Source organism: Indicator indicator, chromosome 28, assembly GCF_027791375.1.
Source record: "Indicator indicator isolate 239-I01 chromosome 28, UM_Iind_1.1, whole genome shotgun sequence".
Lineage (NCBI taxonomy): Eukaryota > Metazoa > Chordata > Aves > Piciformes > Indicatoridae > Indicator > Indicator indicator.
In genome coordinates, this window is record NC_072037.1 from 2263250 (window position 1) to 2374269 (window position 111020).

The 111020-nt window shown below is 52.6% G+C and overlaps 3 protein-coding genes across 7 annotated transcripts; 2 read left to right on the forward strand and 1 right to left on the reverse strand.

Annotated features, from left to right (window-relative positions):
- The first annotated feature begins 32999 nt into the window (after positions 1-32999).
- LOC128976204 (discoidin domain-containing receptor 2-like) lies at positions 33000-73286 on the forward strand. The gene is made up of 16 exons (XM_054393352.1): positions 33000-33063; positions 38940-39042; positions 42240-42468; positions 47154-47301; positions 47532-47637; positions 51224-51410; positions 56423-56669; positions 58433-58525; positions 58971-59128; positions 59357-59552; positions 61154-61398; positions 64299-64420; positions 64730-64927; positions 69037-69271; positions 71805-71954; positions 73146-73286. The coding sequence occupies exons 1-16, from the start codon at positions 33000-33002 to the stop codon at positions 73284-73286; spliced, it is 2622 nt and encodes an 873-aa protein (XP_054249327.1).
- A 4010-nt stretch (positions 73287-77296) lies between these two features.
- On the forward strand, positions 77297-95807 carry FAM166A (family with sequence similarity 166 member A). Its single transcript, XM_054393219.1, has 7 exons — positions 77297-77352; positions 81795-81988; positions 86601-86902; positions 88340-88451; positions 89908-90002; positions 92372-92489; positions 95743-95807. The coding sequence occupies exons 1-7, from the start codon at positions 77297-77299 to the stop codon at positions 95805-95807; spliced, it is 942 nt and encodes a 313-aa protein (XP_054249194.1).
- Positions 95808-95843: 36 nt separating this feature from the next.
- TUBB4B (tubulin beta 4B class IVb) lies at positions 95844-98018 on the reverse strand. Of its 5 annotated transcripts, XM_054393357.1 has the most exons (5): positions 97925-98013; positions 97713-97821; positions 97520-97630; positions 96939-97030; positions 95844-96332 (listed from the first exon to the last, which is right to left on the reverse strand). In XM_054393357.1, the coding sequence occupies exons 1-5, from the start codon at positions 97979-97981 to the stop codon at positions 95970-95972; spliced, it is 732 nt and encodes a 243-aa protein (XP_054249332.1). In that variant the 5' UTR covers positions 97982-98013; the 3' UTR covers positions 95844-95969. The 5 variants fall into 5 exon arrangements, with proteins under 5 accessions (XP_054249332.1, XP_054249331.1, XP_054249328.1 ...); XM_054393356.1 differs by having other exon boundaries at positions 95844-97030; positions 97925-98018; XM_054393353.1 differs by having other exon boundaries at positions 95844-97030; positions 97520-97635; positions 97709-97821.
- Positions 98019-111020: the final 13002 nt, after the last annotated feature.

The window sequence follows — 111020 nt, forward strand, 5'->3', positions numbered from 1 at the left end:
TGGCAGCTAAGTTAACAACTTTCTGCTTAACTAACTCTGCTTCTCTGTCCAGGGGGGTCTGGGGGGGAAGCTCCTGGGAGAGAGAGGCCCCTTTGGGAGGGTCCCCTTGGGGGGAAGCAAAGGGAGATCGGTTGTGCTTTTTCTGTTGATTGTATATATTTGTGAATGTTGTGAATTTTGTGTATTTGTACATATTCATTGCATTTCATTGTAGATTTTAGACTTTGCTTGTAAATACAGCTTTTCATTTGCTTCCAGACTGAGCTAGCCTGGTTATTGTCGGTGGGGGGGAATTTCAGCTCACACCGACACACCTCATGGTGCAGAACTTCCTCCTGATGTCCAACCTAACTCTGCCCTGCTCCAGTTTTAAACCATTGCCCTTTGTCCTATCCCCACAGCCCTTCTGAACAGTCCCTCCCCAGCCTTCTTGCAGATCCCTTTCAGATACTGAAATGCAGCTCTAAAGTCTCCCTGGAGCCTTCTCTTCTCCTGGCTGTGAACAGCCCCAACTCTCTCAGCCTGTTCTCATGGGTGAGGTGCTCCAGCTAAGCCAAACTGTGAGGGTAAGCTGGAAATAAAATCCTGTGCTTCAGTGCCTGTGCAGCTTCCTCAGGGTTGTCACTGGGAAGGAAAAGATGTTGCCTTGTGGGGCTGTAGCATGGGTAGGAGCAAAGGGCTTCAGGATACTCCTGCAGCATCACCAGGAACTTAGGTAGAATTCTGTTCTGTCACTTTAAACAATCTCAGGGTAAAGCTGGCTGTCCAAGGAGCTGCTTGTTTGTTCGCTTACTCCTTTCCAGAGCTGCTGCTGTACTGGTTATTTCTCTCTGTGGGTGTTTATTTAGGGTCCTAGTGATAATGGTGGGGAAATGCAGAAATGCATATCCAGAAATGAAGATGATATCTTGTGCATGCAGCTCACCAGCACTGCATGTGTCAGGGTTTGTCTCTCTGGATGCTGCTCAACTTGCAGCTCTGAGTTTGTTCTTCCACTCTTCCAGCGCCTGCTTGGAGTGAGTTTGTGTGAAATGTGAGTGCTTTCAGGCTGTTCAGAATGCAATTGTGATGCTCCAGTTTGGTGCTGGCAAACTGTCCTGCTGTCTGGAGTTGTGTGGGTGGAGAAATGGTTTCTTGGTTGTGTGACCCCAATGGGGAGAAGAGCAGCTGGGGTTTAACAAACTGGTTAAAATTATATAGGCCCCCAAATTCTCCTGAGACATCTCTCCTTTCCTAGAAGCTTCCTTTAACAAGCTGATTTCTCAGGCTGATTGCTTGCAGATGAGATCATGCAGTGTGTTTTGCAGGAAAAGAATCTGAGCTTAGACTTGGGAGCCAGAAAGTTTTAACACAGGAGTCACATGCCCAGCGTCCTCATGGCACATACAAAACACCAGCCCCTGCGAAAGCATCCGGCCTGAGGGTGGCTTTGTGCTCCTGCAAGAGCCTTCTGACTGGAAAGAATGCCAAGGGATGCTCTCAAGTGCTGGGTCCTGTTGCTTGGACAGCAACAGGAGACAGCAAGGAAGTGTTTCACCTCTCCTTAGCTCTGTTTCTCTCTTTAGTATGTGTGGTGTTGGGATAAGCCCAAGCGAGTGAAGGCTCTCATCTGCCATAATTCCAAAGACATTTTTCTGCTGGCTTCAGCAAAGGAATTTATGTAGAACTGATGATATTCCTTTTTTTGTGTGTGTGTGTGTTAAGGCATGGGAACATTCTGAGCAGGGAACACTTGATGCTGATGTGCCTGCTGCCAATCTCTGGTCCCTCTCAAAAGGGACACTGCTTTCCATTTCTCTTGTTGGCAGCTGGGTTAAGGTGTCCTTCACAGAAAGGCATTCTTTTCCAAAGTAATCACAGCCTTCATTTAAGAATGTGAAAAATTAAGCCAAGCTGCTTTAAGGTGATGTTATGTGCCCAGCACAGGAGAGCAAGCTGAAAAATTTTGTTGCCAATAGCTTTACAGGACAACCTGTTCCCACAGGCAAGGTGGAAAGGTACCTTCTTGATGCCAGGGCCTCTCTGTGCCTAAATGACTTCTAATTCAAGAAGACATCAGAGAGGCAAAACCAGAGGGGGGAGTGTGTGTGATTTTTACTAATATTGATTATGGAAGTAGGAGCCAAGAAGCCTCTTGTTCCTGATTGCTCTTATAAATCAAAATTGCAGTCAGACTGGGCCCCTAGGCTGAAAATCTACCAACATTCTGTGCAACTTGAAGGCAGGAATATATAAAGCAAGATGTGTTAGAACCTCCTACCACTGCACGTCACAGAATGACAGAAGGCCATAGGTTGGAAGGGATCTTAGAGACAATCTGTTTCAACCACCCTGCCATGGGCAGGGATGCCTCTCAACTAGACTTGGGTTGCTCAAGGCCTTGTACTGAAGAACCTCTTCCTTAGATCCAGTCTAATCCTATTCTCCTCAGCTTCAAACCATTCCCCCTTGTCCTGTCTCCAGACACCCTCATGAAAAGTCCCTCTGCAGCCTTCCTGTAGGATCCCTTCAGGTACTGGAAGGCAGCTCTAAGGTCTCCACAGAGTCTTCTCCAGGCTGCACACCCCCAGCTCCCTCAGCCTGTGCTCACAGCAGAGCTGCTCCAGCCCTTGGATCATCTTTGTGGCCTCCTCTGGCCTCACTCCACAGCTCTGTGTCCTTCTCAGGATGCCAGAACTGGAGGCAGGATTGGAGGTGGGCTGTGAGCAGAGCAGAGCCAAGGGGCAGAATCCCCTCTCCTGCCCTGCTGCCCACACTCCTCTGGCTGCAGCCCAGCACACAGCTGCCTGCTGTGCTGCAGGAGGGCACTGCTGGCTCCTGGGGAGCTGCTCAGCACCCAACACCCCTGAGGCTTTTTCTTCAGGGCTGCTCTCAACCCACTCTGCAGCCAGCCTGGGTTTGTGCCTGGGCCTGGCCCACCCCAGATGCAGGACCTTGCACGATGCAATCAAGGTTCTTCTGCCTGTAGGGGAGTCTCAGTCTGTGGGTCACTCCTCTCAGCTTGCTTTCTCAGACAGTTGAAGGTGAATCTTAGTGGGGAGCACAGTCTTGTTGATATATTTTTTTCCTGTCATTATGCTCCCTGTCAGTTAAGAATATTCTGTGGCAGTTTATCAGAAGCTCTTTCCAGTGCAGAACTTCACACAGGTATTTTACAGAGGTGGAAAGTCAAGAGTGTGGAAGTGCATAACAGCTCCTGCAGCCTTCTCAAACTTTGGCATCCTCCTGATTGTGTGATACAACACAAGTTAAAATGCCTACTTGCTGAGCTATTCCTGAAGGTAGTTGTGAACTTAAGCTGCTTGGGTTCCATGGCCTTACTCACTGGTTAATAATCCCAGGATCCTTCTGGTAGTGGAAGTTGCTGCTAAAATCACTTCTTACCGTGATGGGTTGCACTGAGGTCCCTCTGCCCTGGTGAGACCACACCTGGAATACTGTGTCCAATTTTGGGTTCCCCAGTTCAGGAGAGGCAGAGACCTGCTGGAGAGAGTCCAACAGAGAGCCCTGAGGCTGATTAGGGGACTTGAGCATCTCCCTGTGAAGAGAGACTGAGAGCCCTGGGGCTGTTTAGTCTGGAGAAGACTGAGAGGGGATCTGATCAATGGCTATCAATAGCTGAGGGGTGGGTGTCAAGTGGAGGTGGCTGATCTCTTTTCAGTGGATACAAACTTGAACACAGAAGGTTTCACCTCAACCTGAGGAGAAACTTCTTTACAGTGAGGGTGCTGGAGGCTTGGAGGAGGCTACCCAGAGAAGTTGTGGAGTCTTCTTCTCTGGAGACTTTCAAAACCTGCCTGGATGCATTCCTGTGTGGACTACCCTGGGTGACCCTGCTCTGGCAGGGGGGTTGGCCTGGATGATCTCTGGAGGTCCCTTCCAACATCTAATGTTCTATGATTCTATGTTTTTCATAGCAGCTCAACCATTTCATCCTTCATGCTGCTCCCTGCTCCTGGCTGGAATCCTGCTGTGTCTGTCTATGGGCCATCTGTCCACTGGAGACTGGCTGACGATGGTCATGATGCAGGAGGTGATGATCTGTACCCTGAGGAGTGTTGCCTAAACCTTGTTTTGTCCATGAAGCTTCAAGCGTGGAGCTGTTAGGACACCAGCCCACTCGGAACTAATGCTTGCAGAATGCATGAGCAAGGGATTAAACTGGGTGGAGTTGTTCCAAAATTTGGATTTGGGGCCTGTCTGCTCCTAATGGAGCAGCTCTCTGGGTGTTTGCTTGGAAGGGCTCCCAGCATGGATGATGCTCTCCTGACCTGATTTGACTTTCCTTTCTCGCTGCTTGGGTACTATGCCCAAATCTGTCTGCAGAGCTCTGCAGTGCAGAGCTTCCAGGCCTGATAAACCTGAAACAAGTCAGCTCCTGTCAAGAGATGATCAACTCATCCGTGCTGGGGTGGGGGGAATTGTGGAATAGAGGGTGAGAGGACAAGGGGGAGGTACAGACAAACCAAGTAAACAGTTGTGTTTCTTCCTGGGGACTGTCCTGTGTCCTGAATCTGCCAGCTGCAGTTTGGAGGCCAAGAAGAATTGGGTGGGGTATTTTCTTCCAACCAGATGAATTTATACAGTGAAAATGAGAAGTTTAGCTCAGTTTCTCTGGGAATAGCATTTAAGGTGTGAAAGTGTTCCACCCATCAGTAATGAAGAGCTGCTGAAGAACAAGCAAATAGAGGACTGAGTCTACACACCACACTGCATTTGCAGCTCTTTTCCTTTGCACCATGAAAATCTGGGCATGTTTTTTTTTTATTTTTGCTGCACGTTGTAGTGGTGTCAGGGATTTTTGTGTTGCCTTCTTAGGGAGAGCTGAAGTAGCCAGGTGTCAGGTTTTGTTGTCCATCTGTGTTGTTTCACTTGGGCTCCTTTGTTTCTGCCTGTCAAAAAAAAAAAAAAAAAGGAAAGGAAAATAAATAAAAATATCCTGTAGCAGAAATAGCTGATACACCAGCACTGTCCAACGTGAAAATGTCAGCCTGCAGTGAGTGCTCTTCATTGAGCTGGGGCTGGTTCTGCTGTTCCTGACACAAGCTGTCACATCTCCAGGCTGGGTAATGTGATCTTCCAGGAATGTTTCTCTCTCCTTTCTGTGTCCCTGCTGGAGCCGAGCTGAGGAGGTCTGATGAGAGCAGGGACAGTGTGAGCCTCCAGTGCCATGGTATTGTTTGGGCTGAGCTGCTGGCCATGTGTGCTGCGATTCAGCTGCTGAGGAGAGCACAGCAGCAGAGCTTGTCCTGCAGTGAGCTCCCTGGCTGTTTCCCTGGCCACCAGGGTCCCAAGGCTGTAAGCTCATCTCATGGACTTTGTTTTGAAGTCCACGTGTTTTGCATTTGGGTTGTGAGGGCTGTTGCTCAAATAACCGAGCTTCATAAAAATGACCTTCCTCTTTCCATCACTTTGACACCATCTTGGTAAGGAGCAGTCTGGTTTGTTTCCTTTCAGGACTTGGGACAACCTGGATGGGGCTTTGCTGCCCAGTGCAGTGTGGGGATCTCCTGGGTCAATCCAGGCAGCACCACAGGAGGAATGGTGCTGATGGCAGTTTCTCTGGTGTCCAAGGACCCTGTTTCATTAAAGCTGGAAGTGGGGAGATTCAGGCTGGAAGTGAGGCAGAAGTTCTTCCCCATGAGAGTGGTGAGAGCCTGGAATGGGTCACAGGGAGGTGGTTGAGGCTCCATCCCTGGAGGTGTTTGCATCCAGGCTGGATGAGGCTCTGGCCAGCCTGCTGTAGTGTGAGGTGTCCCTGCCCATGGCAGGGGGGTTGGGACTGGCTGATCCTTGTGGTCCCTTCCAACCCTGACTGATTCTATGATTCTGATTCCAGTGCCTGCTGCTGCTTCCTCACTGCTCTCCAGACAGCACCTCATGCTGCCTCCTTCCCAAGGGCTCAACCCACCAGTGGCTCAGTCTCTGCTAAGGCATTCTTTTGGCCTCCTCCTAGCTTTGGAAGGACACCAAATAGCAGCAGTGCTTCTGAGACCTCCCTAGAGTAAAGACTTAAGAGTGGGAAATGATTTTTCTAGTTGCTTCTAACATCTTGAGAGCTGTTGGCTGTCTTGCTTTGAATGAGTGTTCTTGGAATCATGGCAAGCTTTTGTATTTGAACACAGAGCTGAAGGTTAATGCCAAGAAGAGGTCTCTTATGGAGGGTGTTCATTTGTGCAAGGACAGACTGATGCCAGTGTACTGACCCTGCTTGAGACTTGTGCAATACATCAAGGCCTGGATGTTGGTATTGCAGTATCCCTGCCAGTTACAGAATTAGCCCTGACTGTGTTGGTGCTGACATCTTTGGTGACCAAGCTTCTAAAAATCTAGAAAGATCTCTGCAGAGAAACTCAGTTCACATCTTTCATAAAGCTGTTGGCAATAACAGAGGGCTGGAGAACCTCCTGTATGGGGACAGGCTGGGTGAGTTGGAGCTGTTCAGCCTGGAGAAGAGAAGGCTCCAGGAGATCTTAGAGCAGCCTTCCAGGACCTGCAGGAGGCTACAGGAGAACTGGGGAGGGACTTTGGACAAGGGCTTGGAGTGCCAGGATGAGGGACAATGGCTTTGAGCTGGGAGAGGGGAAATTGAGACTGGAGATGAGGAAGAAAGTCTTTGCAGTGAAGGTGGTGAGACACTGGCACAGGTTGCCCAGGGGGGTTGTGGCTGCCCCCTCCCTGGAGGTGTTCAAGCCAGGCTGGATGAGGCCTTGAGCAACCTGGGCTGGTGGAATGCTCATGGCAGGGGATTGGAACTGGATGATCTTTGAGGTCCCTTCCAACCTGAACCATCCTATGAATCTATTCTATAATTATTCTGCCTCTTCTCCTTTGCTGTCTCAGAATGATGGAAATACTGACTGGAAAGGACATCTGGAGGTCTTCAGCCTGACCTCCTGCTTGAAGCAGGGCTGTCTCCAGCATGGCCTCAGCCATGGCTTTGTCTGGCCAAGTCTTGAGTGTGTCTGGGGATGGAGCAGTGTACCATGCTTGGTTTTGCTTTTGCTTGAGAGCTGTACCTGGTGAATCACCTCACAGCGTGGGTTTTGCATTCAGGTTTGAATTACCTCATCCTGCAGGTTTAAAAACATTGAAGTGAATGGTTAGGAAGGGTCCCAGCAGGGCTGATGTAACCTGTAATGGATCTGAATCCTGCTGCCTTTTCCATGCTAGTATGGGAAATAGGAGCAGCCCTGGCGCTGTTCCTACAGGAAAAGGCAGGGATCCTGTTGGGTTTTCTCCTGTCTGCTGGGGTGCTACAGGTGAAGCAGTGCTTGTGGGATGTGTCCCATTGCTGGAATGAGTGCCTGGGTGTTTCTCCCTTGGTATTAGCCATGGTGTTTGCCCTGATACTGTCAGGAGGCGCAGGATGGGCACTGTGAGCATCCTTCACCCTGATGAGGTGTGGCCAGCTGTGTGCCCAGCTGTGCACCCACACAGACACAAGGCTTGGGGCTGCCTTTTCTCTGCCCTCAGCCCTTCACAGAGGGAGGAGAGACTTCCCCAGGGTCTGCTGCATTTATTTCAGGAGAAAGAGCAGGTCATGAGATGAGTGTGTCTGTTGGAGTGCACAGCTAAGGTGTCCTTCATGGTTGAGTTGTCATCCCTGGAGGTGTTTAGAAGCTGTGTGGATGTGGTGCTGAGGGGCACAGTTGAGCAGCAGACTTGGTAGTGTTGGGTTAATGGCTGGACTCTGATCTTAAAAGACTTTTCCACCCTAACCCCATGATGCCATTCTATGGCTCTGAGTGTGGATGGAAGCAGAAGAGCTCTCTGCATCTGAGCAGTAACCTTGCCTTCAGAAATGGCACAAGCTTCTGCAGGCACTGGGTGTCTGTGAGTGGCACATAGGCAGGCCAGAGCAGAGGCCTGCTGCTGCAGCTGGGCTGGGCTGGATTTCTTCAGGCAAAACTGCAGATTGCAACACCCTTGTGCTTACTTAGGCCAGGAGGCCTTGCTTTGAAGGGAAACTGCCAAGATGTTGAAGAGGTGGAAGCTTCCCTAGCCAAGGCCTCATTGCTAGACTGCAATCTGGCTGCATCCCCTGGTTAATAGGGAGATTCAGAAGTGGTGAGCATGCTTCACTGGTCCTGAAAACGAGAGCTCCAGTGGGCTGGTCAGAGAATCATAGAATTGTTAGGGGCAGGGACACCTCACACTAGATCAGGTTGCTCAGAGCCACATCCAGCCTGGCTGCAAAAACCTCCAGGGATGAGGCTTCCACCACCTCCCTGGGCAACCTGGTCCAGAGTCTCACCACCCTCTAGTTTTGTTCCATCCCCCCAGTCCTAAAAAGTCCCTGACACCCCAAAAAGTCCCTCCCCAGCTTTCTTGTAGCCCCCTTCAGACACTGGAAGGCCACAATGAGGTCTCCTCAGAACCTTTTCTTCTCCAGACTGAACAGCCCCAACTCTCTCAATCTGTCTTCATAGGAGAGGTGCTGCAGCCCTCTGCTCTTGCTGAGCCCTGCTCTAGACATTTGTGCCATATTCCTGTTAGAGAGCAAACCAGCTCTTGGGTTGGGTGGGCCTGGTGGTGTGGAGCCAGCAGCAGTGTCCTTGGGTGGGTTATGAATTCTCACTCATGCTGTGCAGAGCAGTCCTTTGGTATCTGCTCATCTGAGCTGCACACCCAGGGCATGCTCCTGCCTCTCCTGCCTTTTGTTTCCATAGCAGAGCCAGTGCAAAGGACAGGGGGCGTGGGCTTCTGCAGGCTCTGCTTGTTTGGAGATGATTGTCCTTGGTGAGGAATCACAGAAATGTGGGACCACTGCTGTCAGCTGCTCTCTGCTGGTAGTGCTGGACCAAAGTGCAGAGGTCAGGGTTGGGGTTGGATGGCTGGAGGGGCCTGGAGTAACAGCTGTACTGTCCCAGACTTCAGCTAGAGGCTGACTCTGGCTGACAGCTCTTGTTTTATCACCCATTCTTCCCTGCACCTCTTGTTTTTGCAGGGGTCTGTCTGTGTGTGGCAGGCAGAGGAGCTGTGGTGGCAGCACTGCCACAAGCTGAGCTCTGCCTCTTTGGTTTGTGTCCCTTGCTGGAAAAAGCAAACGGCTGGTGCTGAATCTCATCTTCCCTGTGTGCTCTTTGTCCCCACAGCCAGTGCTTGTGGTTTGCTTTGGCTTTCTGCTCGCTCTCTCTCTCTCTCTGGAATAAAGCCTTCACTGAAGGAAGCTTTTTCCCAGAGCTGGACTTAGAATTGATGCTCAAACAGTGGTCTCCTCTGGTCATTGTTTGTGAAGTGAGATATGCCAACGCAGATCCACCTGGGAAGCCTTGGGGGGTGAGGAACAGACCTGGGGAACTATGACTGCAGGTGAGGTGGCAGAGTTTCATCCTGGCCTGGGCAGCTGCTTGTCAGAATTCTTCTTCCATGCTCACCACAGGGATGGAAGGAACAGAGAGCTGCTCTGCAGCTGCAGCAGTGTGCGGAATGAACAGGTGAAGGACCATGCTCAGGACATTAGGTACTATGTAGTGCTTCAAGAAGAAAGGTCAGCTTTGAGAGAGGCCTTCTGCTTGCTGAATGCATCAGCTGCTTCCAGGGGTTAGATGGCAGAAGCCCAGAGCAGAGGCTCACTGGCTCGTGGGAGCTGAGCCCTTCTTAGAGTGGCAGCAATCCTCAGCTGCAGCACTTGCTGTTGGAGGACACAAAATGGTACTTGGCTCATTGTGCAGATAAGAACAAGGCAGAGAGGCTGGAGATGTTCTGCTAGGGCTGGTCCTGGTGTCCAGGGATAGGGAGGGATGTCTGTTTGCAGATAATGGTTTTCTCTGCCCCTTTCTCACAGCTGGGTCAGCAGAGATGGCCAGGGAGGGTGTTTACAAGTGTGTCCTTCTCTGTGCCAGAAGCTTACTTCTTGTCTGGCTGTTGTGTTCACTGGGGCTTCATCACTGCAACAGCTAAAGCTAAACTGATCTCATTCCACTTGTTGTGACCTGGGCTGTGAGTACTTCTTTCCTTCTCTACTCTCATCTCCCTTTTTGAGGCAGACCAAGATGTAGCAGCTGAGGACCATGTAGTGATAGGGTAAGGGGCAATGGTGTGAAACTGCTGCAGGGCAGACTTAGGTTGGACATCAGGAGGAAGCTCTGCACGATGAGGGTGGTGAAATCCTGGAACAGGTTGCCCAGGGATGTAGTTGAGGCCTTCTCCCTCAAGACATACAAGATCAGACTTGATGTGGCCCTGGGCAGCCTGATCTAGTCGGAGGTGTCCCTGTTGAATGCAGAGGGGTTGGAAAAGATGACTTTTGAGGGTCACTTCCATCCTGTGACCATCTTGCTTATAACCAGGGCAAATCGGGGAGGATCTTTCCTGGTAGTATTAAAACTCTAAGTGAGATTTTGAGGCTGGTGAAGAGTCAGCATTCCTCCACTGCCAACCCCTCAGCCATTCCATCTCTGGGTGAGGGAGCTGTGGTGACAGGGTGGTGCTGAGGCCTCCTCTGCTTCTGGGTGCCAGTAGGACAGCGCTTCCCTGAGCAGCTGCCTGTGCACCCAGAAAGAAGCTACTTGGCTCAGCTATCTGTTGGGGGCATGAGGATGTATCTGTCCCCTGGCTGGACCAGAAGTCATGCTTGTTCTGGTGGTTCAGGTAGTGACTGAGGGGCAAAGGAGCTAACATATCACTGTGGTATTTGCCCTCTTGAGGACTCTCATCTCTCCCCAGAGCAGGAAAGGTGTCCTCAGCATGGGGTGAGAGGTGTGTGTGGTGGAAGGTGAGTGCTCCCTTTGTGCCCTCTTCTCTCTTAGGCTGCATGGGGAGAGTCTGTCCCTGTTATGGCATCACATGTGCTATCTGGTCATCCCTGAGCCCTTGTTACCCTGCAGGACAGCTCTGGTGAGCAGCCTGTAAGGGTGTTTTGTCAGTAGTTCTTGGAGGGTGTCACACGTGTATCCCAAACCTGCCCTGCCAAACTCTGCCCTGCTTCCCTCTTTGCCCAGGTCTGGGGCTGGCAGTGGATTTCTGCAGTGGAAGGATGATGGTAGCAGAGCCAGGCTGAGCAGATGTTGCAGCTGGGAGGGAGTGAACGTGCTCTGGCACTATGGGGAGGACAGGAGAGGGCTGTAGGGTGTAAACAAAGCACTTCTACAGCAGGCTTCTGTTTTGCATCAAAAGTTCCTGCGGCAGGAGCTGGCTTTCACCACCTGTCACTGAAAGGATAAAAATCTTGACTGTTGTACAGGTCCAGCCTCCTTGGTGGCACTCTGTGGTGCTCTTTTGTCCCTGCTTAGCCAAAGGCTGCTCAGGTGATGTCTTGGTCCTGTCTGACACGAGGCACAGGGATCACTGCACCACACCTTGGCCTTGTTGGATGAAGACAGGTAGAGGTCTTGAGGTGTAGCCATAGTTGGACTGGGCCAGTGACTGGAAGGGAAGGAGTACAAGGAGCATGGAGCAGAACTGCTGGAGAAGAAAGGGTGGTCTGGGGGTGTTGCTCTTGTGCTGGCTGGTGCTGGAGGAGAGGCCTGGCAGAAAAGCTTTGAGGTGCTGTTCCAATTGGTGTTTTCCTTGTTCTCACTCAGACATGTTCCCATGTGACTGTTGGGAGCTGGGGCACTTCTCTGGCATCTCACCACACCTCTGGTGCCTGTCTTTGTTTGCATTCATTTCTACAGTGGGATTATGTAGCTTTTCCTCTGCAAGAACCTTGTGCTTGGTACAGAGTGAGTGTTCAAGGCCATCACTCTGGCTGCCATCACCATGCTCATCAGTGTTCATTTATTTAATTCTTCCAGAGCCACCTGATCAGGGAGCATCTCTGGGGACCACAGGTTTCCATGTTTCAGTGGGAACAAGTCACAGATTCACAGAAGAGGTAGGGGTTGGAAGGGTCCAATCCCCCTGCCAGAGCAGGATCCCCTAGGGCAGGTGACACAGGAAAACATCCAGGCCTGAAAGTCTCCAGAGACAGACACTTCACCACCTCTCTGGGCAGCCTGCTCCAGCACTCTGCCACCCTTAAAGTTCCTCCTCATGTTTAGATGGAACTTCCTATGATCAAGTTCATGCCTGTTACCTCTTGTCCTGTCTCTGGGGACCACTGAGAAGAGTCTGGTCCCATCTTCCTGCCACCTACCCCTTAGATGAATTTCAAGTGTCTGCCTTGCTGCTCAGTACAGGAGGTTATTTTTGAGCACTGGAAGGAAAAAAAAATAGCTTTTAAGCTTGTTGAAAAAGTTTCAAGCCATTATTTTGTGTTGTGAGACCACCTCATATCTCTTCTTAGAAGCTTTTGAAATACTTCTGGGACTCGTGATACCATATAGATGCCTGAAAAGCAGCCAAATTGTCCTGCATTGGGATAAACAAGTTTCTGTGGCTAAATTTGTATGTGGAATTTAGTATCTGCTTGTGAGTCTTCATCTCTTAATTGAACTGCATGAGGTTCAACAAGTCACAGTGCAAGGTCCTGCATCTGGGTTGGGCCAGGCCCAGGCACAACTCCAGGCTGGCTGCAGAGTGGGTTGAGAGCAGCCCTGAAGAAAAAGCCTCAGAGGTGTTGGGTGCTGAGCAGCTCCCCAGGAGCCAGCAGTGCCCTCCTGCAGCACAGCAGGCAGCTGTGTGCTGGGCTGCAGCCAGAGGAGTGTGGGCAGCAGGGCAGGAGAGGGGATTCTGCCCCTTGGCTCTGCTCACACCTCACCTCCAATCCTGCCTCCAGTTCTGGCATCCTGAGAAGGACACAGAGCTGTGGAGAGAGTCCAGAGGAGGCCACAAAGATGATCCAAGGGCTGGAGCAGCTCTGCTGTGAGCACAGGCTGAGGGAGCTGGGGGTGTGCAGCCTGGAGAAGACTCTGTGGAGACCTTAGAGCTGCCTTCTAGTACCTGAAGGGATCCTATAGGAAGGCTGCAGAGGGACTTTTCATGAGGGTGTCTGGAGACAGGACAAGGGGGAATGGTTTGAAGCTGAGGGAGAGCAGGGAAAAAGCTCTTCAGTGTGAGGGTGGTGAGACTTTGGAACAGGTTGCCTGGAGAGGTTGTGGATGCCCCTGCTCTGGAGATATCCAAGGCCAGGTTGGATGAGGCCTTGAGCAGCCTGGGCTGGTGGGAGGTGTCCCTGCCCATGGCAGGGTGGTTGGAGTAGATGATCTCTAAGGTCTTTTCCAACCGAAGCCATTCTGTGACTGATCTTGTCTGAAGCCTAACACCATCTGTTGGAGGGGCTGTCAAAATGCCAGCCCCGGCCTGAGCTGCTCCTCCGCTCTTTGCAAACCTGCTCCTGCTGCAGAAAGCTGTTCTGTGCAAAACCAAAACAGGGGCTGTTGATGTTATTCCTAGTCCTTTGAGAAGATGACTTAGTGGTCACATGTGCTGCTGTGAGGTCATTAGGAAGTCTCTCAAAAGCACGATTTGAGAACTGATGATGCGACGGCAGAAGTATGCTCCCTCTGCAGTGCGAGATGCAAGGCGCTCTGAAGTGCCTTACATCCCAATAGCTCGGAGTGGGATCTGTTGTTGTGCATATTGGGGCTCGTTCCAGTGAAAAGAAAAAAAAAAAAAGGCCTGGTTTGTGCTGGGCTTTATCCCTAGATTGATTAGTGAGTGTATACCATGGGATCAAGTTACATTTCAGAGGGCATCCTGCAGGGAGCCCTTTGCTGTGCTGAAGGGAAGAGTGAGGCCAACTGCAAGATCAGCAGTTTGCTAGCAGTGCTTTGTGCCTCCACAGCAGAGTCCTTCCCCAGGGCAAAGGAGCTCCTCAGAGCTGTTTGTGAGTTGGGCTGTTGCTGCTCTTGGTGCTGCTCAGGAAATGGGGACCTTTCTCTGGACAATCTGCATCTGCTTGGCTTTTATCGGTGTCCCTCCTGGGTGCCCTGGGGTACCTTCTGCCACAAACTCCCCTGTGTCCTTCAAAGTGAGGGACAATTGTTTTGGTCCCAGATTACCCAAAGAAAGGCATGGACCTGTTGGACTACGTCCAGAGGAGGGCACAAAAATGATCTGAGAGCTGGAAGCTCTTTGCTGTGGGGCCAGGCTGAGAGAGTTGGGGTTGTTCAGCCTGGAGAAGAGAAGGCTTCAGGGAGATCACCTGGTGGCTTTTCTGAACTTAAAGGGCTCATCAGAAAGCTGGAGACAGACTTTTGAGCAGGGCCTTTTGTGACAGGGCAGGGGGTGTTGGTTTGAAACTAAAAGAGGGAGACACAGACTGGAGAGAAGAAAGAGACGTTTGACACTGAGGGTGGTGAGAGCCCAGCCCAAGTTTCCCAGAGAAGTGAGAGATGCCCCATCCTTAGACCCATTACAGGCCAGGTTGGTTGAGGCTCTGAGCAACCTGCTCTAGTTGCAGATATCTCTGCTGACTGCAATAGGATTGGACTCAATGCCCTTTAAAGGTCCTTTCCCACCCAAAGCATTCTGTGGTTGTCCTGCTTGGTCCCTGTGCAGCACTGTGACAGGTAGAGTGTGCAGACTGTGACAAGTACCTTGCAAGTGTTACCTGAGGCACCAACACCCTCTGGAGTGTGGCTTCCCAAGCAGGAAGGGCTCTTATGTCTTTCCACCTCCACATTACTGATGGCTTTGTGTTTCTGTCTCAAGCCATAGGGGATTGTCCCTTCCCTCTGAGCTGATTAACACCCTGGGAAAATTACCTGAGGGAGGACAAAAGGATTGTGTGGCTGAGAATGGGGTGTGGGGGCAGGCAGGGAGGTGGGAGCAAGGTGGCTTCTGACAGCACATCTGTGACTGCTGTGTTTTCCGGCTGGGACCTGGTGTGGGCACAGTGCTCCATGTCTGCTTCCTTTGGCTTTTGAATACTCAAATACCTGCTGCTGCTCTTGTGCCTTGCTGTGATTCCTGCTCGAAGCCTGATGCAGCACATGGGAAGCTTTGAATTGGCTGAACCTCTGCTGCCCCTGCATCAGCCTCTGCTCTGGAGTCCTCCTCAGTGTCACTCCTGTACAGCACAGGTCCCCTCTTCCCATTCAGCACTGCTGTCACAGCCCTGCACTGCTGGCCCCAGGAGGACACTGGGGTACCCAGATGGGATGTGGTGGTGCTTCCCTTGCTGGGCAGCTTCCTCACAGGAAGCAGGCTGGCACTTGGACAAGTCAACAAAGAACCACAGCTCTTTGCCTCCTAAGTGGGGCTTGATTACACTGGTGCCCTCACTGGGGGGCTTGATTACACTGGTGCCCTCACTGGGGGGCTTGATTACACTGGTGCCCTCACTGGGGGGCTTGATTACACTGGTGCCCCCAGGTGGCATTCCAATGGCCTTGTTACCCAGATGAGCGTGGCCCCAGCCTGCTGCCACACTCCAGGGCTCTCCAGTGGGCACAGCAATGTTTTTGCAGCAGAATCTGGCTGTGGGCAGGGGTGGCAGCTAGTGCTGGAGGTGGAAGGGCTTTGCAAGGGCTCTGTGGCTGAAGAGTGGTTTTGTTGTGCCCACAGCCTGCTGGTCCCTGTGGCCATGTCATTGGTTCCTGTGGCTCCATCTGCTGAGGTCCTGCTTGTCCTGCCACCGTGGAGCCTTGGCAATGCCAGCTGCCCATGAGGTTCATGCTGTCACCCTTGGTCATTACCTCCCCCTGTGTGCCACAAGCTTACATTGAGTTTCATATTTTCCCTCTATTTCCATATTTTTCAGTGAAAAGGAAATGAAGGTGATGTCACACAGCTGTCAGCTGCAGTAGGGAGCTTCACTCCTGTGGGACCCAAAGCCAAGGAGGGCAAACAGGGGTGAGCTGCTGGGGTGAACACACCTTGAGCCCTGGTGTCACTGCTGGCCTCTCCCTCATCCAGCAGAGGCTTTGGAAGTCCAAACCACTGAAGTGCCGTGCTCTGCACAGGGGCTACAATAATCCTGTTGGCTAAAATTGCTTGATAAATGACTAGCTCTGTCTTTGCTTTCTGCCATGGGTGCCAGAGGCTGGTGAGGGGGGAAGGTGAGGAGCATGGTGTGGTGCTGCCCTTGCTGGGGTTTTGCTGTGTGGTAAAACAGAAGGTGCAGGCTGGCTCTGCAGTGCCGTGCTGGGGCCTGGCTTGCCCCTGGGACTACACAGGCCTTGCTTCCTGAGCAGGAGAGCTGCTTTATGTTGTGGTTTTACTAAATGAATTCAAAGCTTGGCCTTCCTCCAGGCAAAGTCTGGGCCAAGTGCCAGCGGAGCAGCCCCTAGGGAGAGCACTGGAGCAAGGAGGGGCCAACAGCAGGGAAGAGCAGAGGAATCCAAGAAGGCAGATCTGCCTAGAAAACAGCTCTGTTTCCATCTGCTGGGTCAGGAGTTGCTATAGGAACTGGGATGATAGAGGCAGGGCCATCTCCTGGGCCTGTCTGTGTGTGCAGAGGGAGGGAGGAGGGAGGAGGCACTCAAGTTTGAACATATCGTGCGTGCTGGTGGAAAGTTGCAAGGAATGTCGAAACTACAGCCTGGCTCAACCTGTGGAGCTCAAGAGAGACATGGCAGCTGTTCCCAGTGCTCAGCAGGCCCTGGGCAAGGCAGGTAGGATCCTTCCAGCTTCACTCTGCTCTCAGCTTGCAATCAGCTCTTCCTCCCCCCATGTGTTTGTCACAAATGCCTTTGGAGACTTGCTGGCAGTGGAGGAGGTGGGAGCGGGGGGGCTGTGGGTGTAGAGGTGGCAGTACCAGGAGGCAAAGGCTTCTCTCCCAGGATGGTGGGGAGGTGGTGGCTCTTTGTGCCTTGTTTTAACTCCTATGGCTGTGGGAGGGCTCACAAATGCTGAGTATTTCTGTGGTGTTGCATGCCCAGGGCCCTCTGGGACCCACAGGATCTGTTCTTGGGTAGAAATGTGGAGCTGGCTGGTGGTGTCCTCCAGGAGAGGAGCAGTGCGTGGGGCTGTTGCTCTCTGGCAAAAGCCCATGGTGGTTGGGCTCTCAGACATGCTTGCCTGGAGTGTTTTCAGGGCTAAGGTGAAGTCAGATACACAAAAAATGGGGCTGGCAGTGAGTTGCTTGTGAGTGGTGGGAAAGTGTGAGGTGGGACCCACAGTCCTGCCCTCCAAGCCGTGGCAGTCCTGCCTTGCTCGAGTTTTGTGGCTGCGTGTCACCTGCAGTCGCCCACCTCTTCTCCCAGGGAGCTGCAGACTTCCTTCTCCCTTCCTGCTGCCACTGTCAAAACTGTCTACTCTCATTTCTTATACAACACAGAAGTGTGAATATGCAGGAAGCTGCTCTGAGAATCCTTGTTGTTGGGGTTAACCACAGGACTCTCCAGCAGCAGCCCCTCCAGAAAAAAAGAAAAATCTGATTATTGCCCCAGTAAATTTCTTTCTTTTGAGGTGCTGAGAACTTTCCAAAATAGCCATGTGTCCAGTGGAGCATTTCAGGGGGGCTCACTGCTCCCCAGGTATTTCTTTAATATGTTTGGCTGAAATTTCATCTGCCCCTTTTCATGTCACACAGAGAATAATCTCTGCTTACAAAAAAAAAAAAAAAAAAGACAAAAGGTGGGTAATGTTGTTTCTCTTCATGAGAAGCTGCACAAGAAGCTGCCAAAAACTGCAATGTGATCTCCACAGACAGCCTTGGAGCTTGCCAAAGTGGATTAGATCACAGCCCACCTACTCGGGCACTGGCTCCGAGGAGACCTTCTTGTGGCCTTCCAGGATCTGAAGGGGGCTACAAGAAAACTGAGGAGGGACTTTTGAGGGTGTCCAAGAGTGATAGGACTGGGGGGAATGGAGCAAAACTAGAAATGGGGAGATTCAGATTGGGTGTTAGGAAGAAATTCTTCCTGATGAGGGTGGTGAGACACTGGCACAGGTTGCTCAGGGAGGTGGTGGAAGCCTCATCCCTGGAGGTTTTTGCAGCCAGGCTGGATGTGGCTGTGAGCAACCTGCTGTGGTGTGAGGTGTCCCTGCCCATGGCAGGGGGGTTGGAACTGGCTGAGCCTTGAGGTCCCTTCCAACCCTAACAATTCTATGATTTTTTATCTCTGCTTGGCACAGTGCCCATGAAAACCCCAGAGCCTGGACACAGACAAGTGGGGGCTAACCTGCCTGTGCAGGAGACAGTTTTCTGCTCACATTAATAACTGATTTACTTCTGCCTGGCTAGGAGAAAATTTATCTCCACTGTGCTCTTTCTGTTACCCTGCTAATGGAATCGCAGATGTTCCTCTTCTGCAGCTCCACTTCCAATGTTTTATTGAATTACTCCCACGTTGCTCTGTGGCAATATGTCCCAGAGGCTTAATGCTCATGGCATGCCATGGAATTTCATTTCCTCAGTTTTTAATTTGTTGTTTTTTAATTTCAGTTCAGTTTAAAGGTGGAAAAGAGGTAAATGGGATCCTTTCTTGGGTCTAGGCATCATTATTTTACATGGTTTGGGTTTTTTTCCTATATTCATAGATTCATAAAATGGGCTGGGTTGGAAGGGGCCTTAAAGATCATCAAGTTCCAACCCTCCCTGCTTTGGGCAGGGACACCTTCCACCAGCCCAGGTTGCCCAATGGCTCATCCAGCCTGGCCTTGGACATCCACAACCTCCCTGGGAAACCTGTTCCAGTGTTTCTCCACCCTCACTGGAAAGAATTTCTCCCTAATCTCCAGTCTAAATATGCCTTCCTCAAGCTCAAAGCCATTGTCCCTCATCCTATCACTACAAACCCTTGTCAAAAGTCCTTTCCTGGCTTTCTTGTAGGGCCCTTCAGGTACTGGAAGGCTGCTCTAAGGTCTCCCCTTTCCCTCCCACTGTTATCTCCTGTTTGCAGAATCACAGAACGTTAGGGGTTGGAGGGGACCTCTGGAGATCATTGGGTCCAATGCCCGTGCCAAAGCAGAAGAGTTTATCTCATCTTTGCCTCAAACAATCTCAGGGTTTCCCTGCAGCCTTCTGCCTTTTGTGTAATTGCTAGATCTTACTGATTGTCTCTGGTCTACCTTGAGGAAAATGGGATCAGGAGTCAGCCATTCTGGCTTTCCACAGCTGTGCAATGCTGTTGGAGCTTTCTCAGTTTTGCCTTTTCCTTTGTTTGCAGGCAAAACATTTGGGTTGATGGCTTGAAATACGTTGTGGTGAGCAGAGGTCCTCTCAGTGCTGGGTGCTTTGCTGGGATGTTGGAGTTAATTGAAGTTTCTTCTCTCTGCATGAGAAGTTCAAACTGGTCTTACAAAGTCGTACTACTGAGTAGTAATCCCAGCAGAACATGGTTAGACCTGCCTGGAAATCTTCACTGGAGGCTTGATGCAGCAGTTTCAGCTGACCTGGAAGTGTTGCCACATCTCTGCCAGGCACTTCATAAATTAAACTTGAAAACCACTTTGTGTAGTAAACAACATTTGCTCAAGCAGAACCTGAGAGGTTTGTGCACCTAGACATGGCTCTCTTGGTTAGGGGCACTGGTAGGGAATCACTGAATTAGTAAAGTTGGAAAAGACCTCCAAGATCAAGTCCAGCCATTAACCCAGCACTGCCAAGTCCACTCACGTCCCTCAGCACCACATCTACATGGGTTTGCCATCCCTTCAGGGTTGGGGACGCCACCACTGCCCTGGGCAGCCTGTTCCAGGGCTTGACAACCCTTGCAGGGAAGAAATTGTGCCTAAAGTCCAACCTAAACCTCCCTGGCACACCTTGAGGCCATTTCCTCTCTCCTGTCACTGCTTCCATGGAGGAAGAAATTGAGCCCCACCTGGCTCCAGCCTCCTCTCAGGGAGCTGTAGAGAGCAATGAGGTCTCCCCTCAGCCTCCTCTTCTCCACACTGAACACCCCCAGTTCTCTCAGCTGTTCCCCATCAGCCCTGTTCTCCAGACCCTTCCCCAGTTTCATTGCCCTTCTCTGGACTTGTCCCAGCACCTCAATGTCCTTGGAGTGAGGACCCCAAAACTGGACCCAGCACTCAAGGTGTGGCCTCACCAGTGTCGAGTACTGAGGGACAATCCCTGCCCTGGTCCTGCTGCCCATTCAGCTGCCATTCCTGCTGCCTTCTATGGATTCTGCTCAGCCTCTGAAGAAATGGTGCCCACTGAAGGGACCTTGGCCCCAGTGCTCTGTGCTGTGGGAGGACAGGGACACTCCACCTGCTGCAGTTGGGAGTTCTTTCAGTCTGCACAGAGCAGTGTGTGATGATAATGTTTACTTCTTTCTGGTACTGGAAAAGCTTCTCCAGATTTTGTGTCTTTCTGCAGATGTCTGGTGTGGCTTTTCACACAATCACAGAATGGTTTGGGTTGGAAGGGACCTCCAAAGGTCATCCAGTCCAACCCCCCCTGCAGGGAGCAGGGGCATCCTCAACTAGAGGATTCCTATTACAGGAAGGATCTGGATGTGCTGGAGTGTGTCCAGAGAAGGGCCATGAGGATGAGCAGAGGGCTGGAGCTCCTCTCCTATGAGGACAGACTGAGAGAGCTGGGGTTCAGTCTAGAGAAGAGAAGTCTCCAAGGAGACCTTCTTGTGGCCTTCCAGGATCTGAAGGGGGCTACAAGAAAGCAGGGGAGGGACTTTTTAGGGTGTCAGGGATTGATAGGACTCAGGGGAATAGAAAAAACCTAGAAATGGGTAGATGCAGATTGGATATTAGGAAGAAGTTCTTTCCCATGAGGGTGGCAAGACACTGGCACAGGTTGCCCAGGGAGGTGGTGGAAGCCTCACCCCTGGAGGTTTTTGCAGCCAGGCTGGAGGTAGCTGTGAGCAACCTGCTGTAGTGTGAGGTGTTGGAACTGGATGATCCTTGAGGTCCCTTCCAACCCTCATCCAGCCTGGCCTTGAACACCTCCAGGGATGGGGAATCCACATTCTCCCTGAGCAACCTGTGCCAGTGTCTCCCCATCCTCACTAAAGAATTTCTTCCTCATCTCCAGTCTCAATCTCCCCTCTCCCAGCTCAAAGCCATTGCCCCTTGTTCTGTCACTACAATTCCTTGTAAAAAGTCCCTTCCCAGCTGTCTGGTAGCCTCTTCAGGTACTGGAAGGCTGCTCTAAGGTCTCCCTGGAGACCTTAATAAATTCTATCCATGGTGTTTCTATTGTTAGGAAAGGTCAAAACTTGAGCTGATTGCTAATAATGCCAAGAACTGAAATGTTTCCTGTGCCTGGGGAGAAGCTGGCTGCTGGACTCCTCTTGCTGAGTAACTGGTAATGGGGGGAGGGTGTGAAACAAAAGATAAGATTTGAAAGTCTTTGAAACTCAGTGAGGTTGGAACTTGTTTGTTTAAAAAAGTTGGCAAAGCAGCTCTCTGAATGCTGCCTGCCAGTGTCTCATAAATCTGGGAAGAGCAAAGGAGCTCAGAAGTTGGGGAAAACAGAAATGTTGTGGCAGTGTTTTGCAGGAGAGTGGGAGCAGGTAAGCAGCAGGCAGCTGGGACTAACCCCATCCAGAGTGGGATCTGGGAAGCTGGAGCAATTATTGAAGCAGTGTCAAGTGAAAGAACATGCCCAGGGATCCCTCTGCTCTGATGGAAAGCAGAGCATGGCCCAGAGGTCTTCAAATTGTAGTTTCTAATGAGATCCTTGTACTGGTTGCCAAAAGCAATTGCTCTGACATCATCTACCTGGATCCTGACTAAGCTCTGTTGTTGACCAAATGCTGCTGCTCCTGGGGGGCAGGAGAAGCTCTGCTTTGGGACCAGGAGGGCATTGGACCCCAGGACTGCTCCTGGGCAGAGTGGTGAAGGCAGCATCTCCTTGCCCTGGGCAGGGTCTGACCTCTGGCATCTCCTTCTCTAGAGTGCCTCAGCACTGCTGGTAGCAGGTAGGCTCTGGGCTGGGAAGTACCCTCCTGAGCAGCATTTCACAGAATGCCAGCTTGGAAGGGACCCCAGGGATCTTTCTAGGTCACAGCAGAGCTGCCATGAGCTGGCTCAGCACCCTGGCAAGATGAGGCTTAAACTGCTCAGTGGAGGGGACTCCACTGCTTCCCTTGGGAGATGATTCCCATCTCCAGCTGTGCTCATGGGGAAACATTTTCTTCTGGAGCCCAATGGGAATCTCCCCAGCAGTAACTTGCCCCCATCACTCCTTGTCTTCTCCCTGGTACCTGCTGTTGATTTGCTGTTGGGGTAGCTATCCCCTGCCCTCTCACTGTGCTGAGGTGACAGGCTCACAGTTTCCACTTTGCCCATCTGTGCTCTGTGCTGAATTCAAGTGGGTTTAGAAAGTGCCACCTGATACCTCTCAAAAATAGTTACCAGTGGGAATGTGACCCATGGAGTAGTGCTACAGCCGTGCTCTGGTGCCAGCATGGGACAAACTCAGTCATTCCCTAGTTTGCCCATGAAGGAGCTGGAGGGAGTCATGGCAAAATCCAGCTGGAGCTACCCGGACAGAGCCTTGGTCTCATGAGTGGTGACTTGGGAGAAAAGATGAAGTAGCTTAATACTGAAATGTGGTTTCACTGAGGTTGACAGAGCCAGGATGGTGTAACTGGGACAAGAGAATGCTTTGGGATACCTCAGAGCAGGCTAGCCAGAAGACAGAACCAGGCTCTTTATGGAGGTGTGTAGCAGGAGGTTGTACAGTGGGCAGCATCTGCTGTTATCTCACTTGATGACTTGGCTGCAGGAGGGGAGAAGCTTTCCATCTGCAGACAGTCAAGCACTGGAAAAGGTTGTCCAGAGAAGTGTGGAGGGACTTCCATTCTTGATGCTTTTTAAGACCCAGCTGGACACAAGCCCCAGGGTGCTCTGACATGGGTGCTAACCCTGCTCTGGGAGCAGGAGGTGAGGTGGGTTGGGTGCTGTGGGTACAGGAGGTGAGGTGGGTTGGGTGCTGTGGGTGCAGGAGGTGAGGTGGGTTGGGTGCTGTGGGTGCAGGAGGTGAGGTGGGTTGGGTGCTGTGGGTGCAGGAGGTGAGGTTGGTTGGGTGCTGTGAGTGCAGGAGGTGAGGTTGGTTGGGTGCTGTGGGTGCAGGAGGTGAGGTGGGTTGGGTGCTGTGGGTGCAGGAGGTGAGGTTGGTTGGGTGCTGTGAGTGCAGGAGGTGAGGTGGGTTGGGTGCTGTGGGTACAGGAGGTGAGGTGGGTTGGGTGCAGTGGGTGCAGGAGGTGAGGTTGGTTGGGTGCTGTGAGTGCAGGAGGTGAGGTTGGTTGGGTGCTGTGGGTGCAGGAGGTGAGGTGGGTTGGGTGCTGTGGGTACAGGAGGTGAGGTGGGTTGGGTGCTGTGGGTGCAGGAGGTGAGGTGGGTTGGGTGCTGTGGGTGCAGGAGGTGAGGTGGGTTGGGTGCTGTGGGTGCAGGAGGTGAGGTGGGTTGGGTGCTGTGGGTACAGGAGGTGAGGTGGGTTGGGTGCTGTGGGTACAGGAGGTGAGGTGGGTTGGGTGCTGTGAGTGCAGGAGGTGAGGTGGGTTGGGTGCTGTGAGTGCAGGAGGTGAGGTGGGTTGGGTGCTGTGGGTACAGGAGGTGAGGTGGGTTGGGTGCTGTGGGTACAGGAGGTGGGGTTGGTTGGGTGCTGTGGGTGCAGGAGGTGAGGTGGGTTGGGTGCTGTGGGTGCAGGAGGTGGGGTGGGTTGGGTGCCGTGGGTGCAGGAGGTGGGGTGGGTTGGGTGCTGTGGGTACAGGAGGTGAGGTGGGTTGGGTGCAGTGGGTACAGGAGGTGGGGTGGGTTGGGTGCCGTGGGTGCAGGAGGTGGGGTGGGTTGGGTGCCGTGGGAGCAGGAGGTGAGGTGGGTTGGGTGCCGTGGGAGCAGGAGGTGGGGTGGGTTGGAGCAGGTGGGAGCAGAAGGTGGGGTGGGTTGGAGCAGGTGGGAGCAGAAGGTGGGGTGGGTTGGAGCAGGTGGGAGCAGGAGGTGGGGTTGGTTGGGTGCCGTGGGAGCAGGAGGTGGGGTGGGTTGGGTGCCGTGGGTGCAGGAGGTGGGGTGGGTTGGGTGCCGTGGGTGCAGGAGGTGGGGTGGGTTGGAGCAGGTGGGAGCAGGAGGTGGGGTGGGTTGGAGCAGGTGGGAGCAGGAGGTGGGGTGGGTTGGAGCAGGTGGGAGCAGGAGGTGGGGTGGGTTGGGTGCCGTGGGTGCAGGAGGTGGGGTGGGTTGGGTGCCGTGGGTGCAGGAGGTGGGGTGGGTTGGGTGCCGTGGGTGCAGGAGGTGGGGTGGGTTGGAGCAGGTGGGAGCAGGAGGTGGGGTTGGTTGGAGCAGGTGTGAGCAGGAGGTGGGGTGGGTTGGGTGCCGTGGGAGCAGGAGGTGAGGTGGGTTGGGTGCCGTGGGTACAGGAGGTGAGGTGGGTTGGGTGCCGTGAGTGCAGGAGGTGGGGTGGGTTGGGTGCTGTGGGTACAGGAGGTGGGGTTGGTTGGGTGCCGTGGGTACAGGAGGTGAGGTGGGTTGGGTGCCGTGGGAGCAGGAGGTGGGGTGGGTTGGGTGCCGTGGGAGCAGGAGGTGGGGTGGGTTGGGTGCCGTGGGAGCAGGAGGTGGGGTGGGTTGGAGCAGGTGGGAGCAGGAGGTGGGGTGGGTTGGAGCAGGTGGGAGCAGGAGGTGGGGTGGGTTGGAGCAGGTGGGAGCAGAAGGTGAGGTGGGTTGGAGCAGGTGGGAGCAGGAGGTGGGGTGGGTTGGAGCGGGTTGGAGCAGGTGGGAGCAGGAGGTGGGGTGGGTTGGAGCAGGTGGGAGCAGGAGGTGGGGTGGGTTGGGTGCTGTGGGAGCAGGAGGTGGGGTGGGTTGGGTGCTGTGGGAGCAGGAGGTGGGGTTGGTTGGGTGCTGTGGGAGCAGGAGGTGGGGTTGGTTGGGTGCTGTGGGAGCAGGAGGTGGGGTGGGTTGGGTGCTGTGGGAGCAGGAGGTGGGGTTGGTTGGGTGCTGTGGGAGCAGGAGGTGGGGTTGGTTGGGTGCTGTGGGAGCAGGAGGTGGGGTTGGTTGGGTGCTGTGGGAGCAGGAGGTGGGGTGGGTTGGGTGCGGTGGGAGCAGGAGGTGGGGTGGGTTGGGTGCTGTGGGAGCAGGAGGTGGGGTTGGTTGGGTGCTGTGGGAGCAGGAGGTGGGGTTGGTTGGGTGCTGTGGGAGCAGGAGGTGGGGTTGGTTGGGTGCTGTGGGAGCAGGAGGTGGGGTTGGTTGGGTGCTGTGGGAGCAGGAGGTGGGGTTGGTTGGGTGCTGTGGGAGCAGGAGGTGGGGTTGGGTGTTGTCAGGAGGACCTCCTCCTGCCCAAGCAGTGCTGTGACTCAGTAACCTGATCTCCTTTCAACTGGTTTGTGTACTGTGAAGTAAAAGGTTAACCTTTATGGTGAAGCCCCTTGAGAATGGGGAGGGAGGAAGGTGGTTGAGGTTGAGTGCTCTTAGTACTCCATCTGTCATCTGTGTGGTTAACATGGCATAGCTATGGCTGCTATGTGAGACTCACAGTGGAAGATTGGAGGTCTTGAAAGGACTATGCTGACTTGTAGCTGATATGTTTTAAGGGCTTTAGGGGGGCAATGTAAAGAACCTCCTCAAAAAAAGCTGGTGAGAGATGCCAGTGTAAGGACAGAGTGGGGATGTCCATGTGCTGGCTGCTCCCTCAGGCCTGTTCTGCATGGGAAGGGAGATCTGGTAAAGGATGATGATCACTGCTACTTGGGCAAGGAGAAAGGAGGGAATCAGAGCTTTTAATGTGTGTCCATCTTCTGTTCTCCTGCTGCTTCTATCATACAGAAGCAGTGCAACTGTAGCCCTGAGGAAGGAACTTTGAGGGAACCTGTACCTGAGATGTTGGAGAGGGTCCAGAGGAGGCCACAAAGATCAGAGGGCTGGAGAACCTCCCCTGTGGGGTCAGGCTGAGAGAGTTGGGGCTGTTCAGCCTGGAGAAGAGAAGGCTTCAGAGAGACCTCAGAGCAGCCTTGCAGTACCTGAAGGGGCTCCAGGAGAGCTGGGGAGGGACTTGTGACAAGGGCTGGGAGTGCCAGGATGAGGGACAATGGCTGGGACAGCAAGCTGGGCTGGTGGAAGGTGTCCCTGCCCATGGTATGGAACTGGATGATCTTTAGGGTTCCTTCCAACCCAACCCATTCTATGAATCTGTTTCAGAGCCCTGGGAGAGGTCCCAGGGCTGAACACAAGGAGAAAGCAGGAATTCTTCCAGTGCTCTACAGCAGCTGGAGTTCTCTTGAGCAAGGTCACCAAGAGAGGTTTTCACCCCCTCTCATAATTTAGAGGAGCCTCAGCTCCACTCAGGAGCCACCAGCCCAGGTTCCACAATGTCTCATCCAACCTGGCCTTGAACATCTCCAGGGAGGAGGCATCCACAGCCTCCCTGGACAACCTGTTCCAGTGTCTGAGCTGTGCTTGTATGCTCCAGAGGAAGGCTGCTGCATTTGAGCTACCTCAGATTAGTGTTGAGACAAAGAAATGTTCCATCAGCATCACCCTGGAGGCACAAAAATGGAACTCACACTTTCCAGGTTCTAGTTTTTCAGGCTTCAGATATTGTTTGACTTAGTAGCTTTGCTGTTGCTTTCTTGAATTCCTGTAGGAATGCTAGAACCATAGAATGGTCTGGGTTGGAAGGGACCTCCAAAGAGTAGGGACATCCTCCACTAGATCAGGTTGCTCAGAGCCCTGTTCAGCCTGACCTTGAATATCTCCAGGGATGAGGCCTCAACTGCCTCCCTGGGCAAGCCTTGTCAGTGTTTCACCACCCCCATGGTGCAGAACTTAATCCTAATATCCAGCTTAAATCTGCTCTTCTCTGATATCAAACCATTGCCCCTTGTCCTGTCACTTCAGGCCTTTGGAGACAGTCCCCCTGCCGCCTTCTTGTATCTTCCTTCAGGTACTGGGAGGCTCTTCTGAGGTCTCCCTGGAGCCTTCTCTTCTCCAGGCTGAACAGCCCCAACTCCTTCAGCCTGTTCTGTAGGGGAGGTGCTCCAGCTCCCTGGTCATCTTTGTGGCCTCCTCTGGACCTGCTCCATCATGTTCCTGCGTTGAGGGCTCCAGAGTTGGCTGCAGTACTCCAGGTGAGGCCTCACAAGAGCAGAGCAGAGTGGCAGAATCACCTCTCTGGACCTTCCTGGCCATGCTGCTTTTGGTGCTGCCCAGGATGCCACTGGCATGGAGTGCCTCATGCACACAGCTAGGGGTGTCAGTGATGACCATGGAGTTTCTTGGCGAGGTGCTGGGCATCTGCAATGAGATTCCTGCAGCAAACCTGAAGGTCCCACTCCGAGGTAATGATCTGTGAAGGAACCAGTTAAAACAAATGCCTGTTTCAGTTGGGATCTAGAGAGGCTTGCAAACATGCCAGACATCCATAATGGATCTCTGGAGGGAGAACAGTACCTGGAGGAGCTCCAAGCTCCACCTTCTTCATGCACATCACTAAAGAAGAGCTCCCTCCTGTGCCTGCTGTGCCTCTGCTTGCCATTGCTGGGTCACAGGGAGCTGCTTCCTGCTGGGAGGTGGATTGGCTTTTTGGCCATGGGCTCTGCTGGGCATACTGGGAAAAACTCCTCTCTTTTGCATTTCCTACTGAGTTGTTCAGCAAGGAGTTTTTTTTTTTTTTTCCACTCTCACAATGATGGTAACAGGATTTGATTCTCCTGCAGGCAGCTGTTAGCAATTAGCAACTTGATCCATTCAGGCCCAGAACAGAGTTTAACACTTTCTTGCCTCGGTGAGGATGTTGCTAATCCTGGTTTTGCTGGTCTGGGGCTTGTGCTGTAGTTCTGGCACTTTGTGTGTATGTGTGGGCAGGTCAGGAAGAAAGGCCTGAGTACAGCAAGGACTCTACTGCAGCTGAGGGAGCTGTGAAGGAAAGTATCAAGCTGTTTAGCCAGGAAAAAAAAAATCCTTAGGAAGACAATTCCCAAGCAGTTTGTACAGAGGCTTGCATTCAGCAGTGTGCAGTTTGGGAATCCAATCTATTACTAGCTGAGATTTAGACTCAGCAGAACAGTTCTCCAAACTGTGATCTCCTGCAGGACAAGGTCCTGAGTGGAGCTGAGGCTCCTCTAAGTCGTGAGATGAGGTGAAAACCTCCCTTGGTGACCTTGCTCAAGAGAAGATGAGGAGTGACACCGTGTCCTTGTGTTCAGCACCTCTCCCAGGGCTCTGAAGCATAGAATCATAGAATGGTTTGGGTTAGAAGGGACCTTAAAGATCATCCAGTCCCAACCCCCTGCCATGGGCAGGGACACCTCCCACCAGCCCAGGTTGCTCAAGGCCTCATCCAGCCTGGCCTTGAACACCTCCAGGGAGGGGACAGCCACACCCTCCCTGGGCAACCTGTGCCAGTGTCTCCTCACCCTCACTCTCAACAATTTCTTCCTCATCTCCAGTCTCAATCTCCCTCTCCCAGCTCAAAGCCGTTGCCTCTTGTTCTGTCACTCCCAGCCCTTGTCCAAAGTCCCTCCCCAGCTCTCCTGTAGTCCCTTCAGGTACTGGAAGGCTGCTCTGAGGTCTCCCTGGAACCTTCTCTTCTCCAGGCTGAACAGCCCCAACTGTCTGTCTGTCCCCATAGGGGAGGTTCTCCAGCCCTGTGATCTTTGTGGCCTCCTCTGGAGCTGCTCCAACATGTGCTTTGGTGGTTCCAGACCGGGAATCAAGTGTGATGGGAGGAACAGCCTGAACCCAGCTGCTGGGGTCCCTGTGTGGGGCTGAGCTGTTCATGTTTATTCTCTGCCACACACAAAGGTCAGGATTTCTCTCACCAATCTGTGGCCACCAGGAAATGAAGAAGCTGTTCAGGCCACCCATCTGGGTTCCTTCTGTCATCACTGGAGGTGCACATCTCAAAAGACTACTCCTGCTCATCTGGGATTCTGTTTAGGCAAGGGCCAATTCAAAGCCACTTCTGTCAGCAGAGAGCTGCAGAAAGCTGAGCTCTGAAGGTTTTCTTGTCTTTTCTGGAGGCCTGGCTGATATCCATGGCCACATTGTCCAGTTTTGGCTTGCAGTTCTCCTTAGCCACACCATGTTTGCTTGACCTGCTGAGCTCCATGTGCCCATCAAGTCCTGACAAGCCTTGGTTGCCAGGGTGCTGGCTGCCAGCAGGGCAGCACAGCCCCAGTCTGTATCACTCCAGCACTGGTTGCTGGCTCAATGGCAGGAGCTGATGTGATGCTTGGGCAGCTCTGTGAGACTTCCTTCATTCCCCAACCAGTGCCCCCTCAGCTGCTCTTGTCTCTTCCATTCTGGTTGCTGTGTTGAAGCAGGTAGAGGATGTGACTGGCTGGGTGGCCAGGTGATAGAACATGCTCTGGGCTTTGCATGGAGAAAAGGGGTCTCAAAATGGAGGTGTTTGGGCTGTACCTGGGTGAGGGAGATGAGGCTGCTCTCTGTGTTGCACAGCACATTTCTGGGACCTTGGTGGCTCTTGTCTCATGTCACTTTCAGAGGGTGACAGACTTGGCACTGCCACTCTTGTCAAAAGATAAAATCCTCAGTGCTAACACAAAGATGATCAGAGGGCTGGAGCCACCTCTGTTATGAAGACAGGCTGGGAACCTTGGGGCTGTTCAGCCTGGAAAAGAGAAGGCTCCAGGGACACCTTAGAGCTGCCTTTCACAACCTGAAGGGAACCCACAGGCAGGCTGGGGAGGGACTATTCAGAAGGGCCAGTGGGGATAGGATGAGAGGCAATGGCTTGAAACTGGAGCAGGGAGGATTTAGGGTGGGCATGAGGAGGAAGTTCTGCACAGTGAGGGTGGTGAAATACTGGAACAGGTTGCCAAGGGAGGTGGTTGAGGCCTCAGCCCTGGAGATGTTCAAGGTCAGACTCAATGCAGCCCTGGGCAGCCTGTTCTAGTTGGAGGTGTCCCTGCTTCCTGCAGGGGGTTGGACAAGATGCCCTTGGAGGGTCCCTTCCAACCTGATGCAGTCTGTGAATCTGAACACTCAGCTCAGAACCTTCCACTCAGTCCAAGCTGGGCTGTGGGCTCTGTGCTGATGGCAGAGCATGGGTGCTCCTCATCCCTCTGCTCTGCTGCAGGCATCTGTCTCTGTGCTGCTGAGCCTGCTTTGATGGGCTCCTGCATCCAATGGGAAGCTGGTGGGAGGCTTGGCGATGTCTGGAGTTACTCATTTGGGGTTTTTTTCTTCAGCAGTGGGCTCTGGTCCACACCTAGCCAGAGCAAGATGACCTAAAGCTGATCACACAGGAACACATCCAGGTGGGCCTTGAATGTCTCCAGAGAAGGAGACTCCACCAGCTCTCTGGACAGCCTGCTCCAGTGCTCTGCCACCCTGACAGTAAAGAAGTTCCTCCTCATGTTTAGGTGGAACTTCCTATGTTCAAGTTCATGCCCATTGCCTCTGGTCCTGTCACTGGGGACCCCTGAGAACAGTCTGGCCCCATCCTCCTGACAGCCACCCCTCAGACCATAGAATCAGTCAGGGTTGAAAGGGACCACAAGGATCAGCCAGTTCAAACCCCCCTGCCATGGGCAGGGACACCTCACACTACAGCAGGCTGGCCAGAGCCTCATCCAGCCTGGCCTGAAACACCTCCAGGGATGGGGCCTCAACCATCTCCCTGGACAACCCATTCCAGGCTCTCACCACTCTCATGGGGAAGAACTTCTTCCTCATGTCCAGTCTGAATCTCCCCACTTCCAGCTTTATTCCATTCCCCCCAGTCCTGTCACTCCCTGATAGCCTAAAAAGTCCCTCCCCAGCTTTCTTGTAGCCCCCTTCAGATCCTGGAAGGCCATAAGAAGGTCACCTCAGAGCCTTCTCCTCTCCAGACTGAACAACCCCAACTCTCTCAGTCTGTCCTCACAGGAAAGGAGCTCCAGCCCTCTGCTCATCCTTGTGGCCCTTCTCTGGACACCTTCCAGCACCTCCAGATCCCTCTTGTAACAGAGGCTCCAGAACTGGATGCAGTCCTCCAGGTGTGGTCTCAGCAGAGTGGAGCAGAGGGGCAGAATCCCCTCCCTGCCCTGCTGGCCACACTTCTCCTGCTGTAGCCCAGGCTCTGCTTGGCTCTCTGGGCTGCAAGTGCTCACTGCTGGCTCCTGCTGAGCTTCTCCTCCCCCAGCACCCCCAAGTCCCTCTCCTCAGGGCTGCTCTCCAGCCAGTCCCTGCCCAGCCTGGAGCTGTGCTTGGGATTGCCTGGACCCAGCTGCAGGACCTTGCCCTTGGTCTTGTTGAACCTCCTGAGGTTGGCTCATGCCAGATCTTGGTAAACAGCCTTGCCCTGGGTGCTCATGTGGAGCGCAAGAGGTGCCTGAAGCAGGAGGGGTCCTGGCATTTGGAAGATCTTTTTTTTGGTTGTCTTGAGTTGTTTCATGGCTGGGCACAGCAGCTCCAGGCAGCATTCCCCCAGCCCTGGGTTCCCCTCCTGCATGAGAGTTTGGCTCTTCTCCCAAGCAAGGCCCTCAGTTGTTTTTCAGGCCTGGAGCCATCTTCTCTGACAGAATGCAGCAGGGACAATGGCCAGTAGCAAATCCTTAGGGAAGGGAATAAACCCAAGGCAAGCCTCAGTGAATCTAACCCTGATCTAGCTTCTGGATGTCTGCAAGCTGTGGCTTGGGGATTTCCTGAGCCAAAGGTTTTACCTTGGGACTGAAAAGCCCTGGGGAGGCTTTGTCTTGTGAATGCAGCCAACTGTGCTGCTCTCCATGGCAACTCGGGCTGGGACTTGCAGAGTTTAATTATCTTGGGTGGAAAAAGTGCAGCCTTTTGTTCCAGATCCCTGAGCTAATGGCATCCAGTGCTCTGGCACACCTGTGTGTACTGCCATAGTGGTGGTCACTTTCATATCCTCTCTTCATAGAATCCCAGGGTGGCTCAGGTTGGAAGGGATCTCAGAGATATCTCCTCCAGCCTCCCTGCCATGGGCAGGGATACCTCTCAACATCTCTTGGTTGCCCGAGGCCACATCCAGCCTGGCTTTGAACACCTCCTGGGAAGGAGCATCCACAGCCTCTCTGTACTACCTGTTCCTTACTCTCACCACCCTCATCCTGAAGAACCTCTTCCTCTGATCCAGTCTAACCCTCCTCTCCCTCTGCTTAAAACCATTCCCCCTTGTCCTGTTAGTACACATCCATATCAGAAGTCTCTTTCTGTAGCTCCTTCAGGTACTGATGAACAAATCCTAACACTCAATTTCTGCCTTTTTACCACCCCTCTGAGCATTCTTCAGCCAATCCCCTCTGCTCCTGTGTGTTTTCATTTAGTGGTCTGTTCTGTTTTCTTTTTGCCTGCCCTTTCACTATGAGACACAGCCTCTAACCTGCCTCCTGTAAAGCTAAAGGATGGGAACCTCCTGAAGCTCTTTGTAGGACACAAAAGGATTCACATAGCTGCTGGTATGACCTTGTGTTCCTTTAGGTGCTTTCCACTGCCATTTGGCAGCCTGTAAGCCCTTTGCTGTTTTCCTTGTTTCCAAACAGGAAATGAAGTGTGCTCACATGTGTGTGCTCCACATGCTTTTGGCAGCAGTGTGGACCTCTAGGGAGAGATTATTTTCACCCTGGTTTTGGATATTTAGTTTAAAACTTGTGTGACAAGTTCCAGAGTGCCCAGTTGGTCCTTTGGAGCAGGTGGCTGGTGTGCCTTGGGTGGATAAGCCCCACCTGGGGAGCCTGGTTGGGCTGGCCAGGTTACTCATTAGTGGAAGTGAAGAATGGATGGGGGAGAGATTGCTTTGCTTTGGGTGTGTTTAAGGGCAGCAGAGAAGTGTGTCCAGACAGCAGCTGTGGCAGCTGAGAGCAGAATTCCATTGCTAGCTTGGAGATGGTGTGGGTTGGGCAGTCAGGCAATCATCAGAGCCTTCAGAATGGTTTGAGTTGGAAGGGACCTTAAAAGATCATCCAGTTCCAACCTCCCTGCCATGGCCACAGACACCTCCCACCAGCCCAGGTTGTTCAAAGCTTCATCCAGCCTAGCCTGGATCACCTCCAGGGAGGGGGAATCCACAGCCTCCCTGGGCAGCCTGCTCCAGTGTCTCCCCAGCCTCACTGGAAAGAAGTCCACAACTTCACTCAGCCTGTGCTCAGGTCAGAGTAGGGCTGAGGTCAAGATGCTGTTGAAGGCATGGAAGATTGCCCATCCCATCATGAGGGAGTGACAACAGAGCAAGTCTGCAGCACAGGGCAGTCCTGTCTTTGGAGGACTCTCACCTTCTCCCTTTGCTTTGTCTTTCAGAAATGTAGCTGGCAGCTGCTGCCTGTGAAGGACTCGCAGCCATCTGACCCTGCCCAGCGCCTCCGACTGCTACCATGATCATCTGCATGCTGCTGTTGGCCTCCCTGCCTGAGCCATCTGGAGCTGAAGTCAACCCTGGTAGGGAGCTGCTGGGCTGGGAGAGGACTTTGATCTCCTACCTTACATGTACTTGTTCTCAGCTTCTCTTTGCCTCATGGTGAATGCTTGTGAACGTAACAAACTCACGAGTAAATCACTGATGTGGTTCCTGAAGGGCCTCCTCTGGACTGAGATGGGCAATCTTCCTTGACAGCTCTGCTGGAGTGGGTCCCCTCTCCTGACAGTCCTGGGAAGGCTCAGGCATGTGGACATACTCTTTTCTCTACCCACCCAGAGGGTCTGTGCTCTCAGCAGACCTGTGTTGAGCTCAGGTTATTGCTTCGTCACTTTGCCTGTGTGGCCTGCAGAGCAACCCTGGTTCTAGACTGGCTCAGAGATTCTCTCCTCACCATGGAAAGCAAATTACCAGTTAGCAAAACATAAGCCATACCAGTAAGCAAAACTCCTCAGCCAGCAAGAGGAGCTCTGGAGGAAGAAATACAGAAGGAAAGGTAGAAGACCATAACTGGCACAAAACTAGGGTGGAGACAGGATAATAGGAACACGTTCTTGACTATGAGGGTGGTGGAACACTGGAACAGGTTGCCCAGGGAGGTTTTTGAGGCCCCATCCCTGGAGATACTCGAGGTGAGGCTCAGCAAGGCTCTGGCAACCTGATCTGGCTGAGGATGCCCCTGCTGACTGCAGGGAACCTTGGACTGGATGACCTTTGGAGGTTCCTTCCAACCAGACCATTCTGAGATTCCATGATGTATGGTCCTATGAGTCCCTGTGCAGGGCATGACCTCTTAGCCTGCAGCATCTGGCAAGTTATAATTCTGATGGAGGTAAGTAAGGTAGTGGTCTGCAGTCCCCATGTGAGGTGGTTTGAACTGCAGAGTGTAGAGACTAATCCTTTCCCAGCTTGGCTGAAGGCATGGAGAGGCAGCAGTGCTACCTTGAGGGCCTTCCTTTGCTCTGCTGGGGCTGGCTCTGTTTGTTTGGAGCCCTTTGATTGTGTCTGGCTCTGACCCTGCCCTGGCCTGTGGCTCCCTGCAGAGGTTTGAGGTTGTGCTGCTAACAGCTAGAAGTGAAATGAGGCCCAGGGGGGAGCTCAGCAGGCACTCCTGGGCTGCCTGTTTCACAGCCATTAGCTGTAGTGTTCAACCCCCATATTGTCCAGCTTGGAACTGAGGTTGCCCTCTGGTTCTGATGGGTAAAACCTAGTGGAAGAATGGGAAGATGGCAGCTAGAGGGTCAGTCACACAGATTCCCCTTGGTGGTGGCAAGCATAGAAGTTAGTGCACCCAAAGGTGCAGGAATAACCCCCTCCACCAGCTCCTGGGAGGTGGAGTGGGCTCACTGTGGTCCCAGCCTCCTGCCATAACCTTTTCCACCAAGAAATAAGCAGGTAGCTTTGCTCACACTTCTCACCTCTGCCTGAGACTTGTGACATCCTCAAGCAGCTTCCTCAGCTGCCTCTCTGCCCCATGGGGCCATGCCCTGTTATTCCCAGGCAGACTCCAGCTTACCCTGCTGGTGCTCCTTGAAGGTGACACTGCCTCCACTGATTACTCTGATCTGCTCCAGGAGTGGTTTGAAGCACCTCCTGCACAAGGTGAGGCTGCTCTGTGGATGATATCAGACCTATGCTGGAAGGTTCCTGTGCAATCCTTGTGCCTAGCATCAGTTGTTTGACCTTACTGACAGAGGGGAGCTGTGACATCTTCCGAGCCTCAGTGTATCCAATCTGCATGCTGGGGGTGTGTGTCCCTGAGTGCTTAGTGAAAGGTCAGGGATATCTGAGTCCTGGTGGCACTTAAACAGCCCCCAAGGCTGGTTTTGCTCAAGTGGATGTGCTTTGGTGAGAGCCTCATGCTGCTTGTTCTGCTGAGAGCCATAGCCGCCTGTTGAGTGCATCCCTCCATGCCAGGGACACACCAGCTTCCTTCTGCCAGCCCTGGGGCTGTGAAAGAATGAGTTTTGTTAAGGATTGCAGGAAGTCCTGGTCCTCCAGGGTCCTTCCCACCCAGCTAGCTCTCCATCTGGCATTGCTGTAGGGTGTGCACTTGACCTTTAAATGAGGTGTGACCAGACAGGGCTCCCACGGCAGAAACTCAAACCCACTTTATGCTCTCAGATGATGATCTCACCCTTTTGGAAAATCAGCTGTGGGTACAGTTCAGCAACACAGAAACTTTCCATCAGGAGATAGATTCTCCTGGTCTGTGATGGGACAGGTAGGAGTGAAGACAGTCAAGGCTAGATTGGTTTGCTGGACTTACTGTTCAGTATCAGAGCAGGGTTAAAGCTCTTGGTTGGCTTTCGGCAGCCAAAGTCCCCATGCTTGATCCCAGCCAGACACCAGCTGCTTCCCACTGAATTCTTCTGGAAACCTCAGATGTATGAATGAATGTTCTGGGTGAGTGTAGAGGTCCATCCAGCTTGGTGTCCTGACTCCAGCAGCCTCCCATCCCTACTGGTTCTGGAGAGTGCACAGGTGGGCAAGCACACAGCAGTGCCTGACCCTGGGTGTGCTCTGGGCTTGCTGCAGTCTGCTGCTGGGGAGCTTCCTTGGGTGTTGGCCTGAGGGAGCTGTCAGTTTGTTGTGAGTTTTGAACCCATGTGAACCTTTGGCATTCAGTGCTGAACAGGTTGCAGAGATTGTCTTGGAACTCTGCCCCCTGATCTGGGGCTGCCTGCTTCTGCTGCTTTGGCAGACAGTCAGTAGTTGGTTAGGGTATAAAAGGTCTTTGCCAGAGTCTTCAGCAATCTCTTCTGAGGTTGCTGATCTTTCCTTCTGCATCATCTGTGTGGCTTCTCTGCCTTTTGATGGGAGAAGGCATGACTAGGAGCTCTGCTCCATATGTGGCTGGTGTCTGACCAGGAGTACAGAGATGGAATAGTGTTTTCTGGCTTGTTTTGTATTCTCATAATTTGCTTTTCTCTATATTCAGTAATTTGGTGCCATCAGCAAACACTGGCAGCTCATCACTCACCTTCTTCACAGGATTGTTTAGGAACACACAGAACATCAAATCACAGAATGGTTTGGGTTGGAAGGGACCTTAATGCTCATCCAGTCCAACCCCTCTGCAGCCACCAGGGACATCTGCAACTAGAACAGGCTGCTCAGAACCCCAAACAACCTCAGCTGGAATGGTTCCAGGGCATCTACCACCTCTCTGGGCAACCTGGAGCAGGGTCTCACCACAATCAGCATAAAACATTTCTCCCTTCTCTCCAGTCTGAATCTCCCTCTTTTAGTTTCCAACCATCACCCCTTGTCCTGTCACAACAGGCCCTGCTCAAAAGTCTGTCCCTGGCTTTCTGATCCCTAGACAACCCCTCTCCAGCCTTCCTGTAGTATCCCTTCAGGTACTGGAAGGCTGCTCTAAGGTCTCCCTGGAGCCTTCTCCTCTCCAGGTTGCACACCCCCAGCTCCCTCAGCCTGAACTCATAGCAGAGCTGCTCCAGCCCTTGGATCATCTTTGTGGCCTCCTCTGGACTCACTCCAACACTTCTATGTTCTTTGTCCACACAGTCCTTGAACACCTCCAGGTTGGTACAAGGGTAGCAGTCTGCAGAGAGATGCAAACCCCTTAGGCAGTGTCCTGGTGAGGGCAAGGCAGGCAGCAGGGCTGGGCTGGCAGCGGAGCAGGGAGGATGCCACCCGACACCGATGCCACTCTGGAGTGACTGCAGCATGTGCTGGCCCCTGCTTGTGGCCCTGCAGGCAGGGCAGCAGCTGGGACTCTTGTGGTGAGGCCTCTGAGAGATCAGAAGATCAAGACCAAAATTCTGTAGGAAAGTCCATCTTTATTTATTTTCCTGGGACTTGCTGTGGCTGTGTGTTTGTCTTTTAATTGTTTCATCATTTAATCCCAGCTAACTTTCCTTTTAATCTGCTGTTGATGTCAGGCTGACAAAAATATCTTGCTTGCCTGTTTTGAATCCTGAGCCTTAATGAAGACATGGAAGATTTTGAGCTTCCTGAAACATCTCTAATATTCCAAGACATGCTTAAAAGATTTGTGTCAGGGGAGAGAGCTTGGCCAGCTTGGATTTGTAAAGTACATCTGCAGTGTCTTTGTGTGTTGAGCTGTACTGAGCTTGTAGAGCTCTGTGCTTTGAGCCACTTGGGTCTGTACTCCTTGGAGGCACCAAGTTTGAGGCTTCTCATGGATGGAGAGAAATCCTTGCTCTGCTTGGGGATGGAGACAGGGAACAGACCAGAATGGGGCAGTGTGGTCAGGGGCATGTGATTAGGTATAAGCTCTAACCTGCAGTGACACAACACATCAGATCCTTCCATAAGCTGGACACAGAACCATGGAGTTGTTTTGGTGTGGAAGAGACCTTTCAGATCAAGTCCAACTGTTGGCCCAGCACTGCCAGGTCACCACCAAACTATGGCCCTCAGCACCTCATCTACATGGATATGAAACCCCTCCAAGGATGGTTACTCCACCTCTGCCCTGATCTGTTCCAGGGCTTGAGAGCCCTTTTGTGGAAGGAATTGTTCCTCATGTCCAACCTAAACCTCCCCTGATACAACTTAGGCTGTTCACTTGTTCCGTGGGAGAAGCAACCAACCCCCACCTCCCTCCAACCTCCTTTGAGACAGTTGGAGAGAGCTTCAGCCTCCTTTTCTCCAGGCTGAACACCCCCAGTTCCCTCAGCTGCTCCTCTCCAGCTCTGTTCTCCAGACCCTTCCTCAGCTTTGTTGCCCTTCTCTGGACCTGCTCCAGCCCCTCAATGTCCTTCTAGGAGTGAGGGGCCCAAAACTGAACCCAGGATTCAAGGTGTGGCCTCACCAGTGCTTAGTGCAGGAGCACCACTACTGCCCTGCTCCTGCTGGCCACACCATTGCTGATCCAAGCCTGATGCAGTCACTTGTGCAGAAGCTGTTGAACTTCTCAGTTGTTACTGGACTGGTGAAAATAGTAATTGTTCCTATTGGGATGCAAGTTAAGCATCCAGCTCATTCCAGAAGAGGAATGAAAATCTTTAACACATGCTTCCTTTTTGTCTCACATTGTTATTGATAAAGAATTGTTGGTTGTAAAATAGGCCCCTGGGACCAGTAACACTTATATGGGTTTGGATTTCATAGATTCATTCATAGAATGGTTTGGGTTGGAAGGGACCTCTAAGATGATCCAGTCCCAACCCCCTGCCATGGGCAGGGACACCTTCCACCAGCCCAGGTTGCTCAAGGCCTCATCCAACCTGGCCTTGAACACCTCCAGGGAGGAACATCCACAACCTCCCTGGGCAACCTGTTCCAGTGTCTCCCCACCCTCACTCCAGGAATTTTTTTCCCAATCTGCAGTCTCAATCTTCCCTTTCCCAGCTCAAAGCCCTTGCCCCTTGTCCTATCACTCCAAGCCCTTGTTAAAAGTCCCTCCCCAGCTCTCCTGAAGCCCCTTCAGGTACTGGAAGGCTGCTCTAAGATCTCCCTGGATCCTTCTCCAGGCTGAACAGCCCCAACTCTCTCAGCCTGTCCCCATGGGGAGGGCCCTTGGATCATCTTTGTGACCTCCTCTGGATCCCCTCCAGCAGTTCCAGGTCCTCCTTGTGCTGGGGTCCCCAAAACTGGAGGCAGTGCTACAGATGGGATCTCACCAGTATGGAGGGGCAGAATCCCCTCCCTCGTCCTGCTGTTCTTGAAATGTTTCTTTGTGAAGTTTTTGCCTTTCCAGGACACTGAGCGATGCCAACTGGGAATGGTTTTTGTTAGTTCTTCTCTCAGTTTATGGTCGTTGTGCAGCATTTCATCCTTTTGACTTGCATTCTCTCTTTATCATTACCATCTTTATTTTCTAGCCATGATAGCCTTTTAATTAAACTAGTCTGGTGCTTCAGAAGGGATTGGTGCTGATCTTCCTGTCCTGCTCTCTTCCCCTTTGCAGCTATATGCCGTTACCCTCTGGGTATGCACGAAGGGACGATACGAGATGAGGACATCACTGCCTCCAGCCAGTGGTACGACTCCACAGGGCCCCAGTATGCAAGGTAGGTTCACCTCTGCTGACAAGTGTGATCCTTTTTCACAGAATATTAATTAATCACAGGAAGGGGCCTCCAAAGCTCATCCAGTCCAACTCCCCTGCCAGAGCAGGGTCACCCAGAGCAGGTCACCCAGGAACACATCCGGGTGGGTTTGGAATATCTCCAGAGAGGGAGACTCCACAACCCCCCTGGGCAGCCTGTTCCAGGGTTCCGTCACCCTCACAGGGAAAACATTTTCCTTCTGTTTCCATGGAACTTCGTCTGCCTCAGCTCCCACCACTGCCCCTTGTGCTGGCATTGGGCATCACCCAGCAGAGCCTGGCTCCAGCCTCTGGGCACTCCCCCTGCACATCTTTATCACCAGCAATGAGGTCACCTCTCAGGCTCTCCCTCTCCAAACTAAAGAGCACTCAGCTCCTTCAGGCTCTCCTCATGAGGATGTTCCACTCCCTTCACCATTTTTGTGGCTTTGTGCTGGACTCTTTCAAGTAGTTCCTTGTCCCTCCTAAACTGAGGGGACTAGAACTGGACACAATATTCCAGGTGCAGGCTCACCAGGGCAGAGTAGAGGGGGAGGGGAACATCTCTCAACCTACTAACCACAGCCCTTCTAATCCACCCCAGAATGGCATTTGTCTTCTTGGACTTCTAAATGTTCAATATGTGGTTGAGGAAGAAGTTCCCTCACCCATAAAGAAATTTCTTTGCTTGTTCACTGCTTCCATTGTCACAGAATCACAAGGAATGCCAGGTTGGAAGGGACTCCAAGGATCACAGAAGGGTTTGTGTGTCAGTGTGAGGTGAAATTCCCCCCACACCAACAATAACCAGGCTAGCTCATTATTTTGCTTTCTTACACCCAATAGTGACTTATTTACACTCTTTTGTTTTCTCTGCTTGAACTCTGAGAAGAAAAATTAAAAAGACAGTTCCAAACCATCACGGTTTGGGTTGGTTTGGGTTGGAAGGAACCTCCGGAGGTCATCTAGTCCAACCCTTTCTGCAGTCAGCAGGGACATCCTCAACTAGATCAGGTTGCCCAGAGCCTTGTTGAGCCTCACCTTGAATATCTCCAGGGATGGAGCCTCAGCTGTCTCCCTGGGCAACCTGTGGCAGTATTGCACCACTCTCCTGGTAAAGAACTTGTTCCTTATGTCCAATCTAAGTCTGCTCTTCTCTAATTTCAGACCATTGCCCCTTGTCCTATTACTCCACTGATTTGTAAACAGCCTCTCTCCATCCTTCATGTAGGCCCCCTGCAGGTACTGGAAGGAATATAGAATATAGGAATACATAGAACACAGAATCATGGAATGGTTTGGGTGAGAAGAGGCTCCTTTCAAGGTCATCTGAGCTTCCAACCCCACCTGGGCACTGTGCTCCTGGGCAAGCTGCTGTGGGTGCCCTGCTCTAGCAGGGGCTTGGACTGGATGATCTCGAGGTCCCTCCCAACCCCTGCCATGCTGGGAGTCTGTGATACAAAAGGGTTGAGAAAGCACAAAAGAGCAGTGAAATGGTGGTAGCCAGTGGCTGCCCCTGCCCCTTGTCAGGTGTTGATGGTGTCTAAAAGGAGAGGTCTGAAGAGCTGTGCAGTAAGTGGTGGTGTGTGGTGAGGGGCAGGTGCCCATGTGTCTGAGAGCACAATGGCATCAGGCTAAAAGGGCAACAAACCAGCAACTCCCATGAGCAAAGCCAAGAGCCCACAGCTCAGGAACGTGGGAAAGGAAACAGGAATGGTTTGGTTGGAAGGCCCCTTAAAGACCATCCAGTCCAACCCCCCTGCAGTCAGCAGGGACATCTGCAACTGGAGCAAGTTGCTCAGAGCCCCAACCAAGCTCACCTGGAATGGTTCCAGGGATAACTCATCTCCCACCACTCTGGGCAACCAGGGCCAGGATCTCACCACCCTCAGTGTGAAAGGCTTTTTTCCTTCTCACCACTCTGAATCTCCCTCTTTTAGTTGTAAACCATCACTCTTTGTCCTGTCACAACAGGCCTGCTCAAAAGTCTGTCCCCAGCTTTCTGATCAGCCCTTTAAGTGCTGCAAGGCCACCAGAAGGTCTCCCTGGAGCCTTCTCTTCTCCAGGCTGAACAACCCCAAATCTTTCACCTTCAAAACTGTCAGCACCTTGTGGCTTGCCCAGCTGAGCCTGTAGAAGCCCAGGTGAGGCAGAGCTCCCTTCAGTGCTTCCATGTGCTGATGGCTTCAGCACTCTGCTCACCATGAGGTCTTCAGGGGTAAAAGCCTTCATCTTTGCAGCCAGACTCTGCTCAGTGGTGCCCAGGGACAGGACAAGGGGCAGTGGGCACAAACTGGAACCCAGGAGGTTGCATCTGAACAGGAGGAGAAAATCTTTTGGTGTGAGTGTTCTGGAGGCCTGGAGCAGGCTGCCCAGAGAGTTTGTGGAGTCTCCTTCTCTGGAGAGCTTCCCCCTGGCCATTGTGATCCTGGGCAAGCTGCTGTGGGTGCTCTGCTTTAACAGTGGGGGTTGGACTGGATGATCTCCAGAGGTGCCTCCCAAATCCACCATGCTGGCATTCTGTGTTTTTAAGGTCTCTTCTCTTTGTGCTAGAGCTGTAGGAGGTGGTCAAGGAGAGGCTCAGGCCTTACCAGGTGAGGTTTAGGAGTGAGTGTTCATGTTACCAGTCAGGTGCTATAAAGCATGCAGCTACCTGCTGCTTGTTGTTTTGGATCAACATGAAACTGAAGAGAAGGAAACAAATTACTTCTGACAGTTAATGGAAGACATCTGAAACTGAGGGAGTTGTTCTGAACAGGCAAAATTGGCTGCAGGACTCAACAGAGCATCACTCTGAAGGGGAAAGGTATTTGGTAGCACCTCTCAGGTCCCACTTAGTGATTTGGTTTGCTGCTCCCAGTTCTCAAAGTTCCAAGGTGCTTCCTTGGGTAGATGTAGGGAGATTGAATCTGGAGATGAGGAAGGAAGGGGGAACACTGGAACAGGTTGCCCAGGAAGGTTGTGGCTGCCCCCACCGGGGAGGTGTTCAAGGCCAGGTTGGATGAGGCCTTGAGCAACCTGGGCTGGTGGGAGGTGTCCCTGCCCATGGCAGGGGGGTTGGGACTGGATGAGCTTTAAGGTCCTTTCCAACCCAACCCATTCTCTGATTCCTCAGGTTCTGGAAAGGTTGGACCCTTGGGACTGACATTGTGTTTTTAACGTGTGTGGTTTTCCCCTCAGGTTACAGAGGGAAGAGGGGGATGGAGCCTGGTGCCCAGCTGGCTTCTTGCAACCAGAAGATGTCCAATACCTTCAAATTGACCTGCACAAGCTCTTCTTCATCACCCTGATCGGGACTCAGGGGCGGCACGCCCGTGCCACGGGCAAGGAGTTTGCCCGCGCCTACCGCATCGACTACAGCCGGAACGGGGAGCGCTGGATCTCCTGGAAGGATCGGCAGGGGGAGAAGGTGAGCCTGGTGGGGAATGAGTTGGGGAGCATGCATAAGGCAAGTCATAGGATCACAGAATGGCTTTGGTTGGAAAAGGCTTTTAAGATCATCCAGTCCAATGGTTCTCTCACTCTGCCAAGGCTGTGGCTGAACCATGGCCCTCAGCACCACATCTGGAGAGCAGCCAGGCAGAGAGGGACCTGGGGGTGCTGGTAGCTGAACATGAGCCAGCAGTGTGCCCAGGGGGCCAGGGGAGCCAATGGCATCCTGGCCTGGATCAGGAATAGTGTGGCCAGCAGGACAAGGGAGGTTATTCTTCCCCTGTACTCAACACTGGTCAGACCACACCTTGAGTACTGTGTCCAGGTCTGGGCTCCTCAGTTTAAGAGAGATGTTGAGAGACTGGAACTTGTCCAGAGAAGGGCAACAAAGCTGGGGAGGGGTCTGGAGCACAGCCCTGTGAGGAGAGGCTGAGGGAGCTGGGGGTGTTCAGCCTGGAGAAGAGGAGGCTCAGGGGAGACCTCATTGCTCTCTACAACTACCTGAAGGGAGGTTGTAGCCAGGTGGGGGTTGGGCTCTGCTCCCAGGCACCCAGCAGCAGAACAAGAGGACACAGTCTCAAGCTGTGCCAGGGGAGGTCTAGGCTGGGTGTTAGGAGGAAGTTCTTCACAGAGAGAGAGAGATTTGCCATTGGGATGTGCTGCCCAGGGAGGTGGTAGAGTCACCATCCCTGGAGATGTTCAAGAGCAGCCTGGATGAGGCACTTAGTGCCATGGTCTGGTTGATTGGATAGGGCTGGGGGATAGGTGGGACTGGAGGATCTTTGAGGTCTCTTTCAACCTGGCTGATTCTATGATTCATCTCTGCCTCTTTGAAACACCTCCGGGGATGGGGATTCAACCACCTCTCTGGGCAGCCTTTGCTAGGTTTTGAGAACCCTTTCAGTGAAGAAGTTTCTTTTAATGTCCAACCTGAACCTCCTCTGGTGCAACTTGAAGCCATTTCCTCTTGTCCTGTCACTTGTTCCTTGGGAGACATACATATGGACTCCACATTGCAGAGAGCTGCAGTTACTGGAGCAGTTGATAGATGCTTCAGTGTGGCTGTGTGAGCCCACCTTGGACTGTCTCTGCCCAAAGGGGTCACACAAATTGTTTCAGCCACGGAAAGCCCCAAACCCCTTCACTGTGCTGCTGAGTTTCAGACCTGTAGCACATGCTGCTCCTCACAAGGGAAGTCATCTCCAGCTTTCATTTACTCAGTAAAGACAAAGAGTCAATTTGGTGTCCCTTTGCCTCTGACACCAGTGAGGGGTGGTCCTCTCTGTTTGCACTACTGTTGTGTGGTGCAGTGCTGTTCATTCCTGGTCTCTCATCCTCTAGCATTTGCTACCTCTAGCTTGCCAGCAGCACCATTTCATCCTTGATGAGCACTGGCATCAGTACTGGCTGGGACTGGAAGCTGGTGCTGAGCTGATTCCACACACAGCTGATTGTCTTTTGGGGTTTCTGGCCCTGAGAAACTCGGTGCTCAGCAGCAGCAGCAGCAACCCCACCTTGTGGAGGTGCTGCTCAAAGTGCATCTTCTCTGCTTCTCTCAGATGTCTCTCCAGCACAGGCAACAGTGTCAGCTCTTCTGCTGTGGAGCCGGTACAAAGGCACCTTTTCCTGAGGGGAATGGCTGAAAGCTTTCTTCCTGTTATCCAGCATTGTGTCCATCTAGGACTTTTTGGCTTGACCCATCTACCATCTGCCACCTCAGTTTTCCTAACAAATCAGAGAGTTACTTAGGTTGGAAGAGACCTTTAAGATCAGTGAGTCCAAACATTAACCCAGCACTGCCAAGTCCACCTCCAAACCATGTCCCTCAGCACCACATCTACACAGCTTTGAAATCCCTCCAGGAATGGGGACTCCATCACTGCCCTGGGCAGCCTTGACAACACTTTTTGGGGAAGAAATTGTTCCTCATGTCCAACCTAAACCTCCCCTGGTACAACTTCAACTCCAGAGCATCTGTCCAACATCTGTGATGGTGATGTGGGATGTTCTGCCGTATGCTGTCTCCTCTTGGGTGTTGTCTCCTGTCAGCAAGGTCTTGTGGAGCCAGCCTAGGTGGCTTCCAGGTTTCCTGTCTTAGGCCATCTGACAGCTGAAAAGGTTAATTGGTGTCACTTGGTTCCTGAAGAGAAGGAATGCTTGTGTCCCCCTGCTTCACTGGAAGAAGTCATGAGTGTGTCTCCTAGGAAGAGATGTTAGGAGGCTGCAGATTAAAAGCCTCTTGAAGATCTGAAGAGGATGAAGAAGAGAGTTTACTTGTTTGGCTTCCTTCTGTTTTCTTTGGTCAGCTCCTTGGACTGTGGACCTTTAGTAGAGCTGTCCAACTTGGTGCAGGAAACTGTTTCACAGCTAGCCTGGTGCAGTCCAGTCGTCCACCATACGTGGCCTGTGGTTCTCCAGGGAGATGCAGCCTTCTGAGTGGTTTCTTTTTCTGCTGCAGTGAGATCTTCCACTTCCCAATGGTCTCTCCAGCCACACTTTCTGGAGACCTTTAGAGTGAGGGTGGTGAGACAGATTGTTCAGGGAGGTGTTCAAGGCCAGGTTGGATGAGCCCTTGAGGAACCTGGGCTGGTGGGAAGTGTGCCTGCCCATGGCAGGGGGTTTGGAACTAGGTGATCTTAAGGTCCCTTCCATAAAGAGGAAGCCACCTTCCTCTTTCCCTGTTGGCCTCCCTCATTGACTGCACCCTCAGCTGATGACACCAAGCTGTGTGGTGCAGCAGACAGGCTGGAGGGAAGGGATCCATCCAGAGGGACCTGGGCAGGCTGAGAGCTGGGCATAAGCCAACCTCAGGAGGTTCAACAAGACCAAGTGCAAGGTCCTGCAGCTGGGTCCAGGCAATCCCAAGCACAGCTCCAGGCTGGGCAGTGACTGGCTGGAGAGCAGCCCTGAGGAGAGGGACTTGGGGGTGCTGGGGGATGAGAAGCTCAGCAGGAGCCAGCAGTGAGCACTTGCAGCCCAGAGAGCCAAGCAGAGCCCGGGCTGCAGCAGGAGAAGTGTGGCCAGCAGGGCAGGGAGGGGATTCTCCCCCTCTGCTCCACTCTGCTGAGACCACTCCTGGAGTACTGCATCCAGTTCTGGAGCCTCTGTTACAAGAGGGATCTGGAGGTGCTGGAAGGTGTCCAGAGAAGGGCCATGAGGATGAGCAGAGGGCTGGAGCTGCTCTGTTATGAGGAGAGACTGAGAGAGTTGGGACTGTTCAGTCTGGAGAAAAAAGGCTCCCAGGTGACCTTCTTGTGGCCTTCCAGTATCTGAAGGGAGCTACAAAAAAGCTGGGGAGGGACTTTTTGAGGTTTCGGGGAGTGATAGGACTGGGGGGAATGGAACAAAGCTGGAAGTGGGGAGATTCAGATTGGATGTTAGGAAGAAGTTTTTCCCCATGAGGGTGGTGAGAGACTGGCACAGGTTGCCCAGGGAGCTGGTGGAAGCCTCATCCCTGGAGGTGTTTGCAGCCAGGCTGGATGAGGCTCTGGCCAGCCTGCTGTAGTGTGAGGTGTCCCTGCCCATGGCAGGGGGGTTGGAACTGGCTGATCCTTGTGGTGCCTTCCAACCCTGACTGATTCTGTGATTCTAATTGAAATCTCCATGGCTTGTTGAGTAACCTCAGCCTCTGATTCTTCCTTCCCACCAAGAGCACCTTTGAACAAGAGCTCTCACACTTTGAATTCAGACATTGGGTGTCAAAAGTGTTCTTAATTTATTTCCTTAAGTCCGAATCCTTACCAAAAAGTCTCTTAGGTTCTTTGTGTCCACTGCTGGGGGATTGACAGCCTCAGCTGTTTCCACACTCTGACTGTCAAAATAAATAGAGGACTGTTCCCAGAACCCTGGTGAAATGAGGGGAAGGGGAGGGTGAAAGTCCCTGTCCTATCAGACTGAACCTCAGCAGGGAGGGATGACTGTGGCAATGCTGAACACTTCAAGATTCTTACGGTGCAGCTGCTTGCACCTTCACCCCCCAAACAATGCAGCATCTCTGGAATTTTGTTGACTTACAGAGAAAAAACATCAGAACCCTCCACCAGGTCACCTGTGATGAGGGCAAGTGCTCCTAGAATGTTCTTAGAATGTCCATGGAGACTCCCTTCAAGTAGGAGGTTGTGTCCTGGTGGCTGCAACTCTCTGCAGGTCTATGCTCATCTCCTACCTGTCTTTCTCCTCTACTTCAGAGCATTGTCTTGTAGAGGTCTGCAGTGGACAGGATGTGAAATGGCATCATCCTTAGTGATAGGATGAGGGGAAATGGACTGAAGCTGGAAGAGAGGAGACTGAGACTGGAGACTATGAAGAAATCCTTGAGAGTGAGGGTAGTGAGACACCGGAACACGTTGCCCAGGGAGGCTGTGGCTGCCCCCTCCCTGGAGGTGTTCAAGGCCAGGCTGGAAGAGGCCTTGAGCAACCTGGGCTGGTGGGAGATGGCAGGGATTTGGAACTGGATGATCTTCCAGGTCTCTTCCAACCCAACCCATTCTGTGATTCACCCTGTAAGCCAGATACTGGGTAGGAGGAGTGGAGCAGCAGCAGCTAGCCCTCTGCAGACGCTGCATGGGGAAGTTCCCATCAAGGGCCAGGCTCCAAGCACGCTGCAGTAGCAGTGAGCAGCACAGCAGGGAGCAGTGGCTGCTAAGGATGTCTCCTGTCCAGGTGATCCAGGGCAACATCGACACGTACGACGTGGTGCTGAAGGACCTGCGGCCGCCCATCATCGCCCGCTTCGTGCGGGTGATCCCCGTGACACAGATGCTGATGACTGTCTGCATGAGGGTGGAGCTCTATGGCTGTGTCTGGTATGGTAAGTAGCCATTCCCATCCTGGCACTGCAGAGCAGACCTTGCACAAAACTGGGACCCCCAAGCCTGGGACCTCGCACAAGACAGGGACCGCCCTGCGGAGAGGGAATCCCAGCCCCACGGAACTGGCTTCTGTCGATCCCCAGCATAAATGAAAGGATCCATATGGATAGAGGTGATGGAAGGCTGCTGCTGCTGCTGTGTTTCTGAGGTGTATGGCCTTCTTTTGTAGATGGTTTGGCATCCTATAGCATTCCTGAAGGAGGGACAATAGCGGCTCCTGGCTTCCCCATCGTTTATCTGAATGACTCGACCTATGATGGCTACCAGGAGCGCAGGTGGGAGACGTCGTCCTCTTCTCTCTCGGTCTCTTCTTTCCTACTTAACCCTTGCACTAGCATCTTGTATCCCAAACACTTCTTTGAGACCTCCAGAGCTGCCAGGCTAGCCTGCTAGCTCTCCAAAGCATCATGGCTCTGTTATTCCAGGCTCCTTGACATGTTGTTCGCTGCTCTTTGGGAGGAGGGCATGGGCAGAGGACACTTCAGATTCGTTTCCCCAGCTGGCCAAGGCTGGCAGGAAAGAAAGAATAGTTTTTGTTAGAAGTTGTTGTTGCATCTCTTTAAGGAGAGTGTGTCTTGTACAGCTAGGTGCTGTCTTTGAGAGCTTCCATCTTTACATGATGTGATGACAGAGTCTTGATGTCTGATTGCTTTAAAGCTCTCTTTGCTCTTGGTCCCTACTTGTGACCATATTCATTGTGCTGATTTCTTTGTTGGATGAGTTAAAGCCTTAAGTTGGCTCTGATACTGCAGACCATATGGTGCTTCTGTTCTTCTGTTGCCCCAGACTTGAGTGGGAGAGCTGGCTGGACCTTCTGTCTGCACAATCCCAGTGTTCCTGCAGCAGATGAAGGTCCATCCTTCCTTCATGTAGTGGCAGGATGAGTGGTAAAGGCTTCAAACTGGAAGCAGCTGGATTTAGATGAGATGTTGCACCATGAGGGTGGTGAGGCACTTGGAACAGGCTGCCCAGAGAAGCTATGGAGACTCCAAGCTTTGAAGTGTTCAAAGCTTGATTGGCTGGAGAAGAAATTCTTTAGACTGAGGGTGAGGTGGAACTGGAACAGGTTGCCCAGGGAGGTCATGGATGCCTCCTCCCTGGAGAGGTGTTCAAAGCCAGGTAGGAAGAGGTCTTCAGTAACCTGGTATAGTGGGAGGTGTCCCTGCCCATGGCAGGGGGCTTGGAACTGGATGATCTGTAAGGTCCCTTCCAACCCAAACCGGTCTAAGATTTTTGATTCATTGTCTTTGTTGCTTCTGCAGTTTGATATCTGAAATGCATTTTCTGGTAGACTGCACCTTACACTGTTGCAGGAGGTCTCCAGAGCAAACTGGGCATCTAGGAGAGTGAGCAGCACCAGAGCTCCAGGCCTGCATTTGACACCTGTGAGCTTTTGGACAGATCTGAGATGTTGTTTTTGAAAGCAGAGCTCTGATGGATTTGAAACAACTTGGAAAAGTGCATCAGTGCCTGTGAGAAGCTCCAGGTCAGCAGAGACACCACTGCCAATGTGGTATGAGAAGGTGGCTGATTACTCACTGTAAAGATTTCTTGGGGGTGATGCTTTTCCAGTTTGGAGTCAAACAGCCTGAAGCAGCTGGATTTTGACAGCTCACAACAAGGTCTGCTTAATTTTTCACACCAGTGAGGTTAGGTACGGGGCACATTGCTGCCGTTGAGGTGTCTCTGCTTTGCCCAGTAGCAGTGGGAGGGGAGTTCATGAAGAGTCTGTATCTGAAATCATAGAATCAGTCAGGGTTGGAAGGGACCACAAGTATCATCCAGTTCCAACCCCTATGCCATGGGCAGGGACACCTCACACCAGATCAGGCTGGCCAGAGCCTCATCCAGCCTGGCTGCAAACACCTCCAGGGATGGGGCCTCAACCACCTCCCTGGACAACCCATTCCAGGCTCTCACCACTCATGGGGAACAACTTCTTCCTCATGTCCAGTCTGAATCTCCCCACTTCCAGCTTTGTTCCATTCCCCCCAGTCCTGTCACTCCCTGATAGCCTAAAAAGTCTCTCCCCAGCTTTCTTGTAGCCTCCTTCAGATCCTGAAAGGGCCACAAGAAGGTCACCTCAGAGCCTTCTCTCCAGACTGAACAGCCCCAACTCTCTGTCTCTCCTCATAGGAGAGGAGCTCCAGCCCTCTCTTCATCCTGGTGGCCCTTCTCTGGACACCTTCCAGCATGTCCATAGCCCTCTTGTAGTAGAGGCTCCAGAACTGGATGCAGTACTCCAGGTGTGGTCTCAGCAGAGTGGAGCAGAGGGGCAGAATCCCCTCCCTGCCCTGCTGGCCACACTTCTCCTGCTGCAGCCCAGGCTCTGCTTGGCTCTCTGGGCTGCAAGTGCACACTGACAGCTCATGTGGAGCTGTTAAATAACTGGCTGAACTTCCAGGCAGTTAACTTTCTTTGCTGTAAACACAGATTTGAGTGTGTTGCTTGGTGGATTTAGGATGTAGATTTGAAACCTCAAACAAACCTGGCTATGGGTATCCTCTTGAGGCAGCATATCCCTGATGTGCTCTGGCAGTGCCTCTGCAGTGACCTGGTGTCATCCACTGACTCATGATGCTTTTATTATCTGTCCTGTTTCAGCTGTCATTAACTTCCTGAGAATCTTTACTGTTACCTACAATTATATATTTTTTTTCAATGTTTAGAGGTGAATTGTATAAATTTATTTGTGTTCTCCTATGCTGGAGGTAAAAATAATGGGGTGGAAGAGTCCATTCTTTGTGCTTGTAACAATGTCTTGGGATTTTAATATATGGGCCTTTCAAGCTGCATTGATAGAGTAGGGATTGGATATTAAAAAATAAAGTAGTACAAAAAGTTTTCATGAGCAGAAAGAGGTAGAACTTGCTCTTAGCTGTCAAGCCTAGGAAGCTGGGGAGTGTTGGGAGTGTGCTGAGCAAGGACTTTCTCCAACTACTTAACCTCTAGTTCAGGTGCCTGAGTGGCCTGGAAGCAGGAGTCTGCCTTTTGCAGCTGTTAATCCTGTTTGGAGTTCAAAGGCTTGCCTGCCTCTGCCTCACCTGGGGTGGACTTGCTGAGCTTCAGTGTCTGTAGCAGCAGCCCAGCCCAGGTACTGACTGCCTGGAGGCAGCTGAATGAAACCAGTCCAGGGACTAAGTTCAAGCACTAATACAGCTCAGCTGTTGGCACTTTCCCTGCTGGAGGAAAAGGAGGATGCCAGGAATGGCTTCCAGAAAGCAGATAGGGTCAGGACTGTACCACTGTGGGACAGTGCTGGAAAACAGCTTAGTAGGATCTGTGCTCTCAGCAGAGTGAGGCAGGGTCCTGGGTAAGGAGCCCTGGAAATAGAGCCCCTAGCAGCCTCCTCTTGCATGAGGGGCAGTGCTAGACATGATCCCAGTTAGGACTGGCTGTGCCTGGGTGAGCTGCCCATAGTCTCACTGCTCTTCTCCGTGCTGCTGTGTGCCTGCCTGCAAGCCTTTCCCTGCTGCTTTGCCCAGGACAGGATGGAGCAGTGTTGCTGCCATGCAGCTCCATGGTGGAATGCTGCAGTTAAAGCTCTGTTTGCAGAGCTGTGTCATTTTCTGTAGGCTCAGCTTTCCTTCTCAAGATGCTCTGCTCACTGGCTTTGCTGCCAGTGCTTGATACCAGTGCTAAAACTGCTGCCTTTTCCCCAGCAGGGAAAGCTTTTGAAAGCCCAGCCTGAACAAAATCCAGGTGATGTTGCCTAAGGACAAGGAATTTCTTGTCCAGGATGGGTTAAGGGTAAATACACTCAACTCTTCCTGGTACCAGCTGAAGGACCCCACTGAAATGCTTTCACATTTGGGCTCTCCTGGCTGGTGTTCTCCCTAACTGTTGGTTCTTTCTTGCTAGGCACTTGTATGGTGGTCTGGGCCAGCTGACAGATGGTGTGCTTGGACTGGATGACTTCACCCAGAGCCACCAGTACCGTGTGTGGCCAGGCTATGACTATGTTGGCTGGAAGAATGAAAGCTTCAGCACAGGCTCTGTGGAAATGGAGTTCCAGTTTGACCGACCACGGAACTTCACCTCCATGAAGGTAGTCAGCTCTGGCCCCCTCCAGGAGCCTGGGGCAGGCTTTGGGTCTGGGTGCTTCCAGATTGCCCCTTTGGGTCCTCTCCCAAAGCAGGAGGATACAGCAGTGTCCACCACAGGCAGAACTGGGGCAGGAGCTGTCTTATGTTGGCCAGTGCAGGGGAGCACTTCCCTCTCCAGAGCTCAGGCACTCTTCTGTCAGTATTTGGCTTGAAGGAAGAAAATGCAGACACCTGGAGCAGTGGTTAGGCAGCTGAGATGGATTTAGGCTGTAAACCCCTTACTGTCTAGGGGCTGCCTGACCCTTGAGGTGGAGGAATGTGGTGGTGCTTCCTTTGTAACCAAAGATTTTGCTGTGCTTGTGCTGTGGGAAATTACTTAACACACATAGGAAAAGGGATGAGCTGAGCTTTGAGTCTGTAGTAAACAGCAGGCTCTGTTAAAAAGGATTGGTGGCTTTTCTTGTAGAGATTTCAAATGAAGGAGAACCCACCACATCCTTAAGTAAATTGTTTTGGTGGTTACTTACCCTAGTTTTATTTTGTCTATTTTTAACTTGCAACCATTGGCTCTTTGCCTGCTTTTGCTGGCAAAAAAATAGGAGTCTTGCCTTCTCAAACTCTCCTGCTTCTCCACTGTGATTAAAACATTGTCTTGATCTTTCCTTGGGTAAACTGAGTTGGCTGAACTTTTCCACTCCTTCCCTGTGAGATCCAGGGTCATTTTTGTAGCTGTCTTCCAATCCTTTCTTTTCTTTGCCAGTAGCCTTTTGGAGGTATAGAAGCTGGAACTGGAGGGAGGCTTTCCATCAAGCTGCATCAAAGAATGGTACCAATTTCCTGCTTTTGGACAAGTCTTCTTTGTTTGTTAATCTTGTGATCATAGTAGTGCTCCCAGCCAGTGGGTATGGAGCCAGTGTTCATTAGGGCTTTGGGATCATGCTAAAAGTCAGTTCAAAGTTGCTCCTGTCCAGTGTAGAAAGCATCACTTCCATTTTTATTCCCAAGTTCACTACTGTGAAATGAGTCAGACCTGAAAACCCCAGGATTGTTTTAGGAAACATTGATTCATTTCCTCCCCCTCCCCCCCATTTATTTTATTCCTAGTGGTTCTGCTGTCTCTTTCAGCTTGATTCACAGAATGGTTTGGGTGGGAAGGGACCTTTAAAGCTCATCCAGTCCAACCCCACTGCAGCCAGCAGGGACATCTGCAACTAGAGCAGGTTGCTGAGAGCCCCAGACAACCTCACCTGGAATGGCTCCAGGGATGAGGCATCTCCCATCTCTCTGGGCAGCCTGGACCAGGGCCTCACCTCCCTTGTGTCAAACATTTCTCCCTTCTCTCCAGTCTGATTCTCTCTCTTTTACTGTCAAGCCATCACCCCTTGTCCTGTGACAACAAGCCCTGCTCAAAAGACTCTCCCCAGCTTTCTGATTAGCCCTTGAAGTACTGGAAGGCCACCAGAAGTTCTCCAATAAAAAACATCCTCCATCTTCTGTTGCCTCAAGCAGAGCTGCTTGTCCCCATCTTTGTTATCATCCCCTTTTTAAGTACTTGAAAGGCCACCAAAAGGTCTTCCTGGAGCCTTCTGATCACTGAAAAAGGTAGAAACTAACCTTGAGCTAGAAACACCTTCCTGTTAGCAAAACACCTAGAGAAGAAACTGTGCCTTCAAATGTGTAAGGCTGACAATTTTTACTCCCATTCATACCATTAATGAGTGAGGCTGAGTGGCTGACAATTTTTAATCCCATCAATACCATTAATGAGTGGGGCTGAGTGGCTGACAATTTTTAATCCCATTAATACCATTAATGAGTGGGGCTGAGTGGCTGACAATTTTTGCTCCCATTAATACAATCAATGAGCCCATCCTGTGCCCCTTGGGGTCAGATATGGTGATGAGTAAATCAAAGAGAGACAGGAGTCTGTCATGTAAACACAGCCATCCTGATCAACCAGACACATCAGCTCCTGAAGCCAGCTACTTCATCTGGGGGTTTCATTATGAAGCTGTATTGATTCGCATAAATTAATCTTCATTACTAATTGAATGTTGTCTCTTCCAGCTTTGTGTTTCTCCTCTACAGGGTGGCTGGTCTCTAACTGCTTTTTGTATCTTCAGATCTGTTTGAACTTCCCCAGTGTCCAAGAAAGTCTGGAAAAAAAAAAAAAACAAAACACCAAAGAGCTGTTAGCAAATCTTGCAGCTGCACTGCAAGTTGCTTGGGCTTGTGTGTTAGAAAATTGGACTTCAGGAGGTGGTATTTGGACTAGAAAGTGTCTCTCTATCAGTCCAAGATGTGAACACATCCAACTCCTGTCCAAATATGGCACAGATTGTATACTGTCAGGCATTCCTGCCTGGTTATGGATGACTCTTTTCTCTTCTTTGAATAACGTTGTCTGAGCTTCATCTGTTCCTAATTATATGCAAATAGCCTTCTTTTGTCTTTCTGCTGCTCATCAGGCCTGTCCTCATTACTGCTTCACTTCCATTCACTGCAAGACCTTGCAGAGGCCAAGCAATTAATGGGGTTCAAAGCTGCACTTGATTTGGGGACTGTTGCTGTTGTACTTTTTAATGCAGAAATGGTTTCTGGAGTTGCTAGGAAGGGTTGGACCACCATGGCTATGAAGATGGAGTTGACTGAGGGATACTGAAGACTTTGTCATCTTGTTCTTTGTTTCTTGGGCACCTTGGCCAAGACACTGTGGTCCAGATCTCTGGGACTGTGGCAGAGCTTCATCTGTCATGTTGGTTTAAAATGGTGCAGGGCAAGATTTGCATTGAAGAAAGCCAGTGGAACAGCAGAACAGATCCTTACAAGCCAGTCCCTCTTCTAGCCTGCTTCCTTGGGAGTGCTGGAGGCCTGGGAGAGTACCAGGAGTGTGGTGTTGATGGGTTTGCTGTGCCACAACCCAGGGAGATGGAGATGTTGCTTTCATGCTGGAGCCCCTTGGTTTGGGTGTAGCCCAAGAACAGGAAGGTAGAAAGCTGGTACCAGCTCTTGGGAGGGTAAAACAAAGCTCCCACGTCTGGAGGTGTGAAGCCAGCCTGAAAGCAGTCTGTGAACCACTTAGTTTCAATGTGAGCTGTGTGGAGCTGTACCTTGGATGAGTGGATGCCCTTGCTTAGGTGAGATTTTACCTTGGCAGCAGAGTGATTGCAGCCCAAATTCCCCTGTCATAAGCTAACCCTGAGGTGCCACTGCAGCTGGGGACACCCTGATGGTGAGCCACCAGGAGGGGCTGAGAGAGGCAGGCTCACTTAAAAACTGGTTTGCTTAAAACTTGTGTCCCCAGTAGTCTTCAAGGTGCAAGCACAGCAGAAGAGCTGCTGTGTGCCAGGGGGGTACCTTCTTGAGCTTGTACCATGCTTTCTGGAAGAAATTAGCTTTGCCTACAGAAGCTGAAGGCTTTCTAACAGAGACTGGAGCACAAGTGTGATTTTTCTTTCCTGTGTCCAAGGAGAGTTGGTATGTGAGGCTTTAGATTATTACAGGGGTTTTACAGGATCACAGGGTGTTAGGGGTTGGAAGGGACCTCTGAAGATCATCCAGTCCAACCCTCCTGCCAGAGCAGGACCATAGAATCTAGCACAGGTCACACAGGAACACATCCACATGGGTCTTGAAAGTCTCCAGAGAAGGAGATTCCACAACCCCTCTGGGCAGCCTGCTCCAGTGCTCTGTGACCCTCACAGTGAAGTTCCTCCTCATGTTGAGGTGGAACCTCCTGTGCTGGAGTTCATATCCATTGCCCCTTGTCCTATCCCAGGGTGCAGCTGAGCAGAGCCTGTCCCCTCCTTCCTGACCCCCAGCCCTCAAATATTTATAGACATTTATTAAATCCTCTCTTAGTCTTCTCCTCTCCAGACTAAACAGCCCCAGGGCTCTCCTTATCAGGCAGTGCTCCAGGTCCCTTCATCATCCTTGTAGCGTTCCCTGGGACTCTCTCCAGCAGATCCCTGTCCCTCTTGAACTGGGGAGCCCAGAACTGGATACAATCTTCCAGGTGGGGCCTCACTAGGGCAGAGTAGAAGGGAGGAGAATCTCCCTTGATCTGCTGGACACATTCCTCTTAATGCACCCCAGACTGATTTCTTTTTTTTTGTATGGGCCTTTTGAGGAGCTTGCCCAAAAGGGACTATTCCTGTAGCCTTGGCATGTAAAGCTGAGCTATTTCAGAATCACTTTTTGCACAAATATTCTGACACTGTGAGTGGCTGGAGCTGTACTGGACAGGTCAGGAGCATCCATATAGGGAAATACTAGAAAAACAAAATCTTCACGAGCAAGAAGCCAGCAATGGGCACTTGAAGCCTGGAAGGCAAACCACGTCCTGGGCTGCATTGAAAGCAGCATGGCCAGCAGGCCAACAGAAGGGATTCTGCTCCTCTGCTCTTGTGAGACCTTACCTGCAGTGCTGTGTCCAGCTATGGGGCCCCCAATACAAGAGAGACATTGACTTGCTGGAGAGAGTCCAGAGGAGGCCACAAAGATGATCAGAGGGCTGGAGAACCTCCACTATGGGGATAAAATGCAAGGGTTGGAGCTGTTCAGCCTGGAGAAGAGAAGGCTCCAAGGAGACCTTAGAGCTGCATTTCAATATCTGAAAGGGACCCACAGGAAGGCTGGGGAGAGACTGTTTAGAAGGGCCTGTGGGGATAGGACAAGGGACAATGGTTTGAAAGTGGAGCAGGGCAGAGTTAGGTTGGACATCAGGAGGAAGCTCTGCACAGTGAGGGTGGGGAGAGACTGGAACAGGTTGCCCAGGGAGGTGGTTGAGGCCCTATCGCTAGAGACATTCATGGTCAGACTTGATAGGGCCCTGGGCAGTCTGATTTATCTGGAGAAGTCCCTGCTACCTGCAGGGATGTTGGACAAGATGACCTTTGATGGTCTCTGCCAACCTGATGCATTTTGTGAATCTGTGAAAGCAAATCCCTGTGGCTTGATTTAGGTTTCAGCTGCGCCATCCTCCTGTCCATCCCATCTGTCCTCTTCTCCCTAGGTGCACTGTAACAACATGTTCTCCAAGGGGGTGAAGATCTTCCAGAGAGTGGAGTGCCTGTTCAAACCACGCCTGATTGCAGACTGGGAGCCTGAACCTGTGGGGGTGGCAACTGTCCTGGATGACAAAAACCCCAGCGCCAGGTTCGTGACCGTGCCCCTCAACCACCGCGTGGGCAAAGCCATACTCTGCCGCTTCTACTTTGCTGACACCTGGATGATGATGAGTGAGATTTCCTTCCAGTCAGGTGAGTCTGCTCCCAGAAGATCAAAAGGGGGTGTGGAGGTGCAGGATTAACACAAGTGCAGGGTGCTGTGGGGCTGTGTGATGGGAAGGTGGAGGTAGGAGGAATGAGAGGGTCAGGAGAGCAATGCAGGGGCAGAAAGATGCAGTCTGCAGCTGAGGCTTTTCAGGCTGACACTGATGTCTGAGGCACAACCAGGGCAACCAAAAATGGGTTGAGCATTTTGCTTTTGAGACAGTTGGCTGCTGTTTATGGGCTTGATTCAGTTTACTTCTCTTTATCCAGTATCCTGTTATGAATGATCACAGGCTCACAGGATGTTACAGGTTGGAAGGGACCTCCAGAGATCGAGTCCAACCCCCCTGCCAGAGCAGGACCACAGAATCCAGCACAGGTCACACAGGAACACATCCAGATAGGTCTTGAAAGTTTCCAGAGAAGGAGACTCCACAACCTCTCTGGGCAGCCTGTTCCAGTGCTCTGTGAACCTCCCAGTGAAGAAGTTCCTCATGTTGAGGTGGAACCTCCTGTGCTGGAGTTTATATCCATTACCCCTTGTCCTGTCCCAGGGTGCAACTGAGCAGAGCCTGTCCCTGTCTCCTCCCTCTTGCCCCCCAGCCCTCAGATATTTCTAAACATTTATTAAATCCCCTCTCAGTTTTCTCCAGACTATAAAGTCCCAGGGCTCTCAGCCTCTCCTCACAGGGCAGTGCTCCAGTCCCTTAATCATCCTTATAGCCCTATCTACAGATGATGATAGGAGATGAGAAACAAGAGGCTGCCTTTCAGTGGGTTTTCAGGTTTTAACTATGACACACAAGTCAGGGCTGTGAGGTGCTTTAAAAGGCTCCAGAAGGGTATGGACAAGAGTTTTGGAGAAAACCACCAGCACTCAGTGAAATGATTCACAGATTCATAGAGTGGGTTGGGTTGGAAGGGACCTTAAAGATCATCTAGTGCCAACCTCCCTGCCATGGGCAGGGACACCTCCCACTGCCCAGGTTGCTCAGGGCCTCATCCAGCCTGGCCTCAAACACCTCCAGGGATGGGGCATTCACAGCCTCCCTAGGTAACAGCTTCATGCTTAAAGGTTCCTAATCAGCAACAGTGAGAGGATATTCCTGGGGAAGGATTGCTCTGGTGGCAGCTTGTTTCTTATCCTGCTGATGGGAGCCCCTCCTGGCTACCCTCTGTCCCATGTGGGACTAGGCAGGTGTAGCCTGGCATGGTGATTCTTAGAGTTATGCTGAAATGGGGAAAAAAGCTCTTGCTCCAATTTTAGAAAAGAATTCTTTAGAGTGAGGGTGGTGAAACATTGGAACAGGCTGTGGATGCCTCCTCCCTGGAGGTGTTCAAGGAGATTGTTCAAAGAGGTGTTCAAGGCCAGGCTGGATAAAGCCTTGAGCAACCTGGGCTGGTGGGAGGTGTTCCTGCCCATGGCAAGAGGTTGGCACTGGATGGTCTTTAAGGTCCCCTCCAACCCAAACCATTCTGTGAATTTATGAATCCAGTCTCTCATGTCTGGCCACACTCATGGAGGGTCCTGCAGGTCCTGGGGTCTGCTGTGGTCAGGGTGTTGTGCATGCAGCTCAGCAAAGAGGCTCATCCCTGCCGGGCAGTGCAGGGGGAGGAGGTTCGTGACCTGCTGTGTGGGTCTCAGTCCTGTGTCTGTATGGGAGGGCAGGGAGGGGTGGTGTTTGGGGTGAGCATGACCATGGGCAGGAGCAGGGAGTTTGGTTGCTGGACTGACACCTTCCCTTCCACAGACATGGAGAGTGTCAATCCCAGTTTGGTTACGGCAGCCACAAGCACAACAGATCTCCTGGAACCGGAGCGCAACGCTACAGAGGGGACCTGGGGTAAGGAGCTTTGTCACTTAGCCATGCCCACTGCCAGGGGATGTCACACTAACACCCCAGTTAACATCCTCTTTCTCTCTGTTTCTGGAGATCTGGCTATGGCCTGGTTATTGCCCTCATGCAGAGTCCTCCAGACCTCAGCTATTTCTTCTTCCCTCCCTGGCCAAGGCTGCCTCAGAGCAAGTGGGCTGAAGGAATGTGTGCAGGCAGGGAGACTGAAAAGTATCTGCTCTAATAGGGATCAGTGCAGGAATCTGTTCCAATGCTAAGAGCAGTCCTTGACTGCAGAAGTTCTCTGATCAGAATGTGATCAGCTCATGCTAATGCTCAGGAAGCTGCCTGAGACCATCTCTGTAGCAGGCTGTAGGAAGGGACATGCTGGAAGCCAGCCAGCATGGGTAACAACCTGTGCTCTAACTCCTCCTCTTCATTCCTCTGATTGCAGAAACCACATCTTCTGTAACCAGCACATGGATAGGAGAGAAAGCAGATGACTCCAGTACTTCCATCCTTGTGGGCTGTCTTGTGGCTATTATTCTTCTGCTCCTGATGATTATAATCATCATTCTTTGGAAGCAATACGTTCAGAAGAGGCTGGAGAAGGTAATGTGATGAAGCTATTCTGCAGACTCAAGGACAGTGCTAAGCATTAACCCTAATTGCCTGGAAAGCACGGGGATTCCTCAGCTCCACAGGGCAGCTACAACTGTTCTCACAGCAGGGAAGGATGCCAGCCCCATCCAAGATGTTACTGGAAATTGCCGTGGTCACAGCCAATGCATTACTTAACAACTGAGCATTGCCTCAGCAATGTTTTTCTCTCTGTTGCAGGCCCCACGTCGGATCCTGGAGGAGGATGCCACAGTTCGCCTCTCCTTCTACAGCTACACCATTGCCAACAACCAGACCCAGATCCACCAGTCAAATCCCACCTATGAGCGTGCTTTCCCACTGGATCTGGAATATCACCAGCCAGCTACGCTGCTCCAGAAGCTTCCAGAGCTCTCCCAAAGTGCAGAGGACTCAGGTGATCATCAGTCTGCAGAAGCTATGTTTGTTCTTTCAGTGTTTCTCTCAGGTTTCGACATGCACCACCTCTCAGTAGCCTAAGTGGTGATCTCTGCAACACAGCACTAGCCCAGGGACCCAAGACATGATTCTGGAGCTCCAGAATCTTTTTAGCATGTCACTTTGGCAGATGTAGCACCAGCCCTCCCTTCATTCTTCTCTTTGGAGCCAGGTCATCTTTTAAGAGCTGGGTTTGGCCATCACACATCATTTATAAGTCATATATTAGGTCATACTAAGTCAGAGCAGGATTGTTCTGATCAGAGAGAAGTTTGTGCAGACATTTTGGCAAAATCAGCTTTAAATAGAGGATGAGCTGAGAAAAAGGCAGTTGCTTCACCTTAAAAAAAAAAAAAAAAAGAGGAGGAAAGTAAGTTCAAAAGTACTCAGTGGCCCCCTGAAGCACATCCCTGGAGAGGGACTGTTGCCCAAGGCCTGCAGTGATAGGATGAGGGACAATGGTTTGAAATGAGAGCAGAGCAGAATTAGATTGAATGTTACGAACAGGTTCTGCACCATGAGGGTGCTGGAACACTGCAACAGGTTGCCCAGGGAGGTAGTTCAGGCTCCATTCCTGGAGCTGTTCAAGGTCAGGCTTCACAAGCAGCCTGATCTAGTGGAGGATGTCCCTGCTGACTGCAGTGGGGGTTGGACTGGATGACCTTTGGAGGACCCTTCCAGCCCAAAGCATTCTATGATTTCTCTCATCAGCCCCTTGGCAGTGGACTTGCTGGCTGCAGCACTCCTGGGCTGTCCATGCTGGCTGCTGGAGGAGTCCTTTAGCACATTGTCCTGCATCAAGAGCTCTTTGAAATTCCTTTAGCAGGGGAAAGGCAGCAGAGAATTGTCAGTGGTGCCCTGGCTTCCAGCCCCTGGGGAGCTTTTGGATGAAGGCAGAAGGGGATGTTTCCAGCAGTGTTTTGTCCTGAGTGAAGGCAGTGCTGCATTCCTCAAGCACTGCCTAGTTGCTAAGGTGGAGCATTGTACTGCACAGGGAGATTAGCTGGGATTGAGTCAGGCTGTGAATTTGAAGCAGGAGGAATGTTCTGTGTGATACTGGGCACACAGACTTCATCACAAAGAGCTACCCCACAATGCTGATGGGAATAAGCTGCCAGAGGTAGTGGAGCCTCCAAAACTCCATCATCATGCAAAACTCCGTCAGTTCTTACTGCAGAAGGGAACCCAGAACAAGTCTGATGTTGCAGCCAACATCCCTACATCAGGTAAGGGGAACAGATGGTGTTCAGGATGAATCACAAACAGGAAATCACTTTGGACTCATGTCTCCATGTCTGGGCAAGAACTTGAGCTCTTCTAAAGAGCTGGAGCAGGCAGTGTTCAACATGAATTCACTGGCACCTCACAGGCATCCTGGTGTCTGCAGGGTGCCTTGTTCTGCCTTAAGCCCTGGCTAAAGCAGATTGTTCTGTCTGGGACAGGGTGGCAGGCACACAGCTAGGCTGAATTCCCAGGGGCCTGCAGGGCTGAGAGGAGTGGAAGCTGAGCCATGCTGGTTTCAACAGTGTCTGACTCCACCTGTCTCTGGTTTCCCCTTAGTGTGCAGTGGGGACTACGCTGAGCCTGACCTGACCAAGTCCACTCCTCACCAAGGCTTTCAGAACAATGTTCCTCACTATGCTGAAACAGATATTGTCCACCTGCAAGGTGTGACAGGCAACAACATGTATGCAGTGCCAGCCCTCACTGTGGATTCCCTCACCAAAAAGGACATCTCAGTAGGGGAATTCCCACGGCAGCAGCTGCGACTGAAGGAGAAGCTGGGAGAGGGACAGTTTGGAGAGGTACAGCTCTTCTCTTCCACTTTTCCTCCAGCAGAAAGAAGATGCCTGGCAGAGATGAATCTTCTGAGCTGCCTCTCTGGCACTGCTTCATCCTTGGGGGCTGAGGGTTCTGCATATCAGTGTTTTATTTAATGTGTGTCTTTGGTGTCGATGTCCCCTAGGACAGGCTTCAGAGAGTCCCTGTCTGCACCTGGGAGGCTGCAGCTTGGGACCCCACGTCCTCCTCAACAGATGAACTGTGCCAACTCCTTCTGTTCAGTGTCTATATCCCTGGTTCTGAACTTAGAGAAAAGGCCCAGGGGTGGGAGTTGAGGCTGTCATGGTCTTCTGTGGACATCTTGAATGTGTGATGGCTGTCACCCACCTGTAGGCACATGAGCTTGATGGTGATGGCTCTGGCCAGGACAGATTGATCCTGGCTGTGAAATGCTTTCCCATCCATGGAAAAAGCTGGAGCTTCTGGTGGGCCTCTGCAGGCTGGCCCAAGCACTCTGCTCCCCTCAAAAATTCTCTATCATTGCTGCTTGCTCAAGCCCCAGTTTGCCAGAAGCCTCAGGTTCATGCATCTGTCACCTTTCCCTTCACTCCTTGAGCTCCCTTCAAGCTGTGAATGTGACCTCATCCCTTTTCCCTGCTTCATTTCCACAATATCCCTAGCTCCATACTGAGCAGGTCCTTCCCCTCTCCTGTTCCCACTCTTCCACTCTCTCTTTTTCCTTCCCAGCTTTTGCTCACTTAAGTTCTACCTGCCTATTAGGTTGGACTTGATGATCTCAAAGGTCTCTTCCAACCTGATTAATGCTGTGACATAGCACAGCCCTTTACTGACTGCTTCCTTCTCTGAGGAGCCCATCTTTGCAGTTCCTTCCTTCTGAGGGCACACATTCTCTTCTCCATCCCACTCCCTTCCTTCTGAATCATTCCATGTATTGGGAGTGTGCCAATATCCTCAGTTTCTTCACCTGGCTGTCAGTGTAGCTCCTTCTGCTGTTGCCTGGATCCTGCCCTCTCTTGGGCTGTGCTCTGAAAGTGATACAGAGAGAGTTGTTTTTGTTTTGTTTTGTTTCTTTCCCCTCATTATTTTGCTACTGGTTCCTCCTTCCCTCTCCTTCCTGTCCTCCTAATATCTGTCAAAGTTTTTCCTCCTCCTCCTTTGTGTTGTCAAACAGCCCCAGCCAGACTGCTTCATTTTCCTTGGAGACAGATTCAGAGCCTGTTCCTTTCCTCATACCCACAGACTCTTTCCCTCATGTTCTTCTGTCTCTCTTCCTCACCTCCTTAGTCTTTACCAAGCTGGACATCTTCACAATGCTCTGCTTTGCCATAGTCTGCAGTCTTACTTCTAGAAACGTAGCTCATGGCATTTTTTACCTCTCCACTCAGAGCTTCCTTGCCTTTCAAACTTTTTTCCTTCCTTGTTCCTAACCATCCTCTGCCTGGGCTCGGTGACACATTACCTGTACTACACATGCTCAGAACCCTGCTTCTTTCCTACTCCTGCTGTCTTCTGACCACAGCAGATTTCATTCTCCAGGTAACTGCAGCACCATCCCTGTACTTCTGGTTCTGTCCTCTGGGTCTGTCCCCTTTTCTGTGCTGTCTCCTTTTTTCCCCTCACCATGCTTGTCACATGAGCCCTTGCTGCTTTCTTCATGTAAAATTCATTTGGCTCCCATTACATTCCTCTCCCTGCTTGCAGGTCTTTGACACATCCAGTTTGCTCCCTTCCTCCAGTCCTTTTTCCTGCCCCACACACTCAGGTCTTTCTACTTTGCCCAGTTCTCCATTTGAATATACACTCAGCTAACCTCTTGAGCAAGTTTCTTGTCACCCCCTTCTTATGGAAGCCTGGCAGAAATTTGGGGTTTCTTCATTTATTAAGCTGAAGAGATGTGCACACACTTCTCTCCCTTTCTTTTTCCCTTTTTTTCTGGACTCAGGAGACTCTGGATAGCTGTCTGGGATTCCTGGGTGCTCCTCAGTGAAGCTTGAGCAGTGACTCAAGCCTGCAGGGCATTTCTGGACTTGTGTGGCTGCTGTGTTGTGCTGTACTTGCCAGACCTGCTGCAGCTGTGCTGCTTTTGTGCATGTGCAGAAGAGAGCAGACAGCCCACGCACAGTGGCCATCCTGAACTTCTCTCCCATCTTCACTGGGTGGTTTGGACTGTCTCAGTAGGCTACTGAACCAGCCTGCAGTAAATTCAGTGTGTTGGGGATGCATCAAGCTGCAATCCATGTGTTCCTATGTCATGGCTGTGTATGTAGGAGGTGCATTGAGGTGGGGCTTGGGCTCTTCTCCCCAGTATCAGGTGATAGGACAAAAGGAAATGGCCTGAAATTGTGGCAGGGGTTGGTTAGGCTGGAGACGAAGAAAAACTTTGCTGCAAGAGTGGTCAGGGATCGGCAGAGGCTGCCCAGGGAGGTGGTGGAGTCCCCATCCCTGGAGATGTTCAAGAAACCTGGGGGCATGGCCCTTGGGGCCATGGTTTAGTGGCCGTGGAGGTGTTGGGTTGACAGTTGGAGTGGATGATCTCAGAGAGCTTTTCCAACCCAAACCATTCTCTGACTCTGTGATTACATTGTATTGAGCATGCCTTGTCAGGGACCTGGGGCCAAACTGGGGGCTGGCTCTGAGGTGTTACCTTCAGCAGATCATTCATTTGGTCATTCTGCTGGCAGTGACCAAACCGATGGTCTCAATCTGATGTCATTGTGGAGCCTCCTCCTCTGGAGACATTCAAAGCCTGCCTGGATGTGTTCCTGTGTGATCTGCTCTAGGTGACCCTGCTCTGGCAGAGGGGTTGGACTGGATGAGCTTTTGAGGTCCCTTCCAACCCCTAACATTCTGTGATTCCTCTGGTTTTCTGCCTGAGGGTGATAATCTGCCTTCTGTCCTGCAGGTGCACCTGTGTGAAGCTGATGGGCTGCTGGAATTCCTGGGAGTCTCCTCTACAGAGTTCACTCACCAGCCGGTCCTTGTAGCGGTGAAAATGCTGAGATCAGACGTCAACAAAACAGCCAGGTAAGGACATGCACAGTGCCCATCAGCTGAGGAGGCAAGAAAATACCCCCTGGGAACTTCTGCAGGAGTGTCATGTTCTGGATTAAGTCCTGTGAGTGACAGGACACAGGCAAGGAGTGGACAGTAGGAACAGAGGTGATGTGAAACTGCAGTGCTGTGCTGGGGAAGGGATTGACGCTGAGCACCGACACAAACCCAGCTTCCAGACCTGCTGGGCAATGTCTCTGAGCTGAGATTCTCTTAAGTGCCCCTTCTGCTTTCCTTAGCCAAAGAGCTGAGGATCTGACCCTGTGCTTTCTGTTGTGCAAGGAACGATTTCCTGAAGGAGATCAAGATCATGTCACGGCTGAAGAACCCCAACATCATCCGGCTGCTGGGGGTGTGTGTGCGGGACGACCCCCTCTGCATGATCACAGAGTACATGGAGAATGGAGACCTCAACCAGTTCCTCTCCCAGAGGGAGATCTACAGCAAGTTTGCCATTTCAAACAACATTCCCTGCGTCAGGTAAGAGGAGTTCATAGAATCAGAGAATGTTGTTAGGGGTTGGAAAGGACCTCTAGAGATCATCCCAGGGAATGATAGAACAGGCAGTCTCACCTCTGTGCCCAGGGAAATCATGGAGCAGATCCTTCTGGAGGTGCTGCTGAGAAAGAAGAATAATGAAGAGGTGTGTACCAGTGTGAGGGCTGAAATCCCCCCCCACACACACTGCCCATGACCAGGCTAGCTCAGTCTGGAAGCAAATGCCAGCTGTGTTTACAAGCAAAGCTACAATCTAGGATGCAATACAATGAATCTGTACAAACAGACACTGTTCACAACATTCACAAATAGGTACAATCAACAGAAAAGCACAACCAGGCCCCCTTTGCTTGCCCCAAGGGGCCTCTCCCCCACCCAGAAGGAATCCCCCCAGACCCTCCTGGCAGAAAGCAGAGAGTCAAGAAGCAGAGAGGCTGTTAGACTTAGGTCAGTGTGTTATCTTCACACTGATAAGAAAAGAAAGCAGCAGCCAGACAGAAGCCAGGCAGGCTGAGAACCCAGACTCAGACTGCCCTAAACTCTCCAACCTTGTTTTGAGTAGAGATTCTTAAACATTTCTCTCTCTCCAATGGAAGTGTTTAGAACAATCATGATTTTGCTTTCTTACACCCAAGAGTGATTTATTTACATTCCTTCACCTTCTCTGCTTGAACTTTGTGAAGAAAAATTAAAAAGACAGTTTTAAAACCATGACAAGGTGATTGGGTACAATCAGCTCGGGTTCACCAAGGGCAAATCCTGCCTGACAGACCTGGTGGCCTTCTAGGATCAGGTCACAACATTAATGGATTAAGGAGGGGGAGCAACTGATGTCATTGACCTGGACCTGAGCAAAGCCTTCCACACTGTCCCACACCACATCCTGCTCTCCAGCTGGTGCAGTCTGGGGTTGATGGATGGAGCATTTAGTGGATAAAGAAGTGGCTTGATGGCTGCACCCAAAGAGTGGCTGTCAATGGCTCTATGTCCCAGTGGAGGCCAGGGACAACTGGAGCCCCTCAGGGATCAGACCTGGGACCAGGATTGGTCAACATCTTTGTTGGTGCCATGGACAGTGGCATTGAGTGCACCCTCAGCAGGTTTGCTGATGACACCAAGCTGTGTGGTGCAGCAGACAGGCTGGAAGGAAGGGATCCATCCAGAGGGACCTGGACAGGCTGCAGAGCTGGGCACAAGCCAACCTCAGGAAGTTCAACAAGACCAAGGGCAAGGTCCTGCAGCTGGGTCCAGGCAATCCCAAGCACAGCTCCAGGCTGGGCAGGGACTGGCTGGAGAGCAGCCCTGAGGAGAGGGACTTGGGGGTGCTGGGGGATGAGAAGCTCAGCAGGAGCCAGCAGTGAGCACTTGCAGCCCAGAGAGCCAAGCAGAGCCTGGGCTGCAGCAGGAGAAGTGTGGCCAGCAGGGCAGGGAGGGGATTCTCCCCCTCTGCTCCACTCTGCTGAGACCACACCTGGAGCACTGTGTCCAGTTCTGGTACAGGAAAGATCTGGAGGTGCTGGAAGGTGTCCAGAGAAGGGCCACAAGGATGAGCAGAGGACTGGAGCACTGCTCCTATGAGGAGAGACTGAGAGAGTTGGGGTTATTCAGTCTGGAGAAGAGAAGGCTCTGAGGAGACCTTCTTGTGGCCTTCCAGTATCTGAAGGGGGCTACAAGAAAGCTGGGGAGGGACTTTTTGGGGTGTCAGGGAGTGACAGGACTGGGGGGAATGGAAAAAAATTAGAAGTGGGTAGATTCAGATTGGATGTCAGGAAGAAGTTCTTCCCCACGAGGGTGGTGAGACACTGGCACAGGTTGCCCAGGGAGGTGGTGGAAGCCTCATCCCTGGAGGTGTTTAAGGCCAGGCTGGATGTGGCTGTGAGCAACCTGCTGTAGTGTGAGGTGTCCCTGCCCATGGCAGGGGGGTTGGGACTGGATGATCCTTGAGCTCCCTTCCAACCCTGACAATTCTGTGAACCTGGGTTTTCCTTTCATTCCTTTCTCTTAGGAGAGTTTCTCACTTGCTTTCACTTTCATTGGTTTGTTTGTGGCCCTGTGTCTGGAGAGCCCCAGGAAAGGGACAATCTCCATTGAAATCATCTAAAAATGCTTTTAGTTGGGAAGAGACCTTAGAGATCATCTGGTTCCAAACCCCCTCCATGAGCAGGGACATCTTCCACTTGTTTCCTGTCTCTGGAATGAATCAGCAGTGCAGAGCTCATGGTCCTGTCTGCTGTGCTTGCCAGGTGGTGATTAGAGGAAGTAGATTTAGGTTGAATGTTAGGAGGAAGCTCTTTACCATGAGTGTGCTGGAACACTGCAACAGGTTACCCAGGAAGGTTGTTGAGATCCCATCCCTGGAGATGTTCAAGGTGAGGCTGGACAGGGCTACAGGGCTCAGGGCAACCTGATCTAGTGGAGGATGTCCCTGCTGAGTGCAGGGGGGGTGGACTGGATGAGCTTTGGAGATCTCTTCCAACCAAACCATTCTATGATCGTCCTCTAGCCCAGCCATTGCCACAGCACATGCTGTGGGCCCTAGTCCTGCCTTGTGTGGGAAGTTGTTCTTGAGGCCTCTGGAAGTTCATGTTCCCATGAGGTGTCCCTGGCTGTCAGCTGTTGTGGTCACAGTGACCACCTTGGGCATAGTGGTTACTGCTGTGACCATCTGTTTACCTTGGTGGGCTTGCATCACATATTGCTTTAATAGGGGAAGCCAGCTGCATTCCAGCAGGAATTTTGGGATGAAAACCAAGAATGTCCCTTAGGTTTTTTAGAAGGTTCAGATGTGTTCTGGATGGCTGAAAAAAAAAGTTCTACATGAGGGGAGTCAAGTGTTGAGCTTCAGTAAAGAAGGATTTCATCAGCCAACAGAAGAATACTTGGCAAAGAGAGACCTTTGCTGTCAGTGGTGGCTTTTATCTCCCTCCTTCATGGAATGATTCAATCTCATGCAAAAGCTGCAGAGATCCTTTCCCCAGGGGAGGGCTGTGTGTAGGACTGATATGTTCTGCTTGATCAAGAAACCTGCACTGATCAGAAGCTGCTGCCTTGCTCAGCCTTGGCATGGACCTCCCCAAAGGATTAGAGTTGGGTCTAGTTTCAGGACTAGGCAGTGGTTAGGGTCAGTTCTGTCGATGGACTGGACAGGAGGTGGCTTGGTCTTGCCATGGGGAGACACCAGCAGCATTTCTGCCAGGCAGCTGGCAGTGGGCAGTAGTCCTGTTGGGGAGTGTTAAGCTGGCATCCTGCAGTCCCAACACAGCAGAACTGTAGGGTGAGACAGGATTTGCAGCAGGCAAGAACCATATCCCAGCTCTCTCCAGTGCCCTGCACATCTGAAACAGCTTTCATCTTTAGACTTGGGGGTTTAGTCCCTGGCCACAGCCTCAAACTGGTCTCCTTTATCTCTTCCTCACCTCTTACCTGACTTTAGCACTCTCACTCACTTTGTTCCTACTTGGTTTCTATTACTTGGCTCTGCCTCTAGTTTTTCTTCTCTCTGGTTGATCCTTCAGCCTCTCCTTTGTCCCTTCCAGCCAGAGTTTCAGGTTGAAGGAGGCTGGTGTGAACTAGCTCAGACATCTGTCTGCATGGGAGTTGTTTACTGAGAGTGGAATGAACCCCCCCTGCCAAGGAGTGCAGTTTGGCTCTGCCAGGGTCTGACTGCCATGGCAAGGTCCAACCATCCCACCTGTCTCTCAGGCCTGGTATTCAGTGCACAAAATGTGGTGAGCAGCCCTTCCCTGCAGAGAGGTCACATGTTTTTAAGTCTTTGTGGCTCGTGGGTATTTGTAATGCACCTCCCTGCTGCGTCTCTGGCTGGCTGGCAAGTCATGAGGAGGAGTCTGCTGAGAAGCCTCTCCTGTCCTGCCCCTCTGCCTGCAGGGCTGCACGCAGCAGACCCTGCAGGGCTTGCTGAGAGCAGAGAGCCAAGAGGTACCTGCTGGGGGGACCCTTCAAAGTGCAGGGGAGACTGGGCTGCTTGAGTGGGGAGAGCAACAGCTTCAGGCAGGGAGAAGGAGGAGGTAGGATCTCAGAGGCTGTGCCCACGGATTGATTTTTCCCTTCTGCTGTGCTCTCTCCCGCCGCAGCCACTCGAACCTGCTGTACATGGCCACCCAGATCGCCTCGGGGATGAAGTATTTAGCATCTCTCAACTTCGTGCACAGAGATTTGGCCACTCGCAACTGCCTGGTGGGGAACAACCACACCATCAAGATTGCAGACTTTGGGATGAGCAGGAACCTGTACAGTGGGGACTACTACCGCATCCAGGGCAGGGCTGTGCTGCCCATCCGCTGGATGGCCTGGGAGAGCATCCTCCTGGTAGGCCCCGTGCACAACCACTCCCTCCCCCGGTCCTCTCCTTTTCACTCTGCCCCTGGAGCAGTGGCACGTCGGTGGCCAAGGCCCTCACACCAACAGAATGCATGCTTCCAGCTGGGGAAGTCTTTCAGGTTGCACTGGGCATAACTCGTGTTGGGAAAGGAGCCCCTGGCAAATACAGCACAGGTCGTGCAATCATGGAATGTGTGGGATGGAAAGGGACCTTCAAAAGTCATCTTGGCCAGCCCCCCTGCACTCAGCAGGGACATACTCCACTAGGACAGGTTGCTCAGAGCCCCAAATAACCTGACATGGAATGGCTCCAGGGATGGGGCACCTCCCACTTCTCTGGGAAACCTCTGACAGGCTCTCACCACCCTCAGCATCAAACATTTCTCCCTTCTCTCCAGTCTCCATCTTCCTATTTTAGTTTCCAACCCTCACCCCTTGGCCTCTCACAACAGGTCCTGCTCAAAAGTCTGTCCCCAGCTTTCTGATCAGCTCTTGAAGCACTGCAAGGCCACCAGAAGGTCTCCTTGGAGCCTTCTCTTCTCCAGGCTGCACAACCCCAACTCTCTCAGCCTGGCCTCCCAGCAGAGGGCTTCCAGCCTTGCCAGCATTGCTGTGGCCTCCTCTGGCCCTGCTCAAACAGGTCTCTGTCTGTGCTGAGCACCCAAGAGCTGCTCCAGCACTGCAGGAGTGGTCTCAGGAGAGTGCAGCAGAGAGGCAGAATAATCCCCTCCCTGCTCCTGCCACCTACACTCCTGGGGCCACTTCTCAAGCTTGTTCTCATGCCTCTGGATGGATCCTGCCCTTCAGCCCTCATCTGGGTCCTAGTCTCTGTTCTGTGCCTGGCATTCAGGATTCCTGCTGGCACTGTCAGTCACTTTTCTGTCTTGATTCCCCCAGCTGCAAAGCTGAGAGGGTGGGGATGAAAATTCAAGTTTCCAGAACCAAGTCTGGTTTTGAGGCTGGGGTTTTGGTTTTATGTTTAAAGCTCCTGCTGTCTCCCCTTAAGAAATTGCTCAAGAGCCCAGACACAGGCAGTCTGGAGGCAGGTCCTTAATATTCAGCCCAGTGTTTCTTTCCCAGACTAGTTGATGAGATCACCTGGCTGTGCTTGCTTACAACACACCCTGCAAAAGTTGTGATGCCTTCTGCTACACAGGCTGAGAGGCCTGAGCTTTTCTAAAGGGTCCCTGGTTAGAGCTTGCATCTAAACCATTCCCATCTTCCACACACTGCCAGGCTGCTGGGGTTGCCAGAGGACCAGCAGGATGAGGGAGGAAATTCTTCCACTCTTCTCTGCTCTGCTCAGACCCCACCTGCAGTACTGTGTCCAGTCCTGGTGCCCTCAGGACAAGGATGTGGAACTGTTGTAGCAGGTGCAGAGGAGGCCACAAAGATGATCAGAGGGCAAAGAACCTCCCCAATGAGGACAGGGTGAGAGAGTTGGGGCTGTTCAGCCTGGAGAAGGAAAGGCTCCAGGGAGACCTTAAAGCAGCCTTCCAGTACCTGAAGGGGCTTCAGGAGAGCTGGGGAGGGACTCTTGACAAGGGCTGGGAGTGCCAGGGTGAGGAACAATGGCTCTGAGCTGGGAAAGGGGAGATTGAGAGTGGAGATGTGGAAGAAATTGTTGAGAATGAGGGTGGGGAGACACTGGAGCAGGCTGCCCAGGGAAATTGTGGATGCTCCTTCCCTAGAGGTGTTCAAGGCCAGGCTGGATGAGACCTTGAGCAGTCTGGGCTGGTGGGAGGTGTCTGTGGCCATGGCAGGGGCTTGGAACTGCATGATCTTTAAGGTCCTTCCCAACCCATTCTGTGATGCTATCATAAGTCTGGGCTGTCTGTGTCTTTTCTGCCCAAACAGGCTCTGCAGCCCCTGACTGTTTTCTGTTGTTTTCTGAGCAATCTTTTTTGCTCCTTTTCCTCCTTCAGAAGCACATTGTTCCAAACACAGCCTGTCTGGCCACAGTTCTGAAGACAGAAAACAGGGACAACAGGCAGACTGTCACCGACTTCTTAATGTGCAGAGATCCAAATTATCTTGGCCTTGCTCTAAGTCTGGAGTCTGCTCCAGCTCTGCTTTCACCCCAAGGGCTCTGCTCCCTCTTCAAAGGCTTTGCTGTGCTGTGCTGCTGTGTTTTGGGTGGAGGTAGGCAGCAGCTCTCCACCCCTCTTTCTCCTAAGCTGCAGATGCAGCTGTCCTCCAGAGCACTGGCAGTCTCTGGCTCTCTCTGGGGCTTGCTCCTTGTTTTGCAAGGTTTGCCCCAGTGAAAGCTGCACCTTCTTAGAGCTGTCCCATGGGTCCCACAGATGTGCTGCTTCTACCCCACGAAGCAGCCATGTCAGACCTCAGTCCCTCTGTGCATTGCTGAGCCCAGCTCACCTGCTCTGCTCTCTCTTTTCCAGGCTGTTTGCCCAGCTCTGAATTCTGCATCCTCCTCTCCAGCTGCAGAGGCTGGAGGCTAAATGCTTTTTGCTGGATGTGGCCTGTCAGCAGCCTGGGCTTACAACATCCTCTCTGTTCACAGGGCAAGTTCACCACAGCCAGTGATGTCTGGGCATTTGGGGTGACCCTGTGGGAGATGTTTGTGCTGTGCAAGGAGCAGCCCTACAGCCTGCTGTCCGACGAGCAAGTCATCGAGAACACCGGAGAGTTCTTCCGGAGCCAGGGCAGGCAGGTGAGAGAGCAAAGTGGGACCTGCTCACCTCCAGCTGCATCTTCACAGAGCCTTTCTGCTGCCCCTGTGTCTATTACTCATCCTCTCAAGTGTGTCTTCCCTGTTATCCAGGCTCATTGCACCAGCTTTACTCTCTTGGAGTCCCCCTGGAAGAATCTCTTGGCCCCGTCCAGTGCTTCCTCCTTGTGCTATGCCACTTCTGTTCCGATCTGCCCTGCCCTCCTTAGCTTTTCTGGGCTCTCCTACACATCCCTTTTGCTCTTTTCTTCTGTCAGAGCTCTCTTCCAGTGACATTTTCTCTGAAAGATGAGGAAGCACCAGCTGAGGTGGGGAAGGAGGAATTGTTAGTTCCCAGGGATCACATACTTCCTGTAATATGCCAAGAGGCTTTTGGCCATCTCCAGCTGTTGCAGGGCATTTTTTTTTTTCTGTCATTCTGTCTTCTCTAACTCCCGTTCAGGACCATGCACTCCACTGCTGCTGTCTTTGGGAGATCCCAGGGGTGATGCAGGACAATCCATCCCCTCAGTACCCAAAAAAAGGGAGAATTCCAGTTGAGAAGAGTTTCCCATTCTCCCCAAATTCACCTCTAGCACCAAACAAAGGCTTACAGGGAGTAAAACGAATGTGAGGTTTTGTTCACTGTCTCCTGAGTACTAACGATTTAGTGAAGACCCTCAAAGATGTATACTGAAGTGAGGGGAGGGAGGGAAGCCCCAAACCAACAAGAATTCTGCCAAGGTATGCTTTAGCTGAGCTCTAAAAGGTGTTTTTTCTGTCCCTGCTAACAAGCTGTCACGATGCTTAGAAAGCCTCATGGGCTCTCTACGGTGAGTGAATGTACTTGGATCTTAACTGTGGTCAGTTTGGGTTTGGTTTGTGTTTTGCTGTCACTCAGAAGGCAAATCTCTCTGAAGCTCTGGTGTTTCCTGAGGGACAAAGGAGTGTTTTGTGAGCAACTCATCAGACAAGCTGGCAGAGTGTCTGCAGTGCCACTTGAGATGGCGTCACAGCTCCATCCAGGCTTCGCTGCCAGAGTTGTGCTTCGTGGATTTCAGCCACTGCATGATGGCTGTGCCTTGTAAACCTGGAATGAGTCTGTCCTCTTGTTGTTTGCTTGGGAAAGGTTTAGTCCTTCCATGAAGAAAAAAAAAACCACCACTGACACAGCTGTCCCTTTCTTCCTTTCAGATCTATCTCTCCCAGACTCCTCTGTGTCCTAACCCTGTGTTTGACCTGATGCTGAAGTGCTGGAGCAGGGATATCAAAGACCGTCCCACGTTTGACATGATTCACCACTTCCTGCTAGAGCAAATGGAATCAAACATTTGACTCCAGAAAGAGACAGACTGTTGAGAACAGAGTGACTGTGGTGTCTCTTTGGCCTGTACCTCCTGGGGAGATGGTCAGGCCACCTTGCTCTCCTCCCTTGACTGTGCCGTATTTAAGTTGAGACGTCCATGGCAGCTGCTCATTCTCTTGGCCATGGTCTGACACACACAGGACCAGAGGATCTCATTTGGTTGAAAAATCATCTCCTCTTCTGAATCACTTCCTGGGAATACTGTGAGAGGGGTGTTTTCCTAAGATGCCCAAACACCTTTGGGCAAAACCTTGAGGGGCTTGGAGCTCTCTCCTGGGTGGAAGAAAAAGCTACCGGTGGCAAGAGCGCTACCGCTTGAGAACAGACTTCAAGGGAAGGCTTCAGTCTTCTAGAACTTTTCCATTAACTCCAATGGAAGTCTTGTGCACATTAGCAGGTGTTGCTGCATGCTCTTGCTGCAGGCAAGGCACAGTGAGAGACTTAAGAAATGTCTAGAGCTAGGAGATGGTTGAAGGGACTTGAGAACTGACAAAGCATTTGGCAACCCTTTGGGAGTCGCGGCGGATGCTGATACCCCGAGTCCGAGATCGTGTTCTTTGTGTTTGTTTTTTTTTTTTTCCTGTGGTTGTTAAGCACTGCTTTTGTTCTGTATGTGCCTTTTCCCCACACTGGATTTTTGTTTTTTTATTTTCTAGGGAAAAAGAAAATAGAGAAAGAAAAAAAAAGTTGCAAATGAATGTTAAAGGTCAGAGGAAGGTCAAGGAGGTTTAGAAGATCTTCTTCTGGCCTACAAATTAAGGCTAGGGTTAGGGAGTTTGTATTGAAAAGTAGCTGATACTGTACTACTGTCACTATGTAGATTCATTAGCCTAACAAACTTGTAGCCACAATGGACTGATGTGCAATTAACCCTGTAGAAGTACCCAGTAATAGGAGATCTCTAAGTCAGTGCTGTTCCATGTGCAGAGGGAAGGGAGCTGCGGTGAGAGCAGAACCTGCCGCGAGGGAGCTCGCAGGGAGGGCAGCGGAGCAGGGGATGAGCTGTGCCCAGTGCCAGGGGCTCCTCCTCAGGGCTGCAGCAGCAGGGTTGGTGCTATCAGCCAGGCAGGTGCACTCCAGGCTCCTTTATTGCCAGTCTGGCAGTGGGAGATGGGACTGGCATATCCCCTTAGAGTGGGTTTGTGTCTTAGTCTGGACGCTGCCTGCACAGCACAGGGCCATTGCTTGTTGAACTTGGGACTGTTTCTTGTTTGTCCTGTCACAAACAGCTCATTCTCTGGAGGGCTTTAGAGAGCTCTGAAATCCAGTTGGGAGTGAGTTGGAGAATTCAGCTCCTTCTACAATAAATCCATTGTGGATTTACCAGGTGCCTAGGGAATACTTTGCTGTTCCCTCTCTAGTTGTTCAGCGAGCTACTTAGGACCAAACCAAATGTTTCATGAGCTGAGGGAAGATGAAAGCTCAGCACTTGGCTTTTTTGTAAGCAGCACCCAGCAGAGTTTATATTTCCAGTCAAGATCATAAAGATAATTTTTTTTTCTCCTAGCCACAAGCCCAGGATGAATGGCTGCCTGTGCTCTGAGCTCTGCAAGAGGGCACTGCTGAGAGGGGGACTGCCAAAGCAGCTCTAACAGCAGCAGAACTTCAGTGGAAAGAAAATTATGCTTCTGGATAGGCAGCTGTCAGGACTCAGAATGGTTTGGGTTGGAAGGGAACCTTAAAGCTCATCCAGTTCCAACCCCCTGCCATGGGCAGGGACACCTCCCACCAGCCCAGGTTGCTCAAGGCCTCATCCAGCCTGGCCTTCAACACCTCCAGGGAGGGGGCAGCCACAGCCTCCCTGGGCAACCTGTGCCAGTGTCTCCCCACTGAAGCTTGGCATGGCCAAGTCTGTTCCCTGGGCACAACAAACTGCATCCTGAAGTTGCCCAGCTGCAGCTCACTTGGTGGGACCATGCCCAGCTTGTCCTGCTGCAGACCCTGTGTAGGGCTCCCCTGCCTGTGTGTGGGCATCTCCATCCAAGCTGGTCCTGAGGAGCTGGAGGGTCCAGGCCATCTGATCTGCCTGGGAGGGCTTCATGTGCTCAGGTGCCTCTCCCTCCCAATGGGTACTTTTGTTCTCCTTTGCCTGGAGGGACCTGGGGTGAGCTGCTGTGACCTGTGTGTGCCTGTGTGGAGCTGGGGGACAGGAGACAAAGCCAGTGTGGCCCCTGCTGTAGCCTGGTGGGTGCTGGTGGCTGGCCAAGCACACTTGGGTGTGTTTCTGGAGTATTTCTATCGTGTCCCAGGAAATGTACCCAAGGAACACCCAGCTGTGTGTGTGGGCTCCTGTGCTCTGGTGTGGAGAGGAACCAGAGTGCTGTAACCTCCCCTGGATGGGCTTTGTGCTTCTGTTAGGTCAGGATGTGCTGTTCCTCCCTTGACATGTTGACATAAGAAGTTGCTCTCATATCAATAAATTCTAATGATAACCTTGACAAAAGGCAATATCCTGGTTTTTGGTTGGTGTTGGTTTTTTTTTTTCACCCAGGTGTCTGTGCTGAGGAGCAAGAGGGCCAATGGTATCCTGGGGTGCAGTAAGAAGAGTGTGGCCAGCAGATGGAGGGAGGTTCTCCTTCCCATCTGCTCTGCCCTCGTGAGGCCCTACCCTGGAATATTGCATCCAGTTCTGGGCTCCCCAGTTGAAGAGGGACAGGGATCTGCTCCAAAGGAGGGCTACAAGGATGCTGAAGGCTCTGGAGCACTGCCTGATGAGGAGAGGCTGAGAGACCTGAGGATGTTCAGTCTGCAGTGGAGAAGAGTGAGATCAATGTCTATAAATACCTGAGGGCTGGGAATCAGGAAGGAAGGGACAGGGACAGGCTCTGCTCACTTGTGCCCTGGGACAGGACAAGGGGCAAGGGATGGAAACTGCAGCACAGGAGGTTCCACCTCAACATGAGGAGGAACTTCTGCACTGTAAGGGTCACAGAGCACTGGAACAGGCTCCCCAGAGGGGTTGTGGAGTCTCCTCTGGAGACTTTCCAGCCCTGTCTGGATGTGTTCCTGTGTGACCTGTGCTGGATTCTATGGCCCTGCTCTGGCAGGGGGCTTGGGCTGAAAGATCTCCAGAGGTCCCTTCCAACCCCTGACAGCCTGTGAGCCTGTGCTCCTGAGAGCATTTTGGTCTCTTACTCAGTAGTCTTTGGTAAGTGTCACCCCCAGGTGTAGGGAAGGGGCAGCCACTGGCTGTGTCTGTTGAAAGGAGTGAGCTTTGATGAGAAAATCATAGAATCAGAGTGGTTTGGGCTGGAAGGGACTTCCAAAGGTCATCCAGTCCAACCCTCCTGCAGTCAGCAGGGACATCCTCCACTAGATCAGGTTGCCAGAGCCCTGTTGAGCTTCACCTTGAATATCTGAAGGGATGGGGCCTCAACTATTTCCCTGGGCAACCCGTTCCAGTGTTCCCCCACCCTTATGGTAAGGAGCTTGTTCCTAACATCTAATCTAAATCTCCTCTGATTTGAAACCATTGCCCTTCATCCTGTCACTCCAGGCCTTTGGAAGCAGTCCCTCTGCTGCAGATGGTCTGAGCTTCCTCAGGAGGGACCTGGAGCTGGGAGGTGGAGCAGCTGCATGCTGTGTGCTGTTGCAGGAAGCAGTTTGTTTCATGCTCATACTCAACTCAGAGGAAGCTGTAGGCTGGGCTCTCCCAGGCTGTGCCTGGTGGACACAAACCACAGCATGAATGGATTTGTGCTGGGGCTGCTCGTGAGGAGCACCTGGCACTTGCTGGCCCCAGGGCTGTCAGCCTTGAGGACACCTGACAAAGGCCATAAAATCTCTGTGCTCATCCCAAGTGTCCAGGTGGGGGGAAGAAAAGAGCTGTCCAGAAGAAGCTGAGGAGCTGTGTGCTGCAGCTGGAGGTGCTGTCAGGTACTGACATCGCTCCTGGCAGCATCACAGAGGTCTCCTGGGTGACCACATCCTTCTGCAGCTCCTTCCACCCACACCCAGCCCCCTGAGCTGCTGCCTTGCCATGGCAGCCAGGAAGGAGAGTAGTCTCTTCCCTCTCAATCCGTACTACATCCCTGGGTAAGTTGTGAAGTTCCTGCAAAATGTTTGTTCATTTCCAATGCAAATAGCTCTGGCTGGGATCAGCACTGGTGGTGATTCATCATATTTGGGCTGGCTTTTAAAGACACCATTAAATATTCCATGTAGCAGCCCTCTGAAGGAGCCAGGGCTCCAGGATGAGAAGCACCACCTTAAACCAAGGTGTAATTAAAGACCACACCAGAGCACACTGAGGGGAAAGTCAAAATTGTTCTTTTTGGGTTCCCCCCCACACCCCTTTCTTTTTTTTTTTTTTTCATTTGTTTTAAGCTGCCAAATGTTCCCAGGGCTGCTGTGCAGGGTTTGCCTTCCAGAGTGTCACCACTTTTGCATCAGGGATGTTTGAAGCTCTCCTTTGAATGCCTGTTTGTGCAGACACCATACCCTCTAGTCAAAAGGGCTGAGGCCCAGTGCTGCTCCTGGGTCCCAGCTCTTTGAAGCAGTTGGTGGCCACGGGGAGTCTAGATCACAGAATCATAAAATGGTTTGGGTTGGAAGGGAACCTTAAAGCTCATCCAGTTCCAACCCCCTGCCATGGGCAGGGACACCTCCCACCAGCCCAGGTGGCTCAAGGCCTCATCCAGCCTGGCCTTGGACACCTCCAGGGAGGGGGCAGCCACAGCCTCCCTGGGCAACCTGTGCCAGTGTCTCCCCACTGAAGCTTGGCATGGCCAAGTCTGTTCCCTGGGCACAACATACTCCATCCTGAAGTTGCCCAGCTGCAGCTCACTTGGTGGGACCATGCCCAGCTTGTCCTGCTGCAGACCCTGTGTAGGGCTCCCCTGCCTGTGTGTGGGCATCTCCATCCAAGCTGGTCCTGAGGAGCTGGAGGGTCCAGGCCATCTGATCTGCCTGGGAGGGCTTCATGTGCTCAGGTGCCTCTCCCTCCCAATGGGTACTTTTGTTCTCCTTTGCCTGGAGGGACCTGGGGTGAGCTGCTGTGACCTGTGTGTGCCTGTGTGGAGCTGGGGGACAGGAGACAAAGCCAGTGTGGCCCCTGCTGTAGCCTGGTGGGTGCTGGTGGCTGGCCAAGCACACTTGGGTGTGTTTCTGGAGTATTTCTATCGTGTCCCAGGAAATGTACCCAAGGAACACCCAGCTGTGTGTGTGGGCTCCTGTGCTCTGGTGTGGAGAGGAACCAGAGTGCTGTAACCTCCCCTGGATGGGCTTTGTGCTTCTGTTAGGTCAGGATGTGCTGTTCCTCCCTTGACATGCCTAGGGAGGGGACATCCACAGCCTCCTTGGGTAACCTGTTCCAGTTTCTCCTTACCATCTCTCTAAAGAATTTCTTCCTCATCTCCAGTCTTAGTCTCCCCTCAAGCTTCAATCCATTCCCCCTTGTCCTATCACTTCAATCCCTTGTCAAATGTCCCTTCCTGGCTTTCTTGTAGGCCTCTTCAGGTACTGGAAGTTAGATTTTTCTCAAAGTGTTTTTCAACACTGATCTCTTAAAGGCTTGGGTAAAAGAAGCCAAGCTGGCATGGGTGAGAGGTGATGAGTTATGGGCTAAGAGGTAGGACTCAAACAGAGCTGGACAGGTTTTGTGGTGGAGAGAAGTGGCATGGACTTCTCTGATGAGCTGTCCTGGGAGATGTGGCCCATGACACATCAAATGGCCTGGGAAGGGCTGGATGGCCACAGAGGAAAGCAAGCTTCAGATTAGTCATAGCACAGAACCATAGAATGGGCTGGGTTGGAAAGGACCTTAAAGATCATCCAGTTCCAGCTCCCTTGCCATGGACAGGGACACCTTCCCCTAGACCAGCCTGAGGGAAATGCTGGAAAGCATCAGGAGGATCTGCCAGGCTGGAGGGGCTGGTGACAGAGCAAAGCAGCTGTGTCCCCAGCAGCTGCAGGAGCAGCACCTGCCTGGGCAGGAGGCACATCCTGAGCTGCAGATGAAGTGAGGAGCAGGCTCCTTCCTGACCATGCTCCTGCAGTGGTGATCAGATCCTTCCTTCCCCCTGCAGCAACAGGCAGGGATTTTCCCATCACTGCTCTCCATACCTTCTACCCTCCCCTAAGCTCTGGGGTTCAGAGGCTGTGCCCCACAGCTTTGCCTTGCTGCAGCGTTCTGGAGGAGCTGATGTTCCTCTGTGTGTGTCACCCTGTGAAAGCTGGCTGCTGGCAGCTGCTTGGCAAAGATGAATAACAGCCAGGAGGGAGCTGTGGCCAGGCTGGCACCTCCCCAAAGCCTCAAAGCTTTCCCTTGCTCACTCCTGCCTCTAGACAGCCCTCCCAGAAGCAGCTTCAAGCCCCAGCAGTGACATAGCAGCTGGGGCTGCTCTGCTCTGGGCTGGTGCTTTGGCCACTGAAGGCAGGAGGAGGAGGAGGAGGAAGAACCAAATTCTGCAGCTGCATTTTGCAAGGCCATGCAAGCTCACAGTGTCACCCCAGGCCCCAGAGGAAGCCTTCACAGGTGGTGAGGGAGCTGCTTTGCATCTGGTTTGGGTGGCTGAGCAGGAGGAGGAACTGCCATAAAGAGGTCACTGGGGCCCAGGCTCTGCTGCTGGCAGACTGCACCCTCCATGGGGTGCTGGTGGCAAGAGGAAGACGTCCCACAGTGTCTCACCAGCTGTCCCACAGGCCTCACCTGTGACCCTGTAGCCATGTGGGCACCAAGCCTGGTCGCTGTCCCTGGGTGGTCGTGGCCAAGGCTCTGAGGATGCCACCGCAGTGCTCAGGAGCCTGGTGAAGCCGAACCTGTCTGGGGTGGTTTGGGAAGGGCTTGGCACCCAGAGCAGTGAGTCTGTGAATGCTGGGCACAGCTCTGGCTGCCTCCTCTTGGCTTGGAGAAGCTGGGAAGGGTGTGGAGCAGTGAGCCTGGGGAGTGGTGATGGGAGAGGCTCGGCTGTGACCGAGCAGAGCGCAGCGAGGCTGAGGCTTGGGGAAGCTGCTCGGCAGCGAGGGCTGGGAGCAGCAGCTGCAGCACCTCAGCTGCAGAAACGGAGGCTGCCTCTGCATCCCTCAGCGGACAGCAAGCAGCAGAAGGACAAACAGCCCCGCTGAGACCGAGCTCTTCCCCAGCCACCGTGGCTGTTATCGGCAGGGCTTTGAATTCCCTCGGTGGCAGATCCCTGCCCTGCACCCAGCCTGCCTCGCCCCAGCTCCTCGCATCGCCTCCCTTTTAATTGCTCATGAATGGGCTCCTTCCTCAGCCCTGCCATTATTTCCTTCAGGTCCAGAATCCTTACAGCCATCCTGTAATTATTCAGGCTGTGGCAGCTGTGCTCTTGCTCAGCTTTATGGTCCTGCTGGAGCTTCCCTGTGTTGCAAGACTCATGGAAGATCAATGGGGATGAGCCACCACAGCTCCTCCAGCAGCTGCTGGGAGAGATCCTGCATGCAAAGTGGGGAGGGCTTGCCAAGTGTAAGTGCAGGGCTCTGCTTGCTGCTCCTTAAAGTAATTGGAAGGGAAAGCACTTACTCATCACCTTCTGATCCTCACTCACCAGCCAGCTCTGTCCCCAGCCAGGCACCAGGCTCACTGATGGAGCATTTTTGTTTGTACCTTGCAACTGGCAGCTCTACCTCTGGTGGAAGGACATCAGAGTTAGGAAATCTGATACTGGGAATTCCTAACGTTTCTCAGCTCTACTGGGGGATTCAGAGCCAGAGCTCCAGCACCTGCCCTACCCTGAGTCACCAAGAAGTCAAACTTCTGGACTCTAGGCCCTGGAGAAGCAGCTTCTTGTTCCACACCCTGCACAAGGGCCCCAAACAGAGGGGGTGATATTTGTCCCTGAGGCTGAGCAGCCACCTGCCCACACCAGGGTGGGTTTCCCCATGAGGGTACAGAGCAGGGGGGGTTGCTGGGTACCAGCAGAGAGTTCTCCTGATGGTTGAGTTTCAATATTGAACAAGGGGCACTGGGAAATTCCCAGTAACTCAACATGGCTTAGAACAGAGAGGGCTGGCAGTTAAAACCTGAGGCACATTTCACTGGAAAGAATATTTTTAACTGGGGGTTGCCCAAGTACCTGCAGCCCAAGCTGTGCTCCTGCTGCAAGCTCTCCCATCTGCAGGTGCTGCTTGGGCCAGACCTCCTGCCCTCCTCCTGTGTTCCTCCAGCCTGTGCCTGTGCACACCATGAGCCAGGGTTCATGCTGCTGTGTGGACACACGTGTGTGCAAACACAAACACACACACCTGGCTCCCTCTCCACCCACACACATCCTCTCCAGCCTGATCTGCTTACTGCAGAGGGGGTTGGACTGGAAGACCTTCAGAGGTCCCCTCCAACCCAGACCATTCTGTGACTCTCGGGGCTGCCCTCACTCTGGCAGCAGGAGCAATGCCCTCCCCTGGGCCATGCGTGCCCCTGGCCGTGTTCTTCCCGGGCTACAAACCCCCTGAAGGAGGTTCTCCTGCCAGTGGGCATCTTCTGGTCTTGGTGAGCGCTCTCTTGGTTTCCTCCTCAGCTACGAGGGCTTTGTGCCTCAGTACAAGTACCAGTGTGGAGACACCTACGGCAGGACCACCCACCGCCTGCTGACAGACCCCGCGCTCAGGAGGAGCCCTCGGCCCCTGCTGGCTCCGCTGCGCAAGGAGAAGTTCATCGAGGACTTCAGTGGGACCCAGCACGGTGTGCAGGGCTACCTCCCCGGGCGTCCAGGTGAGCAGAGCCCGGGCCTCGACCCTTGGCCAGAGCAGACTCTGCTAACCAGCAGCAGGGCAGCCACGAGGGACGGGGGCTGTGCCCACCCCCCAGAGGCTGTGCCCACCCTCCAGAGGCTGCTGGCAGGAACTGGGATGTTTTCCATGGGAAATCGTCGCTCTGGTGTAGGAATGTGGACACCTGGAGAGCAGCACTAGGGTGGAGCTGGAGCACTTGGCCTTGGGGTTTCTCACTTTACTATGTGTCCCACTCTCCCTCTTCTTCCTCTTTTTCTTTCTCGCTTCCTTCTCTTCTTTCTTCTTTCTTTCTTTCTCTCTTCTCCCTCTCCCTCCTTTCTTTCTTTCTCTCTCTTTTCCCTCTCCTTCCTTTCTTTCTCTCTCTTTTCCCCCTTCCTCCCTTCCTTCCTCCCTTCCTCCCTCCCTTCCTCCCTCCCTTCCTCCCTCCCTTCCTCCCTCCCTTCCTCCCTCCCTTCCTCCCTCCCTTCCTCCCTCCCTTCCTCCCTCCCTCCCTCCCTCCCTCCCTCCCTTCCTCCCTCCCTTCCTCCCTCCCTCCCTTCCTCCCTCTCTCTTTTCCTTCCTCCCTTCCTCCCTCTCTCTTTTCCTTCCTCCCTTCCTCCCTCTCTCTTTTCCTTCCTCCCTTCCTCCCTCTCTCTTTTCCTTCCTCCCTTCCTCCCTCTCTCTTTTCCTTCCTCCCTTCCTCCCTCTCTCTTTTCCTTCCTCCCTTCCTCCCTCTCTCTTTTCCTTCCTCCCTTCCTCCCTCTCTCTTTTCCTTCCTCCCTTCCTCCCTCTCTCTTTTCCTTCCTCCCTTCCTCCCTCTCTCTTTTCCTTCCTCCCTTCCTCCCTCTCTCTTTTCCTTCCTCCCTTCCTCCCTCTCTCTTTTCCTTCCTCCCTTCCTCCCTCTCTCTTTTCCTTCCTCCCTTCCTCCCTCTCTCTTTTCCTTCCTCCCTTCCTCCCTCTCTCTTTTCCCTCCTCCCTTCCTCCCTCTCTCTTTTCCCTCCTCCCTTCCTCCCTCTCTCTTTTCCCTCCTCCCTTCCTCCCTCTCTCTTTTCCCTCCTTCCTTCCTTCCTCTCTCTTTTCCCTCCTTCCTTCCTTCCTCTCTCTTTTCCCTCCTTCCTTTCCTTCCCTTCCTAATTTTCTTTCTCTCTGCCCCCTCTCCCTCCTTTCTCTCTCCCCCCTCTGCTGGCTGGCCCCATCCCCTCCATCAGACACCAAGACATGCTCATGTAGATTCCCAACACCAGGAATTTGCAGGAATGTCCTACCAAGTCCCAGCCCTCCTGTGCAAAGTGCCTGGTCCAAAGCAGGCCAGAGCAGCAGCTGCACCATGATCCTGCTCAGCCCCCTTGGGGATGTCTCCTTTGGACACTCAGGTGCCATCTGCCACACCTGTTGCAGATGCTCTGTTCAGAGGCAGTGAGTCCTCTCCTGGCTGAGTGCAGGTAGGGTCTGGGTGGTGTTTTCCCTGGAGATGGCCACCCCAAAGGGATATTTTCCCATTTCTCACTGGCAGTCAGTGCTGTGTAGCTTCTTGCAGACTTTAGGCCTCTCTGTTCATCCAAGCCCTGTTTTCCAGCATCCAGGTCTTCTCCACTGGATCCAGGTGGAGTTTACAGGCTTCCTTCCTGGACACTCCCATTTGCATTTCCTTGGTTTAAAATGTGGTTTGGATGGAGCCATCCAGCCAGCTGCCCTAGCTGCTCTCTCTCATTATCCTGTCCTCCTGCTTGTTCTCTCCTTTGCATCCCTTGCCAGCATTTGCAGCTGGGAGCTCACGTTTGGGGCTCACTGGGGAAATGCTGATGAGTGTGGCCCCAGGGAGCACCTTGCCCTGCTGGTAACTCCCCATCAGCAGCTCCTGCTGCTCACAGAATCATAGAATGGGTTGGGTTGGAAGGGAGCTTAAAGCTCATCCAGTTCCAACCCCCTGCCATGGGCAGGGACACCTCCCACCAGCCCAGGCTGCTCAAGGCCTCATCCAGCCTGGCCTGGAACACCTGCAGGGAGGGGGCAGCCACAAGCTGTTCCAGTGTCTCCTCACTCTCACTCTATAAAGAATGGTGGTGAGCAACCCCTGGGCTCCTTCACTGCACACTCCCTGGCATCCTTCTGGGTCTTTTGCACAATGGAGACCAAAGGGCTCCTGGCAGTGTTGGATTGTGAGGTTGCTGTTAGCAAACTCAATCTGAAGACCTTCTCTCAAGCTCTGGTGTCCCCGAAGCCTTGCTGATGGTTTCTAGCAGTTGAGTCCCATCTTGTTTTCTAGCTGAAAGTGAGCTCACTCTGCTGGTTGGGGCTATCAGCTAGGGTCCTGCTGCATCTCCAGCCGTGGCTGTGTTGGCATCAGAGGGTTATGGCACAGAGCAAGTGTGCAGGTGCCCACTGCCCAGGACCCTGGGCTGAAACTCCCAGGGCTCTCCTGGCTTTTAACTCAGTGCCTCACCCTGCAACCTTCCTGAAGTTTGCAAAACCCCTGAGAGCTCACTCACATGGGATTCTCAAGTTCAAAAGATCTCCACTGCTCCTTCTCTGGGGGTCTGGAGCACAGCCCTGTGAGGAGAGGCTGAGGGAGCTGGGGGTGTTCAGCCTGGAGAAGAGGAGGCTCAGGGCAGACCTCATTGCTGTCTACAACTACCTGAAGGGAGGTTGTAGACAGGTGGGGGTTGGGCTCTGCTCCCAGGCACCCAGCAGCAGAACAAGAGGACACAGTCTCAAGCTGTGCCAGGGGAGGTTTAGGCTGGAGGTGAGGAGAAAGTTCTTCCCAGAAAGAGTAATTGGCCATGGAATGTGCTGCCCAGGGAGGTGGTGGAGTCCCCATCCCTGGAGGTGTTCAGAAAAGGATTGGATGTGGCACTTGGAGCCATGGTTTGGTTAGTCATGAGGTGCTGGGGGATAGGTTGGGCTTGCTGATCTCTGAGGTCTTTTCCAACCTTGTTGATTCTATGATTCTGTTCTATGATTCTCCTTTGGTTTGAGTGACAAAAAGGAGAGGGTAGATGCAATCTTCTCATCAATAAAGAAGGGAATGCCTAAGACAAACCTGCCTTGAACTTTGCTTGCTTGACTGGGGAATCCTTTCCATCAAGGCTTTGTCTTTGTTTTGTTGGTGGCCTGGACAACATTTGATAACTCAGCTGCAGAGCCTGTGTGAGCTTCCCACAGTTATGGACAGGCTGGAGATTTGCTAATCCAATTTTAAGAACAGTACAAACCCACATTTTGTATTCTTGTCATAGAGTCAGAGAAGTGTTTGGGTTGGAAAAGCCAAAGGTCATTGCAGCCAACCATCAGCCCAACCCCACCCTGGCCACCAAACCATGGCCACACATTGCTTGAACACCTCCAGGCATGGGGACTCCATCACCTCCCTGGACAGCCTGTGCCAATCCCTGACCACTCTTGCAGCAAAGAAATTTTGCCTCATCTCCAACCTAACCCTCCCCTGGCACAATTCCAGGCCATTTCCTCTCCTTCTATCACCTGCAACTAGGGAGCAGAGCCCAACCCCCACCTCACTTAACCTCCTCTCAGGGAGCTGTGGAGAGCAATGAGGTCTCCCTCAGCCTTCTCTTCTCCAGACTGAACACCCCCAGCTCCCTCAGCTGCTCCCCCCCAGCCCTGTTCTCCAGACCCTTCCCCAGCTCTGTTGCAGACTGGGTTCATTTTGCTTCTCACTGTTTGAGCTGGGCTGGGGTGGGACTCCCCAGGACTCGCTCCAGAGGAAGCCTTCAGTGGAGGACAGTGTCTCCTCCCTGGGGCTTTGCCCTGATCTGGATGTCCATCAAACATGAGGAGCTCAGGGGAAGGCAGCAATGACCACAGGGCTGAAAAAATGACCTATGAGAACAAGAATGGACTGAACTTGGCTGGTTCAGTAAGACAAGACTGATGCAGTAGCAGTTTTGCAGTGAGGCCAGGTTTGTTGTGGGGCATAAAAGCAACCATCCTCCATACCCCCTGAGGAAGGGGCCAGGGACTTCACTCCTGGCACAGAGCACGAGGGCTGGAGGTGTCCTTCAGGGCTGGGCAGCCACATCCTGAGGTAGTTTTAAGGGAAGTCTGATGAAAGTCAGCAGGCTCAGCTGTCCCTGTGCAGTGTCCAGCCACAGGGCTCTGTCCTGAGGTCAGAGCAGAGAGATTTAATGCACCCTGGGTATTGCTTCTTGTTCTTCCAGCCCACCTCACAGCAGATCTTTTCCTCCACAAGCAGCAATGATCCAGAGGAGGAGATCCCCAGAAGGCTGTGTTTGGAGTGTGAAAAGGCCATGGCTGGGCCTTTCTCCTTCCATGCATTTGGACTTGGGTTTGGGCAGTCTTTCACAGAATCAACCAGGCTGGAAGAGACCTCCAAGATCATCAAGTCCAACCAATCACCCAACCCTAACTAATCAACTGGACCATGGCACTGTGTGCCTCATCCAGGCTTTTGCATGCAGGCTGGGTTCTTGGATGGGTTGAGGGCACTTGCAGGGTCCAACCATGCCCCAGGGGATGCTTTTGAGCTCCAGGCTCCTGCTCTTTGCTCCAGAGGGTGTTGTAGGGGGGCTGAGATCCAAGGTGAATCCCTCATGCTCCTTTGGCCACTCCTTCTTAACTCAGGCTTTGTCCCACAGGGTACTTCCCTTATGAGAAAACTGGGGCTGCAGCAAACATTCCTGAACAAGTCCTTGGACCAAAAGCTCTGCAGCCATGGCCATGGCCAGCAGAGGAAGAGCTGGTGATGAAGCACATGGACCCCATGCCCGAGCAGCACCCCGGCCAGTACGCCCCAAGGGCACAAAAGCCTCCGAGGATTTCCCAACATCCTGACCCAGAGAGGGCAGAGCTGAAGCTGCCTGAGCTGACCTCAGCCTGGGCACAGGGAAAAAGGGCTGGACCTGGCCAGCTCGATGGTGCCTTGGCAGGGAGCAAACTGGTAGGTACCCTTGGCTGGAAGGGACATGGAGCAGCTGTGCAGGGATGAGGTCTGGGGACTGCTGGGCATGGAAAGGATCCTCTTGGACCAGGGGTGTGCAGAGGGAGTCTGCTGTGGGTGGTAGGTGGCAAGGATGGAAGGCTCAGAGTTGTGTAGAGAACCATCACAGGCACTCAGCCTTCCCAGCAGCAGCAGCAGCAAATCCTCACCCCTTCAGGAAGCTGTTGTGTCACTCATTACCCTCCTGGTCAGAAAGGGTTAGTTGCTCATTAGCTTCAGCTGGAGCTTCCAGACCCAGTCACTAGGTCTGGTGCTGCTCTGTGCCCTGCAGCCAGGCCTATGCTTCCTTCAGCTGGCCTGGTGGCCCTGCCACTGACCCCTTCCTCCTCTTCCTCCCCAAAAGCAAGCTCTTCTGGCACCTGTGGTTGCCTGCTGGGTTCCTGATCCCTTAGCTGTGCTGCTAGCTGCTTCCCACCATCCTCATCCCTGGTTGGCACCCAAGCACTGGGATTTGCCCATGGAGCTGGGTGCTACCTTGCATGGCACTGCTGGTCTCACCCAGGACCAATGTGTTTGAGGTTCTTATTTCTTCTGGAGCCAGAGCCAGCACTGCTCACAGCCTGGCCAGGGCTCTGCAAATCCCCTGAGGCAGAGCTTAGAGGTTTGACGTGGGGATCAAAAGCTGGCTTGGATATAAATCCCAGGAAGGATCATTCCTGCTCCTTGCTCTGGGACACAGGTTTGTGAAGGAGCTCAGTGCCCAAAGCTGCCTTCTGCTCCTTGGGGGTTCTACAGAACCCCTGTGTGCAGAGCTCCCCTCTGCTCTGACTGCCCCCAGCTCTTGCAGCAGCTCTCAGTGCAAAGCCAGGAAGAAGTAGAAATGGCAGCTGCCATCCACAGGTCCTGGCAGCTGCCACCCATGGGTCCTGGAGTTGCCATCCACAGGTCCTAGCAGTTGCCACCCACGGGTCCTGGCAGCTGCCACCCACGGGTCCTGGCAGCTGCCATCCATGGGTCCTGGCAGCTGCCATCCATGGGTCCTGACAGTTGCCATCCATGAGTCCTGGCAGCTGCCACCCATGGGTCCTGGCAGTTGCCATCCATGGGTCCTGGCAGCTGCCATCCATGGGTTCTGGCAGTTGCCATCCATGGGTCCTGGCAGCTGCCATCCATGGGTTCTGGCAGTTGCCATCCATGGGTCCTGGCAGCTGCCATCCATGGGTCCTGGCAGTTGCCATCCATGGGTCCTGGCAGTTGCCATCCATGGGTTCTGGCAGCTGCCATCCATGGGTTCTGGCAGTTGCCATCCACGGGTTCTGGCAGTTGCCATCCGTGGTTCCTGGCAGCTGCCATTTGTAGGTCCTGGCAGTGGTTTAAGCACTGGAGGCAGTGAAGTGTCTCTTGTGGTGCTGATTGTATTTGTGTTCTCCTTTTGAGCCTGTGGCAGATGGGACTCTGCCCAAGCTGGCTGGAGCTGTGGAGGTGCAGCAAGACCTTCACTCACCCAAACTGCACATACCAAATGTGATCCAGCAGAAAGTCATTTCAGGTAACAACCTGGGAGGTCATGCACAGCAGGAGTCCCCCCCCAGAAGAAAGCATCACCACCTCCTCCTGGGGAAACCTCAGAGCCATTGCCCACTCACTTCCAGCTCGTTTGAGACCTTTGGGCTGGAAAATGTCCCCACTCCTCCCCTTGTGAGGGGGTTCCTTGGGATGCTGCCACCCTCATGGATCTCATACATGGCCATGGGCAGGGGGACAGGATGCAGGAGCCACCTCAGCTCCCCACAGCTGTGGGGCCAGGCTAGAAAATGCTCCAGAAAGTGAGGAGAGTTGTGTCATGGGGGCCATGCACCCACTCCAGCAGCTCCAGGAGCTTCTAAAAACCTGAAGTTTTCCTGACTCCTCAGGTCCACACACAGGGCTGCACTGCACCATCACCAAGGTAGGAAACTCTGCCTTGCAAGGAGTTGCACCCTGTGTGTCTCCACTTGCACTGCACAAGGCTTTCCTCTGCAAGCAGGACGATCATAGAGTCATCACAGAATGGGCTGGGTTGGAAGGGACCTCCAAAGGTCATCCAGTCCAACCCCCAGCAGTCAGCAGAGACATCCTCCCACAGTCCTGTTGAATATCTCCAGGGATGGGACCTCAACCACCTCCCTGGGCAACCTGTTGCAGTGTTCCACCACCCTCATGGTAAAGAGCTGGTTCCTAACATCCAACATGAAAGGAGGTTTGAGCCAAGTGGGGGTTGGTCTCTTCTCCCAAGGAACAAGAGATGGGACAAGAGGAAATGGCCTCAAGTTGCACCGGGGGAGGTTTAGGTTGGACTTGAGGAACAATTTCTTCCCCAAAAGGATTGGTTGTCAAGCCCTGCAAGAGGCCCCCCAGGGCAGTGGCTGAATCCCCATCCCTGGAGGGGTTTCAAAGCTCTGTAGATGTGGTGCTGAGGGCCATGGTTTGGTGGTGGACTTGGCAGTGTCACGTTAATGACTGGACTCAAAGAATCATAGAATCCTAGAATCAGTCAGGCTTGGAAGGGACCACAAGGATCATCCAGTTCCAACCCCCCTGCCATGGACAGGGACACCTCACACTACATCAGGCTGGCCAGAGCCTCATCCAGCCTGGCTGCAAACACCTCCAGGGATGGAGCCTCAACCACCTCCCTGCACAACCCATTCCAGGCTCTCACCACTCTCATGGGCAAGAACTTCTTCCTCACATCCAGTCTGAATCTCCCCACTTCCAGCTTTATTCCATTCCCCTCAGTCCTGTCACTCCCTGATAGCCTAAAAAGTCCCTCCCCAGCTTCCTTGTAGCCCCCTTCAGATACTGGAAGGCCACAAGAAGGTCACCTGGGAGCCTTCTCCTCTCCAGACTGAACAGCCCCAACTCTTTCGGTCTTGGAGGTCTTTTCCACCCTTCCTGGTGCTGTCTGACCCTCACATGATAGCTGTGTTCTCAGGCAGAAGCTCTTCTCTTGCCCCCCTCTGCAGGGTATGCTGGCTTCGTCCCTCGCCTCTGCTGGGTTTATGGTGTCAACTACCTCCAGGCTGTGAAGGAAGCCATGAAGGAATTTGACCAACTGCAGGTAAATGGCACCCCCAGATCTTATTTCAACACCCACACCTGTCCCAGTAAGGGTGGAGAGGCACTGGAACAGGCTGCCCAGGGGCTACAGGAGAGACTTTTACAAGGGCTTGTAGAGACTGGATGAGAGGGGATGGTTTGAGGCCGAAAGAGGAGAGATTGAGGCTGCAGATGAGGAAGGAATTCTTTCCAGTGAGGGTGGGGAGACACTGGAACAGGTTGTCCAGGGAGGCTGTGGATGTCCCCTCCCTGGAGGTGTTCAAGGCCAGGTGTGATGAGGCCTTGAGCAACCTGGGCTGGTGGGAGGTGTCCCTGCCCATGGCAGGGGGTTGGAACTGGATGAGCTTTAGGGTCCCTTCCAACCCAGCCTATCCTGTGAATCTCTGCTGTTGGTGCTGACTCACCTGTGACACCAGCAGCAGCTTCCCTGCAGCAGCAGTGTTAGCACTGGGGTTGGAGGTACAAGGGAGATCAAAATGCTCTAAGGTAAACACACTGGAAAAAAAAGTCATGAGCACTTAAATTCTGTAATTTATTTCCTTGGGACATTAAGGGAGGGTAAATGAGGTTTACAAAAGGATTAAGCAAATCTGGGCAGGGTTGGGTCAAGGCTGGTGATTAAAAATGTTGCTCTGAGTGCAGACTTAGAGGATGCAACTATCTGTGCTTCCCTGCTGCAATCTGTCTTCTCTGCTGGATGGCAGTGCTGGGTGGCTCCCTGGCTGCTTGCAGCTTTTCATTTCTTGGAAGGCTTTCTCCTTTACTGACAGAGTTTGTCTTAAAGGGATCTGAATCTTCTTTCCCCTCCTTGTGTGAAGGAAGCAGAAATATCCCTGCTGAAAAACTACCTTGAGCTCTTGCTGTAAGATCTCCCATACAATCCCCTCCCATATAATCCTCCTACATGGGCAGATGAGATCCCTCCCACAGCAGTCAAGAGTTTGCATCCAAAGCTATGCCCTTCCTCCTGCTGCCAGGATGGAGTGAGGTCCCTGGGATGCATCCCAGGATGCAGCCATCAGCTGGTCCAGGTGAGGGCTGATGCGACACAGCTCGCTCAAAGCAGGTTACAACGTTTCTGCTCACTGCAGTGCCTTTGTGCACGAGTCTGATACAGGGAGAAGTCCAAGAGTGAGGATCCCCAGCTCAGAGGAAGCCAGCTGGGGAGCAGTGACTCAGCATGGAGAGCAGCAGGGCTGCCAGTGGCACCCTCCTGCCTCCGCTGAGATGCGCTTCCCTGTGCTGCCTTCCTCTCCTCCTGCTGTTAATAGGCTCTGAAACGAAGCAAACCAAGCAACCCCCAGGTGCTATCAAAGCTTGGACGTGCTGCTTCTGCCCCTGATTCCTTAGGGAAGCTCTGCCATGCAGGCTGTGGGGGTGGGAGGTGTTTCTCCACCACAGGGTTCAGCAGAATCGAGGCTCGCTGAGGTTGGCTGCAGCGCGTCAGGAGGAGGAAGGATGCTAAAAGCCTGCTAAAAAAAAACCACTACACAGCACTTCTCTCTAAGATGGCTTCTGACTTGAAGCCACTAATCTGCTGCCCTCAATCTCTGTTGCCCTAGGTTACACAGAGGGATATGCCATGGATCGTTGCTCGCTGCCTGCAGCAGGCAGCCCCATGCAATCCTCTCGCTGCGGCGCTGTGCTCAGCACTGGCAGCAGCTGCTCCAGCACAAAACGCTGCTGTGGCCCCACAGCTGGCTCAGCTCCATGACCCTGCTGCCTTCCACACCGAGCAGGGTGTGTGCTGAGGAGGGTGGCACAGCTTTAGGGACACTTTGAGGGGTTTGGTCGCTGTGGAGATGTGCAGAGCTGCAGCATCCATCCTCCAGCACAGCCCTTGCCTGGGTCTGACCATGGAGGGCAGGAACACCCTCAGGAGCTCATTTAAAGCCTCCCCTCAGTGAATGCTGCCTTGAACCTTCCTGTTCCTCTTACCTTGGTGGCTGCTAATGGCCAATCACTGTCTGTGTGGCTCATGGCAAACCAAAACCACCCAAAGGGGTGTGTTCAGAGTCACAGTGCAGCAGCAGATGAGGCACAGCCCCAGCTCCTGCAGATGCTGCTGGCTCACTGTGTCTCACACATAGGAGCACCTGGGGATGATGCCCAAAGGTGCTGGGCACAACCCAGGCTGTAGAGACGCTGAACACTGTGCCCAGGCCAGGAGCTGCTCTCTGCAGCTGGAGTAGAGGCCAGGAGGGGCAGCACTGCCAACCTCCAAATCAGAAGAAGCCAGGACTGGGAGGAGAATTGCTGTCCATTGCCTTGAGTGGTTCCTTAAGGCAGAGTCAAAGCACACGACCTTGGTGACAGCAACACAGTTTTAAATTAACTCTACTGTGCTGTTTGGGCTTCTTTGTTTTCCAGCTGTCCCAGAAAAACCCAACCTGCAGCTTTGGCAAGAGATTTCCTCACACCTACTGGCCTGAGAACAGGATCTACACCAGTGCTGGGCTGATACCTTTCTACTCAGGCTTCGTACCAAGTGAGTTTATCACTGAGAGAAAATGAGAGTCACTAATGCTAATTAGTGAGGAGGCCACAGAGATGATCAGAGGGCTGGAGACCCTCTCCTGTGGGGACAGGCTTGGAGAGTTGGGGCTGTTCAACCTGGAGAAGAGAAGGTTCAATGGAGACCTTAGAGCAGCCTGCCAGTACCTGAAGGGGCTACAGGAGAGCTTGGGGAGGGACTTCTGACAAGGGCTGGGAGTGACAAGTCAAGGGATGATGGCTTCAGACTGGTAGAAGTTGGATTTAGATTTGACATTAGGAAGAAATTCTTCCCCATGAGGGTAGTGAGGCCCAGAGAAGCTGTGGGGAGTCCAACCTCAGAAGTGTTCAAGGCCAGGTTGAATGAGACTTTGAGCAACCTGAGCTAGTGGGAGGTGTCCCAGCCCATGGCAGGGGGCTGGAACTGGATGATCTTTAAGGTCCTTTCCAACCTAACCCAGTGCATGGTTCTATAACCACTGTGACTAAGCAGCACTGGTGTTAGCTGTGCTGTCACAGTACTGAACGTTACTGAAATGCTCCTCATGGGCAGCAGACCTTTTCCTGGTCTGTGCCAAGGTGCTGGAGCTGTGCCAGCCCCTGCCTGGCTGCAGGAGCCCAGCATCCTTGCTTCTGGCCTGGGCTTGTGTAGAACATTCCTCTGGTTGCCAGTCACCACCCCCTGCTGAAGCAGAGGAGGGGATCTGAGCAATGCTCAGCAACAGCTAAAGGCTGGGGGCAAGAGGCTGGGGCCAGAGTCTTGTCAGTGGTGCCCAGGGACAGGACAAAGGGCAAGAGGCACAAACTGGAACCCAGGAGGTTCCACCTAACAGGAGGAGAAAGTTGTTTGTTGTGAGAGTGCTGGAGGCCTGGAGCAGGCTGCCCAGAGAGGCTGTGGAGTCTCCTTGTGTGGAGAGCTTCCAACCCCCCCTGGGCACTGTGCTCCTGGGCAAGCTGCTGTGGGTGCCCTGCTCTAGCAGGGGCTTGGACTGGATGATCTCGAGGTCCCTCCCAACCCCTGCCATGCTGGGAGTCTGTGATACAAAAGGGTTGAGAAAGCACAAAAGAGCAGTGAAATGGTGGTAGCCAGTGGCTGCCCCTGCCCCTTGTCAGGTGTTGATGGTGTCTAAAAGGAGAGGTCTGAAGAGCTGTGCAGTAAGTGGTGGTGTGTGGTGAGGGGCAGGTGCCCATGTGTCTGAGAGCACAATGGCATCAGGCTAAAAGGGCAACAAACCAGCAACTCCCATGAGCAAAGCCAAGAGCCCACAGCTCAGGAACGTGGGAAAGGAAACAGGAATGGTTTGGTTGGAAGGCCCCTTAAAGACCATCCAGTCCAACCCCCCTGCAGTCAGCAGGGACATCTGCAACTGGAGCAAGTTGCTCAGAGCCCCAACCAAGCTCACCTGGAATGGTTCCAGGGATGGGACATTTCCCACCTCTCTGGGCAGCCTGTTCCAGTGTTTCACCACCCTCACAGTGAAGAGTTTCTTCCTAATATCTAATGTAAATCTCCTGTCCTTCAGCTTAAAACCACCACCCTTATCCTATCAGTCAGTACACTCCCTGAGGAAGGCTCCTTCCCCAGTTCTCCTGTAGGCCCCCTGCAGTAGTTTATCCTGGAGCTAAGCTAGAAAGAACCAAACTCACAGCTTGTACTTCAGGTAACGCATAGGAGGAAAACAGTAGAAGGCACAAAAGGTGTGAGAAATGATGGCTGAGACAAGCACCCTGCCAGGGCTGGGCTGTAGCTGGGGTCAAAGCTGAGAACATTGAGGCAGTGAGCAAGGCTTGTTCCAGGGGCATGGGAATGCCATGAGGTAAAACCAAAGCTTGGCACACAGCTGGTCTGCAGCAGCTTGAGGGATGGTCCACAGGAGATGGGAAAGGTGAGGCTGGATGTGCCTTCCTATCACAGATGGGAAGAAGTTCATGGTGGATGCTGTGCCCACACTGCAGCTCTGGGCACAGAGCAAGGAAGGGCTGTGGTCAGAGAGGTGTAGCCTACAAGCTCGAGCCCTGTGGAGAGAGCTGCTGTGAACCTGAGGGTAAGCTAAGCCCTGGTGTGCTGGGCTCTCTCCATGAGCATGCAGAACAGAGGGAGAGCAGGCAGGGCTCTCCAGGGCAGCTGTGCCCAAAAGGGTGCTGGGGGGACAGCACTGTCCTGTCCCTGGTGACTGGCAGATGCCACACCAGCTTCAGTGTAAGGAAAAGGAGGAAAGAGAAAAAAAAATACACCCTAAAATCAGGGCCAAGAAGCAGCTGCTTAAAGTCTTACCTCACTTTCAGTCATCCCTTCACCTCCTGAGATGTTCCCCTGTGTAAGTTTGGGACCAGTCCCAACTGATTCTCTCTGCCCCAAGAGCCACCAGCTGGTGCAGTCTGACCTACTCCAACCAGGTTGAGTCTGGAAGGAGAAGCTTACTTTGGAGACAGCAAAAACAACCCCAAACCAGTTAAGACTCAAGAACACTGAGCAGCATTTCCCCAGCTGCTCAGGGGCAGCTTTGTCACTTTAGGCACCACTCAGCACATTCACTCTTTTCCCAGCAAAAAATTGCTGAGGGTTTTCATCAGGTAAAAAAAGTCCAGTTTGGTAGGAGGTGTTCAGCACAGCTGCACTAACACCCAATTGCTGTGATTTTAAAACCTCCAAGCACTGGTTTTTGATCAGTGACTCCAGTAAGGCTGCACACTTGGGAGTGTTACTTGTCCTGAGCAGCAGGCAGAGCACAGCTTGTCACAGCTGTCCCCAAGGCTCCTGTGACAGGCCCCAGCTCCAGGCTGGGCTCACTCTGCTGAGTAGCTGCAGTGGATAAGGCACAGTGAGCCCAGCTCATCTTCTGACAAGCACCTGCCCACACCAAGGCTTCCTGCCTGCACCAGTGCAGCCCAGCTGGTCTAGGCTACAGGTCAGACAACCACACTCAAACCATCACAGCCAGGAGAGCTGCTCAGTCCCTGCTGAGTGAAGCCTGCAACAGGAATCCACAGGCAGGTACCTAAATTTAGACACAGCTCAGAGCTGGATTCCACCCTCCAACATGAGATGCATTCCCACCCCACCACCACCCTTGCTCACAAAGCCATACCAGAGAATTTCTTCCATGCCCACACCACCAGGACTGCCAGGGACATCCAGGGACACAAGCCACACGCATCCACCTCGCTGGCAGGCAGAGAGAGAAGCATGGCTGCCCTGGGAGAGGTGCAGGGCTCACACCAAGCCCATTGCCTGTCTTCTTTTGCAGAGCTCCGAGACACCTACGCACTGACCTTTGGGGACAGCACCCGAGCAGCTTACCACATGGAATAAAGGAGACGAGCTTGTGCACTGTGAAAAATGCTTTAATGGTGCCTGTACAGCATTTGAAGTGACTTTGAAACAGGAAGAAGGAACACAACACAGACAGAAGTTTTGAATGAAAGAGTTCATACAGCTTTAAACAAAATTTACAGGTATTCATCTGCATAGCTTTTACTCTGCCTCCTCCTCTGCCTCCTCCTCAAACTCCCCCTCCTCCTCAGCTGTAGCATCCTGGTACTGCTGATACTCAGACACCAGGTCATTCATATTGCTCTCAGCCTCTGTGAACTCCATCTCATCCATGCCCTCGCCAGTGTACCAGTGCAGGAAAGCCTTTCGGCGGAACATGGCCGTGAACTGCTCAGAAATGCGTTTGAACAGCTCCTGGATGGCTGTGCTGTTGCCAATGAAGGTGGCAGACATTTTGAGGCCACGAGGTGGAATGTCACAGACAGCTGTCTTAACGTTATTAGGGATCCACTCAACAAAATAGCTGCTGTTTTTGTTCTGAACGTTGAGCATTTGTTCATCCACCTCCTTCATTGACATGCGGCCCCTGAAGACAGCAGCCACGGTCAGGTAGCGGCCGTGGCGCGGGTCGCAGGCAGCCATCATGTTCTTGGCATCGAACATCTGCTGCGTTAGCTCTGGCACGGTTAGAGCACGGTACTGCTGGCTGCCACGGCTCGTCAGCGGGGCGAAACCCGGCATGAAAAAGTGCAAACGGGGGAAGGGAACCATGTTCACTGCCAGCTTCCTCAGGTCAGCGTTGAGCTGGCCGGGGAACCGCAGGCAGGTGGTGACACCGCTCATGGTTGCCGACACTAAATGGTTCAGATCACCGTAGGTTGGAGTGGTTAATTTCAGTGTTCTGAAGCATATGTCGTAGAGGGCTTCGTTATCAATGCAGTAGGTCTCATCTGTGTTCTCCACGAGCTGGTGCACCGAGAGCGTGGCGTTGTAGGGCTCTACTACGGTATCTGACACTTTAGGGGAGGGCACAACACTGAAAGTATTCATAATCCGGTCTGGGTACTCCTCACGGATTTTGCTGATGAGAAGGGTACCCATGCCAGAGCCTGTGCCACCACCCAGAGAGTGAGTGAGCTGAAAGCCCTGCAGACAATCACAGCTTTCTGCCTCCTTTCTTACAACATCTAACACAGAATCAACTAATTCAGCACCTTCTGTATAATGGCCCTTTGCCCAGTTGTTTCCTGCTCCGCTCTGACCTGGAAAAGAGCCATTTTCGTATTAGATTACGGTCACTGCTTCCTGCTTAGTGCTTGCAAGCAAAGCTTAGGGGCATCAGGCTACAGAGAAACCCCCACAAAAGCTTTCGTTTTATCGAGCGTAGACCGACGGATTCACACAAGCGCCTCTGAAATGGCTCGGCAGACGCACAGAAAACGTTCGTTATCAATGATCCCGCAGCCATTTAATCTCCCGATAGCACGGGGGGAAGGTAATGGGAATCGGAAGAGCCACGGACCTCCTGCGCCTTCCCCGACCTGCCCTCCCGCAGCTGCCCTCATGCACCATCCGCAGAGCCCCGGCATTTCACGCCCGTTCAGGGATTAACCCTTGCCGGGGCCGCACTCGCCCCCGGAGCTTGTGCGGCGGTGCAGACCGCAGTGCAGCGGCCCGGCCCTGCCCTACCCGCCCCACCCCATCCCGACCGGTCACACCACGGCTCCCTCCCCCGCTCCCGGCGCACTCACCGAACACGAAGTTGTCCGGCCTGAATATCTGGCCGAAGGGCCCGGAGCGCACCGAGTCCATGGTGCCGGGCTCCAGGTCCACCAACACGGCGCGGGGCACGTACTTGCCACCTGTAAGACAGCGAGAAGCCGTGACTGCGGCGGCGGAGGCGGCCCAGCGGAGGACGGGGGCGGGCGGCGCGCCGGGCCCTACCTGTGGCCTCGTTGTAGTAGACGTTAATGCGCTCCAGCTGCAGGTCGCTGTCGCCATGGTAGGTACCGGTTGGGTCGATGCCATGCTCGTCGCTGATCACCTCCCAGAACTGCCGAAGAAAATCGCATCAGGGGCGGCGGGGCCGGGCGGGATCCCTTCCTCCCAGTTCCCCCCAGAAACACACCCCACCGACCCCTGGTCACCGCCCCGACCTTGGCCCCGATCTGGTTCCCGCACTGCCCGGCCTGCAGGTGCACGATCTCCCTCATGATGGCGGCGGCACAACTCGCTCTGAACTTGCTGCAATCCTACCCCAACCGACTCTCTCTGCGTGAGGCACCCGCCAAGCTTTATATAGCAGCGGAATGCGCGCGCAGCTCGCCTGTCCCTGCCCGAGCGGCCGTCTGCAGTTGCTATTGGGTGCCTATAACGAGGCTCTAGAAATAAGGAGATCTGGTTTGCCGCAGCGCTGTCATTCAAACCGTCAGCTCCTCTTTACTCCGCCCCTATGTCTGTTGATTTTACTGTTAGGGCAACCGGAGCTCACCAATGCCCGCCCTACTCGCTCAGGGCGTTTCCGATTGGTCTAATTGAATGATTGATGTCGAGCGCGATTGGATGTCGGGCCCAGGGATGAACTAACGTCATTTGATTGGATGAAAACAAAGTGTCCTAGTAACCGTCGCAATGACTCCGCAGCGGGCCCTGGGCGGTGTCCCGCGCAGCCGCCTATTCCCGAAGCCTGTGTGCGCAGTTTGCGCAGCGTAGGTAGCAGCTCCGCCTTACTGCGGGAGAAGGGGAGGGCGGTTTCCAGGGGAAACCTGGCCGGGCCGTTTTCCCCCGCGGAGCCCGAGCACCCCGCGGCCTCCTGCCTCCGCTCCTGCGGGACGGCCTCCCTCACCCGTTCCCGCCCCTGCCCTTCCGCCGTCCGTTAGCCCCGGGGCGCTGCAGCGGCGCGGCGAAGGCAGGCAGCCGGGTGCGCATGCGCGGGCTGCTGCGCCTTTCTAGCACTTTCTGGCGCGCAGCCGCCCGAGGCGGCGGGGCTGGGCTGCCGCTGTCATGGCAACCGCGCTGCGCGGCGGGAAGGGGTTAGGTCGGGGCACGGCCTCTGCCTTGAGGAGCCTGCATGTGGTCGGGAGTCCACTAGGGTGGGAGGTAGGTGGCTGCCCATTGGGGTTATGAGAGCAGTGCTGGACAAGGTAGCACCTCTCTTGGTGTGGCAGCTCTGTCATGGTCAGCCAAGCATCCAAGCTGGAGAAGTGTCTCCCTTGCATACCTTTCCTGTGTTTCTTGTTTGGCCATACTGTGCCTGTCTCCTACATGACTTTGTTAGTATGTTCTTGCACACAGCTCATCTGGTCCCTGCTTCTGCTGAGCACACTGGCATGGCTCTTTTATTATCAATACGATCATAGAATGGTCTGGGTTGGAAGATGCTGCCAAAGGTCATCTGGGCCAAACCCCTCTGCAGTAAGCATAGGCACAGAATCATAGAATGGTCCAGGGCAGAAGGGACCTTCAAAAGTCATCCAGTCCAACCTGCCTGCAGCCAGCAGGGACATCCCCAACTAGATCAGGTTGCCCAGGGCCTTGCCAGGCCTCACCTTCAATATCTCCAGGGAACGAGCCTCAAACACCTCCCTGGGCAACCTCTTGCAGTGTTCCACCACCCTCATGGTAAAGAACTTGTTCCCAACATCCACTCTAAATCTGCTCTTTAGTTTGAAGCCATTGCCCCTTGTCCTGTCACTGCAGGCCTTTCACAGGCTCACAGGATGTTAGGGGTTGGAAGGGACCTCCAAAGGTCATCGAGTCCAATCCCCTGCCAGAGCAGGACCATAGAATCCAGCACAGGTCACACAGGAACACATCCAGATGGGTCTGGAAAGTCTCCAGAGAAGGAGACTCCACACCCCCTCTGGGGAGCCTGTTCGAGTGCTCTCTGATCCTCCCAGTGCAGAAGTTCCTCCTCATGTTGAGGTGGAACCTCCTGTGCTGGAGTTTGTATCCACTGCCCCTTGTCCTGTCCCAGGGCACAACTGAGCAGAGCCTCTCCCTGTCCCCTCCCTCTTGACCACCAGCCCTCAGATATTTCTAAACATTTATTAAATCCCCTCTCAGTCTTCTCTCCAGACTGACAGCCCCAGGGCTCTCAGCCTCTCCTCACAGGGCAGTGCTCCAGGCCCTTCAGCATCCTCATAGCCCTCCTCTGCAAACAATCTCTCCCCATCCTTCCTGTAGCCCCCTTCAGGTACTGGCAGGCTGCTATTAGGTCTCCCCAGAGCCTTCTCTTCTCCAGGCTGAACACCCCCAGCTCCCTCAGCCCGTCCTCATAGCAGAGCTGCTCCAACCCCCTGCTCATTCTCATGGCCCTCCTCTGGACCTGCTCCATCAGGTCTGTGTCCTTCCTATACTGAGGGCTCCAGACCTGCACACTCCAGGTGAGGTCTCACCAGAGCAAAGTGGCAGAATTGCCTCTCTGGACCTGCTGGCAATGCATCTCAACTAGATCAGGTTGCCCAGAGCCCTGTTGAGCCTCACCTTGAATATCTCCAGGGATGGGCCCCAACCTATTTATTAGGATGCCAGCAAGGCCTACAGGCCCTAGTGTTCAAGATGCTGTGGGAATCTGAACTTGGAGCCAAAGAAGTGTGCACATTCTGGATTAAACTGTTCTTTTAGATGAGACACTGAAACAATGAAGAAAGGGACTTCTAATTGGGGTGTCCTTGATAGCTGAAACATCTTCAATAAATATGTAAAGTGTGCTGCTAAACACTGTAGTCAGCTTTTGGCTCCAGCTTTTGTTCCAGACTAAACTAGCCCTATTGTAATGTTCAAACCCACACTCGTAGCTGGAAGACCCCTGCCTAAAACAAGCCTCTTGCTCTGTAAGCATCAACTGAAGCAGGAAGGACATGGACCTGATGGAGAAGGTCCAGAGGAGGGCCACAAAAATGCTCAGGGGGTTGGAGCAGCTCTGCTGCGAGGACAGGCTGAGGGAGCTGGGGGTGTTCAGCCTGGAGAAGATGAGGCTCTGGGGAGACCTAATAGCAGCCTGCCAGTACCTGAAGGGGCTGCAAGAAGGATGGAGAGAGACTGTGTGCAAAGGTCTGCAGGGACAGGACGAGGGGCAATGACTTCAAAACAAAGAGCAGATTTAGATTGGATGTTAGGAACAAATTCTTTATTATGAGGCTGTTGGAACACTGCAAGAGGTTGCCCAGGGAGGTGTTTGAGGCCCCATCCCTGGAGCTGTTCAAGGTGAGGCTGGACAGGGCTCTGGGCAAACTGATCTAGTGGAGGATGTCCCTGCTGACTGCAGGGAGGTTGGACTGGATGACCTTTGGAGGTCCCTTCCAGCCTGGACCATTCTATGACTCTAGAAGCAAGCAAGAGACTAATTAGTAGGTGTTGACATGAGGCATAGCTTTCACTGCAATTTCAACCTGGTGTGCCAGCTTTCTGGGAATACCCCCTGGCACCCAGGCTTGTGCAGCTCTGAAATAAATAAGCAGTGTCTCCCCTGTGTGTGTGATTTGGGGCTTATTGTACAGCAGGCTCTCTACAGCTCCCTGAAGGAGTTGGGAGCAAGGTGGGGGTTGGTCTCCTCTGCCTAGTATCAGGTGACAGAATGAGAGGAGATGGCCTGGAATTGTGCCAGGAGAGGTTTAGGTTGGAGATTAGGAAAAAACCCTTACCTGCAAGAGTGTTCAGGGATTGGAACTGGCAGTGGGGGAATCACTGTTCTTGGGGGTGTTCAAGGACTGTGTGGCCATGGCACTTGGGGACATGGTTTGATGGCCATGGTGGTGGTGGGTCCTTAGAGGTCTTTTCCAACCAAAACAACTCCATGATTCTAAACCCTTCTGGTTTTTTTGACAACACAAACATTTCTTCTTTTTGATTACATAGCTAAACCTTGAAAGAGGCTCCTAACTGGCTTCTCCAAACCTAGCTAGTCTCAAACTGCTGCCTTGATGTGGGGGTGGACTGAGGGGAATGCAGCAGGTGACCTCAATTCTTTCTACACAAACAGAGCACATCAGGCCAGCACTCAGTGTCCTTCAGGCATTCACACAAGAGAAGGGTACATCTGGCTTTTATACATAGCAGGGTTTATGCTTGGATAATCATGAACCAACTGCTGCTGTGGATGGCTCAGGTGGGGAGGTGGGCAGGCGAACAGCAGCACTATGAAGAGTCTCGCAGGAGGTTGAATAGCCTCTGGTAGTTGGCTTAATGTGAAGGTTGTGGTGACTGATATTTCTGGCATGCAAACAACATATTGCCTCAGAGATGCTGGGAGGAGCCCCTGAGCCCTTGGAGGAGCCCCAGAGATCCTGAGAGGACCCCAGAGCATCAGGACTGACCTGAGAGGATCCTGGGCAGCTCCAGGAGGCCCTGGGAAAGACCTTCACCAGCCCCAGGGGTGCCCAGATGTGACCATGAAGAGACATATATGGCTCATCCTCCTGAGTCCAGAATGCAAGAGCTTTATGCACTTTGCTTTGAGGCTGCTGAGCCATGCAAAGACATCAGGGGCCAGGTTCATGCCACCTAATTGCAGACCTTGATTGGAATAATTACCTCTGGGCTAGGTCCACACCAGAGTCGGTGGGAAGAGGTGGCTCTCCACTCTAGCCCTGATGTCACCTTTCCATTCTCTGTACAGGTGTTGGAGGTGCCCAAATCCCAAATCTCTGTATCCTTTAGGCATCAAAGGCAGCTGAGATAAATCTGGATCAGACTGGCTCAAGATTTCACACAAGGCTGTAATAATCTGTAAAGACAGCTTTTCCTCCAGGATGTGATGCCATCTCTTCAGAGTAGCATTAAATGAAGGAAGAGTCTTCATTCTGCTTGAAAAGAGGATGTGGAATGTCTTGCCTGTGCTCTGCTGTCTAGGAAAGTACACTCAGCATCGATTCTCACTGGGGCATGCTCAGAGCAGTCTTTCCAAGCTCCTGTGCTCGTGAAGCCCTAGAAAACCAGCCCTGAAATGGAGCAGGAGGAGCCACTGCAAGGCTGGTGGGAGGTTTGCTGTAGAAGCTGCTGCTCTGTTTAATGCAGGAGCAGGGATTTGTGCAGCCAGGGCCAGAAAGAGGAGGATTCTGCATCAGTGTGACACAGATCCTTTCCCTTGCTTTGTTAGAAATCACTGAGCTGCTGCTTCTCACAGCTTGTGCTGCAGCCTGTGCTGCCATTAATGTTGGGGAAGCTGCTCAGTAATGTGTAGCCTGGGAAATGGTTGCCACTCCCACTGTTCCCAGTGGCAGCAAGGAAGTGGAAATAGTCCACTCAGTGAAGACTTCTGATACCTGTCCTCCAAATTACAGGAGGATCACACCCAGCAGAGCAGGGGCAATACCTGACAGGGTAGCTAAAACTGCTCCTGTGCTTGGGCCTCCAGAGGATTCCCTGGGAGATCACAGAATCATAGAGTGGCTTAGGTTGGGAGGGAGCTTAAAGATCATCCAGTTCCAACCCTCCTGCTGTGTGCAGGGACAATTCCCACTAGCCCAGATTGCTCAATGCCTCATCCATCCAGGTAGGAGCATCCACAACCCCCCTGGGCAACCTGTTCCAGTGTCTCCCCACCCTGACTATCAAGGATTTCTTCCTAATGTCGAGTCTCAACCTTCCCTCTCCCAGCTCAAAGCCATTGTCCCTTCTCCTGTCACTCCCAGCCCTTGTTAAAAGTCTCTCCCCAGCTCTCCTGGAGCCCTAATCAGTTACTGGAAGGCAGCTCCGAGGTCTCCCTGGAGCCTTCTCTTCTCCAGCCCCAACTCTCCCAGCCTGATCATGTTTGTGGCCTCCTTTGGACTCTCTCCAGCAACTCCAGGTCCTTCTTGTACTGGGGGCACCAGAGCTGGCCTCAGCACTGCAGGTGGAGTCTCACTGGAGCAGGGCAGAGTAGAGCAGAGCAGAGGGGCAGAATCCTTTCCCTGTCCTGCTGCTCTCCCTGCTTTGGATGCAGCTCAGCATGCAGCAGCTTTCTGGGCTGCAAGTGAGCACTGCTGGTTCATGTTGAGTTTTTCAGCAGCTGACACCCCCAGGCACCTGAGGATCCACAGGTGAGGAGGCATTTCAGATTCTTTATGCAACAAATGATTTGTGCTCGTTGTCTCCCAGACGCTGGGGCTTCTGTTCTTTGCTACACGCAGACCTGCAGGACACAACAAATCTATTTTAACTATTTTGGACCTGAAAGTAAAATGTCAGTTCTTGTAGGCTCTCTGTGAGGAGGAGCATAACCAGACTGCCAGGAATCTCTATGGAGAGCTGCAGGAGCTGCCATTTCTAATGCTGTGGCAGCCCAGCAACCTAATTAGTGTGCACCAGAAGGTGAGCTGGCAAGTAACAAAGCAGGTTCCTGCCAGAGCCTTGTCTCACACCAAGCATTCCTTCAGAGGCAAACCTTTGTACCAAACACTAACAACTGGCCAAAAAATTTCTGCCTTTCCTGGTCCTGCCTGAGCAGAAGCTTCAATGTGTTTGTGATTGTCCTTGGCTGAGTGGGCAGCTGCTGCAGATCCCCAGGGCAGGGAAGTGGTTGGGGTAGCAGAGAAGGGAAGGGAACAGCTTGCCCAAGGTATGTGGCTCCCACATCACATTTTCAGTGTTATCTGGTACTTGGTTTCTTGGAAAACTCCCCTCAAACCCTGCTGCCATGACAAGTGTGGAGGTTTCACCTCACTGACTGTGTCTCCAAAGCTCCCATCTGTGTTTGCTGTGTCAGTTAATGGCTGTAACAGGGACACTCAGAAACATCAGGGGCCAGCGTTAGGAGGCCAAAATCCCTGGGTGTAATCCAAAGAAAGACATGGCAAGGAAATGAAAGCTAAGTTGGCAGCTGCAGTTGTGTTTTGTTGAACTAGGTGTTAGTTATTTTGTACCTTTTTATTGTCATTGCTTTCTGTTTTTTGATCTCTCTCAGCTGCTTTGGGCACGGAAACACATTTCGCTGTGAATGCAATCTGAGCAGAGTGGGCAGCTGATTTCTTCTAACTTCTGAGTGTTGCAAACCCCTTTTATTGAAGCACAGTTCTTTGTGTGCTGTGGGTACGCTCAGACCATCCCTCCCCTTGGCAGGCAGACAGACAGACAGACAATGGCTGTAATTCTTCTCTGGGTGCTTAACCAGCATGCTAACAGGCAGTGTTTCTGAACTAGCATCCCAGACTAAACTGAGCTCAGTACCTGGGGCTGGGATGATCTTGGGGCTGGCAGAAGCCCAGACAGAAATCACAGAACGGATCCTGTTCATGTAGGTAAAAACCTGAAGGCCTGAGAATGTGGATGGAAACTTGCCTCTAGAACTGCAAAGTGTTGAGGTTGTTCCAGGTTTATGGCAACACTCAAGTGTGCTGTGGCTATGTGCAGAGCTCTTCTCATGCTTGTCTTCCTGGTTATTACTTCTAAGAATAAACAATAATTTGTTCTTTAGAAATTATTCCTCCTGAGAGACTGAAGTGATTGAAGGGGAGGGGCTGTGTCCAGAGACTGGTGAGTGAGATGTGCAGTTGTGGGATACCTGCTTGAGAGAAATAGAAACAGAGGGATGGGGTCAAGGCCCAGGTCCATCCAGGCCAGTATCAGTGATAGAATCACAGAATGGTTTGGGTTGGAAGGGACCTTAAGGATCATCCAGTTCCAACCCCCGTGCCATGGGTAGGGACACCTCTCACCAGCCTCATCCAAACTGGCCTTGAACACCTCCAGGGAGGAGACATCCACAGCCTCCCTGGGCAACCTGTTCCAGTGTCTCACCACTCTCACTGGAAAGAATTTCTTCCTAATCTCCAGTCCAAATCTCCCCATCCTGCAGCTTTAAGCCCTTGCCCCTCATCCTATCACAACAATCAGCAGCAGTTGCCAGAGAAGAACAGGGTCAAACACATACAGAATGTGGCAAGTGGGTCAGGCAATTCCTCAGCCACAAATGAGTAACTTTTTGTTTAACAGCCCCAGTGGGTCATTAGGAATTTTTCTAATCATCTTTTGCAGTCATGTAAACTTTTGCCATGAACAACCTTGTGTCTGGATTAGTCTCACAGCTTGACCCCAAGCTGTGTGGAAGAAGAGCTTCTTCCTTTTGGTTTGATGATTTCCACTCAGCTGTGCAGCTCAGAAGAAGGCTGTCAGCCTGACACTTCAAGGCCTGCACTCAGCAGAGTCTTAAACATTGTCAGTGGGTACCATGAATCAGAAAGTAATCCTAGAGCAGATTTGCTTGAGCTGAGGTTCAGCATTAGCTGGCAGCTTACCTCACCTTTGTGTTTAAAACCAGTGAACTTTGAACACTGATCCTGTAAGCTCCATTCAGCTCCACAGCTGCACTGCTGCACCTTGTCCAGTGATAAGCCACAGAGCTACCATAGAGTCATAGACTCACAGAATTGTTTGGGTTGGAAAGGACCTTTAAGATCATCAGATCCAACCATTCTCGAACCGTGCCAAGGCTGCTGCATGGCCCTCAGCACCACATCCCTGTGTCTTTGAAAGCCCTCCAGGGATGGGGATTCAACCACCTCCCTGGGCAGCCTGTGCCAGTATCTCAGAAGCTTTTCAGTGAAGAAGTTTCTTCTCATGTCCAACCTAAACCTCCCCTGGGGCCATTTCCTCTTGTCCTATTGCTTATAGAATCATAGAATCAACAAGGTTGGAAAAGGCCTCAGAGTTCATCAAGCCCAACCTTATCCCCCAGCACCTCATGACTAACCAAACCATGGCTCCAAGTGCCACATCCAATCCTTTTTGAACACCTCCAGGGATGGGTACTCCACCACCTCCCTGGGCAGCACATTCCATGGCCAATTACTCTTTCTGGGAAGAACTTTCTCCTCACCTCCAGCCTAAACCTCCCCTGGCGCAGCTTGAGACTGTGTCCTCTTGTTCTGCTGCTGCTTGCCTGGGAGAAGAGACCAATCCCCACCTGGCTACAACCTCCCTTCAGGTAGTTGTAGACAGCAATGAGGTCTGCCCTGAGCCTCCTCTTCTGCAGGCTGAACACCCCCAGCTCCCTCAGCCTCTCCTCACAGGGCTGTGCTCCAGACCCCTCCCCAGCTTTGTTGCCCTTCTCTGGACAAGTTCCAGTCTCTCAACATCTCTCTTGAACTGAGGAGCCCAGAACTGGACACAGTACTCAAGGTGTAGTCTGACCACTGCTGAGTACAGGGGAAGAACAACCTCCCTTGTCCTGCTGGCCACACTATTCCTGATCCAGGCCAGGATGCCATTGGCTCTCCTGGCCAGCTGGGCACACTGCTGGTTCATGTTCAGCCTACTATTAACCAGGTGACAAGCTGGCTTGTTACTAGGGACAAGAGCCCAATCCCCATCTGGCTCCAACCTCCTTTCAGAGAGTTGTAGAGAGCCAGAAGGTCTCTCCTCAGCTGAACAACCCCAGTTCCTTCAGCTGCTCCTCAGGGAACTTGTGCTCTAGGACCCTTCACCAGCTTTGTTGTCCTTCTCTGGACATGTTCCAGCACTTCAGTGTCCTTCTTGGTGTAAGGGCCCCAAATGTAAACCCAGTACTCAAGGTGTGTCCTCACCAGTGCCTTCTTTCACTTGTCAGAGCTGTTTCTCCAGAGATTTTGTACCAAGAAGTGACTAATTCAGTCATGAGGTGTGCATATGGTGACACCCCTGCTGTGAACAAAAATAAGCTTTCCCTCACACACAAGTTGGTTTTGTCATTCCTCTCTCTCTCTCTCAGGCCTCCCCTTCTCCATTCCCAGTGCAGTGCCCTTCCAATCAGGGACTCTTCCTCATTTCCAAACCCTTCACCCATGCTCCATGCTCGCCTGCAGCATAGAGACCTTTCTAATGCCACGACTTGAAGTCACTATTGGAGCTGCTTTCACATCTCACACGTGGAGAGCTTCCATCCTGCAGTGTGTCTTTCATCTGTGCCCACATCAGGAGTCTCCTTGACACGATCCCAGACAAGCCTCCTTGCTTCTTTGACTTGTGGTGGGACCCGCCCTGGTGGAGCTTTGCTGAGGCTGAAGGCAGTGTTCTGCCAGCCTCCCTCTTGTGCCTGGTCCCTGTCACTGCACGCTCAGGGGAGCAGCAGCTTCACCTCCTGGGTTCCTCTGGGACAGGGGATCTGAAAGCACTCTGCTGCAGGAATCTGAATACCTCCCGTTGAGGGCATGGTGGGAAGCAGCTCTCTTCTGCCTGGCTTCCACTGTTTATGAGAACACAGTCATGTTTGCACCTGCAAAACATCATAGAATCATGGAATCATAGAATCATAGAATCACAGAATCATAGAATCAGTCAGGCTTGGAAGGGACCACAGGGATCATCCAGTTCCAACCCCCCTGCCATGGGCAGGAACACCTCACACTACAGCAGGCTGGCCAGAGCCTCATCCAGCCTGGCCTCAATCACCTCCCTGGACAACCCATTCCAGGCTCTCACCACTCTCATGGGGAAGAATCTCCCCACTTCCAGCTTTGTTCCATTCCCCCCAGTCCTGTCACTACCTGAGAGCCTAAAAACTCCCTCCCCATCTTTCTTGTACCCCTCTTCAGATCCTGGAAGGCAACAAGAAGGTCACCTTGGAGCCTTCTTTTCTCCAGACTGAACAGCCCCAACTCTCTCAGTCTGTCCTCATAGGATAGAATGGTCTGGGTTAGAAGGGACCTCCAAAGGTCATCAAGTCCAAACCTCTCTGCAGTCAGCAGGGAGCTCCTCAACTAGCTCAGGATGCCCAGAGCCCTGTCGAGCCTCACCTTGAATATCTCCAGGGATGAAGCCTCAACTTCCTCCCTGTGCAACCTGTTGCAGTGGTCCAGCACCCTCATGGTGCAGAACTTCTTCCTAACATCCAATCTAAATCTGCTCTGCTCTGGTTTGAAGCCATTGCCCCTCATAGTGTCACTGCAGACCTTTGGAAACAATCTCCATCCTTCTTGTAGCACCCTTCAGGTACTGGAAGACTTCTCTGGAGCCTCCTCTTCGCTAGGCTGAACACCCCCAGCTCCCTCAGCCTGCCCTTGTAGAGGTGCTCCAGCCCCCTGACCTTTTCATGGCCCTCCTCTGGACCCTTTGCATCAGGGTCATGTCCTTCCTGTATTGAGGGCTCCAGTCCTGGTAATGGCCTGAAACTGCACCAGGGGAGGTTTAGGCTGCACATTAGGAAAAAATTATTTGCTTCAAGAGTGGTCAGGGATTGTATCAGGGAGATGGTGGAGTCCCCATCCCTGGAGGTGTTCAAGAAAGGTGTGGCCATGGCACTTGGGGCCATGGCTTAGTGGCCATGGTGGTGTTGGGTTGCTGGCTGGACTGGATGATCTCAGAGGGCTCTTCCAACCCAAATAATTCTGTGATTCTTTGATGAGAACAGCAGCTCAGGAGTTTAGAATCTGCCCTAAATCAAGTGGTTGTGGGTTGTCTTTGCATCCCAGAGCAGCAGCTCCTTGTGTCATGGATTTGCTGGGGAAGTTAGGGCCATCTGCATGTGCCATTAGCACAGCTTGGTGGCATGTGCAAGGCAGAAGTGAAGTGTCAGAGGGACATACTGAGCTTCTTGCCTAAGTGCTCACTTATTATCTACATGGAAGTCCCAAAGCTTCTGAACAAGAGCTTGGAAAAGTTCCAGCCAATGTCCTTTTGTCCTGGGCTCTGGGATCTAGTATTGAAAATGGAGACTGTGTAGTGACCAAGCAGGCCACAGCACCTGGAGTCCTGGAGCTCCTGGCATCTCCCTGGCTTATTTCCATTTCTGACAGTGGTGGAATTCTCCTTGTGTAGGCTGCAAATCTCAGGCAGGAATCCCCCAGTTCTCCTCTGTGCTGACAGGTCCCAGAGCCAGAGCTCTGCTTAAGATTTCATTTCCAGCTGCAGGAGGAACGAAGGCTCAGGAATTTCCCTGGTGTGGCTGACTCCTTGATAACCTCTTGTTTAAAATGTATTTATTATGGAGGCTTGCCTGAATCCCTCCCACCTCCTTCAGGTGGTTTGAGCAAAGAACACATCAAAGATGCAGACACATCTCTCATCAACCAAACACTAGCAGCCAGGTTATCTGCAGCCTTTTTTTTTTTTGCCTACCTGCCATTGGGAAGAAAGTGCCTTGAGGGTTGGGGTTTTTTTTGTGCACCCCAAAAAACACACATCATAACCAGCTCCTGAGTAAAGAGAGGTGAGATCAGCATCCTCCATCCTCCTCACTGGAACACTCTGCAGCTACCATAACCCCCCTGCTTTCATCTCCTGCCAAGGGTAACACAGACAGTCCATTAAAACCTCTTTAATAACATGAGGCAATCACAAATACCTAATGTGCAGCTCAAAGAGATGAGTATGAAGCTTGTTGAAATCTATTTCCACACCCCTCCAAACCTGAGTGACAGGTTCCAAGCCCTTCATTAATTAGCCTGAAAATTTATGAATGCTCCAATATGGTGGGGGAGGAGATGTGCCCTATATATGAGTTGGGACCACAAGGGATTAATAATCAGATTTGAAAGGATTTGGGTGCCATGGCAGCTTTAAAACTCCTGCAAGGCACGGCCCTGCATCTGTGAGCATTTACATTTCTGTTTAAAGTGGCCTGAAATGAGCTGCAGACACTTGTCCCTTGGTCCCTTGGGCTTTTAACAGCCTCCATGTTTAACCCTCTGAAGCAATCTGAGCTCTCAATGCTGCTAGTCAGAGGCCAGGGTTTGTCTGGATCCATCCCTTCACATCAGCACAGAGAACTTGTACAGCATCTCTTCTTTTATTCAAGCAGAGCAAAGGAGCTGGAACCACTGCCAAGTCCCAGTGGAATCTTGAGTATTGGATTATAAACTCTGGTCACAGTCTAATATGAAAGTGTGCTCTGGGGCCAAGAGGGCCAATGCCATTCTGGGCTGGATTAGAAGGGCTGTGGTCAGTAGGTCAGAGAGGTTCTCCCCCTCTACTCTGCCCTGCTGAGGCCATATCTGGAATATTGTGTCCAGTTCTGGGCCCCTCAGGTCAAGAGGAAAAGGGAGCTGCTTGAAAGAGTCCAGCACAGAGCCACAAAAATGATTAAGGGAGTGAAACACTTTCCTGATGAGGAGAGCCTGAGGGAGCTGAGTGCTCTTTAGCTTGGAGAGGAGGACCCTGAGAGGTGACCTCATTGCTGGTGATAAAGATGTGCAGGATGAGTGCCCAGAGGCTGGAGCCAGGCTCTGCTGGGTGATGCCCAATGCCAGCACAAGGGGCAGTGGTGGGAGCTGAGCCATAGGAAGTTCCATGGAAACAGGAGGAAGAATTTTTTTCCCTGTGAGGGTGACAGAGCCCTGGAACAGGCTGCCCAGGGGGGTT

Coding starts and splice junctions, on each gene's coding strand:
- FAM166A (XM_054393219.1), top strand. CDS start 77,297: ATGGCAGCCAGGAAGGAGAGTAGTCTCTTCCCTCTCAATCCGTACTAC. Junction 90,003..92,371: donor AGGAATTTGACCAACTGCAG/GTAAATGGCACC, acceptor TTTGTTTTCCAG/CTGTCCCAGAAAAACCCAAC. Junction 92,490..95,742: donor CTACTCAGGCTTCGTACCAA/GTGAGTTTATCA, acceptor CTTCTTTTGCAG/AGCTCCGAGACACCTACGCA.
- LOC128976204 (XM_054393352.1), top strand. CDS start 33,000: ATGATCATCTGCATGCTGCTGTTGGCCTCCCTGCCTGAGCCATCTGGA. Junction 33,064..38,939: donor TGGAGCTGAAGTCAACCCTG/GTAGGGAGCTGC, acceptor TCCCCTTTGCAG/CTATATGCCGTTACCCTCTG. Junction 64,928..69,036: donor AACAACATTCCCTGCGTCAG/GTAAGAGGAGTT, acceptor CTCCCGCCGCAG/CCACTCGAACCTGCTGTACA.
- TUBB4B (XM_054393353.1), bottom strand. CDS start 97,981: ATGAGGGAGATCGTGCACCTGCAGGCCGGGCAGTGCGGGAACCAGATC. Junction 97,636..97,708: donor TACAACGAGGCCACAGGTAG/GGCCCGGCGCGC, acceptor TTCTCGCTGTCT/TACAGGTGGCAAGTACGTGC. Junction 97,031..97,519: donor GCCGGACAACTTCGTGTTCG/GTGAGTGCGCCG, acceptor GCTCTTTTCCAG/GTCAGAGCGGAGCAGGAAAC.